The 136,817-nt window shown below is 57.5% G+C and overlaps 5 protein-coding genes across 14 annotated transcripts; all 5 read right to left on the bottom strand.

Moving 5' to 3' along the window:
- Positions 1-17,594: 17,594 nt before the first annotated feature.
- Positions 17,595-22,382, bottom strand: ELF3 (E74 like ETS transcription factor 3). The gene is made up of 9 exons (XM_027728853.2): positions 22,361-22,382; positions 21,470-21,638; positions 20,637-20,858; positions 20,325-20,408; positions 20,112-20,231; positions 19,900-19,989; positions 19,156-19,272; positions 18,789-18,984; positions 17,595-18,660 (listed from the first exon to the last, which is right to left on the bottom strand). The coding sequence occupies exons 2-9, from the start codon at positions 21,630-21,632 to the stop codon at positions 18,540-18,542; spliced, it is 1,113 nt and encodes a 370-aa protein (XP_027584654.1). The 5' UTR covers positions 21,633-21,638; positions 22,361-22,382; the 3' UTR covers positions 17,595-18,539.
- Positions 22,383-26,761: 4,379 nt separating this feature from the next.
- On the bottom strand, positions 26,762-72,276 carry KIF21B (kinesin family member 21B). 5 transcript variants are annotated; one of them, XR_003542126.2, is made up of 36 exons: positions 72,201-72,276; positions 59,206-59,428; positions 58,676-58,858; positions 55,252-55,401; positions 54,888-55,022; positions 54,377-54,544; positions 53,758-53,873; positions 52,971-53,166; positions 51,866-52,055; positions 51,691-51,754; positions 50,644-50,868; positions 50,291-50,372; positions 49,695-49,812; positions 49,230-49,421; positions 48,419-48,618; positions 48,155-48,262; positions 47,669-47,737; positions 47,048-47,277; positions 46,507-46,654; positions 46,214-46,408; positions 45,352-45,453; positions 45,065-45,230; positions 44,697-44,757; positions 44,346-44,403; positions 43,684-43,889; positions 43,141-43,215; positions 42,889-43,002; positions 42,226-42,264; positions 39,984-40,120; positions 39,551-39,731; positions 37,849-38,013; positions 37,181-37,298; positions 36,308-36,478; positions 35,670-35,869; positions 34,977-35,233; positions 26,762-34,422 (listed from the first exon to the last, which is right to left on the bottom strand). XR_003542126.2 is itself a non-coding variant. In XM_027728910.2 (35 exons), the coding sequence occupies exons 1-35, from the start codon at positions 72,269-72,271 to the stop codon at positions 34,368-34,370; spliced, it is 4,911 nt and encodes a 1,636-aa protein (XP_027584711.1). In that variant the 5' UTR covers positions 72,272-72,276; the 3' UTR covers positions 26,762-34,367. The 5 variants fall into 5 exon arrangements, 3 of the variants coding, with proteins under 3 accessions (XP_027584711.1, XP_027584712.1, XP_027584709.1); XR_005562944.1 differs by lacking the exon at positions 42,226-42,264; XM_027728910.2 differs by lacking the exon at positions 34,977-35,233.
- Positions 72,277-75,534: 3,258 nt separating this feature from the next.
- On the bottom strand, positions 75,535-120,180 carry CACNA1S (calcium voltage-gated channel subunit alpha1 S). 5 transcript variants are annotated; one of them, XM_039379681.1, is made up of 46 exons: positions 120,028-120,180; positions 117,940-118,079; positions 114,278-114,383; positions 107,776-107,915; positions 107,180-107,313; positions 106,450-106,602; positions 106,036-106,241; positions 105,367-105,470; positions 103,606-103,754; positions 102,549-102,630; positions 101,871-102,031; positions 101,100-101,325; positions 100,342-100,549; positions 99,894-100,014; positions 99,356-99,470; positions 99,136-99,229; positions 98,307-98,376; positions 97,945-98,077; positions 97,529-97,658; positions 96,732-96,791; positions 96,035-96,141; positions 95,545-95,632; positions 95,192-95,299; positions 94,328-94,380; positions 93,922-94,068; positions 93,455-93,656; positions 91,944-92,102; positions 91,543-91,653; positions 90,961-91,044; positions 87,535-87,591; positions 85,609-85,737; positions 84,958-85,023; positions 84,362-84,453; positions 83,721-83,880; positions 83,128-83,255; positions 82,600-82,696; positions 81,242-81,344; positions 80,258-80,359; positions 80,014-80,138; positions 79,083-79,211; positions 78,225-78,424; positions 77,476-77,540; positions 76,939-77,036; positions 76,552-76,668; positions 76,099-76,321; positions 75,535-75,801 (listed from the first exon to the last, which is right to left on the bottom strand). In XM_039379681.1, the coding sequence occupies exons 1-46, from the start codon at positions 120,073-120,075 to the stop codon at positions 75,746-75,748; spliced, it is 5,586 nt and encodes a 1,861-aa protein (XP_039235615.1). In that variant the 5' UTR covers positions 120,076-120,180; the 3' UTR covers positions 75,535-75,745. The 5 variants fall into 5 exon arrangements, with proteins under 5 accessions (XP_039235615.1, XP_039235617.1, XP_039235616.1 ...); XM_039379683.1 differs by lacking the exon at positions 87,535-87,591; XM_039379682.1 differs by lacking the exon at positions 120,028-120,180 and having other exon boundaries at positions 117,940-118,100.
- Positions 120,181-121,350: 1,170 nt separating this feature from the next.
- LYZ (lysozyme) lies at positions 121,351-123,676 on the bottom strand. The gene is made up of 4 exons (XM_027728852.2): positions 123,504-123,676; positions 123,002-123,160; positions 122,684-122,762; positions 121,351-122,340 (listed from the first exon to the last, which is right to left on the bottom strand). The coding sequence occupies exons 1-4, from the start codon at positions 123,658-123,660 to the stop codon at positions 122,280-122,282; spliced, it is 456 nt and encodes a 151-aa protein (XP_027584653.1). The 5' UTR covers positions 123,661-123,676; the 3' UTR covers positions 121,351-122,279.
- A 3,549-nt stretch (positions 123,677-127,225) lies between these two features.
- Positions 127,226-133,237, bottom strand: LOC113992013 (SUN domain-containing protein 5-like). Of its 2 annotated transcripts, none has more exons than XM_027728858.2 (12): positions 132,952-133,221; positions 132,488-132,555; positions 132,176-132,260; positions 131,678-131,742; positions 131,034-131,095; positions 130,795-130,835; positions 130,524-130,575; positions 130,161-130,230; positions 129,654-129,766; positions 128,535-128,702; positions 128,110-128,199; positions 127,226-127,445 (listed from the first exon to the last, which is right to left on the bottom strand). In XM_027728858.2, exons 1-12 carry the CDS (start codon positions 133,050-133,052, stop codon positions 127,299-127,301), a joined length of 1,062 nt encoding a protein of 353 aa, XP_027584659.1. In that variant the 5' UTR covers positions 133,053-133,221; the 3' UTR covers positions 127,226-127,298. The 2 variants fall into 2 exon arrangements, with proteins under 2 accessions (XP_027584659.1, XP_039235635.1); XM_039379701.1 differs by having other exon boundaries at positions 127,361-127,445; positions 128,535-128,686; positions 132,952-133,237.
- Positions 133,238-136,817: the final 3,580 nt, after the last annotated feature.

Here is a 136,817-nt window from a genome sequence, read left to right as displayed (position 1 = left end):
GTGTTGTTTTGACAAAGGCAAAAGCAAACCACAGCCTCCAGCAGCCCCAGAGGAGCTGGAACCGAAAGGAAAGGGGTACGGACTCGCAGGAGCCCGACGGGAGAGGGAAGGGGGAGGAAGGTGTCATTGCAGATTCCCAGCCTGGGAAAGGCTGTGGAGCTGGAAGAGATACAGACAAACCACATCGACCAGGAAGATGCTGGGTTTTTTCACATGCCCCTTTTACAGTTCATACAAAGTCCCAGAATGGGACAGGGGGGTGTTGAGGGTCTTCTCCTCCCCAGGTGCTCCTCTGTCCTTGCCTTGTCCTCTGGTGACCAGTTCCCAGGCTCTGTAGTAGGGCTGTCCCACCAGCAAAGTCCATGTTGCCCTGAGAAATACAGGTTTAGGGCTTTCTGCTGCTACCTGGCCACCAGTAGAGTACAGGGGCCTGAGCATGGGGCAGTGAGGGGGCCCAGGCCTGGGGGAGCTGCAGTTCTGGGGCAATGCCAGGAGCCCTCCAGAAAGCACGCAACAGAGGTGCCCACCCTGCAGTGCCCTGGCTCAGGGCCTGCTCAGGAACCCTGACATTTCCTGCTCCCTGCCAGGAGCTGTTGGGTGTGGAGGCACAGAAACCCCCCATGTGCAGACCCTGTGTGTGCCTGTGTGACCCATTCCAGAGGCTGGACTTCGGGTTTGCTGCTGGGGCTGGGGATGTGCAGGCCTTTTCTCTAGGGGAGCTGGCAGGTTTTGGGTACATCCTGAGGACAAAAGGCCGCCTCCCAGGGCTGTGCACTGGGGACAGAAGCCTCCCATTTCCCATGGGGAGTAAGGATGCTGAGCTGGGTGGGCTCTCCTCTTGCTGTCCCTCATCCACCCAGGGAAGGAGTTGAGGCTGACAGGACTTGTGCAGTGGCACATCCTCCTGCACACCAGCTCACAGGGACAGTCCAGCACACAGGGCAGCATAAAGAGCTCATTGTTCCCAGATGGAAATGATCATCCTGGTGACCTGGAAACACAGAGCAGCTCTGTCAGCAAAGTTATAGGGTTTCAAAGGCTGAGATCAAAGGGTCCCCCGGGTCAGACTCTGCCAGGTCCTCACAGACACCTGTAATAAAGGCACCTCCTTCCAATTATTCTCATTTTACCTGTGACAGTCACCAGGGCTGTGGGGCTCATCCCTCACTCACAGAGCAGTGGCAGGGACAGGGACAAAGGACTGTTGTGTGGGGAAGGGCAGGCACAGGGATCTTTGGCAGAGCAGCATTTGCTCCCCTCTGCCCGTTGTGAGCCCCAGCCCTGCCTCTTGCCCCCTCCCACCTCCCACCACCCTGCCCAGGCAGCCCCCGTTGCTCCAGCACATCCCAGTGGTGCCCCCCTGCCCCTCTGCAGAGCTGGGCAGAGTGGAGGCAGCCAGTGCCACAGTGCACCAGTGCCACTGGGGACCTGACCTCTCCCAGCACAACCTGGCAGCCCCTGTGCTGTGCACTGGGAACCTGCTCCGCTCCCTCTGCCAGACCCTGGAATCTCTGATACAGCAGCTCCACGGGCTGCTTTCCGCAGCCTCTTATCTCCTGGACTTCAGACCCCACCGTGGGACAGATAATGTATCTGCAGACACACCTCGTGCAAGCAGAGATCAGCCTGTGAACGCTGAATTTCTCTCTCTGCTTTGCATTGGCAGACGTGGCCCTGGAAATGCCTGTGCTCTTGTGCAACCCAGTCCCTCCGGAGCTGGGTAAGCGGCTCCTGGCACGGCCGGGATGCCACGGCCCCTCCCCCGGCACCCGCGGGGCAGATCGGGGGAGGGCGAGAAGCTATTTCGGGTGCCCTTTCAAGAAGTGCAAAAATGGCTGGCAAAGTGCAGGGGCAGGCACCCTCCTGCGTGGGCTCAGCAGAGAGCAAAGCCTGCTGCAGTACCTGTGATGAGCGAGGTCTGTTCTCAGCAGGTCAGGTTCAGCAGGCGTTCGGAGGAAAACTAGGGCTGTCCCTGACTTGAGTCATCACAGGAGAAAATGAGCACAGATCCTCAGCAAATGGGTGTGCTAATTAGAAGAGGAGGAGAAGGTGACTTGCATTGCTCAGAGGCTCCTATGTCCAGGTGTCAGTCAGGTCCTGGCCTGGCATGGGGTCACTTCTAATCTCGGACTGCAGGCTCCTGAGGAGCTGGATGTGCACGGTCCCTCTTTTTGGATCAGATTGGCACCTCATCTGCCTCAGGTGCTGCTGGTTTGAACTCAGCTTACCCTTCCCCGGCAGCACTGGGAAGATGCTTTGCCTCTTCCCTTCCCTCTCCTCCACTGGGACAGCCAAAGGAAGCTGAGAGTGGATGGGACAGGGCTGCAAAGGTGACACCAGCACAGGATATGCCTGAGGTCTGAGGGGAGGAGGGCCAGGTCCTGCTTGCAGCGCAGGGGGACACTGCCCGTGGGGCACAGGGTCACCGACCAGTCCAGGTTCTGCTGCTCAGCACACACAGCAAATTCAGTGTGATGGTATTAACCACCCTCCCACTGGGGACTGTCCCTGTGTCCTCAGGAGCCACCAGCCTCTCTGTCCAGGGGAGCCTGGTCTGCCTGGCTGACACGGCACAGTTTAAATACGCACTCTGTGGAGGTGGTCTGGGGACACTGCTGGGGCTGCAGCAGCCAGAGCCCCTGGGCAAGGTGTTCTACACTACGGGCAGAGGTAAGGGTCTGTCAGGGCCCTGGGGTGCCATTGGCTTTGGCTGTGCCCTGGGAACCCCTCAAACACCACTCACTGTGCCCAGAGGCCGTGGGACTGGGGCAGCCATTGTTTGACTCGTTTCTGCTCCTCCCGGCACGGCCGTGTTTGCCTGTTTGCCTTCACATGGCACCCAGAGCTGAGCAAACAGCACATGGGGAGAGCCAGCAGCTGGCAGGGAGGGACAGTGCTGGCCGTGTCCCCAGGGCTGCCTCCCCTGCTCCCCCCGCCACAGGCTTTGCAATAAAAACACAGATCCAGTTTGAGCTGGGAGGCTGCAGGGTGGGGATACTGGTGAGCCACGATTGTCAGAGCAGAAGGGCTGTTGCGGGGCACAGGAGGGATTCACCAGCCTGCTTTCAGGGGTGGACAGGACTGCGTTAGCCCACAGATGCTGCCACCCCACTGAGATGGTCGTGGGGATGGCACAAGGATTTCTATCCAGGAAAGGCAACTTGCCCCGAGTGGGCGAGTGCTGGGAGCAAGGATGCACCCTGGCTCTGCAGCAGTCTGGCCGTGACACCTGAACCTGTACCTTCCTCCAGCTGTTTGTGTGGAGAAGCCCGGAGACGGTCCAGGCTGGCCTTGCCACCCCATCACCAGCATCAGCAGTGCTCAGAGAAGCAGCTACAATAGATTGGGGGTCTCCTACAGCTCCCCCCCTCCCCAGCATTGCTGGACCCCATCCTAAAGCACTGCTGGTCATCAGCTTCTCCTAGTGATGAGCTGAAATCCCACCTGCTCCCACTAAACCTGCTCCAGCCTTGGTGGCACAAGGGCCATGAGGGTGTTCTGTTGGGAGGCCGCCAGCCAAGCTGCAGCAGGACCAAAGGCTCATGTCATCACACCATCATATCCTACTGCTCATCATCCCACAGTTCCCTCCAGCACACCTACCAGCTTCTCACCTGGCCTGCCCCCCAAAGCACACAGACAACTCCTGTCTGCAGGAAGGTTTCACAGGTGAGTGAGCTGCACCTTGAGAGTGGGTTTGGCCAGCCCAGCTCATGCCATGGAGAGCTCTGCTGCTGCCAGCAAAGTGGGAGTGAAGGCAGCCAAGACCTGTAGTTTGGGTAGACATGAAGCTCCTCTGCCCACAGGGCAGCCCAAAACCCTTTCTTTTCCTAACTGTGACCTCACTTAGTTTGGCCCCTGATCTTTCCTGCCCACTGCTCTCAGTCCCATGGGAGCATTATGCGTCATGCCAACCATTCTGCAGCAGCCCAATGGCACCTTCACTGTGACTGTGAGCCAAAGGCAGGGAGGAGCTGCCTGCTGTGGGTGCAGCACTACATGGGCTGGTCCCTGTGTGGGATGTCAGGGTTGGAGTGGATCCAGACAAGCCCTGAAGGGCTGGATGTGGTGTTTGCCTCAGGTCCTGGCCATGGGACAATGCTGCAGGGATCCTGGACTGGAGCTTTTCCTGTCCTTCCCTTCTTGCCAGTCTCCCCTTTTCCAAACTGCCGCAGCAGGGCTGGGGGGTGGGCTCTGAGCCGGGACCGAATGAGACCTGGGGGCTCTGAGCCCTTCCCACCCTCCAGGACACATGCCCAGCCCTGAGTGCCCGTGCTTGGCCGTGGGGAGGCACCACTGCCCGTAGGGCCCCGAGGTGCGTGTTTTCCTTTCAAACAAGCTGTTAGCATTCACCTCCATAAATAAATAAATCCCGGGAGCCCGGCACCCGCCTGCTCCCGGCCATGACAAAGAGGCCAGTGTTTGCATCCAGCTCCTCCTCCAGCGCTGTCAGGGCTTGCTCATCCCGGGGTTTTGCAAAGTCAGGACATGGGCTGTTCTCCAGGCACGAGGGAGCGCGGGCTGCCCTGGGGAGAGCCCTTGGGCTGCCTGGGTACTGAGGCGGAGCAGGTCCTGGGAATGGGAGGGAAGTGGGGAATTTCCACGGCCAGCAGCCGAGCCGAGCCCGCTCCTCGGGAAGCCCAATGACACACGGGGACACGCGGTGGCCAGCCCAAGGTCGGGCAGCGAGTCGGCAGCGCAGGCAGGAAGGTGCAGGGCTGAGGACAAGCCTACGGGCTCCGTGGGGTGTGTGCAGCATCGGGCAGTGCCTCTGGGGCTGCAGGGCTCCTGCCCGAGGGTGCCTTAGGAGCTGCCCTGTTTCCAGGCAGACAGGAGAAAGTCCAGAGGGTCCCACAGTCCTCCCCCTCCCTGTCGGCTCTTCCTTTCTCCGGGAAATGTGGGCAAGGTGCTGCCTTCATCTGGGTGGATATATCATCCAGTCCTACGTTAAAAGGAGCGAGAGCTCTGCCACACTTGCTAAGACCCCGCTCTGCTGTCCAGGGGATGGACAGCTTTATGCCAGAGCAGAGGGCAGTGAGAATGGGGCTTCAAAATGGGCCTTGGTTTGGGGTTGCCACTGGCAACTCCAGTGTTGCATTTTATTTCTGTGAGCAACAAATTTGAAGGCATATTAGTTTCAGGATCAGCACATGTCTGAAAAGTGACAGAGCTCCCCAGAGCCTGCAACCCCACAGGGTCCCATCCCCTGCAACTTAAATGCCCTCTGCAGCTGAGAGATCCACCTGAGCTGCAGGAGGAGCAGGGCTGTGGCAGGGCTGACACATCCCTCTCCTGGGAAACCACCAGTTCAGGCTGATGAGGTGGCCTGGGGTGTCCCTGTGCTGTGCTCTGATGTCCCTGCCCGCAGGATGTCTGGGCTGGGAGGGTGGAATAGCAGAGTGGGGTCTGCAGCCACTGGGGGACTGCAGTGATAGCAGGGAGGGAGCTGTGCTCGCAGGGCCAGGGCAGGCAGGGGCACCTCAGCCAGGACATCCAGCCCTGGCTTTGGCTGCTGAACCAAGGAACAGGTAAGTGGTGCTGGGGTTATTGCAGCTAAGCTGTGCTAAAAGCCTGACCACCCTCAGCAGCCCTGGGAGACCCAGCAGGATTGCAGGATCCTTAGCTGCCCTGGAGATCTGGGTGGGTGCCGGGAACCTCCCTGGCTTCCCACATCTCCACCGGGAGTCTGGCCAGCCAGTTGTGAACCCTGGAGCCACGTGCCCAGTGCAGGGGCAGGCGTGCAGGAATGCAGCCCCAGCTGTTACAGACCCACCAGGCACTCGGCCGGGGGAATCCTCAGGCCCTTGGTTTTGCATGAATTGGTGCTGTGCTTTCTTTTTCCGGGGCAAAGGGTTGCTCTGCGTCCTCCACCCACACGGCCCCACTGTGGCTCTGCTCTCCCAGGCTGACTTGGATGAGGAGGCAGGGTTCAGCACGGGCGCTGGCACAGCCTACACCTGCCCTTTATGTAGCTCGTGACCCCACCGTTTGCAAAATGAATGTGTGGGTGGTGCCACAGCCCGGCTGACACGGCACCCTCGCTCAGCTCCACGCTGGGGGGGCCCTGCCCACAGGCACAGGCTCGTGCACACACACACACCTCCCACAACACAAACAGCGCTGGGGTCACACCAGAACCAGCGGCAGGAGGGGGGGGGGTTACTGCAAGCAAGTCCCTCCACCCACCAGGTCAAGGAGGCACCCAGGGACCCGCTCTGGCACTGGCTCCATCAGGCATCGTGCAGCTCAGCCGTGCCTGGCTGTGTCCTGGGAGGGTGTGGGGTTTGCAGCTCTCCCAAACCCTCTCTTCCCAAACCTTTTGCACTTCTGATGTGCCCCGTGCACTGGGCTGGTGCCCAGCAGCCCTCTGTATGGGGTCCCCCCTTCCCATGGCATCCCCCCGCCCTCGTCCAGGGCAGGTGCTCTCACCTCTGCTCTTCCTCCCATCCCCAGATCTTGGGGTGCAGCTCTGCCTGGTGGCCTCCCACAGGCTCAGGGAGTGGTGGACACCTCTTCTGGCAATGGATAAAGGTCACAGAAGGAGAAGTGACTGGACAGTCCTTGACCATACTTCAGCATGAAAAGAGAAAATTTCCAGCCATCATCAGGGCAGGGAGGAGCTGCAACCCTTTCCCAGGCAGGTGTGTGGAGCAAGGACCAGACACACTCTTGGGGCAATGCTTGACCTATGTGGGGGAACATGGGGTGAGCACAGGGGCTGTGGCACCTGCCAGCAGGAAAAGCAGCTGTTGGAGAGGGAGAGGAGGAACAATATCCTGTGAAGCATCACCAGATCTCCAAGGTGCCCAGGGAGTCCAATGCCCTCGGATGGCAAAGCAGAAGGGCTGCTGTGCCTGGTCTCTGTGTCCTGCAGGGTCGTGCAGGACTCTTTCAAACAGAAAAAGTTTGTCCAGTTTGGTGATTTGGTGGCAAAGGAGAGCCTGGGAGGGCAGGAGGGGGCTCCAGGGGTGTGGAATTGTTCTGATCCATCTGGTTACACTGAACCTGCTCGTTCTCAGGCTGGGAAGGTGACAGTGGGGGACACACTGACTGCCAAGGAGGGAGGTCTTGTCCCAGGCAGCAGCAGGAGGCTGTCATGGTGCAAAACCCATCACAGGGGATTTCTGTTGATCCCATCCCGGTCAGGTTTCCTGACCTGACCCAAATATGACCCATCCTGACCCCAGCCTGCCTGTTCCGGCTTTGATGATAATTATGCCCCGCAGACTGTTCAGCCTCTCTGCCACACCCTGTAGGCGGGGGCAAAGTCTGCTGCTCCCCCGGTTCGTGCCCCGTGGCTGTACTGCAGTGCCTGGCACTGCTTCCCAACCCCCCCTTCCCGGAGCTCCTGTGGGAAGAGGAGGGGGCTGCACCCTGCCTGCCAGCCCTGCTCTCCCACCCGCAGCCCCTGCGCTCACCTGTTCGTGCCCTGGGCCCTGCAGACCTTGAATAACCTGTTCCCCCTCCTCCTGTTGCCTCATGACAAAGCACCTGGCATGCAGTCGGAGGTAACCACAGTGGAATGAGCTCACAGCCACTCTGGGGACTGTGTGGGACAGTCATAGGGTCATTGGAGCTGCAGCCTCTGGCCCCTTCCCCAGCCAGCTTTCCCTGTGGCACACCCTGTGTGCCTGTTTCCCAAGGATAAATGGGATTTGCTCACTGTTTGGGCATGGGGGGATCCAAGCTGGAGACTGTGGTAGGCTCTGCTTTGAGATTCCCAAGGTGCTGTTGTAGATCCAAGGGGAGGAACTGGTCTCTCCAGAACCCCAGTTCTTCACAGTGCCAAGTGACCTCTTGCTGTGCTGCTCTCTCAGCCCTCCTCACCTTCCAGCTGCAGGAGTTTGCTTTGAACCCTGGCCAGTGTTGTCTACCTCACGGAGCCCTGGTTGCTGCTTTCGTCCCAGTGAGCCCCATCACCCTACCCCTGTGCTGAGGGACTCGTGTCCTCCACACCCCACAGCCACAGGGACTTTCGGTGGCCTTTGCCTGGGCAACCAGTCAGTTGGGCTGGTGTGTGAGTGACCCACTGTGGTTGGCTTGCCAGGGCAGAGAGGTGCCCACCTACTTCTGCATCTGGGCAGCTGCATGGCACTCTCAGCCCAGCCTGGCAGGCACCTGGGAACCTGGAACAGGCTTGGCAGCACCCCCTGAGCAGGGGAGGTGCAGTGCTGGCATGCAGAGCAGGGCCCCGTGGGATCTCTGGGTTACATCTCACAGGCAGGAGCTGCAAGAGGACACAGACCCTCCTACTGCCGGGAGGAGGGAGGCACAGCCCAGACCCTGGCTTGGTTTGTGAGGGGGTTGAGATGTCTGCAGCCCCTTTGCAAGACCTTGAGCTGTTTGGTTTGTTTGGAAGTGGCTGGGCAAGACATTGTGGCTCGTCACTCAGGGCTGGAGTGGCCTGGCCAGATCTGGGAGCTGTTTGTGCCCCTCAGTGCTGTGAATGTTGGAGGTCTCTCCAGGCAAGCCTGTCCCTGCATTTCTGAGCTCCAGTCACCAATCCATGGGGATTGAAACTAGGAAAACAAACAGTGTGAGGTCACACAGCCCTTGGACACTGCCCAGCTGTGCCCCAAATGGGCCCTCACGGGACACGCTGGGTGGATGGGTGCCAGGGCAAGCAGGGTGCTGGCTAGCACTCCCACAGGTACAAGCCTGTCTTCACCATCTCTGATAAAATGGGCAAGAGTCCACCCATGGTCTGCTTGCACCTTCACCAGACAAGGTTGGGAATTAGCTTCTGGCTGCTGGAGGTTCTGCTGCCCCAAAACAGGGAGCACTCACCCTGTGTCATCAGGTGCCCTTCCCTGTTGCCTCTAGCTCTGGAACAGGGCATGACACACCACTGTGATTCCCTGGTCCCATCAGCACCCCATGGGGATTTCTGCCCATCCCAAAGCCCTTCTCATCCCAGGGGGCTGGGAGCAAGGAGACAGGCTGGGGTGTGGCTGGCTGGCCGTGGCATGGCTGGAGGCACCCGGGCACCTTCTGCAGGGGGTGGAGGTGGGACATGAGCGTGACTTGTGCCACCACCATGCTGGGTGCAACCTGCCTGAGGGAGTGTGTGTGTGCCCATGGCTGGGGAGTTGTGTGGGGACTTGTGTGAGTAACTGCATGTGAGTAACCCTGTGTATAACTGCTTACATGCCTCAGTGTGCATCTCTGTGGGTGTCTGTGTGTACACCTACAGCTCACACACTGTGTGCACCTGTATGTGTCCATGTGTGACTGAGTGTGCCTGTAAACCCTCACGTTGTGCCTGCAACTGTTGTGTGTCTGCCTTTGTGAGTGTTCCCAGTGTAACACCCTCTGTATGTGCCCAAAACTGTGTGTCTGCAAGTGTCTGACACTCTGTGACCCTCTGTGTGTGTGGTCCTGTGTGTGCAACTGGGTGTGCTTGTGGGTAACATCACACGGTGCAGGATCACAGAATCACAGAATCACAGGAGAGCTTGAGTTGGAAGGAAACTTAAAGCTCAGCTCGTTCCAACCCCTGCCATGGGCAGGGACATCTTCCACTAGCCCACATTGCTCCAAGCCCTGTCCAACCTGGCCTGGGACACTTCCAGGGATGGGGCAGCCACAGCTTCTCTGGGCAACCTGTGCCAGGGCCTCCCCACCCTCACAAGGAAGGATTTCTTTGTAACACTTAGCCTAAATCTCTCCTCTTTCAGTTTAAAACTGTTCCCCTTGTCCTGTCACTATCATCCCATGTAAAAAGTTGCTCTCCTTCTCTTTTGTAAACCCCCTTTAGGCACTGGAAGGGGATCTAAGGTCTCCCCAGAGCCTTCTCTTTTCCAGGCTGAACAAGTCCCCATCTCAGGATATGCCCACCCAGCAGTGCCTCCCCTCTCGGTTTCTCTCCGTGCCAGGGCAGAGCTGTGCTGTCCCTGCACGGTGGCACTGCTGGCTGGGGGCACCACTCCCCCTGCTCCTGCAGCAGGCCATGTCTGGCAGGACCCTGGCAGGTTGGGACAGGCAGCGGGTGCCAGTCGCTGCCCCCACCCTTGCTCTACCTGTCAGACAGGTGGGGCTGGACTCCTGCCACCGCCTGCCACCGTCACTGCTGGGAAGGGAGGATGCAAGAGGGATGGGTCTCTGCACAAAGGCTGAGGACCTGCCCACAGCTAGGGTGAACCTTGGGACCTGCCCCCCAGGATGGCTCGGGGGCCAGAGTCCCCAGGAAGCCTCAGGGCTTCCCTGAATGCGTCCAATGAGAGGGGACAGACACTCAGCCCCTCCATGTGCCCACCTCCTCTCCTGCTGTGCTCAAAGAACCCCTGAGGCACATCCCAGGACGCCCTCCCTCTTAGTCCCATTGCTGGAGAAGGGTTTCTTGCACATGGATCCCACCAGCCTGTTGGGGGGGAGGAGGAAAAGGGCTTCTCCTGCACATCCCGGGGAACTCGGTGCCCACTTGCCCCTCTGGATCCTGCCCAGAACATCCTGGTTGCTGCCAGAAGTTGACCTGGGGCCAAACACTTTCTGTCCATCCTGGTGGACCTGCTGCCTGCTCTGGCCTGGCTCCTGACAAGGCAGCACCTCAGAAGCCACCAGTTGGAGCCCAGAGACAGACAGAGACAGGTCTCGCTGTGCTCAGCTGGGTACACTGAGAATACACAAGGAAGAAAATTGGGACAGGCAGCAGCTCTGGCATCTCCACAGCCTGTGCAGATCTCCTGATGGCACCAGCCACACTGTGCCCACTGGGTCAGGTGCTGCTCGAGCTCACAAAGCACCAAGGCTCTTGTTGTCCTGGTGGGGTACGGTGCTGGGACAATGCAGATCCCATGGGGACAGGATAACTGTCTCAGCCCTGAGGACCTGGCCCCAAAATCCCTGTTTTTTCACCTCCCTGGACTTCTTCTCAGTTTACTCTGCTGCCTCCCCCCTCCCCAAACATGCCTTATGTAATGGCAGTGGTGTTTGTGGCTCCCACAAAGCACTCTCTGAAACTCGGCTCCTTTTAGAAAGGCCTGGAGCGATGAGATCCTCTCATCAGACCCACCCTTTGCCCGAGAGCAGGCTCAGGCCTGGACTTGCTCACCTGCAGTCCTGAAGGCAAAGGCTGGAGGAGTGCCAGCTCTCCAGGGAGCCTGAGGATCACACAGGAGCTGCCACCACCACAATGGCATCCCCTCAGCCAGCTGGACACGCCCCAGCCGAGGCCAGAGCTGTCCAGGGTCACCTTGCCCTGGTGTGTGTTGTGGCAGCAAAGACCTGGCCACCCCAGAGGTCAGTCCCCTGGATGAGGAAAGCCCAGGCTGGGGGATTTGCCCCCAGGCAGATCAACATGAAGGGACATCCTTCAAGGTTTTCTGTTGGGATGACCAGGACTGGATCCTGAGCTCACCTCAACCAGGTTCTTCATCTCCCTGGCTCACCCCCATCCTTTGGGGATGGAGGGAGCTCTGCCACCTGAACCCTGAGCAGACCTTTGCCCTGGGGCTTTGGCAGAGAGCTGGGCTGACGCAAGAAGCACGTCTCGTGCTCGGCGGGTGTGCCCGCAGACCGTGGGGCACAGCCATCCCTGTCCTGCTGAACGGGCACACCAGGCAGCTGGAAACCTCTGATGTTCGTGTCTGGTGACAGGACACATCCCCTGGGGTGGCAGGTGTGTCACCCTGCCCTGATGCACGGCCGTGGTCTCTGGGACTGTGCTCTTCTAGGGGCTGTGGGAGAGGTTGAGCTGGGAGATGTGCTATGAGGAAAGGCTGAGAGATTTTGGGGTTGTTCAGCCTGGAGAAGAGAAGGCTCTGGGGAGACCTTAAAGTCCCTTCCAGTGCCTAAAGGGCAAGAGAGGGATTTTGGACAAGGGCCCTGAGTGACAGGACAAGGGGGAATGGCTTCCCACTGCCAGAGAGCAGGGTTAGATGGGATATTGGGAAGAAATTTGGGTTGGAAAGGACCTTAAAGCTCATCTCATTCAACCTCCTGCCACGGGCAGGGACACCTTCCACTAGACCAGGTTGCTCCAAGCCCTTGAACACTTCCAGGGATGGGGCAGCCACAGCTTCTCTGGGCAACCTGTTCACTAAGTCTGTCCCTGAGGAGCAGGGACCAGCCACTGTGGTCAGCAGGAGCCTCCAGCAGAGTCCTGGTCCCAGAGAAGCGGGAAGCACAGCACAGGTGACATGGGGCTGGGACAATCCCTCCCCATGGGTGACAGGGCACCAGCCTACAGAGAAAATGCCTGGTGCCAAATCACCCAAGGGGGCAACCAAGAGCCAACCATTGGGGAGCCTGAACCCTCCAGTCCCATCCTGGATGTGCAAGCAAAGGACATGCTAGTACAGACCCTGGGAGCTCTGGCTGGAGGCAAGGGATAGGTGGGATGCAATGCTGGCCACAGGGAGAGGGGAAGATGGGCATGAACAGGCAGAGGCATGTGGTGTGTCCCAGGGTGGTACCCCCATGCTCTGGGGGTGCTCCCTGGTGTCACTGGCTGCCAGCTGTCTCTGGTTCCAGGCAGTCACTGAGCAGTTCCCCATTCCTCCAGTGGGAACAGCCATTCTCTTGTTAAACAACCAAACAGCCCAGGGTTACCAGAAGAGCTCCCATCAGCAGGCAGCTGCCCTGGCCAAGCAGGCAGCCCTGGCAGCTACCGATAGGAGTGACTATCAAAGGGCTGTGAGGGAGGGGAAGTGTGTCCTGGGAGCCCAGGTAACCGCAGTTACCCTGGGGAGGAGGGATGCAGCCCCAGGGGGCCTGCCCAGCCCTGGGCATGCCAGCCCAGCCCTGAAACCGGGCTGGGTTAGAGCCTGTCGTGGCAGCACCCTGCTGCAAACCCCTGGCAGCGCTGTCCTGTCCAGCTCCTGTGTGATGTGGGTCCCCTGGGCAACAACTCTGCCCCCCCCCCCCCACATCCCACCTGAGCGAGAGTTCTCCCCTCTGCAATTCCAATTCTGGAAGTGCAGGTGTGTAACACAGTGGCTTCCTTGCTCTGCCATCCCTGAGCACTGACCGAGGCTGCTCCCAGGTCAGCAGGGGGGGTGCTCTCCTGTCCCATCAGAAGGAGATTTTTCCCAGCATGTTTGTGCCAGCTGATTGTTAGTTTCCTGGAAAAGCAACCAAAAACAGTTGGGCAGCATAAATTTCCCGACACTTTTGTTTTCTAACAACTTCCATGTCAGAGTCTGGGTACTCTGGAGCCTGGATCTGTCCATGCCAAATCCTGCACACCTCCTCCAGGTACAGCCAGTCCTAAAACCTGGGAGATGTCAGGCTGGGTGGCATGAAGCAAGCCTGATGCTGATCAGGGCAGTGCCAGGTGAAATCCAGTGGGGAGAGGGTTTCTTGTCACAGCTGCACCACAGGCACCTCTCCCACAGGCTTCCAAGGTTTTTTTCTCTGGATGCTTTTAGGAGGACGAGACCCAACAATTCACACACCTTTCTTTCACTCTGCAAGCTTGCTCCCAGTGTTGGAAGGGCTAATTCCCACCTGAACCAGGTACCCCAGGAGGAACAAACTAAAGAAATATCCCACCAAAGGGATGTTTCCCCCAAGGAAAGGAGACATTGGACATTTTGAACCAACCTTCCTTTTGGGTCAGGGTGCTGCCCTGGCCCCAGACCTGCGCTCTCTCCTCCTGCCCCCTCTGTGGATCTGGGGTCAGTCTCCATCCTTGTGCTGCTGGGAGCTCCTTTCACGTGGCAATGGGACAGCAGCTGGGAGCCCTCACCCCCAGTCACTCCCAGTATGGGGGTCAGTCCTGCTCCCTGATCATGCTGAGCCAGAGGCAGGCGGATAAGGAAGGGTGACAGCCAGCAGGGACTGCAGGGAGCTTGAAGGAATGGCAGTGGGAGCAATGGGAACCAGGGAGATGGTCCCTGCCTCCCGCAGGCTGTCCCCGTCCCCACCACATTCCCATCTACCCTGATCTGCTCAAGGATGGCCACAGTCTGGCTTGGCTGGAAAATCAGGTCGTGCTGCTGTGCTCAGGGGCAGTTCATGGTCTGGCATGTGGGACACTGAACACCTTCTTGCTGGCTGGACGAAGCCTCTCCCCTCACCCCATCTCTCAGCTCCCACTCAGGACACTTCAGCCACAGCACCCTGCTCTGAGCCCCGGCTTCCAGGCAAGTGCTGGCCAGGGCAAACTGCCCTCCTCTTCCCTAACTGGGACCAGGGACCAGCAATGTGTGTCCCTTTGGGGAGTCTTGAGGGAGAGAAAACACACTAATGATCAGGCTTGAAGGGTGACCGAGACATTGCCATGGGAACTGCGCTGCAGAAACATGTTCAACCTGATGGGAAAAGTCTCCCAGCAGACCCAGGATAAATGTGAGAGGGGACGTTGTTTTGAAGGAAAATCCTCTTTTTCTCCAGTTCTTGTCATGGCTTGCCAGACATAAAATCCAGGCACCTCCAATGAGGATAAAAAACTAAATAAATCATCTATTTTTCATGCCAGTGTGCCAAGAGGCTCTGCTGCAGTGGCTCACTCTGGACTTGGGGGTCACTGTAGGAGTTGCCCTGAGTGTGTGCCCATATGTTGGTGTGTGTCAGTGTGTGTGCATGTCTCTGGCCTTGCTCTCTCTCCTCCAGTCCTCCCTGGCTTTGTCCCACAGACCAACACAGATTTCATGAGAGGCTGCAGAGTCTGATTTCCCTGCCTGTGCCCACACACCCCTGCCTCCTCCTCCTCTGTCACAGGGTGCCCCCACAGCTGGGGACCCCAAGGGACGAGGGGGATACCTTCATACTGACAGAGGGTGGGGTTAGATTATATTTTAGGAGACAATTCTTCCCTGTGAGGGTGGGGAGGCCCTGGCACAGGTTGCCCAGAGAAGCTGTGGCTGCCCCATCCCTGGAAGTGTCCAAGACCACGTTGGACGGGGCTTGGAGCAACCTGGGCTAGTGGAAGATGTCCCTGCACATGGCAGAGGGAGTGGAACAAGGTGGTCTAAGTTCCCTTCCAAACCACTCTGTGATCCACAGCCTCTGCCCAAGCCTCCTGACTGGTGTCCCTCCACTCAGCGACGGCAGTGGAGTGACGGGGCGGGCAGTGGGGACACGGGGGGCACAGGAGGCGAGGCAGACAGGTTCCCTGCTGCTGTGGGTGCTGGTTAAACATTGTCCCAGGCCAGTTAGGTAACACAAACTGCAGCGGGAAAGAAATGAAACTGCTTGAGCAAACAAGGCACGCTTGGCAGGGCACCAGGCTGCGTGACAAAGTGCTCCCCTCTCACTGCCAACCTGCTGGGGTTATCTATTGACGGAGAATAAACACCTCGCCCACAACCCCAAACTTCGGGGACAGCAGCCAGGAGCACAGCCGGCTCCTGTGAGACCTGGCCCAGGGCTGGGCTTGCCCCGCTCGCCGTGTCTCCTCCTGGACCTGCTGGTTGCCACCGAGCACCATCCAAGCCCCCTCCCAAGTGTGCCACTTGTGTGGGCAGCAAGCACCTCAGCACTGTCCCTCCTGCCACCACATCCAGCCTGCTGCCTGCAGGAGCTCCAGGAGGTCAGGGATGGGCCTGGAGCACCCTCCTCTCGCTGGAGCCAGCAGACACCAGCCGGGAAAACCTGTTCCCTGGGGAGGGTTGCGCAAGGAACCTGGCGGAGGTCTGGCTGCAGCCCAGACCACGGGCTGGCTCCAGGTTCACACCCAGGGACTGGGACCTCTTCTTGCACCACAGGGCAGCCCTGATGGCCTCATCCCAGTATGTGGATCTGGGAGTAGTACAGCTCCAGCCTGGCATATCGGAAGGCAAGGAGTGGAGGTCTTTCCATACAGGACAAGGTATCCCAGGTGGACCAGCAGGGCAACTCCCCGCATAAAGAGCACTTGAACCCACCCAAAAGAGGTTGGATCTCGCCCATGGGCACCTCCTGGCCCTGCAAAGCAGCTGGGTCACGCCCTTGATGTTACTGCAGCATCTCCAGGAGGATGCTCCAAGCCACCAACCTCGCGCTTAAGCTGAGGCCGGGCAGGCTGGGACCAGTTGCAGCTGCTGCAGCCAGCACAGCTCAGGGGGGACAGTCCAGATGGTCCATGTGAGACCTTGCTTTGAAGGGCTTGCTGCTCTCTTTTGCATTGGGTCACACTCTTGCAGGTGTGGGTTGGGGAATGTTTAACAGAATGATGTCTCTGGCAGTAATGAAGGGCAGTTGGGGAACATGGGCAGATAGTAATAGCACAAGGGGGAATGGTTTTAAACTCAAAGAGGAGAGATTTCAATTAGATATTAGAAAGAAATTCTTCTCTGTGAGGGTGGTGAGGCCCTGGCACAGGTTGCCCAGAGACTCTGTGACTGCTCCATCCCTGGAAGTGTCCAAGGCCAGGTTGGATGGGGCTTGGAGCAACCTGGGCTAATGGAAGGTGTCCCTGCCCATGGCAGGAGCTTGAGTGAGATGAGCTTTAAGGTCCCTTCCAACCCAAACCGTTCTAAGATTCTATGGTAATGGCTGGATCCTCCTGCCAAAAAGTCATCTCAGGCTTTGCAAGGCACCTTTACTGCTGAGATGCACCCCAAAACTTCCTCTCACCACCCTCCTGCTGGTGGTCCTCCTTAGTCCCTCCAGGCACTGGCTGAAACTGGAAGGATGTGGCACAGCTTTTGCCTGGGCATCCCAGACCTGGTCCAGGTCCAAGCTCCGAGGATGGTCACAGGGCTTTTCCCCTCGTGGGGAGCAGGAAATGAGAGTTCTGTCCTCTGCATGCCCACATTCATCAGGCCCTGAGCACCAGCAGGAGCTCAGGGTGGCACCAACATCCCCTGGTGCCCAACAGTGTTCAGAAAGACTTATCATGAAATGCAGGCAGTCTGTGCCAACCGGGAGCCATGTGTGGACCACTGTTTGCCAAGCTCGTGGTAGAAACATATCTGAGAGTCTGCCTGGCCTCCAAGCCCCTGAATTCCTTCTTGCCACCCTACAGACATATCCTGTAAACTGGAGAGATCCTCCCAGCACCTCTGGGACACCCTCCCTGCCTCCTCACAGCTGGGCTGGCTGAGGGAGGCTGGTGTTGGGCAAGAAGAGCTAGATAATGGGCTGCCCACACTGCCAGGCCATCGTGGTCCTTCCCACTGAGATGGACCTTGAAGGCACCCAGGTCCTAGGAGAGGCCAGCAAACAGCCAGGCTGGAAGATGAGCAAGCCTGAAACATTTTGCAGTACCTGTGCTGCTTCTTGCTGTCCCTTCATGTCTCACTGGCCAGAGAAGGGTTGAAGGTGCTCCCACAGCCTGTGACCCCCAGCCAGGCTGGGGAGAGTAATGGAAAGAGCTGAGAGATGCCCTCCCCAGACCACCCAGGACTTTGCTTCCTATCAGGCTGTGACTTGCAAAGGTCCAGGAAAGGTGAGTGCCAGGGCTACATTTCTGAAGGGTCAAGGTTTGGGGGCCTGTGTAAGATGCCCCTGCATGGCTTTGAGCCAAGGCTTCCAGATCTCACTCCCACCTGGGACAAACCCACCTCAGCCTGAGGAAGACCCTGTGACCCTGTGCCAGGATGACCAGGCCAGTCCAGGCCCCAGCAGGCAGGAGATGGTGGCAGACAGAGTTCTTGCCATGGGACAACCCAGATAACACAAGCCTGGTCCCTACCAGCTCTTTAAGAAAAACAAGAAAAATGACAGGTAGGTACAAATAAACCCAACAAACCAAAAATTTATTCATGTTATGTTCCCATTTGAAAAGGAGGAAACCACATGCACCTTGCAGGTTGGGCTGGCATCCCCCTCTGTGGCGGGCACAGCACCAGTCTGTGCCCCGTGACATCACTTCAGTCCAGCTGAGCATCACCACCTACCACCACACACCCGTGTGCCCCACACTGCACACTCTCACACAGGAACATCTCACTTATGAAAAAATATATCTTTACATTCACTCTGTGTTTCTTTGGCGTCTTACATAAATTAGATGCTACTTCTAGGGAAAAGGCCTGTTTCTAGACAGAGGTAGCCAGACTGGAGGTATGGCCCTGCTTGATCCTGTCCTCTCCCCACTGAGGGCTCTCTGGGGCCAGGTGAAGCTCCACAACGTTCCCATCTTCTCTCAGCAGGTGCCACACTGAGAAGCTGCTACAGAGGGGGCCTCACCCAACCCACGTGGAGCAAATAGGACAAGGGGCACCTTTGGCACGGCACAAGGAGAGGGAGGACCCCACAGCTGGGACAATGTCTGTCCAGTCACAGGTGACACAGAGGTGCTGCCCCTCTGCCCAAGCAGGAGATGGGTGACAGCAGGAGACCTGCTGGGCTCTCACGGTGGGACCAGCTGCTGCTTGAACTTCTCTTCCCCTTTGCATCTGTTCAGGCTTTGAAACAGGCACAGTCCCTGTGGCTCCAAATTGGAGGTACAAAACCAGCAAGGGAAGTCACGGTTCACAATAACCTACTGGAGCCAAAATATTGGCTCTAAACACCTCAGTGCTGGCAGTCACCAGCACACACGAGCGTGCCCATGCAAGGGTCAGAGTTCCACACACTGCACGGAGCAACAGCTTCCAGATACAGCTACAGGCAAAGTTTCCTGCCAAGGAGCCCCCCGAGGGGCTTATCAGACCCTGGCTCATCCAGGACTCCTACAGCTCCTTGTTCCTGTTGAGCACCTCCTCCTCCTTCCAGCCACTGGAATTCTTCCCAAATTTGTACACCAGCCGCCGCCCATCGACTCTCTCCAGGATCTCTCGTTTGTAGTAATATCTGCAGGAGGTGGAGGTGGAATCAAGGCTCTGGACGCAGCCCCACTTGCTGGGGGGATTAGGCTGAGCCCTGGTGGGGCTGACCCAGCCGTGTGGGGCAGGTCCCCCAGGACAGGGGAGGGAACTCACCGCATGGCTCTGCTCAGCTTCTCGTAGGTCATGCTGCTGTTTTTCTTCTTCTGGCCCCAGAGCTGAGCCACCGCTTCCGAGCGCAGGAACTTGAAGACCCCTTCCCGCCGGTCCTCCCACTTCATTAGCCCCTCATTCAGCTCAGGGTGGATCAGGATGTCCCGGATGAACTCCCACAGGTGGGTACCTCTTGGGGCTGAAAGAGGAGAGTGAGCTGTAGAGGAGGGAAGGTCCTGCACTTTGGATCTCCCTAAACGCCCCGTGGCCAAGGGCCATGGCCAGCAGACATGGACCTTCCTCCCATCACCCCAAATGGAGCCAAGCAGAGGGAGGCAGTCCAAGCTCCCAGGCCAGAGGGTTCACGTACAGTGCTTGCCCTTCCGGTTCTCCAGGCAGTCTCTGCTCTCCTTGCTGAGTTTTCGGGGCCGTCCCCGTTTCCGCTTGCCGTGTTTGCTGTCCCCTTTCTTGCTGCTTGTGAAGTTGTCTGTGCACACAGAGAGGGGCACACGTCAGGTTGGGCAGGGCATGCCAGGATGCAGCCCCCTCCTTTGGCACAGGGATGTGCTCCTCAGCAGCAGAAGCACAGGGGAGAGCTGGTTCAGGGTGGGGAGAGACAGGAGGGACTGCACCCTCTTTTCAGGCCCAGGTAGTAGGAAAGTAGTCTCTGAGAGCAAGGTCTCCTCATTCCCTCCAGCCTCATCCCACCCTCATTTGTGACACCATGCTTAGGGCAGCATGCTGTTCCTTCCCCAAGCCCTACTGCTGCTTTGCATTCCTGCTATTCCCAGTATCATCACCAGCTGGGATCAATACTGAACACTGATTTGCATGCCCAGGATCTCTGGCTGCAGCCTTCACTCATCTGCCACTATCCACCCCTTCCCACCGGAATCACTGCCCAGCTATCCCAGCCCTGCCCAGAGCCTGCACCATCACCCTGCTCGATGGAGAGAAACAGAAGCAGAGCACTCAGGGAAAGAGACCCTTCCCTCCTTCCCAGTGTGAGGATGGGTGTTCAGGTGTTGTCCCTGAATCATTGCCAGGTGGGATATGCAGAAAGGTCCCAGGAGCCAGCCCTCCCCTCCCAGCTCCTGTCAGGAAGCAAACTCACCATCAGGGAAGAGCTTTGCTTCCGCAGCGTCGAGGTCGAGGTCACTTCCACCGGAGTCCTGAGAGTTGGGGCTGTGGGACATCACAGGCCCTGAGAGGCAAAGGGACAGGGCTCAGACCGCCTGCTGCTGGCATCTGGAGGTGTTTCCCCTGCCACCTCCTCCACCATCAGACTTCTGGAAGACCCAAATCCACCTTTGGCAAAATACTGACCTGAGACATCAGAGCTGCCTGGGGACATGGCACCAGGCAAGCAGGTGAAGTCTGTGGATAGGAAAGGGTTTGTGGGCTTCATGTCCTCCAGGGAGTCCTTGGCACAGGGATTTCCTAGCTCTGGAAGGGGCAGAAAAGGGAATAAGGGGTTAGCCTTGCTGCTGTCAGCACATGGTCCCTGAGGAGAAGGCTTGGCCAGGGCCCCTCTCTTACCCGGAGGGATGGGGTCCAGAAAGGTCTGGGAAGTCGCATCCTCTTTTTCCAACAGGTCAATGATCCAGTTCAGCTCGTCAGAGGCTGTGGGGGTGGAGGACTGGGATTAGTGAGGCCTGTTCTGTATGGAGGGCAATGGCACATACTGGGAGCTGAGCACAGCCCTGCCTGGACTCTGATCTGTGCCCCCATATCCCCGCACACATCCTCTGCAGTGCCTGGGAAGCAGAGGATCCTGGGCTAGTGGGGGTCTCTCAGTCTCACGCTTTGAGCTGCCAGGCCTGGGCACGAAGGAGAGCTTGGGACACTCACTGATCTCGTGCAGGCGGTCATAGAGCTCATCCCCCAGGGGCCCAAAGATGAGGCGCATCTGGTCCCTGGTGCAGTGGCAGAGCGCGTGCCCGTCCATGTTGCAGCAGGAGAAGTCAATGGAGCTGGCATCGTACTTGTTCTTCTCCACGTGGTAGCTGATCCACTCTAGCACCTGCACCTTGGTCCAGAAGTATGGGAGCTCACTGAACCACTCGGGCTTGTCTGCAAGGAACGGAGAGTGGGACTTAGGGCAGGGTGGCTGTGCCAGTGCCATGTGCGGGCTGCCGGTGGCCACTGGGCACGGGGTCCGGTCTAGTGGCAATCTTGTGGGATGCAGCAGGCCTTGGACTTGAAGGGCTGTGGGACTAAAGGGTCCTTAGTGCCCTGCCCTGAAGACAGCGATGACTCCACACTCTCCCCTGCACTGGTTTCGGTGCCATTCATCCTGTTCACCCTGGCATCTACCCTGCTCTGCTGGTGTGCTCCCCATGCCTCCCCCAGCACCATCCCATAATGGTCCCCCATCACCAGGACTGTACTGCCAAACTGCTCCTGGTGAGCCCCAGCAGCCTGTCCCCTCTGCTGTGCTGGGGTAGGGGGACTGTGGTTCCCCCATCACCTGTATTAACCAGGTGTGCTCCCAGCAGCCATGCCTTGTGCCACCCAGGGGCTCCTGCCACAGCCCTTTGGCCTTTCCATGGGGAAACTGCAGCATGGTGGAAGCTGCCGATCTGTCCCAGTGGGACAAGGACCTTGCAGTGCTCTTCCCAGCCAGTGGCACTGCCTCGAGTGCCGGCTCCCTGGTGCTGCCACGGCCACTCCCCTGGTCCTACCTGTGCTCTGTGCTGGGGGCTGGCTGCTGGGGAGGCTAAGCCCCAGGCTGCTGTCCTCCCCAAGGTGTCCCAGCATGTCCAAGGTTGGCTGCACCTCCTCTGGTTGGTACATGGCGCTGATGTAGTTAGAGAAGATGTTGCTGATCTCACAAGATCCTGCCATCGAGCTCTGTGCCGAGAGATGACAGTGAGCCCCGGCCCCACGGAGGCGGGAGGACCCGGGCCCGCGGGCACCCCGGGACCGGGCTGGGTGAGGTCGGGCTGTTCCTCCCTCCACCCATCGTCACCTCTCAGGTCACTTCTGCCAGAAACATCCACCCAGCACCTGCCAGCTGGGGCTGGGGCCTGACTCACCACCTCCTCGGGGGCCGGGAGAGAGGGAGGCTGAGCCGGAGCAAACCGGGGACGTGGCGTCACCCTGCTCGCAAAGAGCCCTGTCCCCAGCAGCCCGGCCTCACCCCGCCGGCAGCCCCCTGAGCAGACAGCAAGTGGCTGTCAGAAAACAGTGTGGCACAGCCCCTCCGTGGGGACGGGCACTCGCCGCACGCTCCCGAGCCCCACGGCACAGCCGGCTGCCCCGCTGCTCCAGTGCCAGCGGCTCCAGTCCTCTCGACCAGTCGCAAGAAGCACATCCCAGTAACTCTGAAGCCAGAAGGGGACCAAGCCCCTGCCCGGCCCTCGTAAAAGAGCCAAGTCTTGCTGTTGGCTGGGGGCCGGAGGGCACCCGCTGTCCCCGCAAAGGGCTGGCAGCTGCGGTGGGAGAGCAGGCGTGGAGCAAGAAAAGACCAAGCGCTTCCCCCGGCGAGAGCGAAGATGCGCAGGGAGGGGAGCAAAGCGTCTGTCCTGGGCTGGGGGACGTCAACAGGCCTCGGCCAAAAATAGCTTTGGTACCTTCTGCGATGGCAAACCCCGGAGCGGCGGCTAATCCAGAGAGGAACAAGGGGAGTCGGAGCCCTGCCTGGCCGCTAGCCACTGCTCATGAACCCCGGGAGGCTGGTGCCGATGGGCAAGCCCTGCCCTCGTCTCTGCTTTTATAGCTTGGGCGGCGTAACAATCTGGCAGCCTGAGGGGAATTCCAGCCGCAAACGTTCATGCTCCCAGATCCAGGTGATTTGCATAATAGCACAGGGTCCCAGCCCTGTGCTGCCTTGCCGGGAAAGCTGGGTTGGCCAGTTTAATCATTGTCAGAGCCCGTGCCCCGCCGGTGCCCAGAGTTTCACCCACACTGGCTTCACGGGCTCTTTTCTCTGCTGCCGTTTGCCCGGCCCGTGTTTGTTTGCTCACAGCAGCAGGTTCACTCAGCTCCCGCAGCCAAAAACATCCCTGGAGCCAGAGTTGGCCCTGGGGGCTGCGGATCCCTGCCTGGGGCTCTGCCCGCGGCAAAGGGGCCGCAACGCTGCCCCAGGGTGTGGGTGCCCGGGTGGGCAGCCCAGCCCTCGCACTCAGCAGGTCTGTGGGGGGGTGCTTGGCCATGCCTGGAGCACAGGCTCGGGATGGCACTGGCACAGCTTCTCCCAGAGCAGGAAGAGAGACCCTGTGACCAAGTGGGACACATGCTGGGATGAGATTCAGGTGGGGATGGAGCAGAGACGGGGTGGGCACCTGAGAATTGCTGCTCTGTCTGTCAGAATGGGTCGATTTTGCCCGGGAAAGGTCTAGGACAGGCTGCAGAGCCCTGATGGCCCATTTCCTGCCAAGTCACAAGTGCCTGGCACAGGCAGACCCTTACACCAGGGACAAGTGACAAGGGGCAAGGCAGAGTTGTGGGATGCATTTTGAGAATTACCTTGGTGGCTCTTGCCCCTCTGGCCCTTGGGCCCTCTCAAGGTACATTCCTGCTGGTTTTAGTCCTGTGCTGGCAGGGGGGACCCAGGCCAGTCCCAGCCAACAGCTTGGCACCCCTTTGCCCGGTGCTGGTACTTTGCTGAGCTAGCCATGTCCATGCCACATGCAGGCTGAGGCAAACCCGGGCACTGTGGGCAGACCCTGGCATCTCACAGCCACCTCTGGCTCTTTGTCGCTTCAAACTGGCAGCTGGCAGCAAACCACCTCCTGTGTCACAGTGACAGGCTGTTGCAAACGTGGATGCTCTACCTTGGCACATGGACAAGCAAGGGCAGGGTGGCTCATGTCCCGTCCCCCTTGTCACATCCCCTGGCCCTGGGGCAGGCAGGGCCAGCGTGCCAGCCAGGAGGCACCAGGTCACGCCAGCTGATCACCTGCCCCAGCTTCATTCCTCTGCAGCACAGTCACGAGTGCTGGGTGCTGCCAGGCCCTTTTGTTTCCTTGGGCACAACATCCCACAGGGACATCCCCATGCCTGGGAGCAGCTCCTGTCATCACTGCTACAGGGCAAGCCAAGACCACCAGGGAAAGCAGACAGGGCCTGAACCTGCATCCAGCCAAGGGCTGAGCCTGAGGCTCCTCCATGCCCAGGCCTGGGCTGCCAGTGCCTGTGGTTGGAAACCTGCCACTGGGGAAGCTTTTTCCATTCACCATTGCAATGCAGGTGCCCTTGGAGCAGGGTGGGACATGCCAGCACTGTGCCCTGCCCTGGGCCACAGACTAAGGGCTGATGGGGAGGGCATGTGGCACTTGGGAGTCTCCTGCCCAAGCCATGTGCAGCCCATCCATGGCTCTCCCCATCCCAGGGGATCTGATAGATGCCTGACAGAGCTGTCTGGCATGGACCACACTGAGCATCCCCTTTCCCAGGTCTCCTTTCCCTGCAGACCCACAGCAGCACTCAGGGAAGCATCGTGGTCAGTCCATGTACCTGGGCTATGCCACTGACGGGAGAGGTGCCCTCAGTGGGTGACACCCTCAGCCCCTGCCGTGTGCCCAGCATGTTGGGAGCCCTCCGGGTCCTTCTGGTGCTCATGTCCCACCTTCCTTCCCTTGGGTTTGGGAATCAGGAGGTCAGTGGACCTGAGCAATCCTCCCCAACCCCCTGAAGATACTCTCCAGCTTTCCTGCCCAGAGAACTGCCCTTCTTTCCCCTCTGTCCACTGATGTGCCACACAACCTGGGCCCTGTAATGGGCCATGGGGAGATCACTGTGGGCAACACTCCCTGGAGATGCTGATGCACTGTGCTGGGGGCTTGAGAGGTCATAAGCCTCTCCTGAGGCGTCCTCATGCCTTCCCCAGAGCCACAGGGTGCCACAAGGAGCAGGATGGTGCCCATGGGACCCTCCTCTGCTGAGGAGCAGCCCCAGCACTGGTGGGCTCAGGGCAACTCCTCCTTGAGCCTGAGGATGGGTGGCAGAGGGCTGCCACCACCTTATGGCCAGAGCTGGTAGCTCCCAGGGGAGCTACCCTTGCTGTCCCCTTGCCACTAGTCCAAGCTCCCAGGGCACCTTTAGGCCTGTGGGGTGCATGTCAGAGGGTGCTGCCTGCCCAGGCTTGGCATCTTGCTGCAACAAGGGAGAGGTGGCTGTAGGTGTGAAGTGACAGTGACATGAGGACTGGCAGGACAAGGTGTCTGTGGTGCCGTGCATGGCTGAGGCACCAGGTGGGAAGGGGATGCTATGATGTCACCTGCCCTGCCAGGGGTAGTTGGGACCATGACACCCCCACGTTTCTTGACCAAGGATGCTGTTTGCCCTGGCAGAACCGTGGTGGCTGTGGGTATGGAGGCTCACGCCGAGGTGACAGCCATGGCACAGGCTGAGGGTGAAGCAGGGCATGGTGCTGGGGGCTGGGCTGGCTCTGGGCACTGCCAGCCCCCAGGGACACCTCAGGGCCGGCCCAGCATCACTCAGGACCAACACTGCGGTCCAGGGCTGGAGCACTAAGTTTTCAGGGTGGGAGGTGCCCCACGCGGGGAGCAGAGGGGTGTGTGGGAGGAACTGCACCCGGGGGGTCAGTGTGGGCACAGCCCCGGGGCTGGCAACTGCCGCTCGGCTGCTCTGTCTGACCAGTTCAACCAGGGATAGCCGGCTGGAAAAGAAGGTGGAGGCTGCAGGAGCTGAGCCCGGTCCTGCGGGGTTGGGGGTACAGCTTGCTGCCCTCACCTCCCCCCCCTGCAGCAGGTTGGCTGCCCGGTGTCCTGGGGGGCAAAAGCTGGTGCCACAGCACCGGTCACCTCCGGTGGCTCAGCAGGCACCACACAGTGGCACCGTGTCACACACACCACTGGCATCTCCCCCTCACTGCATCTCCCACTGGCCGGGTCAGCGGTGCCTCCACCCCCCAACATCTCCCTCAGCATACCCCTCCGGCAGGACCCTGCGTCTCCCCCAGCATCCCTCCCCACCCCTCACCCTGCATCCCCCCCCGAATCCCTCCCCAACCCCTGCATCGCCCCCGACGTCTCCCCGAACCCCCGGCCCTGCATCGCCCGCAGTGTCGCGGTTCCCCCGCGCCCCGGGCCGTGGTCCCGCAGCCAGCGCTGCCCTCTGCCGTCGGCCCCGTGCCACCGCTCCCCTCGGCAGCCTCTGTCCCCCGAGAGCCACCCTCTCACCTTGCCATTCCATCCACCACGAGCTCCGTCCCCCAGGAGCACCTTCCCGCAGTGCCAGGGTCCTGCCCGCTGGGGGACCTGGGTACCCCGCAGGGCGGGGGGTTGACGCGATGCTGCAGGGTCAGGGATGCTCTGACTGCAGAAGGGGTTGGCTGTCACGCTGGATTGGGGGCTGCCTGGTTGGAGCCCTCCTCCTGCTCCTCCTCGCCAGGAGAGGGGTAGAGCCAGCCGGGTTTGGTCCGGGCTTCCTCCACCTCAGCCCCTGAATTCTGCCCCAGCAAGATCAGTTGTGCCACATCTGCCTGAGGACCTGGTGCCTGGAAGGATCCATGTCACCTTCGAATCATGGAATCGTTCAGGTTGGAAAAGCCCTCTAAGATCATCAACCCCAGCACTAAACCATGTCCCCAAGTGCCACATCCACATGTCTTCTGAACACTTCCAGGGATGGTGACTCCACCACTGCCCTGGGCAGCCTGGGCCAGTGCCTGACCACCCTTTTGGTGAAGAAATTTTCCCTAATATCCAACCTGAACCTCTCCTGGTACAACTTGAGGCTGTTTCCTCTTGTCCAACCTTCTCTCAACACATGGGATTATAGAATCACAGAATGGTTTGAGTTGGAAGGGACCTTTAGGAGCCACCAAGTCCAATCCCCTGTCATGGGGCAGGGACACCTTCCACTCTGTCTGGCAGGGCCAGAAGGGCTGCAGTCACAGTCCCCTCCACTCTGCCCCACTCCTTGGGCCAGGCACATGGGGATAGGAGGAGATGGGGGCTCCCAGCTGTGTTCTTCTCTGCCTCAAAGCAACCTCTCTTCTCCATCCCTTCATCTCAGAACATTTTATTTGCAAAGACAAAAAGGCAAAGAACAAACACAGCCATTGAAAAACGTACAGCAGGAGACCGCAATAACTTACACTATTTACAGGAACACACCAAGGTATAAAACACACGCACACACCTCGTGCTCTGACAGACCCAGACCGGGGCTGGGCTGCACAACCCCCCAGAGACACCACCAGCCTTCACAGCAGCTGGCCTCTGGAAACAGCTCTGAGTGAGAAAAGGCATCTGCTATTGTGCTCCTTGTGCAGCAGGAAGGGGTGGCGGAGCAGGCGACACGGTGCTGCAGCTCCCCAGCCCCGTGTGGGGCTGGATGGGGGGGTCCCAGGCCAGGTGGAGCAGTTGGCAGGGACCAGGGCAGAGCTGTGATGGATGAGGGCACACGCCCCGGGGCAGGAGGAAGGCAGAGGGCTGTACTTTCCTGGGGGTTCGGGTCTGTGCTGGGCTCCCTCTCAGTTACAGGTGAGCACCATGCAGCACCTGGAGGGGCCGGGGGTTCCCTTCCCTCCCCAGGAGGGTGAAGGGGGGCTCAGGAGGGCGTGCAGCCTGCAGGACAGTGAAGTTCCAGTGAGCTGCTGAAAAGCAAGTTGGAACCCTGTGCTCCACAGGGATCGTACCTGGACCCTGTTCAGCGTGGGGCAGGGGAAGGACTGGGATGGGGCACTGGGAGAGCACCCTGGGAGGCAGGCACTGGTTTGGCAGCACCAAGGCAGGAGGCAGCATCTGAGACCCCAAAGCAGCTGTGCTCAGAGATGGTGGGGAGAAACAATGTACCTGGGGGAGACAGGATGGGACCCCAGAGCTCCTGTCACAGCTGGCCAGCCCATCCTGTGCCATGGGGGCTGTAGGAGCCAGAAAGGAGACAGTGCTCAGGCTCCCACGGGGACTCACAGTGTTTTGGGGATCCAGTGCTTTTGGGCTTCTGAGTCTTGTCCACCCCTGTTGTGCAAAGCTCAGCTCTGGGGCAGCCCTGCATCCCCCCCAGAGCCTGGAGCCGACCCCTGTGTGCTGGGGGTGAGGAGACCCCTGGTGCAAGAGTCAGGCCCTGGGGACAAAACCATAACCCAGAAATTTGAGGAAGGACTGCAGGTATGATCACACGCTTGGCACAAACCAAGGCACCCAAGGGTGAAGAGAACGAGGTGCATGGTGCGAAGGCAGCTCCAAAATGTCCCTGCCCTGAAGGGGCTGTCAGAGAGGCTCAGGGACCACCAGAGGGGACTTCAGTTGTGCAGCAGGGCAAGCCCTGAGCCCCAGAGAGCAGCCAGCAAAGGGATGGAACAGCTCACCCGTGGCCATTGGCAGGCAAAGAGCCCTCATTCCAGCCCACCTTCTCCTCAGCTGCCCCAGCCCATGGCCCAAATCTGAGCTCTGAAGGGCCAGAGTCCAAGGGGCCACCCCTCCTAACCACCTACATGTGGGGACCTTGTGCTTTAGTGTTTGGGCAGACCTGCCCCCCAAACTGACAGTGTGGCTCAGAGCTTCCCAAACCTCACTGTGCCAGGGGAACGGGGTCCAGCCCAGAGCAGGAGGCAAGCTGGGGGCTCCAGGGCTATCCTCGTTTATGTTCAGTGCCTGGAACTGGATCTAGACTCAACTACGTTTTGGGAGTGGAAAGTCAAACATCACACACCAGAATCAGCTTCTCACAGACCACTCCCAGCTTGAGCAAGGGTTTTAACAGCACCCAGTTCCTGCTGCCATACAGCTGCAGCAGGCTCTGGAAAATGGGGGCTAGGACCAGCCCATTCCAGCAATGTGCTTTGCACAGACATTTCCCAGACAAGGACTTCCCTGAATCCACAGAGAATATCCATGAGAGCAGAGGCAGGAATGTGGGCTGAGCCAAACCTTCCAGAGGTTCCTTTCCATCCTTCCAAGGGCAAGATGGACCACTCCTAGGCTGCCAATCAACCCAATAACAAACAGCAACACTGCCAGGCCTCAGTCCAAACATCCCACCAGCAATGGGAGCAAAATCTCAGTGTTGCAACTGGGCTGGGGAATCCCACTGCCAGAGGTAGGAGCTGGCAGAGCAGGGGAGCAGGAATCCCACTGCCAAGGTGGGAGCTTGGCAGTGCAGGGGAGCAGGAATCCCACTGCCAAAGGTGGGAGCTGGCAGAGCAGGGGAGCAGGAATCCCACTGCCAAGGTGGGAGCTGGCAGAGCAGGGGAGCAGGAATCCCACTGCCAAAGGTAGGAGCTTGGCAGTGCAGGGGAGCAGGAATCCCACTGCCAAGGTGGGAGCTTGGCAGAGCAGGGGAGCAGGAATCCCACTGCCAAAGGTGGGAGCTGGCAGTGCAGGGGAGCAGGACACTGGTCCTGCTGCCCTGCCCAGGAGGAGGCAGGTAGGGGGACACAGGGGGCGGCTCAGACATGCAGGAAGGTGGGAGTGAGGCCACGTGTCCCCAGGATGAATTCAAGTGTCAAAACCATAACAATAACAATAATTAAGAGGAAAAAAAACCTCCCCACCCCATCCCCAGTACGAAACCCAACGATGACAGCACCCAGCTTGCACCGTGAGGTAGCTAAACCAGATCAACCCCCCCGAAACGCTCTCCTGCATGGGAAACATCACCCCACACAGGCACTAAGACATACACACACACATAGACACACACAGAGATGGGATCACAGTCACCCCTGCCCCTGTTCTGGTCAGGACAGGGTGAATTTTCGCAGTAGCCAGGAGGGGGCATGGCCAGGACCCTGAGGTTATTTTATACCACCTAATGTCATCTCTTCCAGCTGTGGTAGCAGGCTAAGCTCTTAGGTGAGCATTTTGCATGTGAATCACTCTCTTTTGTACACTTCTGTTATTAATATTGTTGCTGTTACTGTTTGTTTTCTTCTCTCACTGCTGTTTGGAGTAAATTGTTCTTATTTCAACCTCTCATCTTTACCCTGGAGCGGTGCATGGTTTTAGTGGGAGTACTAAATTGGAGAATACCAGTCCTAAACCACGACAGCTTTATTTGGCACCCAAGGTGGGGCTCAAAGGGTTGAGATAACAACAGATCTGCTCAGAACAGGCTGGAAACAAATTGGATCTAAGCATTTGCTGTACCGGGGACAGAGCCATTGGTCACAATGCTGCTTGGTCTGTTCATGGGGGTGTGGTACCTAACCCTGCATATATTCCCCTATGTGCTCCTCAAGGTGCTCTTTTTCAGAGCAGGGAGAGGGATCAGAATTGCTTTGTTGATGTAGTGTGGGATATCAGTTTGTGACATGATAACATCAAGAGCAATGAAGGTCGTTTGGGATGTTTTCAATGTTACTCTCCTACTCTTACCTTTGGGAGTCCATTAATAACAGTACCCAGTCTGTGGGGAGGAACAGGGGAGGATGATTTTCCCCAGCCTTTCACCCCCTTTTACTCCTTCAGGCCTGTTACAACAGCTTTTGAGACTTTTGAATTCCCTTTGGATGTTAAGGAAAGCATGTTCTTGTTGCTAAGCCTGCCAGGTCTCCTCAGTGCAGCCTACACTGTGTTTAGAGCCAAGAGATTTCTACAAAGGTTGTTCAGAGATCTGCCCCAAGGAGGGGTAGTCACGAGTGCCATGGAAGTGGGAGAAAAATGGGACAGTTTTGGGGAAAATTCTCTGCTCAAATGGTTTGGAAGTTCACCCCTGAACAACTACAGGACCCTGATGAAGTGACAGAATATTTGCAAGGAGAATGCTGTGGCAACTCCAGAGAGGAGCAACTCATTGCTGTGTGCTGGGCCCTGGCTGCTATTTTGTCAGACACTGCTTGTCACCAGACAGCACCAGACAGAGGGGGAGGAGGAGGAAAACAGAGCAACAGGCACCGTGGCCACTCAAACTGCAGCTGAGCCAGAGGAACAATCCATGCTGGTAACAGTCACCCCTGCACAGAACAAGAAATCCAAGACCAAATCAGTTTGCACAGTGAGGGATGAAGAGAAGGAGGGCCCTCAGAACAGGAGGAGGAGGCAGGGCCAGAGATAATCACCCGATCCCCATCTCGGGGAGCTGCAAGATACCTGAAAAGATTTCAGCTGTCACCAGGAGAGCCCCTGGTGACCTGGCTGCTCCAGGGCTGGGGTATCACAGCCCACAACATGAAACTAGAGAGTAGTGAAGTCAAGCAGCTGGGATCCCTGTGCTGGGATGTGGGCACTGACCAGGGGATTGGGAAGAGGACAGAAACTCTCAGCCTCTGGAGGTGACTGTCAAGTGTGAGGGAAAGGTGTTCTCTCAAGGGTGATCCAACAGTGCACCGAGACAAGTGGAACACCACAAAGAAAGGTATCCAGTGGCTGAGAGAAGCAGCTGTGCTGGAGCTAATCTACAGGGATTCAAATAAAAAGCAGTCCCCTGTAGATCCAGAGGAGGTCCAGTGCACAAAATCCATGGGGCAAAAGTTTCAGAGTTTCTGCTACTGGGAGCAAGTGCCCCCCTGCTCCAGAGAGGGGGGACACACCATGAGATAACCTGTGGTTTTACCTACATGACCACAGAGAAGACATGAAATGGGATGGAAAACCCACCTCTGCCCCAGCAGCAGGGGTACATGAGTCGAGAGGAAGAACAACCATCACAGAAATCCTTCAAGGATAAATGCCACTCCACTTTCCAGTGGGCAAGTCCGCAGACAGAAGAGGAGGGTTGATGTTCCTTCTGATCCTCTCGAAGGGACCTCCAGTTCATATTTACAAGAAGTGAGCAATGAGTATTTGTGACCAAGACTAGAGGGGCCCTGCCTCCAGCCAGGTGGAGGAAAGGGGCAGTCGGATCTACTGGACTGTGTGGATGTGATGGCACATCAGACCCACAAGAGTATAAGGCTTTAGTGCCCAGTGCACAATGTACCCTGATACCACTGAGATATGTAGGGGCAGAATCCATTTCTTCTCTTCCAGGGAGAAGGGGTCTCTTCTGGTCAAGGTAACATGGCTGGGGGTCAGGTCAGGGGCTCCATGGTGAGCATTTTGCATGTGAATCACTCTCTTTGGTACACTTTTGTTATTAATATTTTTGCTGTTACTGTTTGTTTTCTTCCCTCATTGATGTTTTTCAGTAAATTGTTGTTAACTCAACCCATGATCTTTACCTTTTGTGCCTCCAGTTCTCCTCTCCAGTCCACAGCAGGGGACTGGGAGGGGGAGCGAGCCATGCATGGTTTTAGTGGGAGTACTAAATTGGAGAAAATCATCCCTAAACCACAACACCCCTCACTTCAAAGAACCCCCCCCTTGGGATGCCAGTGCTGCAGTATGAGCTCCCTCCCTCCACAGGCAGCAAGAGCCTTGAAGCCCCTCAACACACTGCTGGACAGTAGCTGCAAGGGATGCTCAGCACATCCAGGACTGGCCACTCAGCCCTGGAGTATTAAACAGGCACCTGTAGCCTGCACACGGGAAGAAACTGGTGGTGAAAAGCAAGGCAGGTCCGACCCCAGGCCCCCCAGAGCTCCCCTCCAGCAGGAGCAGCAGGAGATTTCAAGGCAGGCACTGGCAGATCTCAGTGCAGACATCGATGCACATGTGACAGCTGGCTACAGCCAAACACACCCCACCATACACACACACACCCCCTCTGGCCAAGCAAAGGTTAAACCAGCTGAGGAATGAGCAGGGAAACCCTCCCCAAGACAGGCTTGGGGGGGTGACACATCCTCCAGACCCCCATGTCTGTGCGTTCCTGGGTGGCTGAGGTGCCCTGGACATTTCTGGCTGTGCCCCCACTTCCACAGGTCCCACGGGATGGGTGGGCTCCTCACCTCAATACACTCATCAGTCCTGGCTATGCAGGGCTCAGCCACAATCACAGGGGACCAGTGACTGTCCTGGGCAGGGTCACACACACACATGCCATACGCCCTCCAACAAGGCAAGTCAGTAGGATGGAATTTTCCCCCCAAAAGGCAACCCCCCCACCCCATCAATTCAACAGAGATGCTCCTGTCTTTCACGATGCAGAGGAATCCCCATTCTCCAGCCAGAATATGTAAAACAAGGGCTGATAGCAAATGACCTGGGGTTGGTCCAGGTGTCACCATGGTTGGAGAGAGCAGAGGGGAAATGGTCTGTGCTTTATAGGGCAGGTCCTGGAACCCTTGGCCTCCAAGATCCCAGTTCAGTGCTGGTGGGATCACATGGAGAAATCCTTAAATTTGAGTTCAAGTGCTGCTGCTTCTGTGACAAAGGGGAAAGGAGAGCATGTGAGGCAGCACCCATCCTGGAGCCTCCTCAGCCACCCCATGAGAGCTCTGTGTGGCCCAGGGCAGGACAGAGCAGGGGATGGTCCAACAGGCCAAAGGAGAAATGGAGGGAAGCTCCAGTGTGAGACCAGGGCCTTGCCAGCCCCTGGAACAGGAGAGAGAGAGGAAGGAGGCTGGAGAAGGTGCATCCTTGGGGAAACACTCCTGGACGGAGATGGGATTGTGCATCTGCTGCAGGATTGTCCTTCGAGCGCAGGGAGAGTCAGGGGACTTGTGCGAGACCAGTGTGTGCAACCCCCTCCTTACTCTCCTCCTGGCACAGCAGACTCCAGCTGCTCCAGGCCTTGCTGGGCCCTCTCCATCCCCAGATCCATGGAGACCAGCAGGCCCAACCTAAGCTAGCTCCAACCCAGGCAGAGGGCCGAGGGCAGAGCCCAGGGGAAGGACAGATATGCCACGGCAGTGGGGCTGACAAATCCAGCCTTGGCTGTTTTGCCCTGTAACCTCCATTCTTGCTTCATTTCTCCACCTCGAGGGAGTTAATGCGCTGCAGGAACACACCACAAACCCGTGCTGGGGGTCACAGTGTCCAGAACAGGGCTAAGCAGCCCATCCCTCCCCGCTGCAGAGCAGGGTGGGCACGTGGGGAAGAGCCCAGAGCCATGGGGCAGTTGTGGTTACAGCTGGGGTTTGAAGAACTTCGAAGGGAACTGCAGCAGGTTTGTCTGGAAGTTGCCTGACAGAGATCTTTCCAGGCTTGCTGTGTCTCCCAAGATGGGACATGGCAAAGGAGCTCAGAGGTGCCCACCTCCAACTGCAGGGGACAGGTAGACAGAGGATGGGGAAGAATAGGAGTACCAGGAAATCCTTCTGCAGCCCCCACAGCAGAGAGGTGTCCCACGAGTAATGGCTCCAGAGAAGCACCCTCTGTACTTGTGTCCTGGCCAGCAGACACCAAATGTCCTCGTGGTTGTGGAGAAGGACTCCTGCAGGAACCAGCCCCAGAGCAGCACATCACAGCAGAGGCCACACAAGCCCACAGTGGCAGGAGGGAACTGGGTATCTCCAAGAAGGAGCCAAGGAGCTCTGACCCCCAGAAGTCCTTACAGCAGGATGGGTGAGAGGAGAGATGAAATATTTCCTGGTCACCGGAGAGCCATCGAGAAACCTCAGCAGGAGGGAAGGTGGAGCTGTCAGTGCCCCACAGAGCTGCCAGTGCCCCACAGGAGCTGGCAGTGCTCAAAGTATCACATGAGGCATCCTCCACCCCGTTGGGTCAGGCACAAAGAAATCCCTGTGCTGGGCTGAGTGCTCCTGTAGATGAGCGAGTCCTAATAGCAGGGGGAGGCACCCTGACCTTCACCCTGCTCCCAAGCCTTCCAGTCTTTCTGCAGTTCCTAGTTTGACCCCGCGGGCAACCTCCTCCCACTCCAGAGCTTCACTGTCAAGTCGCTGAGGAACAAAGGTGAGAGGGACAGCATGACCCAGGGGTTGGGGCAGGAGCCCCGCAGACGCTGCACGGAGGACCACGAGGGGCCATGCTCCCCTCCCCACCCACGGCAGCATGCAGCCCCCAGAACTTCCAGGCCCTTTTCCCTTGGCAGGAGGTTGCCCAATGCACTTTGGGGAGCGGGCAGGCCCAATGGGGCTCAGCCCACTGGCAGCAGGTGGGGACAAAGGGAAATGGTGACCTCCAGGGCTGACCCCACACCATGACTCCTGCCCCCCTTGGTCCCAGCACTGATGTCCAGGGAGCTGCTCTGCTCAGTCCCCCCGGGGCACGGGCTGATTTGGGGGTGGCTGCTGATTCCCAACCCACTATCCATGCAAAGGTGTGGGCAGGCCACGGCTTCCACAGAGTTGCCACAGTGGATGTGGGCACTTGGCAAGGAAAAAAAACCCAAAAAGCAAATGAAACCAAGGCAGGGGGCATGGCTGGGACAAGGGGACGAGTCCCTTCTAGCAAAGACTTATCAAGTGGGGAAAAACGCAGAATAGTTTCATACCGTGAAGAAGCAGCTCAGACCAGAGAGAAAGAGGGGAAAAAAGAGAGAGAAGAGCAAAACCGACAGTGAGAGGGACAGAGGGAGGGAGAGATGGAGAGAAAAGGGAAGGAGAGACAGAAGAAGAGCACATGAGCAAGAGAGTCAAAGAGCAGGAGGGTCAAGGCAGACTAGTAGCACGGCCCTTTATGGCAAGGACGCGTCGTGGAAGGCAAGGGGTGAGCCCAGGCACGTAATTCCATAACTTTACCCGGCAGTCGCTGTGGCACAGATGGGAGGTGGGGAGGAGGAGAGACAGAGAGAGACAGAGAAAAAGGAAGGGAAAAAAGGGACATGGTCGAAAAGAGGGTATCAGAGTCTTGCTGCCAAAGAGCTCCCCAAGAGCAGCAGAGGATGCCCAGCCCCGGGGGAGAGGGGTCCCTGCATGGGGGGTAACCCAGGGCGTCACCAGAGTGGGCAGGGGATGGCTGGGGACAGCTCTTGTCACCGTGCTGGGCAGGCCGTGCCATGGGCAGGCTAAAGTGGGCAAGAGGAGATGAAGGCGTGGAGGGACTAGAAAGCTGTGAGACTCTCCCCTTCCCTCCCTCCCCGCTCCCTGTTCACCCAGCACACACCCACCCAGGCCCAGGGGTGACAGCTCAACCCCGGGGTCTCCCCCTTCCCAGGGGCTGTGGGGGCAGAAGGCCTGAGGCTCACCTGGAGGCAGTGAAGATGTGCTTTGAGTTGGTGCAGATGGCGTTGATGGGGCTGTCGTGCCCCTTGATCTCCCCGACTGGGGTGAAGGTGTCCACGTTCCAGACTTTGATGACACCTCCTCGGCAGGCGCTCAGCACCATGGGGCGGCCGGGGATGAAGGCCAGGGCACAGACCCAGTCTTTGTGGGCATTGGGGATTTGCTGCAGGGATGGGCACAGAGCAGAGGTCATGACCAACCTCAGCTGCAGCACCACCAGCAGCCTCACACACCCAACCCGGTCAGCTGGGTCCTCAGTGACACCCTGGGATTGTGGGACTGGTGATGCCCAGTTAGGAGCCAAGGGGATGGACTCAAAAGTCAGGGCTTGGTTTCTCCCCTGGGCCGGAGACAACCATCCTGAACTCAGAGGGGAACACAACCCCCCACACTACAGCTGATGCTGAGCCTGTCTGTGGGGGAGCTGGCAATCCCGAGTGCCCTCACCCACACCCGGCCCAGCATCAGGAATGTCCTCCTTGGTGAGCTCCACGCAGGACACTGGCACTACATCCCTGGACAAGGGTCCCCCCCAGACCCCAGCAGCAACATCCCTCTGCCCCACATCACTGCAGAACTGGTGCTGTGCTCCCCTCCAGACCTGGGTAAGTTCCTGCTGCTCCAGATCCCACTTCTTAATGCCGTTGTCCCTGGAGCCGCTGAAGAGGACATCTCCCTGGATGGCCAGGCACTCGATGCCATCGTAGTGAGGGGGCTCAAAGTTGTGAGTTGGGCCAATGTTGCCCACCATGCCCTCTGTGATCTCAAACACCTGGGGAAGAGCAGTGGGTAACAGACCACAGATGGCACTGGGCACAGAGCTGGCCCTCTCCTGAGGATCTCTGTGTTCTAGGCTCAGGGCACCCAGAATGGTGCTGGAAAGGGGAGTGGGCATTGCCAGCTTGAGGCTTTTTGGGGCTGAGGGTCCTGCCACCACCAGAGGAGATCTGTCACCAGGGACAGCCCCACTCTGTTGCATTTTACTCCTGGTGAGCCTTTACACTCCCCATAAGCCAAGCTGACAGCTGAGTGGGATCCTGTCTCACTCACCATCTCACCATCCCTGCTCACTTGCCTGGTGCCAGCTCTAATTCAACTTGCTAAAACCTGAAATGAAGGGACAGGCTCCTGCTGTGCTGGAGCTGTGACCGAGCAGGCACAAAGCATCTATATCAGGCAGGGGGGGGGGGAATTGAGCAGAACGGGGTGAGCTGCTCATCTGGGTCAGCCATCACAGGCCAGTCCCAGCCACCGAGTCCGAGGGACAAGAGAAATGCAAATCCTTCTCAGAAGGTGCACTGTGGACCAAGCAAAAGGCAAGATTTGGGAAGAGGATACAAGTGAAAACCTCATATGCAGAGGCGAAAACAGAATCTGGGCTCAGCTTTCAGAAGGAGAGAAGAGACCTCAGGGGTTGCCAACATCTGGGCTTCCCTACAGGACAGGGGGTGCTGATCCCCAAGGAAGAGAGTACCTTGACGTAGTGATCTTTGGAACCCGTGACCACCAGGTCGTGGTTGCTCGCTGTCTGGTTCACTGTGAGACACATCACGGGCCCGATGTGGCCGCTCAGCTTTCCCACAGGCTGCAACCTGGGTTCAAGGGCACAGGTCAGCCCCCTCCTGGGTGCTGCAGCTCCTCCAAAGGGCCCTCCCAGGCAGAGACCACCCACCCCTCACCCAGCACTGGAGCCCCACAGGAGGGGTTATTCCCTTCGGGGGACAGTGGGCAGGGAGATGTCATTCCCAGTGACGCTGGGGAAGGAAGGCAGTCTGAGGGTGTGCCAACATCTGGCTACACGGCCTGAAAGTGTGCCAACATCTGGCTGCAGAGCCCAGGCTGTAGCACAGGGTGTGCAGCTCAGTGCCCAATAGGCAGGTAGGAGGGCAAGGGCAAAACCAGGGGGTAGTGCTGCTCATCCCACTTGTCTTCCCCCTTTCTCCTGAGCTCTGCCCAGTGCACAGACAAAGCCCCCACCCCAAGCAGCTCCAATGCTGCTCATCACTCCTCAGGTCTCATAGGAACGGGCCCTGAAATTCCTTATTCCAGTCAACTTCCATTACTAAAAAGGCTTTCGCTTTTCCCAGGGGGATAATTTCAGGCACCCACAAGGTGTCCTGCCCAGCTCAGCACCCCCCTCACCTGCTCAGCTCCCAGATGCGGACGGCGTTCCCGGCGGCGGCGTAGAGCGTGGTGCCCGTGGGGTTGAGGGCGATCTGGTTGATCTGGTGCTCCCCCTGCACGCTGGTGACCGTGCGGGTGGTGGTCCCAGCACAGGCGTCCCCAGAGATCACCTGTCCAGAAGATCTAAAGAGGAGAGAGAGAGGTCAAGGGGGGGAGGATGAGTGGAGATCAGAGCCACTGAGGAACTGTCCCTCTGGCCACAATGAGACCAACAGGAGCTCTGTCCCCCAGACCAGTGCCCACCCTGCAGAGGCAGCCAAGGATGTCGGGTCTGTGCATGACACAGAGCATGGGGCCCTGGTTTCCATCTGAGGGCCACTCTGCTCTCCTCCCATTCCTTTCTGCTTCACACAGGAAGAGCTGGTGAGTGCTGGCATCCAGCATAGGGAAGCAGAGGTCTTGACCTCTGCACCAAGGGGAAAGCACCTTCAGGCCAAGGCAGATGAGCTGAGGCTGGACAGAGAAAGGAGCTCTGGGCCAGAGTGAGTGGGTAACTCTGGTCCACCATACTCTCCCCTAATGTTTGAGCCCTACTTCAAGCTGGCAGCCACAGCTACAGCCTGCTCCATGCTCCTTTCTGGTCCTCAAACTCCTCACAGAGATCTGAGTTCCCCACTGGAGAGCTTGAGATTTACCCAGCCACGATGCTGTTGGGGCTGTGTCTCCCCTCTGGAGCTGCTGGCTCTCCTGGCCACTCTCAGAGTAGCTGCAAAACCTCTTCAAAGCTCTTGACCCTTAACAAGGGAAAATACTGGATTCTGCACCTGGGATGAGGCAACCCTGGCTGTGTGTATAGACTGGGGAACAGCAGGACTGGAGAACATCTGTGGGAAGGGACCTGGGGGTCCTGGTCAATGGAAAGTTGAATGTGATTCAGGAGGGCCAACTATGTCCTGGGTGGCATCAGGCAAAGCATCACTGGGTGAGGGAGGGGATTGTCCTGCTCTGCTCTGCACTGGGGTGGCCTCACTTCAAGTTCTGGGAGCAGTTCTGGGCACCACAATACAAAAACCTAAGCCATTAGAGAGTGTCCAGAGGAGGATGGGGGTCTGGAAGGGAAGCCAAGGAATGGCTGAGGTCACTTGGTTTGTTCAGCTGGAGAAGAGACTAAGAGGAGACCTCATTGTGGTCTTCAATATCCTCACGAGGGGCAGGTACCCATCTCTTCACTCTCATGCCCAACGACAGGACTTGAGGAAACAGCTGGAGCGGAGTCAGGGGAGCTTTAGGCTGGATATCAGGAAGAGGTTTTTCACCCAGAGGGTGGTTGGGCACTGGAACAGGCTCCCCAGGGGAGTGGTCACAGCACCAAGCCTGAGTTCAAGAAGCAATTGGACAATGCTCTCAGGCACAGGGTGGGATTGTTGGGGTGTCCTGTGCAGGGCCAGGGACTGGACTCAATGACCCTGATGGGTCCCTTCCAACTCAACATGTTCTGTGATTCCGTGATCCTGAGTCTTCTCTGCAGAAGGTCCCCATGGCTCTCCTCACCCCAAATTCTCCCACAACCTCCCTGTTCCCTAAGGAAGCAGCACTGCAAACTGGCACTAAAGGAGCTGTTACTTGGCCCTGCCCCCAACCCCTGTAGGTCCTGGGACCGGCTCCTGCAAAGCCAGAGATGCCCAGAGTGCCCCGGGTCTCCCAGAGCCGAGGGACGTACGTGAGGGTGCGGATGCAGCGGGCGGAGTCGCGGATGTCCCACACTTTGATGTACGACGTGGACACGGTGAACACCAGCCCCGTGTGGCTGCAGTACTTGATGGAAACCACATTGTTTGGGTGACCCTTGAGGGAGGCGATTTCCTGGCCCGTCACCAGGTTCCACATTTTGCAGCTCCGGTCTGTGGGAGGAAGAACATTCCCGAGAGTGTCAGGGCGGGTCTCCTCCGAGGAGACAACGTCTGTTCTGAGCATCTCCCCCCTCCCACAGGGCCAGAGGGAAAGGAGCCAGCCAGCCCCCGCACTGGGGCAGGGCAGGGCTCAACGCTGAAGACAGGGACTGTCCCTGCAGTGCCCAGCACTTCCCACATTCCCAATGCCAACCTGCTCCCACAGCATCCGCACCTCCCCTGCCCCCTTTGCCCACCACGCACCTTTGGACCCCGTGAAGAGCAGCTCGTCGGTGGCATCCAGGCAGAGCACAGGCTTGGTGTGTCCCTCTGCCACCGAGACACACTGCAGTGGGGCTGTCCGGGCATTCTTGGTGCCACCCACTGGGTTAATGATGCCCCTTCGTGGGAGAGAGAGAACAGGTACAGTGCAGGGCTGGAGAGGCACTGTGCCCACAGTCCCAGGGCATGGGAGAGCTGTCTCACACCAAGCACCTTCCACTGCCCAGCTGAACCTGGCATGTCTGAGCCAAGGTCTTTGTAGGAAACCCCAGGAGTCTCCCCAGGGGCAGCCCCTTCCCACCTCTGCCCCGGCAATAGACTGGGAAAGGGGGAGGCTGCCCAGTGGCCTCTGCTCTCCCCCTAAACCTCTCGTGCCTGGGCAGCAGAGACTCAGGACAGGTCAGGAGACCCAGCTCACTGGCCCTAAGGTCTATTTTGGGACAAACTGCCCCCTCTCCAGCTGGAAGCTCTGCTGGGATAAACGTTTCAGGGCACCAATATCAGCACCCCAGTCCCTTGGGGGCCGTCAGCCTGTAGCTGGTGACATTTGGAGACAGGGCCCTGCTCCTTTACACAGACCACAAGGGTGACAAAGGGCAGCACCAGCTTTTGCACCCCACATCCCTGTCACAGTGGCTGCTCCTGCAACCACTACTAGCTTTGGGCAGGAGAACCTCCCCCTGCCAAACCTGCCTCCAAGGGACACTGCTGCCTGTCCCAGGGGACACAGCACCTGCCAATCCCCTCTACTTCAGACATGCTGAGGGTGCTGAGGACCACCAGCCCAACCCTTCCATGTGTGACCCTTGGGACCCTGGTGTGCCTGGTCAGCAAGCACAGCCACCCACAGCCAAGGGACCCCAGGCTGGGCTGGTTTCTTCTTACAGGCAGGGAAACTGCAGTGTGGGGCTGGGGAAGGGCAAGGTCTGCGTTAGTCATGAGGATAAGCACAGGCTCATTAATTTGGGTTTGGGAATCACATGCATGTGATGGTTCTTCCTCAGCTCTGCACTTAGCAATGCCAACCCAACAGCCCTCCCCTGACTCCTGGTGCTTCCACCAGTCTCAAAGTGTCACTGAGTCCAAGGGGAAATCCTGACTGCGTGGGGTGAGATGTTTTGCACTGACTGTGTGTGTCTGCCTGACTAAAAACTGCTCAAAGTGACACAGCCCAGACTGGTCTGCTGACACTCCCCCAGCGACTGGGGGCCTGCAGGAGCTCAGGTCACAGGCAGAGTGAGGGGACACCCAGGTGCTGGAGAGCTGCTCACAGAATCATGGAATGGTTTGGGCTGGAAGGGACCCTAGACACCATCTCATTCCACCCCCCTGCCACGGGCAGGGACACCTTCCACTAGACCAGGTTACTCCAAGCCCCATCCAACCTGGCCTTGAACACAGCTCCTCTGGGCAACCTGTGCCAGGGCCTCACCATCCTCACAGGAAAAATTTCTTCCTGACATATGTTTTAAATCCCTCCTTTTTCAGTTTAAAACTGTTCCCCCTTGTCCTGTCACTATCTGCCCCTGTAAAAAGTCACTCTCCCTATTTTTTATAAGCCCCTTTAGGCACTGGAAGGCCACAATGAGGCTGATGTTCCCTAAGGATGGGGGAAAGTTGGTCCTTGTGTTGGGAAACCTCCACAGGCAGGTGGGTGCAGTGGGAGAAGCCCAGGAGCACCTTAACCCCAAGGCTGAGCTCTGCACCACAATCTGACTGGATTCCTTTAGGAAAGAGATCAACCTTCCCCAACTCAGCACCAGGGAAGCACAACCAGGCACGGAGAGAACCTGAGATATTTGCCTGGAAGAAGCTTACACGAAGGACACACTGGAAGCACCCAGGGTCACTTGTCCCCTTCCCCACCACCCCACCATCCTGCTGGAGAGCTGGGGAAGGTGTGGGACACGGTGGCCTCAGGCTGGCAAGAACCCATCAGAGATGGAGGAGAACATGCTGCCAACCCCAAACCAGCCAGTGCCCGCAGGTGAGCCCAGCGCCGTGTTTCCAAGGGCTGATCCAAGCAGGAATGGCTCTTAACTTGCAACCGAGGGGACAACATCAGGCACTAGAGGTGGCATGCCAGGAGGGGACAGACACACGAGCTGGGAGGGGGGGAGAGCAGCAAGGTGCAGGCAGAGCATGTGGGGACAGGGAGAGCAGGCACCTGAGACAGAGAAAGGAGGAGCGGAGGAAGGGATAATAAATAGAAAGTTGTCTATACCTCAGCACCTCCGAGACAGAGGAATCGCTGTCATCAGACCTAGGGGCAGAAAATTAGCAGGATTATGGGAGAGAAAACCCAGACTAGAGGAGGCAGCAGTGGAGTCAGAGGTGGAGGATTGTTATTGCATCCAAGCCAGTGTAGGGATAGAGAGGAGGAGGGGAGAGAGGGAGAAAGAGAAGCACACATGGAGAACCAGGGGAGAGCAGAGGAGCAGAGGGCATGTGATGATCAGACAGCAGGTCTCCATCAGGGAACGCCGGCGCTGCTAACAGTGTCCGAGCTGAGGGCAGCACCCAACCTGGGGCAGGCTGGAGCAGCATTTGTGGGTGAATGCCAGTCCATCAGCTTCCTGTGAGCCCTCACCCCCTCACCCCATCCTGTTCCATCGCCCTTCCAGGGCCCCAGGTCTGGCACTGTCCTGTCTCCAGGCAGAAGCCAGGAGTGTGAACTCAGAGGGGGCACAGTGGGCAGGAGCACAGCACTGGCACAGCAGCTGCTCCCTCACAGGGAGAAGCAGGGGAAGTAAAGTGGTGACAGGACAACTGGCTGGAGCCAACCCAAGTCCTGGTGCTCCTTTTTGCCCCCACGGGGCTTGGTACGTGTGTGCTGTCACGGTCTGGGTCCCCCTCACTCACACACTCCCACCCCACCAGGACTTACTTATCCAAGGCAGAGCCCTGGCTCTGGGTGCTCGTCAGGCGGGAGAAGACGTTGCGGTCGTTGCGCGGGCGGGTGGGAGGGGAGGAGGGAGGTGTGAAGCCAATGTCTGCAGGCCTGAGCCGGGAAGGATCAGAGGGATGTACGACTCGGGAGCTGCTCACTTGGCACCAGCAGGGCCCAGCAGAGCTGCCCAGACAGCATCCTTCCCCACCCAGCCTCCCCCAGCCACACCACCGTCTCTCCCAGGCTCACCTGGCAGGTTGCCCACGGTCGTAGGATTTCCGCCTTGTCAGGGGAGAAGTGTCTGAGCCTCGAGACTGCCTGGGACTGAAGCGAGGGAACAGAGCAGGGTGGGTGCCTGCCCTGCACTGGGATCCCTCCACAATGAACACCCGTGTCCTCCCCCACAAGAGTAAATAGAAGTTGGGCCGCCCTGGAGTCACCATCACACAGTCAGAGGACGCCTCGAGGCAGCCCTGAGCGCGGAGGCTTTTGGCAGCCCAAGGTGGCTGATAACCAAGAGCAGGGAGTTGGGGACCTTCACACACCCCCTTCTTTCCCTCCTCCTGAAGCACCCTCCTCTCCATCTGCAAAGGATACCAACATACTCCTCAACACTCTCCAAGTCCCGATGGAGAAATCCACCACTGCTTGCTGCAGCCAAGCCTGGATAGATGCTGGACTGGGCTCACCTTCACCCCTCTCCACCTCCACAGGCCAGACACAGCTTCCCATGGGCTGGCCCACGCCTCCACGAGCCTCCCAGTGCCCAGAGACCCATCACCCCATGCTCACAAGGTGCTTCCTCGCGTGGGCAGGCTGACGGTGCGCGACACCTTCTCCTTGTAATAGGGGTCTCGGATGGAGAAGCCGATCCCATCCTCTTTGATCTCCATGAGGGATGCCAAGGACTTGGTGATGTTCTTGGTAGAGACGTCCAGTGTGGGTCCCAGACACTCAGCTGACACCGCCTTCATCTGCCCCGAGAGCTTGGGCTCTCCCTAGAGCAGGGCAGAGGGCTCAGGGCTGGGCAGCGGGAGCAGCCAGTGCTGTGGGGTGGGGAGCTCGTGCTCTCTGGCCACAGGAGGCTGAGCTCCCCCAGGTCACACTGGGATGCCCATCACAGCCAGCTCTCCATGCTCAGAACAAACATACTGACAGCCTATACAGAACTGTATAGGCTGCTTCCCTCCACCTCTGCCCTGCACAGGGTCCTCCTTGATGCCACTCAGATCCGCAGGGCTGGTGTGGTGGGTGTTTCCCAAGTTTCTGGTATCTCAGGACCACAGTACCAGGAGATCTTGGTTCCTTCCATCCAGGGATCAGCCATACTGCCTATGCTAAGCCTGGTTCCCCAAGGTTCAGACCACAGAGCAGAGGCCTGGAGCACTGCTGAACATCCTTCCATCCCTCCTCCCAGTCCCTGTGACAAGGGCCACACAAAAAGGCCAACTAACCTTGAACTTGAAGTCATCCTGGCTTGCTGAGCCCTTCATGGTGAAAGACTGGGAGATGCTGCAAGGAGAAGAGAGCAAAGACAGATCTTCATTGCCAAACTCTCTTCAGAAAGCTGGTGCCACTGGTCACTAGACTCCTTGGTTTACCCCCTGCTCCCAGCACCCTTTCTCCAAGGAATGACCACATCACTCCCCACTGGTGTCCAAGAGACATCTCTGCTCCCCCCACCAAGGGCTGGGCACCACAGAAAAGCTCCGGCGGGGCTTTGTTCATCCACAGGGTCCCCTGAATGGCACCAGGCATCTTGCCCCAGGCACCACCAGCTCAGACAGCACCAGGCTGGTGCTTACCTCCCATCTGAAGCCAGGCTGAACTCTGAGACCTCCTCATCCGTGCTGGTGTAGCCGTTCTCTGTGTGAGAGGGAGGCAGCGCATCAGCAGCGCAGAGGGGACCCCACTGTCCCCAGCCCCATCTGAGCCACACAGTGGAGGGGACACCCCAGGCAGCTGTGAGGGGTGACCCCATTCCTTGTCCCTGTTGTTCTGGTGGCCAGGGCACACGGCCCTACCCAGCATCACCCTCGAGGCAGGGTCCCAGCCATGGCACCTCCAGGTGCTTCCTGGAGGGCCGGCACAGGGTGGACACCCCACCCCACCCCACAGGCCAGCGGATGAGCACACCTGGCCTGAGGATACACACGCCCAGCCCAGGTCCCACCTTGCTGGACGTTGTGGATCAGCGCCTGCAGCTCGGGGTGGGACTCGGCCTTCTCCCGCAGGGCGTCCAGGATGGCGTGGTTCTGTGAGGAGCTGGCCACGTCTGTCTGCCGCAGTCGCCCCTCCAGCAGCCGGATCTGGGCCTCCTTCTGGGCTACCTGCAGCCCCTGGGGAAGGACAGCCACGCTGGGGCTCAGGCAAGTGTCACAGGTCCCCACCACCAGGTGCCCACCCTGGCACCCTGTGAGAAACCCTGTCACGCTTCCACACCCCAGCCTGGCCCTGCACCTTGTCGATGGAGGCCTTCAGGAAGTTGTCCAGCAGCAGCCGGGCTTCGGCCAGGGAGCAGGAGCTGATCACCACCGAGGTGTCCGTGGAGTCCAGCTCCTCCTGAAACACGGAGAGACAAGTGCTGGTTGCAGCAGCGGAGCTTTGCTGCTGGACAAGGGATGGGCAGAAGGGGCTCCATGGCCAACACAGCACCTCCATCATCCTGCAAGCACTGCCCAGTCCAACACTCGTCCTCCCCAGTCTGCCCAGTGGCTACTGGGGAGATCTGGCCACGGGGCTGTCCAACACAACCTGCAGGGCTTCTGCACTGCTACAGAAATTCTGGGGCCAATGCTTAATTAGACACCAAACAGACACCAGGCTCACCTGAATACACAATCCAAAGCCTAGTGTGAATTAACAGCAGCTCTCCTTCCCTGCCAATCCCCCAGGGGACAAGCCAGGGACAGCACACAGTCTCCATTTTGGGCTTCAGACACTGAGGGGGATCAGGAGCTGCACAATGGCACGCCCAGTGTCACAAACGGACACAAAACCTGGATAGCTTCTGCTGGGAAAAAATCCAGTCCTCTTGGGACATTTCCAGCACATGAAGCTCCCATGGGGACGAGTGACCATAAGCACCATGGGCAGGATGGGGGGCCACAGCTTCCCTACAATTCCAGGGCAGTGGGATGACAGCAGCTTGTCCAGGGACATGCAAGGACCTGCCAGCACTCCTCTCCACAATTAACCACCTAATGAGAAGTGTCTGTGTGGGTGCAGCCCCAGCGAGTGTGACACAGCTCAGAGGATACTCCTGCCACAGAGAGATGCTCTCGCTCTCCCCCTGACAACTGGGCCCAGTCCCACTGCCCACCTTGGTCTCCTCAATCTGCATGATGGTGGCCTGGCAGTCTGAAATGCTGTCGTTGATGTAGTCAATGTTGGCCCCCAGCACCTCAATCTCCTCATTCAGCTCTTGCAGCCCTTTCTGCTCCATGGGGCTCTCTGCCTGCAGCTTCGCCCGCTTGCCCAGCAACGCCTCCTGCAGCAGTGACAGCTCCTCGCGTTTCTGGGGGAAAAGGGAAGGGGGATTGGCACTGTCTGCACAGCCATCCCCCTGTCCTGCACCCACCACCCGGCCCTCTCCATCCCCAGCACCACGGCCACCTTGATGAGCCTCTCCATGTCCGCCTCGAGGTTGACGATGGTCATCCTCTGCATGACGATGTCGAAGATGCGCCGCTCCAGCGACTGCCACTTGAGGCGGGCGGCTTTGCTGAAGGTCTGGCTTGAGCCCTTCTTGGGGAACTTCTTCCTGCAGCCAGAAGGGAGAACAGGCACATAGGCAGCCAGCCACACTGTGCTGGAGAGCTAGGCTTGCCCCAGGAGGATGCCAGGGCTTTGACTGGCCAGAAGCAGAGGAGCCATCTGCCCAACTTTTCCATTGCCCCTTAGCAAAGAGGGAAAAGAGATGAGCCCGGCAGGGTTTGTGCCATGGCATTTAATCCTTGTGGAAGGCCAGCTCTGGGCTCAAGCCCAGGTGACAGTCAGTCACAGTCTGCCAGCACAGCCCGTCACAGGGTCATTAGTTTAATACAGGTCAAGTGCACACTAAGAAGCCAGCCTTCAACCTCTGCCACCAGCCAAAAGCCAGGCACGGGGATCTCTGGGATGCCTTACTGTCCACCCACCCAGCCCCTGCCCTGACCTGGCAGGCCGAGCCCCGTTCACAGAGGACGAGGTGTCTCCCAGGAAGTTGTTGATTTTCCTGTTCCACTGGCGCACGATGCTGGAGACGGAGCGAGCGCCGGACTCGGGCTCGGAGGAGGTGGTGCTGGCCGAGACCTCTGCGCCCGAGTCCAGCATAGCCGGCTTCTGGCTCGTCCTGCCCGCCACCCGGTCTGACATGGGCTTGGCCAGACGGCGCAGTGCTGACACCTGCCCACGAGGAAGGGCAGAGGAGAGGGTGTCAGCTGGGCACCCCCACCCAGCCCAAACCTGCTGATGTCACTCCGTGGTCCCCATGGGACCAAGAGCGGCAGCTCTGTAGACCCAAAGCCCAGGGACATTTGGGCCTCATGGGTTTCCCTCTCCTCCCTCATCCCCACCCCTGCCACCAGGCTCTGCTGTCCAGGATGAGGAATTCTGCTGCTGCCTGCAACCATCTCCCACATGGTTCCTGAGCCACCAAACCCCTCCCACCCTTTTGGGAACCCCACTCCCAGAGCTGGTCCTGTCTAAAGGACAGGGTTTCTCTGAGCCAGGCACTGGGGGCCCAGCCCTGTATGGGGGGGCTGGGACCTGTGTGGAGACAACCCACTCCCCTCACCTCCTGGGTTTTCCTCCGCAGCACTATTTCCTGTTGCCGCTTCTGAGACTCCAGAGCCCTGATCTGGAACTGCATGAGGGAGAAAGAAAAAAGACACCCCTGGGGTCCTGTCCATTCACCCCAGTGATAGCTTCAGTCCCAGGGCTCCCTTTAGCACAATCTCACTCCTGATCCTAACAGTGAGCAGGTTCCCAGCCTCCAGCTGGCCCTGACTGCACGTTGACTCCCGCACACGGCAGGGGAGGGAGCCCACAGCATCCCCCACAACCACAGCAGAAGCTGAGGGAAGGCTTCAGGAACCAGCCAGCCAGGTGTGCTGTGCTGGGGCTGCACAGACCCCAGCGAGGCCATGGGCACAGCAGGGCCCCAAGCTTCACCGACTTGAAGTATTTATTGAGCACCTGGAGCGCCAGAGCAGGACAAACACCACCCCCCCAGCCAGGCCAGCCCCCCTGTACGGGCACACATGGCGAGCTGGGTTCTCACCTCCTGCCGGCGCTGCTCCTTCTTGAGCTGTGCAATCTCCCGGTTCCTCTTGGTCTCCACCAGCCGCCGCCGCTGCTGCTCCTCCCGCATCTGCTTCATCAGCGCGACCTGCAACGGAGGGTTCCGTGTGCCCCGACCGCCCCGGGCACCCGCCCACCCAGCAGACAGATGCTCTGCACTTGCCACCAGAGTGGAAAACATTGCTCCGAGCGGGAAGCCAGGCTTGTTCGGGGGATCCCTCCCTGCCCTGGCACATCCAGGTACCTTTGCCTTCTTCATCTCGGCCACCTCTGCCTGCAGCTTCCGCAGCTCCCGCTCGTAGCGGGACTGGTTCTTGAGCAGGCGAGCGTGCTCCTTCTGGGCTGCCTGGAGCTTCTGCAGGTCCCGGTTCATCTCCTTCAGCCGCTTCTCATAGTCTGCTTTGATCTTGTTGGCTTTCTCCTCTGTGTAACACTCCATGGTGCCTGGTGGGTGAGGAGAGGGTTTGCAACAGCCATGCACCCTGGGATCCTCCTGCACCCACATACCCTGCCTGGACACACCAGGCACTGCTTCCTCCCTGTCCCACCATAGCCCCCCCTCACCCCGCTGTGGGCTGGGGTCTGTCTGGGGATCCTGCTGGAAGGGTCCAGCACGGGGTGGAGACTCTGCTGGGCTGAGCTGTGTCTCCTGGCAGAGCTGCAGACTGAGACCCACAGCCACAGCATGGGTGACCCTGCCCTGTTTAGCCTGGACATCAGCCACAGCACAGGGTCTTTTGCCCCTGGTGTCCTCACTGAAGTGGTGGGGGCTCATGAAGTGGTGCTCAGTGCTACAAGAGGCTTTGCCTTGCCATCCTTCTCCAGCACCAGCAGGGTCCAGAGCTCTGTGCTGACTGGTCCTGCTCCCATAGCAAGACAAGCAGGGTCTTGGGGGGTCCCAGGGACTTGAGCAGAGGCAGAGGATGACAGAGCTCTACCAGAGCCAGTGTTGCATGCCAGGGGTGGATGCTCTGACTCTGAGTCAGCTGGGCAGGAGCAGGAACTGGGGGCCTGATGCTGCAGGGGTGGGATCCCACAGGTGAGGTGGTTCTCACTGAGGTTTTGCAGGACCCGGTCCCGCTCCAGCTGCGTGTCCCGAATCTTGTTCTGCAGTAGGATCAGCTTCTCCTCATACTGATGCTTGAGGGTCTGCAAGCGCCGCTGGCTGTTCTCCAGCTCATCAATCAGCTTCTGCTTGATCTCAATCTCACAGGTCAGATCTGCCAGATCAGCCTGGAAATTCACAGCTGGAGGCAGAGGGGGACAATCAGGCTGGGAGGGGTGGGGGAGCATCGCTCCCATGGCCCCAATGAGCCACAGCACGAGGAGAGGGCAGAGGAGCTGATGGGAACCCACATTGCTAGGGAGCAGCAGCACCCCAAAGAGCGCTGCAGCAACCCTGGGGCTCTTCCAAGTCCCCCAGAGTCCTGGGGTTCTGCCTTCCCAGGAGCAGAGCTCGTTGCCAGAGGCACCAGCAATGCCCCCACATGCCCAGGGCTGCACACAGATCTCCACTTTACCCTTCTCCTCTGCATCCGAGTCTGAGTCCACCAGGCTCTCTTCACTGCCCGAGTCCTCATCTTCATCCTCGCGCCCATCCTCTTCCTCACAGCCACTCTCATCCTGCTCCTCCTCCTCCTAAGAGAGAAGTGCCTAACATCAGCCTGCAGCACGGCCTGCTCTTCTCTCTGCAGCTCCTCCCTCCTCCAAACTTGAGCTCACCCTACAGCAACGCACCACGGCCCCCACAGTGGGGCTCAGCCTCGCACACCGGGTGCCCAGGGGCTGCAGCACCATTTCTGGACCCCTAGTGCACACTGCTGAGAGGAGCAGCTCTGTGCCCCATCCATCCTTGCATCCATCCCCTCCCAGCTGAGCAGCCCTGCATTGCCCAACCCCCCTTCACCTGTGCCAATTGAAACCAAGCCTCCAAAATTGTGGACCCCTTGCTCCACAGCAGGGCTGGCCGGGGAGCATCCAACTGCCCCCTGCAGCAGCAAAACGACCCTTCCAAATTCCTTCAGGGCCAGCCTGGGCTTGGTCCCTGTCCCATGTGGGGCAATCACAGCACTACACACCCAGACAACCCCTCGGTATGAGCACAATGCCCGCTCACCTCTTCCACCTCGTTCTCATCCGTCTCCTCCCCGTTGTCCTGCTGCAGTTTCTGCTGCTTCCTTAACGCCTCCTTCTCTGGGCTAAGGGGGGAGCAGAGCAGGGTTGTTAAGTCCCAGTGTGAGGGAACCTGGAAACAGGTCCCGCTGGGACCACCCTCAGCCGCCTGCTTTTGGACCCGCTGGGGAAAACAGCCTCTGGAATTGTGTGGTGGGCAAAAAGAAGGCACCAGCAAGGCAGGGCTGGGAGGGGAACCCAGACATCCAGGTGGATAAGTGAAGCAGGATACCCAATACCACAAGGAGCAGCCAAACCCACAGGCAGCCTCTCCACTCCCCAAACCTCTGCCTTCACCTCTTCCTCTGCTGCCTCCGCTCCTTCTTTTTCAGGCGCTCCAGGTCCTGCTTGGCCCGTCGGAGGACATCAGAGGCCTCTGAATCCACTGGCACGGCGGGGCTGCACAGACCTGCCAGGCCAGCAGCTGGGGAGGAGCCCATGGAGTAGGGGGGCCGGGCAGAGGCTCGGGACAGGCTGCGGCGCAGGGACTCGTTCATGGACTCGCTCTCCAGAAGCTTCGTTCTAGGGAGTGGAAACAGGATGTAGTCAAAGAGGGGCCATCCCACTGCCCCCAGTTTGGGTTGGGAGGGACCTTAAAGCTCATCTCATTCCAACCCCCTGCCATGGGCAGGGACACCTTCCACTAGCCCAGGTTGCTCCAAGCCCCATCCACTTGCAGGGATGGGACTGGCACAGCAGCTTTGGGCAACCTGTGCCAGTGTCTCACCACCCTCACAGGGAAGAATTTCTTCCTAACTTCTAACCCAAATCTCTCCACTTTTAGTTTAAAGCTGTTCCCCCTTGTCCCACTGCTATGTGCCCATGCTTAAAAAAAAAAAAAAAAAAAGAAAAAGAAAGAAAAAAATCATTCTCCCTCTTTTTCAGAAGCACCATTTAGTCACTGGAAGGGGCTCTAAGGTCTCCCTTCTACAGACTGAACACGATGTGTTCGGATGGTGTAAGCCAGGGATGGATCCGCTACTAAGCCATTCCAGGTACTGATGGGTCAGAAAGTCACAACGCTGCCAGACAGGGTCCCAGGATCATGCAAGAGACTGGGGTGGACCCAACTTTGGGGGGCCAGCAGTCCCTCAGAGACCCCAGGCACTCCCAACAGGATCACCCCCTCCATCAATGCCTACACCAAGGACAACAATGGCCGAAGCACTGCCCAGCACCAAGGCTGGGCCTCCTACAACCCCCTGCAGCAGCAGTGCCATCAGCTGCTGTTCCACGGGGCTCACAGCTCACCCCAGCGACACTGGAGGCAGCGAGCTGTGAGACACCCAGGCTCGGACCCAGACACCAGGACCCCAGTGACACACCAGCCCTGCACCCACTCACCTCAGCTCTTCAATCTCCCGGATGTAGTTCTGGATGAGGGTGCCGATGGCTTCGTTACCATCCCCTGCAGGGGCAGAGGCACAGGCGGGTCGAGGCAGGCCCAGGCTGTACCACAGACCCCATCCCAGCCGTGCTGCCTGGTGACCCACCGTGCCACGCGCTAGCCAAGCCTCACCTGCCTTGGCCAGCATCAGGTTGGCCTCCTGGCTCATGAGGTAGGTGACCCTGCTGTTGATGGCATCGATGGCCTCCTGCATGGCCTTCACCCTCATGCGCAGGGCGCTGTTCTCCTTCTGCAGCATGGTGTTCTCGCGGAACAGGTCGCTGTACCCCTCTGCGCCGTCCTCCCCGATGACTCGCTTGCCCTGTGGGACAGGAGGGAAGCCCCTGAGTGCAGGGTGAGCTGGGACATGGGGACCCACCACTGCATCCCTAAGGGCAACCCCAGACACCACAGCAGGGACAAACCTAAGGACCAGAAAAGTCTGAGCTGAACAGGCAGAGGGTGAGAGATGTTTCAGGGCTTCTCCCTGCCTTAGCACTCCCAAAACCTAACCAAGGTCCTGCTTGTCACAGGCAAGACACTGTCTCTTAAGCCTCCTGACTCCTCTAGACATTACCCCTATCCATAGGGGCAGGGGATGGGAAGCAGGAGGGTCTGTCCCACTAAACCTGCCCCAATTCAAACATGAGGAGTGGGGCTTTCTGCACTTGCCTCCATCTGCTCCATCAGCTGGGTTTGCCCGGGGTGGATTAAATTCTCCTCACAGCACCTTGTGAGACTGTGTTTGGGATCTGTGCTGAAAACAGCACTGATTCCACAGGGATGATTTAGCTCTTGCTGAGCAGGGCTTGCACAGCACTAAGCCCTTCACCCTGCCCCACCAGCATTAGGCCGAGGGCGTAGAAGAAGCTGTGGGAACACAGCTGGGACAGCTGCCCCCCACTGACCACAGGGATATCCCAGACCATACAATGTCATGCTCAGCATACAAAGCTGGGCGAAGGAGGAAGAATGGGGGGCATGTCTGGAGTGTCATCCCAAGTCACCATTACACCTGACAGAGCCCTGCTGTGCTGGGGATGGCTGAGCATCTCCCTGTGATGGGACATGGGGAATGAGTTCCGTGGTTTGCTTTACTTATCAAACTGCCTGTATCTCAACCCATGAGTTTTCTGTTACTCTCCCCGTTCTCTCCCCCATCCCACTGGTGGGGCAGTGAGTGAGCAGCCCCATGGCTGGCCAGGGCAGGGTTAGGGTAGGGTACAGGACCACTCACTGCCTTGTACTCCATCAGTTCCATCTGCAGGCGGGCGATCTCAGCCCGCAGGGCACTGATCTGCTGGCTTGTCTTGTCCTGGTTCACCACCACTTTGTTCTTGATGTTGCGAGCCCGGTTGGCGTATTTGAGCGTGTTCAGGGTCTCCATGAAGTCCCGGTCAGAGGGGCTCACACAGGCAATCATGATGGTTTGGCTTGGGGATGCAAGGGCAGGGTGAAAGCCAGTCCCCCCCCACGATGTAGCAGCTCAGCAGCTGGAAAGCCAGGACCCAGCACAGGCCACGTGCCCCCAGACACCCATCTTGGATGGGGAGCCATCTATATTTTATAACCAAGGTATAAAGTGGGTTCATCCCTCCCAGAGCCAGAGCACCCACAAGACCATCGAAGCACCACATCACACAGCACTGAGCAAAGGCAGCTCCCTCTGGTCAGCCCACCCATTCTGGGATTGCCAGGGAAGACCTGGCTCTTTGGAGAAGAGGCAGGGAATTCAATCCCCCCCATGCAGGGCACCAGCACCTGCCAAGTCCCAGATCTGCGAGGGCTCAGGAGGGTTTTGCATCAGCTGATTCTGTCAAAGCTGCCAATTGCACCTTGGGCTGATGAGGAGCCAAGGCCTTTACATCTGCAAAGTCATGCCATGCCTGGAAGAAGGTATCCCCTCCCCACTGGGCACCCACGGGAGTGCTGAAATAGCTCCTGCATGGCTCCAGAGCCCCTCAGCTCTATCTGCAGAGGGACAGTCCCTGCAGCCCTAGCCCCAAGCTCAGCCCCCCCCTTACCTGTTGCCCCCAAGGGAATCCTGCAGCAGGCGGGTGAGCTTGGAGTCGCGGTAGGGCACGTGCACGACTTTCTTGCTCTGGTCTCCGAGGGCACTGATGACGTTCCCCAAGGCCAGCTACCAACACAAAGGGAAGGCCCCCAAATTCAGCCCTAGCTGAGCATACAGCTGCCACACAGCCAGCATGTCAGGCCTGGGGCATGTGCTGTGGCACAGGTTTGGGTTGCACAAGGGGGAGGCGGGGGGCTTCCCTTGCCAGTCTCACCTTCCCCCCTCTTCCCTGGCCTGTGCCTTTCTCCCATGTTGCACTGAGAAGCAACATCGAGCCCTAGAGTGGTCTTTTTAGCTCAGATTAACAGACCTCACACTTTTGGGACTTGCACCCCTGTGCTCAGCTGCACCCCCCCCAGCCCTGCCCTCGGCAACAGAGCCGTGCTCTCACCACTGGCACTGTGAATATTCCTGCCCTCAGGGCCGGGCAGCGCAAACCCCAGCTGAGACAGCAGCACCCCAACAGTGCAGAGCAGCTCTGGGCAGGACCCAGAAGTGTCACAGGCTCCCCCAGGCAGGCTCTGCCTCCCTGCTCCCCCTGCCCGCCGGTGCCAGGCTCGGGGCCGTACCAGCCCGCAGTTGATGGAGATCCCTTCCTTCGCCCTCTCGCCGGTTGCTCCCGTCCGCTTCAGCCTCTCCGAGCCAGCCAGGTCCACAAAGTGAAACTTGGCTGTCAAGGTCTCGTACTCGGTGGCGGGTTGGGATCCATCCAGGAGGCCGGTCACCTCCCCGTTCACCTGCAGCCAGGGACACAGGAAGGGTCACCACCGCAGACCTGGAGCAGGCTGAAGGTGCTTTGGCTGCACTCAGATGTCAGCAAGAGCCTGAGCATTCTCCCTCCACATCCAGCCCCTTGGGGATGGAGACGGGACTCCAACAACAGCTTGCTCTGAGCCATCTCTGGGCCAGATCATCACTGCCTTGGATCAGCTCACTCTCAGCTCCCATCAAATCCTAACACTGGCTACGACTGGAAAGAAGACAGATTTCAAACTCTCTCCCCTTCCCAAGGGACCTCCACGCATTGCCCGGGTATGGGGCCCAGGAACAGCCTGGCCATGAGGCAGCAGCACGTCTCACCAGCTCTGGGCGGGCACACACTCTCGTCTGGCACAGGTGAATGGTGAAGATGGCGTGGGACCGGGAGCTCTGCACGTTCATCTGGGTGCTGGCGGTGGTACGGGAAAGAGCTCCCTGTTTTAGGCACTGGATCAGCTACAATGACACCAGGCAGGGAAGAAAACCTTGAAGTACCTTTGTAGGGAGTCAGGACAGACCCTGTGCAGCCCAGTGGACACACCAACCTCTCCCAGAACCCCCTTGGGACTGCACCATGCCACCCTGGGAGAGATCTCCCCTTGCCGAGATGTCCCCACACAGCACACCCCTGGCCAGTGGTACCCAGCTGCCACCCCTGCTCCACGCCTGCCCACCCCACACCCACCTCGTCCTGCGAGCTGATGAGGCGCGACGTGACCCCCGTGGTGTAGATGCTCCCACTGGCATCCTCGTGGATTTTGATGTTGGATTTGCGGTGCCGCGCGTCAGGGTCGCGGGCGCTGTCGAACAGGTCCAGGATCTCCTCATTGTAGAGCTGAGTGGGGCAGCAGCAGGCGTGGGGTGAGCAGGGGGAAGCAGGAGGCTCCTCGAGCCCTCTGGCACCCCCCTGCCACCCCCCAGAGCTGGGGCTGCACGTCTGCTCACGCGTGTGTGCAAGGCTGAGCAGGGCAGCTGGTGTGTGTGCGAGCGCAGGAGAGGAGGCACAAGCCTGTGCATGCAGAGAGGAGATGATGCACAGAATCCTGGAATCCTTCAGGTTGGAAAAGCCCTCTAAGACCATCGAGTCCAACCGTTCCCCCAGCACTGCCGTGGCCACCACTAAACCATGTCCCCAAGTGTCACACCCACACATCTTTTGAACCCTTCCAGGGATGGTGACTCCACCACTGCCCTGGGTAGCCTGTGACAGCACCTGACCGCCCTTTCAGGGAAGAATTTTTCCCTAATATCCAATCTAAACCTCCCCTGGTGCAACTTGAGGACATTTCCTCTTGTCCTGTCATTTCTTACTTGGGAGAAGAACCCAACACCCACCTGGCTCCACCTTCCTGTCAGGGAGTTGCAAAGAGTGAGGAGGTCCCCCTGAGCCTCCTTTTCTCCAGGCTGAGCCCCCCCCAACTCCTCCAGCCACTCCTCATCACACTGGTGCTCCAGACCCTTCCCCAGCTCCGTTCCCTTCCCTGGACACACTCCAGCCCCTCAATGTCTTTCTTGTCATGAGGGGCCCAAAACTGCACCCAGGATTTGAGGTGGGGCCTCACCAGCGTCCAGCCCAGGGGGATGGGCACTGCCCTGGTCCTGCTGGTCACACTATGGCTGGTACAAGCCAGCATGCCATTGGCCTTCTTGCCCACCTGGGCACACTGCTGGCTCATGTTCAAGCACCCCCAGGTCCCTTCCTTGCCCACCAGGAGCTTTCCAGTTGCTCTGCCCCCAGTCTGGAGCACTGCACGGGGTTACATGATGCACAGGCGAGCTCTGAGCTGCCTGTGCAGGTACCAGCTGGGATGGGATGCCTGGAGGAATGGGGTGTGGGGGCACACCTGTGTGCAGGTGTGCATCCACATGCCTGTCTGCCCCACAAAGCTCTGAGCTGCACTCTGGGTTGGTTCCTGCTGCCCAATCCTGTCCTGTCCCTGGCCCACACACAAGCAGCTCTGCAGGAACAGGACATTTTCAGAGCCCTGCCTCCAGGGCCTGAGCAGACACCCGTGAGCTACACATCCCCCTGACTTTCCTGGCTCACCTGAGGAGCCCCAGCCACATGAGCCAGCAGAGCCCCACTCCCATCACAACTCCCTGAGGTCATCTCTGCCAGATGGAAAGGAGATGAGGGGGACCAGGGAGTGCTGGACAAGCAGGGAAAACCTGCAGCCCCGGAGCTGACAGAGGATGTCCCCCATACATATCTTGACCCTGCAGCATCCTCTCTCACCCTGGGGTGGGGGGACACCCCTGCCCATCTGTCCCCTCACCACCACCACTCAGTATCACTCTCTTGCACTCACATCCCAGTGCAGAGAGCAGGGTCACCCAAGGACTGCAGGTTCCTGGCCAGCAGGACGGATCAGGCTAATCCCTCCCTGGCTGCCCCAGGTGCAACTGGGCTCCTTGAGCGTTTAAACCTTCTCCCAGGAGCAGAGTCACAGGACAGGGATCAGCTGGGCAAGTCCTGTGCCCCTGCTGGGACAGTGGGTTGGTGACCAGTGCCTGATGTGGCCACACGCCCAGGCTGGCACAGCAGAGCCATTATCACCACAAAACCCTCCCTGTGTCACCTGGATGAGGGTGGCTGCAGAACAGGGCTTGGCACAGTGGCTCAAGAGCTCCTGGTTGAATGTCCATGCTGCCAGGGTGGACCAACAACCTTGGTCACTGGGTCACCAGGCAGCAGGTTTTATTCTCCCCACTTGTAACAGAGCCCTTGGGGAGACTTCAAGCCCCCTCAGCTGGAAGATCCCCCCCACCCCGGGGCTGCCAATTTCCCTGGTGAGCAGCTTTGAAACAAAGCAGAGGAATCCTTGTTCCCACCCTCCCCCGCAGCCACTGGACAAACATCTGAGTCTGAGAGCCAAACCAACCAGGGTCAGAGGTGATGGAGAGAGGGAAAGACTACAGGAAATGCCCACGGCAGTTGTGTGACCCCACGCAGGGCTACTGCTCTGTCATCCTCGAGTCCACCTCTTGGTCTGCAAAGATGTTTCCTAGGATGGCCTGGTCCAGAGGCAGCACTGGAGGCACCCATCCTTCCAGTGTCTCAATCCCAGCAAACAGGTCACCCAGGACAGGCAGGAAACTGTCCCCGTTTCCACCCCAGCCCACAGGATCCCCAGAGAGGAGCCTCACGAGCTGAACACAATTGGGAAGGCAGCCAGGAGCTTGGATAGGCCAAGTGATGGGAAGGGAAGGACACAACAGCAACAACGTGGGACCTAACAAGGGCTCTGCAGATGAAGACCTAAGTGGGAAGGATTTCTCCAGCAAGGAGGTGACTTTGGGCACTGCTTCCCCTCTCCAGGCCATCAGCATCTGGAGTCACCCAGATGTGATGGTCAACAAAGCCACCTGGAGGCAAGATCACAGCACGGGGCCCCTCCCTGCCCATCTCCCATGGGTGCACCCCAGGTCAGGACCCCAACCAGATGAAGCTTGCTCAGGAGCTCAGCTTTGTTCAACAGCACCCTGTGCTTTCTCACTGGGGCATTAAACCAGTTCCCACTCACACCTCTTTGCTCCTTCACCACAGGAGCAGCCCCCAGGGACACTGCTGCCAACACACAAGGTCCATGGGCTTCCCAGGACAAACTTCTCCAGGGAATGAAGCAGTTAATAGAAGAGGCTTTTGAATTGGAGAAGCCAGAAGAGAGGCGGGAGAGGATGCATTGAAACACTCTCAAGGTCAAAGGCCATGGGAAATAGCACAGCCCTTCCTCAAATCCTCCCAAGAGTGGCCACTTTCTTCTCTCCCTGTTTCACTGGCAACACTGGTCCAGACACAGGCCAGCAGGTATCCCGCTATCCTGGACCTCAGACAGGGGTAAGACAGTCCAGAGCCCCTGAATCCCCAGAGGACCAAGCCATAGGCCCCTTTCCCATGGGGGGACTCCCTCTACCCAGTTTGTAGCCATCCTGAAGCCAACAACATCCAGGTGCTTTGAGTCCCCACTGCACCCGCACGCACACCCGGTCCCACCACGCCTGCCCGGGGTGCAGCTCTGTCCGGGAGCAGTCCGGACATGGACTCAAGACACGGGAGCAGAGAAGGACAGGGCAGGGCCACGGTGTCCCCCAGAGCTCCTGTCACCCACCTCCAGGAACTGGGCGCTGACTTTGAACTCGGGTGCTGCCACGCCCTGGCTCTGAGCCGCGCGCTTGCGCTCCTCGATGCCGCTGAAGAGGTGGCCGATGGCCCGCGGGATGATGCCCTGCTCCTCCTCGGAGATGCTCATGTCGAAGCCAGTGCCCATGGTGTACGTCTTCCCCGCGCCAGTCTGTGCAGAGACAGTGAGGGGAGAGCTGGCCGTGCCCCCCCCCCGGCTCAGCTCTGCCTAATGCACCCCCACTGCCCCCCTGCCGCTCCAGGCTCCCCAGACGCCCTTGCTGAGCCACTCTGATCCCCACCACCACACTGATTCCCACCCCAGCCCTGCCGCCCCCTCCTCCCACCCATGGCCACCCCCCACTGCCCCAGCTCTCACCAGCCAGGGATAACTCCGTCCTCTCCACACCCAGAAACTCACACACACCCCACTTTCCCGAAGCTCTGCGAGTGCCCTCTCAGTACCCCCGGTGCTGCTGGAGGGCAGAGCGTTGAGGCCAGAGGGGGCAGGGCCCATACCTGCCCGTATGCCAGCACTGTGGCATTGTAGCCCTCAAAGCAGCCCTCGATGAGCTTCCCCATGCAGGTGGTGTAGATCCGCTCCTGCCACGTGTCCAGGTCAAAGACAAAGTCGTAGGTGAAGGCCTTGTCCTTCCCCAGCAGCACCTGGGGCTCGCCAGGTGTCACCGAGGTGCAGATGTGACATCCCTCTATCTTCTCTTTGGGCAGCTGGGGACGGATCCTGTGGGAAGAGAAGTAGGCTGAGGGCAGCCTCATGGCTCACCCCATTCTTGGGGACACCAGTCTGGTCCCCAGGACGTGAGCACAGCCCGTGCCAGGCACCAACGTGTCCTGGGGTGTGTCCAGTCCAGCACAGCCGGCTGGTCAAGGGCACAGAGCTGTCCCCTGTTGCCCTGCACTGGTGTAGCCTCACCATGAGCACTGTGTGCAGTTTTGGGCACCACAATATAAAAAGAATGTAAAGGTACATTCTTAGTGTCCAAAGGAGGGACATGAGGATGGGAAAGGGCCTAGAGGGGCCATATGAGAAGTGGTTGAGGTCACTTGGCTTGTTCAGCTGGAGAGGAAGAGCCTGAGGTCAGACCTCCTCGGGGTCTGCAACTTCCTCAGGAGGGGCAGCACCAATCTCTGCTCTCTGTGACCAGTGACAGGACCTGAGGGAAAGGCATGAAACTGTGTCACGGGAGGTTTAAGATGGATATTAGGAACAGTTTCTTCCCTCAGAGGGTGGTTGGGCACTGAACAGGCTCCTCAGAGCAGTGGTCACAGGCCCAAGGCTGCCAGAGCTCAAGGAGAGTTTGGACAGTGCTCTCAAGCACACAGTGAGATTGCTGGAGTGTCTTGTGCAGGACCAGGAGTTGGGCTGGATGATCCTCGTGGGTCCCTTCCAGCTCAGGACATTCTACAATCCATGCTGGAACCATGGCTGCTGCCGGCAGGGGATGGGCAGCACCTCTGCCTGTGGCATGGAGCAAACAGGGCAGGGGATGCTTCAGCTCCTGCATCCTGCCAGGGCAAGGGGTGGGCAGCCGGGCTGCAGCACAGCCCCACTCGCTCCCAACACAGACAGATCAAACTGCAACTACAAAGGCTTGAAATGCAAAATGCAAAAACACGACGAGACAGTCCCAGCGCCAAACCCACCGTCTGCGCCAAACCCCCGCCCAGCCCACGGGCTGTCCCCAGCCCTGGACCCGCCGACGGGACAGGGACAGGGACAGGCTGGGCTGGGCTGGCTCGGGCAGAGAGCAGGACCCACCCGCCTCATCCCACCCACCGCGTCCAACCACTGCCCGAGAAACGCGGGAGCAGAGCGGCAGGACCCGCACAGACCCCGCTCCGCCTCAGGGCTGCACAGCTCTGGCTGCCGGTGGATCCACCAGCTGCAGGAAGCTGGGGACTCCCAGAGGGCTCGTAGAGAAAGAGGGGGTTTGGAACCAAGTGCCATGCAAATAGCTCTCCCCAGCGCTAATGACTGCACGGCTCCCCTCCCCGGGTGCTCCATAAACACAGCTATTAATTCCTCCAAACCGCATCCCTGGCAAGCCACATCACGACCTGAGCAGCCGCTGTGGGGACCGAGACTCAGAATCATAGAATCTCCCGAGCTGGAAGGGACCCACAAGGACCATCGAGTCCAACTCCTGGCCCTGCACGGGACACCTCCAACAATCCCACCCTGTCCCTGAGAGCATTGTTCAAACGCTCCTTGAGCTCCTTGGCAGCCTTGGGTCCGTGACCACTGCCCTGGGGAGCCTGTTCAGTGCCCGACCACCCTCTGGGGGAAGAACCTTTTCCTGATAAGCAGCTTAAACCTCCCCTGGCACAGTTTCATGCAGGAGCCACTGATCCATGCCCAGAGGCAAGCAAAGCCCGGAGGGGGGCAAACCCCTGGGCCGTGTTTGGGGGCACAGGGTGTCCCTGTCGGGGACAGGCAGCAACGGGAGCACCTCTTCACCCCCTCACCCTGCACAGCAGACGCGTGGGAACAGCTCTGCGCCTCCCTGGATATATTTAGCTCAGCAGCCACAACAAAAAAGCAGTTTCTGATGTGCTCAGTCCCAGACTCACTCCTGTCGCCTTCCCAGGTCCCACCCTCCTCCAGGAAAATTATTCCCGACTTTTAATTACTTTTGGACCAAGATGATGTGGTTCCGCCACCCCCACCCCAGACACGCACAGCAACTGCAGCCCCAAGGAATGGGCAGAGGAACAAACTGGAACCACAGTATGCTTGGGAATTCTTTTTCCTCTCGGGAAAAATGAGAGCAGGTTTTCAGCAAAATTTTTCTTTCCCTCTCTGCCCCCCCCTTCACTCCTCCCAGGGGATTAAATACCTCCAAGGGGAGTTGGCAAGAGGATGAGCAGCAGCACTGGAGGGGTGTGTGCATGTTAACTTTCACAGGGCGTTTAGGAACCCACCTCCAGCCTGGCCATGCTGGGCTGTTCCAGTGTCCACACACCAACACCAACATCTGCCCCAGTCCCCACAGCATCATGGGGGTCTTATGTGGCCACCAGGAGACATCACAGAGGGTTTCTCTAGGCCAGTGCAGCTGCTCCCCTGTGTTCAACTGCCCCAGCACTCCCACACCACGGTGTCCCATCCCTGCCCTCCCAGGAAGCACATCACCACACTGGGCAGCAGGCAACGTGAGACCCTGGTTGGGCCAGGGAGGTGCTCATGTGTTGTTCAGGTCATGCCCAGGCACCACAATACCTCCACCAGACAGAGAATCATGGAATTATTCAGGTTGAAAAAACCCTCTAAGATCACCAAGTCCAACCATTCCCCCAGCACTGCCATATTCACCACTAAACCATGTCCACGAGAACCGGGTGTGATGCTGTCAGGGCCCAGCCTGTGGACGATGGAACTGCTCCCTCACCTGCCCCTGGACACAGCCAGCCAACCTGCTCTGCACCTGGTCATGGGCCACCAGCCAGGAGGACAGCTTGTGCCAACCACCAGGACCCACTGCAGAGCCGAGCACACCAGGGTGCTGTGGCCAGAAGGGCTGGGACACCACCGAGAGCCCTTCTGCCCCCCCGGGAGTCCACACACAGCACAGGCTCCTGTGGTTATGTGGCAATTAGGGACATCCCTGCTAAGCAGCAGCCAAAATTAAGCAGCAGTTCACCAGCAGGGCGCTGCCTTGACACCTTCCAGCTCGGCAGGAGTGACCTGAGCCCCAGCTCTCCCTTGTGCCCAGCCGGCCCCACGCTGGCACTGGTGATGGTTCTTACCCAAAGCCAGCGTGGGGAGGACACAGGTTGTCCTGGGACCAGCAGGGTGCTCAGCACCACCCCCATCTCCCTCCCACCCCTATGGATAAACCGACCTCAGCACAGGCAACACCCTGGGCAGGAGAGAGCCAGCAGGAGCACAGTGGCACCGACCACCACCGCGCTCCACCCCACCCTCAGCTCCCTGCGAAGGGACGGAGCACCAGGACAGAGCTGCACGGTCCAGCCAAGTGCTCCTGCCAAGAAAACCTTCCCAGGCACCCGGCACACCGGGCGGGAGGCAGATGGATGAACAGACAGACAGAGGAGCCTGCAGGGGTGGAAAACATCCCTCCCCAACCGGCAGCTATCGCTGGGGCGATGACGGGCGGCGCAGCAGGAGCCTCATCCAGCATCAGCATCCAAACGCGGCAGCACAAGCGACATCCGTGCCAGGAGAGCTGCAGCCGGCACAGGGACACAAAGGGGACCTCGGCTGGAGCCTCTCCATCGCTCCCCTTCCCGTCCCCGCCGGGCTGGCAGGCTCTGAAAGCGCCGTCTCCACGGCTGGGCCGCCGGGGACACCGAGCATCTGGGAGGAAGGGGGGAGCGGGTCCTGCACCCCCAGGGGCAGGAGCTCCGGCAGGCACAAAGGGCGAGTTGTTCTGCACCACTGCCCTATGCCAGGCTTGGCTGGCGGGAGCGGAGAGGGGCCGGGAGCCAAGTGGGCACTGTGAGGCAGCTCCACAGGCAGGGTCAGCTCAGGAGTCCCTGACCCCAACAAGAGCAGCCTCCCGGGGAGGCACCTGCCCATCACAGCATCTCGAGCCCTGCAAGAGGCCCGGGGATGGGCCATATGGGGCACAGCCAGTGTCCCCACTTCAGGGCTGCACACACCACAGACACCACCAGGCTCCTGTACTCTCAGGGGATGCTGTCTCCTTGCACAAGGCGGCACAGTTTGGCTGACATGTCCTCCTCACCCACATGTCTGAGCTTCCACCCTCCCAGCCCACTACTATGGCAGCCCCAAGGGGCTCAGAGCATCCTTTGGCCCCCACCAAACTGCCTGGACCCATGGCTAGGCATATGCCAGGCCACAGCATCCTGCTGAGACATGGCTGCCCTGGGGCACGGCAGCCCTCCCATCTCACTTGGCCATCCCACTCAGCATGGCCCACAGGAGAGGGTGGGCACAGGGACCCAGCCTCCCCCAGACCCATCACCCACATCACACAGGGGCTGTTCCAGCTCCCAGGGAGCCTGAGGACACACACCCTTCCCAACATTTCACAGTGCTGGTTGGGGACTGCACAGACTAGGGAGTCACCGGGAGCTCCTGTCCCTTTGAGACCTCTCTGTGAGGCAGGGAGGCTGCCTGCAGACCCTACAAGGAGCCTCTCCCCTCCCAAGGAGGCTGCCCAGCCAGGCAGGGCTGGTTTCCCAGGGAGCAGAGCCAGGGAGCGGCGGGTGGATGAGTTCCACGGGATTTTCCCTCTCTGTGCCAGGCCCCGGAGGCTTGGAGCCACTACCTCTTGTCCACCTTTTCTGCAGAGGGGCAAGGCTGCCCACTGCAATGGTGGTGAGGGGCTGGGCACTGTGCCTCGCCCAGCCATGGCCATCAGCTACCACGGGCTGGCAGAGGCTGGAGCTGGCAGATCCCACCAGGGCACAGCCCAGCTCTCTGGATGAGCCTGCCAGGACAGGTGGGCTGGGCAAGCCCAGACAGCGCCTGGCTCCTCTCCCCACATTGCCTGCATTCATTCTGCTCCCATCCCCATTCCTTGCATCACCTGTGTTCACCCCGCTCCTGTCCCACAACACCCCACTCCCCACATCACCTGCACTCACCCCCCTTCCCCTCCCCTTGCATTCAGCTCACTCCCATCCCCACATCACCTGTGCTTGCCCTGCTCCCATCCCCACTCCCCCCATGGCCCCATACCTGCTCCCCCTGTCACCAGCTCCCTCCAGCCCCCCCAGAACTGCAGGGGCACCTTCCCAAACGCCCAGCCTCGCACACAGCCCCTCTGCCAGCCTTGCTGTCACCTCTGCTCCCTGCCCACTTCACTCTCCTCTGCCCCAAACCTGTCTTCCATGCTTTGCTGCTGCCCTGTAATGCCACCAAGCAGCACAGGGCAGCCAGAAGGGGCAGCTCTCACATCTTCCTGTGCTCCCCCAGCTCACCTCAGGGGTCAAGGACACCCCAGGCATCACAGAGCCAACAGACAAGGCGATGTGTGGCACATGGGGCACGGCGTGGCAGTGTGTGGGGCACTCAGCTTGGCCAAGCAGCTCCCCAGGACGGGATCAGAACAAAGTGTTCCAGGTTTTCCCACGTCTCCAGGCCAACACTGCAAGCTGCCCACACCCCCAGGAGCCAGCAGCTGCCCCAGGCCCAAATCCCAGGGGGGGGATCTGCCCCCTTGCCCGCAAAGGGATCTCCCAGCTTCATCCCCCCTGAGCACAGGGTCCCAGGAGAGGGCTGCCTGCCAAGGGCTGGCTCTTTGCACACAGGTTACATTGGACCCAAACCAAGACAAAGTTCAGCATTTAATTATTGTGGCAGGGAAGTGGCTCAGCAATCAGAGAAAATTGAATCAGGCTCCCTGGGGACTGCCAGGTCTGGTCGGCAAACGTTCCAATTAAGAGATATAGCCAGGCCCCTCCCAGCAGGAGTGAGCACAGCACAGAGCCACCTGTGCCACTGTGCCCCAGTCAAACCCTGCCAAGGCAGAGGGTGCCACAGCCAGCGCATCTGGACCAGCACTGGGGCAAGACAGAGCTCCTGGGCAGCCTGGGGACACCCCACAGAGCTGGGGTGCACCCAGAGCCTCACTGGGTACAGCTCTCGGGGTGGGACATGCCTTCACCCCACATCCATCCCCCAAGGAAGCTGCCCCAATACCACCCAGCCTGCTCCCCTGCAGGGCAAACCCCACCACCTTGGACCCAAGAGCCCCACGGGCTCCTCCTAATCCTCCCACTCCAGATTTTCCCAGGCTTAGAGAAACCTTTAAATCAGGCCCTGGCAGGCACCATGTGCTGCTCATTAGCTCTGGCAGGAGCACGTGGCGCTGAGTTGCACCATCTGCTCTGAGCTGAGACCCGTCTAGGGCAGGGATGAGGGATGTGCTGCCTGCACAGGGCCAGCACTGGGGACACCCTGCCCATGGCAGCGGGCACAGACCAGCAGGGCCCAGGGGGATGCACAAGGTCGTGCTCTGCCCAGCCTAGAGGGGAGCAGGAACACACTGAGTTTGGGATCTCCCCAGATCCCCCATAAGCAACTGGCTCCATATGGGACCTGACCAAGGGGAACACCACGAGGATGTTTGCAAACAACAGACCCAGGACAGTCACTTGTAAAGGGCTGCAGTGTCCCAAAACCCCAGGCAGTGCCCCGCCCGGGCAGGGGGGGAAGCACACGTGTGGCAGCACACACAGTGTGACACGTGCCCCAGCAGGGCCCCCACTCCCTCCAGCAGAACAGCCCATGGGGTTAGCAGCAGCTTCAGCAATTAAGAGAGAGGGAAAGGAAATCATCATTCACCAGGAGACCCCGGGCCTGATGGGCCATCAGCCTGACCCTTGGGGCACGGGAATGTCACGGGTCCCATGGAGACAGCCAGACAGACTCCCTCACCCAGCTCTGCACCCCAGTGTTGAGGCTCCCACTTCCTCCCAAGCCAGTGAAGTACATCCAAAGGCTCCCTCCCTTTCCCAGGAGTTCCTGTGAGGTCCCCATGCCCCAGTTCCACCCCAGTACTGGTGCACCCATACTGGAGATAAGGCTTCCCTAGAGCTGGCATGCTGGCAGCCTCCCGGCACGCTCCAATTGCCACTGGGAAAACAACAACCCCATCTTGGCAGAAGATACTGCAGACCCAGAGCCCACAGGGAACATCAGAGCAACTTGCCCACAAGACAGGGGAGCAGGTGGCACAAAAGAGGTTCTTCTCCAGCCCCTCCCTAAAAAATAAATAAATGCCAAGCCCTTGGCCAGCAGGATGGGGGATGCTGCAAAGCACCCAGGAGCAAACCTGGTCCTCTGGCTGGGCAGGGAACAGGGAATGTTTTGCCCTAATGTCTCCCTCAGGCAGGTTCAGCCTGAAATAATGGATGAGCAGAGACCACAGCACCATGGACTAAGAAACCACCCCACAACAGGAGGGGCCAGGCTGCACTTCCCAGCCCTGCAGTGTTGGGCCAGGGAACTCAGTGCCTGGAGGGCCAGGGAACACGAGGAGGAGGAGCTCAGCTCCAGCCTTTCCCCTCCCAGACCAGAGCAGGCATGGAGACATCCCACTCTGCCAAACAAAGCCAGGCATGGGCAGTGGGCAGAGATGGCCCCAGCCCCACATGGTTCCATGGCATGGAGGGACAGGGGAGCTTGGGGCCAGGCTCCACTACAGCACGCTGTGACAAGAAATCTTCCCTGCCATGTCAGGCTCCAGGGAGCTGCAGAGCAGGGGAAGGGATTCCACTGGGATCCCCGAGACATCGGGCTCAGCCCTGAACCCTCACTTGGAAATGGGGGTGATGACTCTGTGGCATCCACATGGAAAGAGCAGAGGGGCAGATCCCAAGCAAGATGAGGCAGCCCCCAGACACACAGCAATGCAGAGCTAGTGGGGATATGGGGACATGCCAGGGCAGCACTGGACCAGCTCCTGCTCTGCCCAGAGGGGGAAGGGGTGGCAGGCAGGCCAGTCCCCTTCCCTCCCACCAAGCCAAAGTAAAACCCATCAGCAACTGACCTGGGTGCACAGTCACTCCCAGCACGATGATCTCCTGCAGCAGATTCCAGCAGCAGCTGCCCTCACAATCCACCACATCCCAAATCTGCTGGCTGTTTAACCAGCAGCATGGAGTGTTTTGACAGCCTCCAGCAGAAAACAACCCCATGGGACCACCAGGGCCAACCCCCCGCCAGCAGGAAGAGCAGGACAGCCACAGGCCAGGGCTGGTTCACACCAGGCCCACGGGGGTATCGCCTTCCCTCTCCCGGGGCCAGGAGCCATGTTCCTGACAGCTTTGTTTGGGGCTTCATCTCCTGCAATTTTCTCCTGCCTCCAGTTTCACTGCTGAGGTTGCAGCTGGCTAATCCAGCCCCGGCCTCCCAAGATCTGAGGCTCCATGGCATTCAGTTAAATCCCCTGCCAATGGGTGATGTGTGCAGGCACCAAAACCCTCCTCAAGCTGCTTTGCTGCGAGCGATGGCACATCTGGTGGGACCACGGGGTGCAGCCCTGCTCCCCCCTCGCAAGGTTCTGTCCCCTGTCTAACATTTCCGCTGTAAAAGCCATCGAGTGCCTGACTGGAGCCAGGCACAGAACCCCCTGTGCCCACACACCTGGGCTCAGCACTGCCCTCCGAGAGCCTGCCACGGCCCCCAACACCACCCTACAGACTGGACGGTCCTGTCGCTCCCCAGAACATGCACCACCTCCCCCCAGAGCCGCAGAAGGCTGAGAATGCCCAAAGTGAAAGCAAAGAGCAGCAGTGAGAGCAAAGGCTCAGCCCTGCAGCAAAACAGGCACAGGATGGCAGGGGGGGAAGGGAAGGGGGGGGAAGGGGAGGGGGGAGGGCCGCTGCGAGGGCTGAGCTGCCCTCATTAGGGGCAAAGGATGAAGAAAGGGGCTGGGGATGCTCTGCCTGTCCAGCACCCTCAGGATAAAGCAGCCTCCTGAGATCTTTCCTTCCTGGGATCAGGGCTGCTCCCAGCCCCTGCAGATGGGAGCACCCTAGGGCTGTGCCCCACACCAGGATGGGCTGTTAGCCTCATCCCACAGGAGCCTGGCACATCACATGCCTTGGGGTGGGATTGCCTTATCTCTCCCTGCATGGCCCTGTGACATCTGAGCAAAGCCAACCCAACACCAGCCAGACTTGGCAAGAGACAGTGTCCCATGCACTGCTCCACAGTGTCCCCCTGGGACCACACCGAAGGGGCTCTGAGCTGCCAGAGCAGCAGGTGGGCAGGAGGTACCAAGCTGTACCCACACCTCTCCCACTGGAGCCCTTGGACAGCACGGACACTGGCCTGGCACAAGTTGGGTTGAGACCACCTCTCCAGCTGGACCCAAATCTGTCACAGAAGAGATGGTTTGAAAGGGCTACAACACATCCACCTCCTCGGGGACTGACCCCAGCTGGTGCTGGAGACTTCGGATTCACAGAAAGCATCCCGGCAGGCAGAGATGCCAGGACTCTAGCAGGGCTAGAGCCCAGCTGATCCCACCAGCTGGCCTTTCCCAGCTCAGTCCCTCAGCCAAGGCCCCCACAGGGTGCACAGTGATGGGCACACGAGTCTGTCCAGCCCTCCTTCCCAAGGAGGAGTTGGGGGTCACTCCCTGGGGCAGAAGCCAGCACGGGACTGCCCTCGTGGAGCACAAAGCATCGCAGCAGGAGTGTCTCCGAGAGCAGCAGAGCACTGGAGGTTGCAGAGTTTAAATAAACTTGAAATCCGACTCAACTTCCTTCCCCAATTTCACAAGCTCCGTTTCCTGCGTCTCCGCAGCCGGCCACGCGTGCTCAGTGCCACGGGCAGCTCTGGCACAGGGGATGCCACTCTCTCTCCGATGAGCTGGCCAGTTTGGAGGTGCCCTCAGGGAGCAGCTCTGCAGCCAGACAGGCTGCTCAGGCCTCCAGCCAAGGAGTTTAATGGCCTCTGGGGTCAATACGTGCCATCAGCCCTTCCTGACACTGCGAAACTGCTCGTGCGCCCAACAGGGCTGAGCTCCGCTTCCTGCAGCCGGCACGGGGAGTCCCGTCCCCAGCCCACTGCGGCTGCCAGAGCTGCCACCACCTGACTGCAAGCCTGGAGGGGGCTGCGGGGAGGGGGGCTGCTGAGCCTGAAGGCACAGGCCTTAAATCCCTGGCACAAGCCTCAAATCAAGGCTGTGCTCCCGGACAGAGGGCAAGGAGCGGGGAGCTGCCGCGCTGGCTGCACCGCAGCCACCCTTTTGAAGGTCACACACAGAAGGAAGCGGCAGTTGCTGCCTAAGGAGTGTGGGTCCCCAGGCCCCCCCACTCAGCACCATCGCGGCAGGCGGCAGCTTCCTGCTGACACCGTTACCCCGGCGCAGGGCAGGCGGGCACCAGCCCCAGCCCCAGCCCCAGCCCCAGCCCCAGCCCCAGCCCCAGCCCCAGCACCAGCACCAGCCCCAGCCCCAGCCCCAGCACCAGCCCCAGCCCCAGCCCCAGCGCCGCCGGCAGCTCGGCCCCGGCGGTTCCTCCCCACGGCGTCCATCGGAGCCAGCAAGCTCAGCCGCGCCCATGGGGCCACGAGTCAGACTCCAGGTTAAGGGGCAAGCGAAGGCAGACCCTGCTGGCGGGGAAGGCGGCGGCCGGGGCAGGACCCAGCCCTGCCCTTGCAGACAGTGCAGGTCTGAGCTGCAGGTACAAGGTACACGGACAAATCAGCCCCTGGGCCAGGAGCAGCTGCTGGGCCTGCATTTCCCTCTGCTGACAGCAGTGCTGCTGCAGGTACTGGCCATTTCCCTCCTGGCACGCAGAAAGCCTAAATAATGCCCCTGCACTCCAATACCGGGCTCAGAAACCGGATTCTTTGGACTCCCAGTGCAAAAGGGGCAGATGGGGGTCTCAGGGGTAAGATGGGAACCTGTGAGGTCAACAGTGAAACACCACAGCGTCGCTCCTGCCTCCTCCTGCCAGGCCAAGAGAATCAGCAAGAACTGGGGTGCACAGCTCCAGCACTCCTGTTCCTCTGTCCCCATTCCTCCCACCCTGAGGGCTCTCCACCCTGGGACCACAGAGATGGGTCCTGGTGGCCTGTGGCACCTCTTGACATCAGCTGGACCAGCCCCAGTCTTTTGACCCTATCAGCCCACAGTACCTTCCTCCAACACCCTCATCACCTCCCAGTGTCCCTGGCCCTTCCCCAGGTCCCACCTCACTCCCACCAGCAGCACAGACACACAGACCCCGAAGAAATGGCTCAGCTGGCCCATTCATGTTATTATGAAGGGACAAAAGGGGAGCTTTGATCCGTGTCCTGCCACACCCCAGAGGCATTCAATCCCCTCCACGCTCGGATGGGCAAGGGAGGCAGATCTAGGGCAGGTTTGCTCCAAGGGTGGGGGGTCTTGGAGACTCCCCCAGCCCGGCTGCTCCACCGGCAGGGTGTCACCTGCTCTCACAAAGGAAAATCTCACTCTGCTCCCAGCCCAACACAGGACAGGACCCAACCCCAGTCCCCCAGGGCTGGTGTGGCAGAAAAGGTGAGTGGTCCACAGGGAGAGCATCTCGGCCCTTGCACACTCAGCCCTTGCACACTCAGCCCAGCCTCGGAGCCACCTTCCTGCACGGCGCTGCGACCTGCCGGCTTTGTCTGGCAGCCTCCTTGCTCTCGGCTCTGCTCCTTTGTCCTCCCAGCTCACCTCCACCACCTCATCGCCCCAGCTGCCTGGCTCCCACCGGCTCACTGAGTGGGATGCTGGCTCACTCCCTCAAGGAAGGGACAGGAGAGGGTTGGACCTCTCTCCTCTCCCTGGTTCCTCACCATGGACACTCCAGCCCCACTGCAATGCTGCATATCCCAACCACCTCCCGGCTGCAATCCTTTCCCCGAGCACCAGCCAGCCTAGGACCCCACTGCTGGCAGACCCCTGAGGGATTAGGAGAGCCCAGCAGAAACGACCCCGCAGCCGCCATCCCGAGCGGCACCCACCCCACCTCCCGCATGATGTTAAAAGGCATCATCCCGAGACAAATGCAGCGCGAAGAGGGGAACAGTCTGGCCAGGAGGAAATCTCCACCCCCAGCGCCGGTATCACTCGGTTCCCGGGTCAATGTCCTGGCACGGACACTCGGTCTTGGCACAGCCCACCCTGCCCCTGTGCAGGCACCCCAGCAGCACACGCAGCAGGGGCTGCCGTCACTCCTCCTGCAGCTCCCCCATCCTTCACAGCCACAGCCTGGCCTCAACCCCCGGCTTCTCAGAGGAGCACGGCAGAAAATCCCCTCCGGCTGCTCCCTGGGCGGGCAGGCTGGAGGGGCAGGGGGAGCTGGGAGGTGTCCCGGTGCACACACACACGCGTGTACACCCGCACACAGCCTGCACACCCGCACGCACAACACACACCCAGCCCCACACCCACCCGCTCTCCCTCCATCACTGCCGCTGCACCAGCAGCATCTTTTGTGCTCCCGCTCTGCCCAGGCAGGGCCAAGGCGATGCCCCCCGAGCCCCGGCGGGTTCGGAGGCCGCCGGCAGCTCCCTCTGCGAGGTGCGGGTCTGGAGGCGCATTGTTCCCAGCACAAAGGCACCGAAATGCCGCATCGTTCCCCCACCACCCAGGGACCCCCACCCCACCCCCCGGCATCCCGGTGACACCTCGGGGGGGGATCCAAACCCACCCGCGCCGCAGCCGGGAGCTGCCCATGCTGGGTGCCAGGCGGCTCTGCCGGCGGAGGGGCCGGGGGATGGCGGGGGGGGGGTGGAGGGCAGCGCGGGGCTGCGCGACGCGGGAGCCGGTGGGGAGGTGGGGGGAGACACCCCGAAACGGTGCGGAGAGAGAGCGGCGGGGGGAGCGCGGGATGCGGCAGAACCCGGCTCGGGGGAGAGGAGAGGGGGGTCTCACTGCCCCGGGAGGGGCACCCGCCAACCGCCGCCTCGCACCCGCGGCTGTAGCGCCCGCCCCGCCGGTCGGGCATCGGTCCCGGGGCGCAGCGAGCTCCCCGCGCCCACCCCCGGGATGCACAGCCCTCCCCGCGCCGGCAGCGCCGAGCCCCGCGCTCACCTCACGGCCACCTTGACGCAGCTGTCCGGGGTCGCCATGGCCCCGCCACCGCCGCCGCTACCCGGGAGCATCCGCGGGGCGGGGGGGCGGGGCCGGACCAGGTGCGGGGCGGGGCCTCGCCGGGGCCGCGCCCCCGAGAACCCGAGGCGCGAGCGCGCGGGCGGGCGGTGAGCGCGCACGGACACACGGACACACGGGCACACGGACACACGGGCACACGGGCACACGGACCGAGCCGCGGCCGCACTCGCTCTCGCACGGTCTGTTACACTCGCACTCGCACCCGTCAGTCATCGCTGCCGCCTGCAGGGGCTGCTTCGGCTGTACCGGGGCTGTACCGGGGCTGTACCGGGGCTGTACAGGGTTTTTCCGGGTGTACTAGAGCTGTACCGGGGCTGTTCGGCTGTACCGGGGCTGTACCGGGGCTGTACAGGGTTTTTCCGGGTGTACCAGAGCTGTACCGGGGCTCTACCGGGGCTGTTCGGCTGTACCGGGGCTGTACCAGGGCTGTTCGGCTGTACCGGGGCTGTACAGGGTTTTTCCGGGTGTACCAGAGCTGTACTGGGGCTGTACCGGGGCTGTACCGGGGCTGTACCGGGGCTGCTCCAGGCTGTAGGGGAGCAGTACTGGGGCTGCTCTGGGCTGTTCCAGAATTTATCGGGGCTGTACCGGGGCTGTACGGGGGCTGTTCCGCGGGTACCGGAGCTGTACCGGGGCAGTACTGGGGCTGCTCTGGGCTGTTCCGGGGTTTGTCGGGGCTGTGCCAGGGCTGTTCCGGGCTGCACCGGATGGCATGTTCAGACATGGTTGGCATCACTCAGACACTTCCATGGCTCCACTGGATCCCATCCCAGAGCTCTGTGGTGTTGAGGGGCGACACCGTGGAGCAGCAGGAGCCAGAGCAGGTCAGGGATGAGCTGGATGCTCTTGCCAGACCCGCTGGGACTGGGGGCTGGTGACCCTGGGGGCTGCCCAAGGCTGTGGCGAGAGCCCATCCCAAGAGGACAGGGGATGAGGCTGATGGCATGACAGCACAGTGCCACAGTGCCCAGGTGCCAATACAGCTCTCCAGCATGCACAGTCTGTACTGCAAGGCTGTGGGGCTCACACTGCAAGCTGGACACCCACGCAGCAGAGGACAGTGCCCACAGGGCCACTGGGTCCATCCTGTGAGCTGGTCTCCGGAGGCTGGTGAGGGAGACACGTACAGTGGCCATCAGGGAGCAGGACTGGGCACAGGCAAGCACTGGGGAGCTCAAGGAGCCCCTGTTACGGCATCCCTGAGTTGCGTTAACTTTGCTGGGGCTGACTGCAGTTGGACACGCTGCCTGGGGACATGGCCAGGCCCTGGCTCAGCAAGAGAAAGCATCTCCCAGCAGGTGAGAGACCTACAGGGGACCCTCAGCTCTGCAGGTTGGTGTCAATGTCAGGGCAAATAGCAATGGAACCCGAGGGCAAACTGAGGCATATGGAGGTTTCCTTTGAGGAATCCAGACTGTGTCCTGGGAGAGGGACAGCCAGGACACGCCAATCCTGGTGGCTGACAGAGCCCAGCACCTGCCCTATGCTCTGAGGTCTGGGTACCTTCACCTCAACAGCACTGTCCCTTCACCCTGTCCACTTGTGCTCCTTCCAAGGCTCCCAAGGTGACATCTCTGCACCCTGTGGAAGCTTCTCAACACCTGCTGGGATGGGTGAGTTCCAGGGCACATTATGCTGGTACAACAGCATGGGGATGAGCAGGACATGGCCTGTCTGTTCTCCTGCAAGGATGTGAGGAGCTGGTATTCCTCTTCTTTTGTCCCATGTTTGCAAGGACACCTGGTCCAGGGTGCACTTCCCTCCCTGAACTGCTGATTTTTCAGAGGCTGGACTCTTCCCCACTGAAGCTCCAGGCAGAGAGGGGCAGTGACTGTGCCGTGATGTTGCTGTGCCTCTCTTCCTACTCCCACCCACGTCCCAGCTGTGCCACAAATCACATCTGTGCTGTCACATCTGTTCAGCTAGAATCAACTCAAAAAGGACACACCAAAAACACACACCTCCTGTGCAGCCCCAGACCCTAGGAGAGGGTGCAGAGGCCTCCCCACCACCGTGTGTCCCCACCACAGTGTCACCCTTCATGTTTAGAGTCCCCGGTGAGCACCCACCTGTCTTGGGAAGTGGAACATGCAGTCCCACACCTCCCTAAACCCACTAGACCATGACCACTCATCTTGTCACCCATAACATCCCCTGGTAGAGCAGCTGCCAGAGCCACACTGCCCTTCCTCAGCAAGGTGTGCATGTGGGGAGGAAGGGAGGTGAGTGTGAGGGCATGTAGGTCCTGCCCCAGGGCAAAGAAGCAAGAGGAAGGGATGCAGCAGCTGCCCTCACCATCCATCCCTGCTGGCTGCACGGCACAGGGGGAAGCTGCTCTGCCATGGCCCAGCACCAGTCTGGCTCTGGTGCTCAGCTGCAGCTGGAGCTCAGAGACAGCCGGTTCTCTTGATTGAGTTAACAAATAAAAGCCGTGCTGGAGAGCAGGCCGGCTCATTGATCGGCTCCTCCCTCGGGACTCATCCCCTCACTGCATTTTAATATATATTAGGTGAGGAAGAACCCTCCCAGTTCCCAGTTCTGCTTGGCTGGGAGCCCTCAGGAGCCAGATCCCAGCAAAGAGCTGGGCTGGGAGATGGGGCTGCCCCAGTGCTCAGCACCCAGACCCCATGGGGGCACTGCAGTCTGTAACACAAACCCCTGCACAGCCCCAGAGAGGAACCACCTCAGCTGCTGCTCAGCAGGCAGCACTGGGAGCACTGGCAGGAACAGGCACCGTGCCCCCACTCTCTCCTGGCCAGTGCCCTGCTGAGCCGTGGGGATGTCACGGGATGAATGAGATGTTCCCACACACCAGGATGAGTGATGGATGCCCGACCCCAAGAGTGGTGCCTGGAGACAGCAGGAGAGGCAGAAACGGCATTGCAGTGTCCAGCTCTCCTCTTGGCCAGCCCCAGGGCTGGTGCCCCAGCTTGGACATGCACTCATGCTTCTGCCCCATCCTGTTTCGCACCCAGCTGGGATAGGGAGCCAAGAAGCCCCCAGGCCCCATTTTGCTGCCCAGCCTGTGACAGATCCCCTACTCACAGGCCAGGCTTGGCTGCAGGCAGGAGGCTGCAGGGTCCAGCTGCTGGGATACCAGGAGACCCCCAGAGCTTGGGCTGGAGGCTGCCACATGAATGGTTCAACATGGTCTCACGTTTGCAGCCCCGTCCCCTGGCTGGGCAGCCAGCAGCTCTGGGCACAGGCTGTGTGGGCAGGGGGGCAGAGGAAGGAGGGGACTGGATCCACAGGGTCACACAGCAGGAACACTTTAATGACCTGTCCAGCTCTTGCAAGAGCCTGCTGGCACAACATTGTCCTGTCCTGCACCAGCATCCTAGAGATGTCCCAAAAATACTCCTGCAGCTGGCCAGAGCCCCCCAGGACTGCAGGCAGAGCAGGGGAGCAGTGCAGCTCTGCCCCAGCCCCCCCTGTGGGCCCCTGACAGGACTGTGCCTGCTGGGCTACTTTGGCAGGTGGCTCACGGGCACGTGGGCACTGAAGGTCTTTTGGGACCGGCCTGCACTGAGCCCTGGGGAGCTGGCTGATGACATGGCTGAGGTGTCCGGGGGGGCAGAGCAAGTTTTTGTGCCCTGCAGTGTTTGTCTTCCCTTCAGCAGCTCCACGGCTGCTCTCTCCACTTCATCCATCCCCAGCTGGCTGCTGGCTGCCATCTCGTCCCTGGTCACTGCTACAAACGACGAGTCACGGGCCAGACCCGGGAGGCCCCCAGAGATCAGAGCCTGTGCAGAGGACAAGGTCACAGCCCGTGGGTGCTTGGCCTGGGCATGGGCACTGAAGGTCTTTTGGGACCGGCCTGCACTGAGCCCTGGGGAGCTGGCTGATGACATGGCTGAGGTGTCCGGGGGGGCAGAGCAAGTTTTTGTGCCCTGCAGTGTTTGTCTTCCCTTCAGCAGCTCCACGGCTGCTCTCTCCACTTCATCCATCCCCAGCTGGCTGCTGGCTGCCATCTCGTCCCTGGTCACTGCTACAAACGACGAGTCACGGGCCAGACCCGGGAGGCCCCCAGAGATCAGAGCCTGTGCAGAGGACAAGGTCACAGCCCGTGGGTGCTTGGCCTGGGCAGGTGCCCCACTGCAAGCACCTGCCCTCCCCTCCTCCCTGCTGCCCCTTGTGCTGGCACATACCTGCTGCTCACCCTTGGAGCTAAGCTTTGCCCCCCAAACCTCCCATCAGGGCCTGAACGTGGTATCCCTGGAATTCCTGCCATCCCTGCCCTTCCCTCTGCCAGACTGTGCCCTTGCCTTACCTCCTGAATGAGGAAGGTGATGGCTGGGGTGGAGGATGTGCTTGGCTCACCACTTTCTGCCTGCTGGAACCCTGAGCTGGATGCTGTTCCTGTCACAGTGCCATCCTCTCCGGGCAGCTGGGTGAGAGGAGAACAGAGCTGCAGGCTGGGGGGAGCCAGAGGGATGCTGCTTCAAGCTGTGCCAGCTTGGAGGAGCCCCAAGTGACTGCTGCAGCAGTGAGGTTGCGGCCCACCTCCATCCCCAGGCTGATCCAAAAGAAAAGCTCTAGCAAGGCTGGATTCACATGAGGAGCCCTTCCCAGCATGGCTGTGACAGCCTCTCCCAGGATGGGAGGTTCACCCACGTGCCCCACATCACTGCCTCTGGACATACATTGCCCCTTTTACCTGCTGGGGCAGAAGGAGTGGCCCCAGCGATGAGGGACCCCCAGAGGTGGCCCTTTGCCTCCTGCTCAGCCTCTCCATGGGTATGGGGTGGTTGTGCTCTGCAGGAGGGAAAGGTAGGGATGTCAGATGGGTACAAGAGCAAGGACACCACTACCATGCAGAGCTGGGAACGGGCTCACTAGAGTTCAGCACCACCCAAAGTCCCAGTGCCTGCCCCCTGCCTGTGCTGGCTCCTCACCCACAGCTGGGAAGGAGAATTCCCTGTTTGAGGAAATGAACATAGTCTTGTGGCCCTGTTGCCCGGGGGTGGCCAGTGCTCCCCCAACCCGAGGCACTGTCTCCATGCTCCATCACCCCAAAGGGTGGAAGGAAGGAGACGGGTCTCCAGACAGGTCCTTCTTTGCTCAGGGCCATCAGCAAACCTCCAACTTGGGGTCGGCATCTCCTCCTCCCACCTGCCAAACATCAGACCCTTCCCCTGCTCTGGCCCCTGGGCTGGTCCCGATCCCCCAGAAGAGAAACGAAGCCAAGACTCACCCCGTGCCCGACGCCGGGGTGCTGCTGGTACCGTCTTCCTCAGCACCTCGTCCTCATACTCCACCCTGGCAAGGACAGGCAGGTGGGTCAGCCTGAGTGGGGACCAACCACCGAGTCCAGCTCCACCCAGGGGTGCAGCCCTCCCCACATCCTCCACCCTGGGGGGACAGACCTGGAGGGATGCCTAGGACACATGAACAGAGTGGAGACCCCAAGAAATAGGGCTAAGTACATCCTCTTACACTGGTGATCTTTGCCCCTTCTACCCATGCCCAGGCAGTGCTGCTGGCCCCAACCTGGCCTTGGCACTCAGAGACTGGCAGAGAAAAGGGAAGGGATGGTTCCTGCAATCCCTGGAGCCCTGCTGTCCACCTCCATCCTCATGGCACTGAGACGAAGGAGTGATGGGAAGGACAAGAAGGGCATGTAGGGAGCGCTGCAGCCTCCCTGCATGTTCAGAGGACACCTCTGGGAGTGCCAGGCTGGTGACCGGGGAGCAGCATGGGGTGTCTGCTCTCCCTGTCCCCTTGTCTTGTCCCCGTCTCACACCCCAAGGGCTGCCCAAAGTTCCTGTGTCCCCTTCCACAGCCAATGCTCAACTCCTCTCCCACTTCTCCAGCCCTTACCTGTCCATGAGGAGCCCCTGGGCAGGACAGGGTACAGCCAGCTGGCAGGACAGCCCCAGGGGAGCCACTGGCATGCCAGCTCTGGCCCTCCTTGCCTGCCCACCACAGCTGACCAGCCCTTACCCCTCCCGCCAGTCGCTGCTGTTGGCGTTGTTGATGTTGGTGTTGCCTTCCTGGGGGAAGTCATCAAGGAACACGGGGGAGTCGAGGTCCTCACTGCCCACCTCGGTGAACTGCAGGGGCCTCTGGCTGGCCACCTGGGGCTGCAGGGGGCTGCTGGGCTCCATGAAGCTGTCAACCTGGCCAAACAAGCCACCTGTCCTCTGCAACCAACAGGGAGGGCATCAGGGGAGGCCTGGAGCTCCAGGCTGCTCTGGGGCCGTTCCCATGGGAGCAGACACGTGGAGGTGCCCGTTGGAACAGCAGTCGCTCTGCTCAGGCCTCAGAGACCACACAGTTCCAAAAGTTATAACCCAGATGGAAAAATTGAGGCACTGAGAGTTGATGGCCATACAGCAGCACTGGCACGAGCCAGCCCCAAGCACGACAAATCCTGTCACCTCTGTGGGACAGCCTGAGCTGTGTCTTTGGATACAGCAAGAGGGTGCAACCCTGCAACCCCACAGCTGCCCAGGCTGTCTCCAAGACGCTTCCCAGGGTGTGGGAAGTGAATGTGCTCCTGTGACACCTCAGTGTCCTGCCTTAGCCTGGCAGACTATATGAGTGGGAACTTCCAAACCAGCTGGTGACAAATGCAGCACACCCCTGCCAGGCACACGAGCAGGGTCCTTTCACAGAGGTGAACCAGGCAGAGAGCAGCTTGCCCAGGATCACACAGCCAGGATGTCCTGATGCTCACAGAAAGGGAAGAAGTGCTGATCCATCCTTGTGGTCCACACTCTGTGGACTGTCCCCCGGTGTTAGTAGCCATGCTGACCCACCACCACCACTTCAGAGCTGGGTGGCCCTGAGGGCACTCACCCTGTATATCCCTTCCTCCATGGCAGCCTCCACCATGGCTCTTTCCAGCTCCTCCTCGGCAGTCAGGTCCCCAGAAATGGCCCGATGGATTTCAGGAGCAGCTTCTTCTTCAATACTCCTCAGCCCAGCCTGGAGGGGACAGGAAGGCTTGGTGAAACAGCTTCTGGCCTCATGCTGTCCCACAGCTGCCCCACAGCTTCTGGGCTCACACAGTGCCACAAAAGGGAATGCCAAGGGCAGCCTGACAGAGGGTAGGGCTGGTGATGCCCAAGGAGTGGCTGTGCCTCTGTCCCTGATCTGGGACCTGACTCTTTTCCTTGCCTTGCACCTTTGGGGCCTGGTCTTTTATCTCTACAGGTGATTTCCTCCCTATAATATCAGGAGAGGCTGAGGACATCCCAGCTGCTCTGGCCAGGCACATAAATCCTCCCCCAGCACCCCTCAGGGCTGCTGTGCAGAGAGACACAGAGAACAGCAGGCACTGCTAGGGGGAGAGCAGGGAGAAGGCCCTGGGACTGGAACAGAGCAGGTGGATAAGGGCCTGGATGAGCAGCATTTGGCATGGACATTGCTCTGTGGTGGGAATTTCCAGGTCTTAAAACTACTTGGTGAGGCACCAGACCCTGCCAAGCCCTCTCAGCAACAGGAATCAGTGAGGCAGAGAGTCAAACCCCTCCTTTGCTTCTGCAGTCACCTACACCCTGGACACTAAAGTCACCCTCAGCAGTGGGGTCTCATGGCCAGTAAAGTGCTGGTTTACTTGGGGCCACCTCACTTCCAGAGCCTGAGGCACAGGGGTCCCTGTGTGTCACTGCAGCTCTCTGAGTCACTCTGGACTTCCCTGGCCTGGGGGAAGCCTCTTCCCTGACCTGCTGAACTTTCTGCCCACCTCCAGGAAGGGTCACCCCTCTGGCACCACCAGCACACCAACCTGGATCTCCACAGGGTTCTTCTTGGGCCGGTATCCATAATACTCCTCCTGGCGCTTCATGAACTTCCTGAAGTGCTCTTGGATCAGGAAAGTAGCGTAGAATTTGCCCACTGTCACCTCATCATCTGGAGGGAGGAAACCAACACGATGATACCACCTGTCACAAGGTCTGAAGTGGTCAGAACAGTGAGACCCTGACCAGGAGCTGCTCTGTCCCTCTGGGAAGTGCCACCTGGTGACATACCTCCAATGGGTGGGATGACCTGGTCCAAAAGTTTCATACTCGTTCGCTTCCAGATTTTTTTGATAATAGCTCGGAGCTCCTCATTGGCCTGTTCAAAGTTACCTGTGAGAAAAGCCAGTAGGACAGAGCAGTTAATTCCCAGGAACTGTGAACACCTGACCAGTCTCCTCCAGGGTGTGACAGTTCATCTGTGTCCCCAGCCAAAAAAAAATGAGCTTTTTAAGAGCAAGGCTTTGATTTTACTCAAAATACTTTAACTATAGAGTGAGTCAGACCCAGCCAACGGGTGAAGCATTAGTGCCACCGTCTCTGTTCTCATGTTCAACAGCAGATTTTGACCTTTGGTGCTCCCACAGGCTTCACCATTCCTGCAATCCCAGTCTGCTCCCATGTGTGCTCCAAGATCTCCCGTGCTCCTCCCAGACTGCCGTGTTCCCACCCCAGCCAAAGGGATGCATTGCACTGTGGAAGGCACTGCCAGCGCTGCCTGGTCTCACCTGCTGCCTCAGCCAGCCCAGCCCAGAGCCACTCGTGGGACAGGCACAACCCACAGGCAGGGAAACAAGCTGGAGGGACACCTTCCCACAGCAGGGCTCAGAAAACCACGCTGCTGGCAAGGAAGGGTGAAAGCAACTCCTCCCCAGCACAGCTAAATTCAAAGGATGGGAGCTGGGCCAGCCCCACTCCCGAGCTGTTCGGGGTGGCACTGGTGGCACTGGTTGACTCCTCATGGCTGCAACACCTGTGCTTGCAGCTAATAATGTCCTCCAGGTCAGCCTGAGCAGTGCTGTGGTCTGAGCCTGGACCATGGGCTCTGGTCCAAAGAGAGAATAGCATGGAGCCGAGGGTTTGTCCAGAGGGTCTGATCCCACAGGCAAGTGCCCTGAGGTCCCCAGACAGAGGGGGAATGGTGTGTAACCTGCACCCAGAAGCACAAGGAGGGTCCCCTGGCAGGCTATAGAGGCAGACAGGATCACCACCTACCTTCTGTCTTGATCTTGAGGGCTGTCCTCACCAGCGCAAAGAGGGTGGCGTTGAAGGTGACGGTGCCGTCGCTGTTCAGGGGCATGTTCATGCACACCAGGCGCTGCACAGCAAACCCACAGCTGTGACCCCGGCGGGCAGAGCAGGCTGGCAGCCCCCCAGACACGCTGCCTGTCCTGGCCAGAGGCTCTGCTCAGGGCATGGGGCCCTCCCAGCCCTGCCTGCTCTGCCCAGGCCAAGGGGCTCTGCACCACCCCGGCAGCACAGGGGCCAGAGGCAGTGGCACCCCTTGTCCAAGCCAGCTGAACCAGAGCAAGTGTCAGGGAGAGCCACAGGGGAAACAACCCAACCCATGGGGCATGGCTGCCATGGGAGAAAATCATGGAATCATAGAACTGTTTAGGCTGGAAAAGACCTTTAAGACCAAGTCCAACCGTTCCTCCAGCACTGCCCAGACCACCACTAAATCATGTCCCCAAATGCCACATCCAATTCAAGTGTCTTTTAAATCCCTCCAGAGAGGTGACTCATCATTCCCCTGGGCAGCCTGTGCCAGGGCCTGACCATCTTTAGGTGAAAAAATTTTCCCTAAACCTCTCATGGTGCAACTTGAGGGTGTTTCCTCTTGTCTTGTTACTTGAGAGAAGAGACCAACTCCCACCTGGCTTCAACCTTCTGTCAGGGGGTTGTAGGGAGCAAGAAGGTCTACTCTGAGCCCCCTCTTCTCCAGGCTGAGCCCCCCCCAGCTGCTCTCAGGGAGAGAGGAGTCATTCTGCACTGTGCTCCCCCCTTCCAAACGTGCTCCAGGCTGCTGTGAGGGATCTGGGGATCAAATCTCCTGATGCCTTTGCCCAAAACCCAGGAAGAATTACACCAGTGCCTGAGGCCCTGCCCATGCAAGTCACACACGTGAGGCCCTGGATTCCAGGATGAGCTAAGCCAGGAAAAGTGTATTCCTGCCAACAGAGTCGGAGTTTCCAGCTCCCTCAGTGCTATCAGCCCTTGGGAACAGGCTCCCACAGCCCAGCTGACATGGCCACCTGCTCAGGCACCCCTGCACCAGCTGAGGAGTGGGGTCCTGCAGTGTGGCTTGGGAGTCCCCCTTGGGTGGGGGGTGAGCACGGGGAAGCCCTTATCTTCAGCAACCTGAACCATATCAGCTCTGTGCAGGTCAGTAACACCAATCCTTGCCCCTCAAACAACTCCCTCCATTAAACAGGAGAGGCCAGAGCAGGGTACAAGCCATGGCACTGGGACACTGCCTGGACTGTCATTCTCAGCCTCCTGGGGAGGACACAGGGACAGCTTGGGGAAGGTGTCCCTGTGCCCACACACCCTGTCACTCCCTTGGCTCTTACCTTACAAGCTACACGGTGTGGGCAGAACTTCCCAAAGCCCAGGGGAGGTTGGATCCGCCTCAGCAGAGTCACCACATCCAAGTGTTTGATTCTACCCCTGCAGAGGAAACCCACCACATCAGCAGGGAGGTGGCAGACCCATGGTGGCTTGGGGAGGGGCTACGGGGGCTCATCCCTGGGGTCTGCCCTGTGCTCCTGCAGTGGGCAAATCCCTACACTTCCATAGGTTCCTCTTGAGGAAAGCAGCTGCTCCCCATGGCACCTGGCAGCAGGTAAAGGTGTGCAGTGGCATGGGAAGAGTTGGCAGCATCACCAGAGCTGGATGAGGAGGGAACTGCAAGTGTCCTATTCCCGAATATCCTCATGCCTTGTATCAGCCCTGGAATATTCTGGCAAGTCCACATCCACCTCTGAGATGCTGGAATCTAACTCCTAGGCAGTGCCACAGCTTACCCTGCCACACATGTCTCAGGTCAGCCCTCTCCATGGAACACCCACCCTCTGTACCACTCACCCCCCAGCACTCACTTGGCCTCGGGGTCGTACTCAGCCCAGATCCGTTTGAACTCGTCCAGGTGATGGGGCCCAAGGATGGACCAGTCCCGGGTCAGGTAGTCAAAGTTGTCCATGATGACAGCCACGAAGAGGTTAATGATCTGAGGGCAGAGGAGTGGGTGGGAAGGACCCAGTTAGAGCAGAGACCTGCCGGCAGGTACCATGAAAACATGGGCAGATGTGTTCAGGAGCAGAAGGGGCTTGGGATCCTCTGGGATCAGGGGATGCGGAGCGAGGGTCTCCCATGCTGGGAGGGACCTCCTGCTCAAGCAGGTCATGTGAAAGGGCAGGCACAGGGCATCTCATCCCTCTCCACCCTTGCAAAGGTCAACACAGACACATCTGGATGGCAGCACATGGAGGCTGTGGGAAGGAACTAGAGGGGGATCCTGGGTCCCCCAGGAGTGCAGTGCCAGTTTATAGCATGGCTGGGTGGGTGGGCTGGGGGATAATGCCCCCAGGAGGAGGGTGCTGTGGGCCCACCCCATGAGATGCACAGCTGACAACACCGGGGCTGCCCAGGCAGGACAGGGGTGCCAGAGGGAGCCCCGTGGGAGCTGGCATACCAGGAAGGCACAGAGCATGTAGAAGCTGATGAAGTAGAAGTAGGCAAAGCTGGTGCCACAGGTGTACTCCTCGCCCTCGGCGTACTCCGACTCGGGGTCGCAGCGCCGGCCGTAGCTGCAGTCCAGCAGGATCTCCTGCCACGCCTCGCCGGTGGCACACCTGGGGACAGGGGATACCTGCTGTCCCTGCCTGTCCTGGGCACGAGCTGGGCATGTGGGGAGGGCAGGGGCCAGCCCAGAGTGCAGGTGAACGGGAGCTGCTGGGAAAGCAGCAATCAGGATTCTGGGCTTGCTGCTGTGGGGCCGCTGAGAGCTTCAAAGTGAAGTGTCTGGAGTCAAGGAAAGCCCTGGGCTGAGCTCCTGCTTCCCTGTGAATTTCCCCACAATACACGAATTAAAACCCGGCCTAGGAAGGGAATATTCAGAACAGCAACCCCAAAAATGCCACTCTCTTCTGCAGCCCAGCCACACCAGGCAAACCCACAGCTTCTCCTGAAACGCTCCCACTGCGGCAGGAGATCGTTCTGTGGGACATAAAAGAAATCAGCTGCAGAAACACTGGTCTCCCTCACTCCAAAATGGGGGTTCCCACTGGCTCAGAGCCCAGCTCGCTTCTGGAGCTGCTCACAGACAAGACTGACCTGAAGAGCAGCAGCACAGCTTGTGGAAAGGTCTGGAAGTTGTTGTTTCGGTTGATCTGTGTCCCGTCCACCATGGCAATCTTCCCAAACATCTGTAAATCACAATTGTGAGGTCTTCAGCACCCTTTCTCAGGCACTGACCATCCTCCAGAGCACCTCTGGTCCCTGAGCTCCTTTTCCTTTTCTTTACATGGCTTTGGGCATCCACAACAGAGACTGAGACCAGGGTGTGGGCGCTCTGTGGCTCAGGAGCTACTTGGACATTCCTGCCTGTGCTGAAAACAACACTGACTACAACTGCACTTTAGCTGGGCCAAGGAAAGGAGGCCTCATGAACCAGCACAAGCACTGGTGCCTGTGTGTCCAGGTTGTGCCATTGACTCCCAAAGTGCTCTTTGCTGCCATGGCTACACCCGGGGATAGGAGGCTGCTGGGGTGGCAAGCATCCTTGCAGACCAGGGTAAACCATCATGTGCAGGTCCTATCATGTGCAAAGTCCCAAAGAGGGCCTGGCAGAGGACCCAGTCCCTCCCTGTCCCACCTCCCCAAGTACTATCAGGCTCAAGGCACCTCCTCAAGACCAATTCCCCTCTCACCTGCATCCCGATCACAGCATAGATGAAGAAAAGCATCACGATCAGCAGGGCCACGTATGGCAGAGCCTGTGTCAAAGGGACATGGCTTGTGTGAGACACCAGCCCAGCACCAAGGCAAGCCAGACACAGGGGGTTGGCTCTGGAGCTGCTGCACAAGGCCAGCATCCATGTCCTCATGTGGGGAAGGGACAGCTCACCTGCTGCTCCAAGCACCCTCCTGTGGTTCTCACACATGGGAGGCTAATGCCAGCTCCCAAAGGAGCACCTGAGCACACCCCAGGGCTGAGGGAGCTGCCCAAGTCAGGGCTGTGAGCTGATGCTGCAGCACACCCTGAGGTACCCACCTGGTGCAGAGCCCAGCCTTGCTGGGCCCAGGGCAGATGGGCCTGGGCAGGTGCTGCCAGCGCCCAGCCCAGCTCTGACACACAGTGCTGTCAGCCAGGGAGTCCCCACACCCCACCCACACGGGCAGTGATCTCCTACAAACTACAAACCCCCAGCCCAGACTGGAACCAGCAGCCTGCCAGCACTGCAGCCTTCCTCCTGTGCCTGGTGAGGATGGGCTGCTCACCCCGCCAGCCTGAGGATCAGCCATTGCTGCCAGCCCCGGGCACACGCGTGTCTGAGAGGGGAGCACTGCTCCTCACACACCTGGAAGGACTTGATGAAGGTCCACAGGAGGGTCCTGACACCTTCCCCACGGCTCAGCAGCTTCACCAGCCGCATCACCCGGAACAGGCGGAAGAAGGTGATGGAGACACGGGAGTTGTCATCAGAGTCCTGCAGGCAGAGCACAACAGCTGGAGGGCAGCGAGTGCTGAAGCCTCCAGGCTTTCAAGGGGATGTTCAGGTCCTGGGGAGAGGAAGGGTAACGAGATCCCACCCCCAGGCACCAGTCATGGTCCCCACAGCCTTTGCCTGCACAGAGGATCAGGCTGCAAAGGGGATATGCAGGCACTTTTCCCCCCAGCCTTCCCAAGGATCCCATCTCCCCGGCCCCCCTGACTCACACCTCTGACACTGGGACACTGCAGGAATGAAGGCATGCTGCCACATGGGCTGGGAGAGCTGTGAGGGTCACGGGGCCACCAGGGACAGGCTCAGTCCCACCAGGCTCTCACCCAGCATGTCCTGTATTTGTAGGATGAGGTGCAGGGTGGGCACCAGGCACAGGAGGGGTTAATGACAGCTGTTTAAACACAGAAGGGCTGTTTTGAGAATGGCCCAGCAGGACTTTCACATACCAAAGGAGGGACTGAAGGCAGGTGGCTCTGGGGGTGCTGCCCAGTGTCACCCTGGCGTGCAGTGATGCCTACTCTCTGTGGGCCCGCCCTTGGAGGGGTGAACAGCCATGTCCCAGGGGTTCAGGGCAGACTGGTCAGGCAGGAAGAGAGCCAGCAGGCATAGCTCCTGGCCTGACAGGACCAGGTTTTGTCTGGGAGCACCTAGGATAGTGGCAGTCGGAGATGCTGAGGGCTTGGTCACTTGTGGCCTTGATTGCTCCAGCATGGCACAGCCTCAGCCCCAGTCTCTGCCACCAGCAGCCACGATCAGACCCTCCTGGTACTGTCTATCTGGACTCAGTGACTGCCTGTGATACTTTTCCCACTGCCCCCTCAGCCTCCCAGAGCTTTACTGCTGCCACTGGATGCCCCTCACTCCCATCACCCAGCCCACCCACTCCCAGCTACTTCAGGGCAACAAAATCCAGCTGCAAACACCCCTCCCTGCAGCTCCACCTTCCCCAGTATGGCACGTGTGAATTCCCAGGCTGCACTGGATAACTCCCATCTCCTCTCCTACCTCTTGCTTTTGCCTTTCTCTTTCCAGGTGCCTCAAGCCCATCCAGTGAGTGCAGTGGTCAGGAACATCCCATTATCCCAAGTGCACCACATTCCCACCACCAGGATCTGGGCAGTGCCCAAGGGAGACCAGCCTGCACTTCCAGCACCGGGGCCCTGTGACCCCTGGGAGGAAGGTCCAGCACATGGGAGCCCTCAGTCAGCCCCCTCCACATTTTCAGAGCTCCTACAGGAGCTCCTGTGGGCCAACCCAGGACACCCCCACACCACTGCACCCTCATGGTGATCTCAGCTTGGCCCACTCAGCCCCCAGGACATCAGGATGCAGCCACGGGGCACAGCCAGCTCCGGGGGAAGGCACAGTGCAGAGGCTGCCCCTCTAGCCATGGCTAACAGTGCCAGAGGCTGCATCCCTTCAGGCTTATGGAGGCAGGGTGATGAGCAGAAGGACCCAAGGCCGGCTTTCCTGCCCTACAGGGACACCTCTGATGGGTGCTCTGAGATGGCAGTGCCAGGGGGTGGATGGCAAAGCGCAGGGCTGGGCCACCAGATGGACCCAGGAGGACTGAGGAACAGCCCAGAACCTCTTAGGGTGGGAAGAGGTGTCTGTGTAGCTGGTGTGTCACCCCAATTCCCTCTCAGCAAAGGCAGAGCTATGCCCCAGAGGGAACAGCTGGGTGTGGTGTGCCTCAGTGACATGCAGGACACATGCAAACACTGGCCAGGGGCAGCAGGGCAGCAGGATGCACAGCAGGCACGTGCAGCTCATATTTACAGTGCCATCACAGCCTCCGCCCAGGCAGTACAATCCACCACTGGGGGCAAGAATAGTCTGTCAAGAGAACAAGAGAGTCAGCAGAAGTGAGGCAGGATGGTAAGGGAGAGAGGGAGGGAGGGAGAGAGAGAGGGAGGGAGGGAAGGATGGGTAGTTGCACAAGAAGACAGACAGAAGAAAGGGTAAGATGGAAACTGGGGAGAAGAGGGAGGGCACAGGGGAAGGGCAGGCAGAGCTCCACCATCCCTTGGGGTCACGGACAAGGTGATGTGACTGTTGACAAGCAGAGGCAGCCTGTGGGTGGTCAGGGGAACACACTGACCATGAGGGACTCACCCACCTCTGTGCCCCGCTGCATCTCACTTGCTGTGACACACACATTTAGGGCAGGGCTGTGCAGGCCAGGAAGGCTGGTCCAAACCTCAGTAATTCTGCTGCCTCCCATGGACACCTCTAGTCAGGCCCATGGATCTGGAGGCAAGCTGACCCACTCAGCCAACACACAGCTCCTCCACAGCAAGCTGGGCTGCCCCAGCAGGGCAGCTCAGACACTGAGGCAAAACTGGCGCAGGTTTGCCAGGAGTGAGCACCAAGACCAGCAGTCCCATAAATGGGCAGTAGGAAAACCCTCTGAGGCTCCTCAAAGCCAGCCAGAGACATGCTGCTCTCTGCAGAGAGCCGAGGACACTCTGAGGGACTGGGACTCGACACCAACCCCTGCCCCTCGACGGGGTGGTCCAGCCCCAGGACAGCCCAGGCTCATTCCCGGGGTCCCAGCAACTGAAGGGGGGTCGGGTAGATGGAGGGGGTTGGCCCTTGTCAAGGGGCTGAGCTTCCAGGGCAGGCAGTGGCAGGAGTGACATAGCAGCAGGAGCACTCCAGTCCCCTACACTTCAGAGTCTGGGGTAGCCCTTTCAAAGGGGTCCCCATCCCTACTTCCCTCTTGCCTCAGACCCCTCAATATCCCCCAGGATCTGGGGGGACTGAGATTAGCTCAGCTGGTTGGAGCATGGTGCTAATAACACCAAGGTTGTGGGTTTGATCCCTGTATGGGTCATTCACTTGAGAGCTGGCCTTGGTGATCCTTGTGGATCCCTTCCAACTCAGAACATTCTGTGAAATTCCTGTGAACTCAGCGACTGAAGAGCCGTGAGGATCTGGCTGGGGTGGGTAGCAGAGGGCTCCCAACAGCACAGCTCTCCCCTGCTTCACCCTGACAGTGGAAGATGTGAGGGAGAGGCAGAACGGAGAGAGAGAGGAGGGGAGGGGAGGGGAGAGGAGAGGAGAGGAGAGACTTCACAAACCGGTGTCGGGTGCCTGGGTGCCACCAGGAGGGGCCCGGCTGCTGTGGGGTGTCACCCACCACCCCCACACTGCATTGCTGCCTTGTGCTGTGAGAGCACTGCAGCCCCCCAGGCGAGCTCTGGTGGGTGCTCTGACAGCTGCAAACAGCTTCTGGGGACCAGAGGTGACAGACCCACCTTGTACTGACCTCTGAGCAAGGAGAAGACTCACCGGAAGGGGAGGTGAGGTTGTCCCCACCCCAACCCCTCTCCGTGCCTCCTAATCCTAATCTCAATCCCCCTGCACACCACCAGATGGTTGGGAAACACTTGGTGATGCTGGGAGAGTTGTGGGCTGGATGGAGGAAGGAGCACATGGAAAAAAGGTGGGACAGCCCTGGGGGACATAAATGATCACTGCCAGAGCAGAGTCCTTGTGACAGAGATCCCTGGAGACCTTGGGGGGCTGGGGAAGGAGACCAGTGCTCTTAGTGCCCCTGTGTACAGCCCTGGGGAAAAAGACCCAGGAAGCTCAGCCCACACAGGACCATTCTTGACATTCTGCCTGGCTCTCTGCACAGCCCTACTGTCAGTGGTGCTGTGGCACACAGAGCACAGTCCCTGGGCCAGTCCCTGCCAGCCCAGTGAGGGCATCAGACTCCTCCAGGCACCTGTGACCTGTGTCCTGGGCATCCCCATAGACCCATGGCCAAGCACAGCACGATTCTGGCATCTGTGCCAAGTAGTCTCTTGCTCCCCAGGGACTGAAAATCTCTGCCCAGTGCAGGGCCTTGAGCACCCACTTTGAACTTCAGTTCTGAGTGACAGCAGGCTGGGGAAGGGTGTAGTGATGCCCAAAAGGCAACAGGAAACCAAGTCACAGGTACAGAGAGCTGGGGGCAAGGAGGGGGCCTGGGGGCGATGGTGACAGATAAAAGCTGCTGGCACTGGCATAAAAACTGGGAGCTCATCAAGGCTGAGAAGCCCAGAGGCTAGAGGATGGCTGTACTAACATGCAGGTCTGTGCAGAGAGGAGCACAGGGCTGTCACAGGAGAGGAAGACGGATGGTTTTTGCTTATCCCAGCTCTGTGAGGCCTGGACCACCCTCCAGAGAAGAAGGTGACTGCCCCCAAAGGCCCCTGAACACCCTCCCCTCCCTGCACAGAGAAGGTCTGAAGGCGACCCTGTGCAGGGGTGGCAGGGGCAGCAGCTCTGCCAGACCCAGCCCTGCAGCACACTGGAGCTAGTAAGGAGCTCCTGCAAGGAGACACATGCCAAGTCACTGGAGAGGGTGAATCCATCACCTGCCCCATCTGACAGCTATTTCTGGAGCTACCATCAGCTCTGCTGGATGCAGCACACACCTCCCAGGGCAGGGGGGCATTTTCAGAGCCAGACACGGGTGTGGATGTCCCAGTGCTATGGAAGGCAGGGGCATGCTGGCTTCCTAGCACTGTTCTGAAAATGCTCCCAGCAGAGCCCTTACCGTACAGGCACTGCCTGAGGCACCAGCCCCACAGGTTAAATGGTGCAGAGCTCCTGCAGTGGTGCCTGGAGTACACACAGGCTCACATACACCACCAGCTGTGTATGTGGACGGGCCACTGTGTAAAGGCACAAAGAGGACACCAAGCAAATGCCTTGAAATCTGAAGCATCTGATCCTCCCCATGGGTCATCAGTGTTCTGTGGGGACAGGGAGCTGTGGGAACCCTTTTCCTCCCACTGCGCTGATCTGAGGCTGGATGTGTGGTTGCCTGGCCAGGGTGAGTGGGGCAGGGGCTGGCATGCAGCCTGCTGCTCATGGTTGAGTCCTGAATGACTGTTTTCCATAGGATCCCAGCGCCTACAGATCCAGGAGACCAGAGGAGAGGGGGCAATGTGACATGTTGGCCAGTTGGGGATGTTCAAACAGTGCTTTTAGGCTCAAAGGGCCACAGCTGTGGCCCTCTCCACTCACTCATGCCTTGGGCTGATCCTGGCTTGTCCCTCCTGAGAACCAAGCAGGGCAGGCAGAGAGGAGAGGGCACCAGCACCCTGCAGAACTGGACACGACCCCAGCACCCCTGGCTTGTCCCAGGGCAGGTGCTGCAGTGCAGTCCTGGGTGGGGACACCCTCGTGCCCGAGCCCCCTGACACTCACATCAACCTCACTGACGATGACATCGATGATGCTGCCAATCACTATGAGGAAGTCAAAGACATTCCAGGGGTCTCCAAAATAGCCCTGTCAGGAAAGAGCCAGAGAAGAGGAGTTAACATCCAAGGGTTTAAGCCAAGGAGGAGACAGATGCTGGAGTCCAAAGGAAGGGGTACCAGAAGGATCCTTGCTGACTCTGCCCCTCACAAGAAGGGATGGTGGTCAGACCTTGCATCCTCTGCTCAGTTGTTTGGTCCTGTCTTGCAATGGAGTGAAATGAGGAAGGTGGACCAGAGTGGCTAGAGCTATAACCCCACCAGTGACATGATCCTGAGGATGGGAACAAGGGCCAGCGGGACTGGGTCAGGTTTGGCTAGCAAGGGTAGCCCTGACAAGCAGTACTCCTTCTAGAAACTTCCAGGTCCTGCACATGGGGATGCCCGAGGGTCTCACGAGGAGAAGTTCTCTGGAGCTGCAGGGCTAGGAGTGCTTGTACTCCAGAAATGCCAAATGCAGGATAAGTGAACCCCCTGGCCTGGCCTGAGACCCCTCCTGCCCTCCATGCTGACCATGCCCTCCTCTCACCTTGGCTTTAAAGGCCATGAGCTTGAGGACCATCTCCAGGGTGAAGAGGATGGTGAAGGCCACATTGAGGATGTCTGAGACGTGGTTCATTTCTGGAGACTGGTTGTAATGCTGAGGATAAGGCAGAAGGAGCCATGTTAGCTGACGGCAGGTCCAGCCTCCGCTGTGAGCTCAGAGGTGTGTGCTGCATGCAGACCCCCCTCCCACAGACAGGCCTACGCCTCAGCAAAAAGGAAATTTCCCCCCTGCAGTCCCTTCTCTGGGATCCCCACATGCCACCAGTCCCACCATGAGCAAACTCCCCCTAACCAGAAGCTCTCCTGGGGGCTGCAGGGCCGAGCCAGCCCACCCGCTGCCACAGACACCCCTCCACCCCCCACGGTGGGCACTGTGCCCCTTACCTGCATGCCCAGGCAGATGGTGTTCAGCAGGATCAGGAAGAACATGAGGTACTCAAAGTAGGAGGAGGTGACCACGTACCAGATCTGGTACTGGTAGGGGTTCTTGGGGATGTAGCGGTGCAGCGGGCGAGCCTTCAGCGCGTACTGCACACACTGGCGCTGGGGAGGGCAGGGAGGCAGGAGCTGTGAGCCCACCACAGGGCACACACTCAGCACCACCAACACCACTGCACATCCCCACAGGCCCAAGCTGGATCCCCCTTCTCCTCCAGCCCAGCCTCATGGGCCAGGTACAGCAGCGGGTCATTGTATCTGCTGTGCCTCCTGCAAATACGCCCCAGACATGGGACAAGTTTCCAATGTCACCTCTTGCCTCCAAAAATGGCCATGTTGCCCTTGGCCTGACCCCTCCAGCCCAGAGCCTGCCTCCTTATCCTGGCTCTTCCCCATGGTCTCTCAGGGCTGGTCAAGAGCATCCTGAAGACATCACACAAGCAAGGGCTGAAGGGGGCACTGAGATGGCTGTGAGCAGGCCTGTCCCACCCCAGCAGCCCAGGGCCATCTCTGCTGGGTTCCTGTGTGACTCACATCACCCCAGCACCCTGAGCTCAAACTGCCTCAGCACAGGAGCACGACAGCACCCCTGGGCCGGCAGCCACTCCTGCCCAGTGTCCTCCCCAGCATGTCCCACGTCCTCTGCCAATGCCTCTGCTGCTTTCAGCCTTGCTGTCCCCAGCCAGAGTGACAGCACAACAGCATCACAGCAGGGCTGGTGGCAGAAGGTGCCTCTGGAGATGGTCTAGTCACAGTTCCCTGCCCAAAGCAGGGCCAGCTGGAGCGTGCTGCCCAAGACAGTTGGCTTTTGAATACCTTCAAAAATGGAGACTTCACAGCCTCTCTCTGGGCAGCCTTGTTCCAGTGCTTGACCACCTTTACCACAAAAAAGGGCCTTTTTTAATGTTTAAATGGAATTTCTTGTATTCTTCAGTTTGTGCCTTTTGTCCTGTCACTGGACACAACTGAAAAGAGCCTGGCTCCATCTCCTCTACACCTTCCCATTAGGTATTTATAGCCATAGGGAAGATCCCCATGAGCCTTCTCTTCTCAACACCAGACTCAGCTCCCAGCCTCTCCTCATGTGACAGTTGCTCCAGACCCTCAGTCATCTCAGTGGCCCTTTGCTGGACTCACTCCAGTACATCCATGTTGCTTTTGTACTGGGGAGCCCAGAACTGGGCACAACCCTCTGCTCTAGCTCACTCTGGGCACCCTACCTGTCCAGGGAGGCCCACTCCCTGTTCTGGTCCCCTCTGCCCTTCCCTCAGAAAGTTTGTTCTGTGCCAGCCGTGGGTCCAACTGGCCCTGCCCCAGCAGCAAACAGACCCGGGGGCAGGTTCAACTCATCTGAGTCAGCAGTGCCACCACAAAGAAGGGCTGATCCAAATCAGCCAGCCCCAGCAGTGCCAGCTCCGGGGCTGGTCCTCCTTGTTCTGCCCCAGCAGTCCCATTACCTGGTTCTTGTCCAGCTCACAGTTCTTGTACTCATTCTCCCCCTGCTCCTGGAAGGTGACAATGACAAAGCCCACAAAGATGTTCATCATAAAGAAGGCAATGAGGATGATGTAGATGATGAAGAACATTGCAATCTCCATCCTGTAGTTGTAGATAGGGCCTGCATCCTCAGCATTGGTATCGATGGCCATGTACAGCAGCCTACAGCAGGGAAAGGGAGGCAACAGAGATCCTAATTAGGTGGGAAAGACCATGTCTCCTCTTGAAGGTTATGGAGAGCTCTGGAGACATGCCAAACCCAACAGTGGTGGGACAGGGCTGCTGGGATAACCTTGGCAGCTCCACAGCCACTGCCAGGATGGCTGGCCCTGCTCCTCATCCTGGGCAGCTCTTCTTGCTTTACCCTGCCCAAGGCCTGTGGCAGTGCCCTGCTCCCAGCACAGACCTTCCCTTGGCACAGACTCACTCGGGCCAGCCCTCGAAGGTGGAGACCGTGAAAAGTGACATCATGGCTGAGAAGACGTTGTTGAAGTGGAAGTTGCTCTGCACCCACATACGCTCCTGGACCTCAATCTGTGTGGGGTCTGCGTCCACATAGTTGATGAACTGGCCCCTGCAGCAGAAGGGACACGGTGCTCACTGGCAGGGCCCCCCTCAGTCCACACTGCAGTGCTGGCCCAGGCCTCCTCAGTCCCTGGGAGGGGAGGACAGCCCTGTGCTTGTTCCTGATTCACCCCAGGGTGAGGGAGAACAGCATGAGACCTCTTTTTGGATGCAACATCCCCATGCAGGAACACAAGCGGCCCCCGCTACATCCCACCCAGCTCCCATCCCTGGCCACTGCCCCGCTGGGAGCTGCAGAGAGCTCTTACCTGCACTCCTTCTCTGTCAGCTTGGATGGGTCTGTGCACCTGTAGAACTTGCCCTGCATTTAACAGAGACCAGAAGTGGCTGTGGTGTTGCTGTGACTTCAGAAGCCCTGGGGAGTTTTGACTTTTACCCAGCCCACAGTCAGTCCCTCCTCTGCCACCTCCCTGCAGACTCTGGCCCTGGCCTTCCACCACCACTGGCCTCTCCACTCTGCCCTCCAACACAACCCAGCTCAGGAGCCAGCCATGGCAGACCTGGGCTGAGATCAAGAAATGATGCCTAGTGATGGGAAAAAACCTTCCATGGCCCTAAGTTGAGGCCTACCTAGCTCATCCTATCTGGGAGTAACTTTGGAAAATAGAGAAGACAGCAGTAACCTGAGATTAACTAAAAGCTAAGGTATGCTGACAGGTCTGCTTAGTCTGCAGAGTGGCCTGAAAGCTCTCCCCACATCAGCTGAGAATTTCAGCTCAGTTATTAGAACAAAGCTGAGCTCAGCCAGGGCCAGCTCTGCCTTGGAGCCGCTGAGGCCCAGACAGCAGGAGTGGTGCTGTGAAAAAGGAAACTGTTTGCATCCAAGGCACAGAGGAAATCAGCGAGAAGCACTTGCTGCCTCAGAAAGAGGAAACCAATGCACTAAATGAGGTGAGGCAGCTGGGCCCTTCACAGGTGCTGTCTGGACCCTGAGTGCTTTCTGCCCTCTCCTCACTGCAGGCTCTTCTGCCAGGGGGGCTGGTGCAGCTGGGTCCCCTTACTGGGGGGACCCCACTACTGGCAGACACCACCCCCAAGGTGATGCCTAGGAGAACCTATCCAAGATGTGCTCGAGCAGAACGTCCCTCCCGCCCGCCTGAGACACCACTCACCTTGAAGAGCTGGACCCCGATGCAGGCAAACATGAACTGCAGCAATGTCGTGACAACCACGATGTTACCGATGGTCTTGATGGCCACAAACACGCACTGGACCACGTGCTGCAGAGGAGGAGGACAGTGCACACGTGAGCGTGTTTGGGGCGAGCCCCAGCTCTGTGTCCCACACCCTCCCACTGCGGGGACGGGCCCCAGGAAGAGTGGGAGCCTGTCAAGGGCAGAGGGATTGGGCAGACCCCTTCCACAGGTGGGGAGTGGGAATTGGGAACAGGGTCCAATGCCTGCCACAAAACCTCCCAGGAGGACTGGCACAGGCTGAGGGCCCCCAGTCCCAGCCTCCTGCTCACCTTCAGCCCCTTGGCCCTGTTAATGGCTCGCAGAGGCCTCAGCACCCTCAGCACCCGCAGGATCTTCACCACGGAGATGGTACTGGACCTGGGGAGGAAGGCAGAGCTGAGCTGGGGCAATTTCTCTGCCCAGGCCAGGCTGACACAGCCCCACCAAGGAGCCACAGAGGCCAGGCTGGAGCCAGGGCTGAGGGGAAAGGGACAGCAGAGTAAAGCAGATGTCACTAGGCCATCACCCCACATAAGGCCAAGGGACGCTTGCAGCTGGAGAAAGCAGCTACAAAATTTAATTTCTACCCAAACCTTCTTTACCTTTGAGACTCAAGGAGTTTTTCTGTCTCCCAGTTGTCCATGCCCTGGCCCCCAAGCACAACATTATGAACACATGGGCAGCCCTTGGGCCAACTGCTCCTTCCCCACCCACCACCCCCAGCTGCCCTGCCACTCCGAACAGACCAGTGCCTCTTCCATGGTACGGGGAGGTGCTTACTCGAATCCCATGGAGATAAGGGAGACAGCGACCACCAGTAAGTCAAGGATATTGAAGGAATTCCTGCAGAAGGAGCCTTTGTGCAGGAAAGCACCATAGGTTGTCATCTGGGGAGCAGAAGGAGTTAGGAGAGAGGCTGGGCAGGGCTCAGGGGCATGGTCCCTCCACAGCCCTGGGGTGCACAAGGGGGTCCTCACAGCTCCATGGCTTGGGGACCCTGTCCTTGGGGACCTCTGCAGCCTGGCAGGAAGTTGGCTTCAGCTGGAAATCCTCTGTGTTGCACTGGCTGGAGACAAAACTCTCCCAGTCAGTCAGCAAATTAAAGAGGAGAATAGTAAAGACATTTGGAGTGGGAGCAACATGCAGCAGTGGCTTGGACTGCTGTTTTTCTCCACAGATTCCCACTGCTTTCTCTTTCTCAAAGTTTTTCTTAACGGCATGTCAGGATGAAAGTCTGATCTGTCCCCATGTCACAGCACAGCTGACTTGGCTGCCCGACCTCACTGGAGGGCTCTGGGACAGGTCACGCACCACCCACACTGCATGAATGAACTCTGGAGATGTGAGGGTCAGCCACAGTTTCTCCTCACTGGGACCCTCAGCTTGTGCCCAAAGTGCATGACTGTCCATGGCCAGAGCAGTCTAGACCCACGTGCTGGGCCATGCCCATGGCAGGACCATGGGGCGAAGGACTCACCTTCAAGACGATTTCGACTGTAAAGACGGAGGTGAAACCAATGTCAAAGTATCCGAGAATCTGGGGACAGAAGCACCAGAACTGGATGAGATTTGGGTGACACGGGAGATGCTTCAGTGTGTTCAAACGTCCTGGAATTGTGGTTTTGCTTCCACACTGTGGACTGGGGAGCCCATCTAGCTCAACTGAGTCTGCAAACCCAGTGTCAAGAAGATTCCTGAACTTCCCCCAGCTTTGCTGGTTTTCTCCAGTGCAAAAATCCAACCTGCAGCTGGGACAAAGCTCTCCCTTTCAAGGTGAGTTAGGCTTGACCTGATTCACCTGAAAGCATCTGATCCCCAAAAGCACTGAGTGCCCTGGGAAGGGGTTGTATGTGAGATCTCCCAGTCCCTGCCAGATGCATTTGTGCCTCACAGGGCTGCAGCCACGGCTCCCACAAGCAGCATTCAAGGCGCTGAACCAGAGGCCCAGTTTGCCACCTCACAGGACATCCCTATACCAAATAAGTCACCACAGGCTCAAAACAAGGTAATCTTGCACAGCACTCCCAGGTGGATCTCTTCACCCAGAAATAAACTGAGACACAGAGCAGTAAAAACTTGTCCCAGAGGCACCTTGAATGGAAAACACATCCAGCCTCCTCTGCCAGAGTGCACTGCCCTCCCAGAGGCAGGGTTGGAATCACAGCCACCTGCCCAAGGATGGCACCCGGCAAGTAAGTCCCTGCTTACTGGGGAGCTGGGGGACTCCACGAGGTCTTCCCCACCCATCCCAACCCTCCACATCTCCACGGGCACCTTGTTGCGGAAGGACTCGGCCCGGATGGGATCCTCAGCTGCCAGCGAGATGCTGCTGAGCAGGATGAAGAGCAGGATGAAGTTGGTGAACCAGGTGGCATTGATAGTTCTGTGGCACAGGACCCGAAACCTGCCAGGGATGGAAATGCCATGAGATGCTGCAAGGAGCCAGAGGGAGATCAGTCAGGGCCATGGCAGCCTTGAAAAGGGTTATGGCTAAACCCTGAGGACAGGAAGGCCCTAGGCATGGGGGGACGTCTGTGTCAGTCCACCCACACAGAAGGCTTTTCCCCTTGAGCTGGTTCCCTTCAGAGCTGGCACAAACACACAAACAGGACCCCACTGGGAAGGGTCAGTGCCAGAGGCACCTGGATCAGGCCTGGTTTCACAAGGCAGGGAGAAGGGGCAGTGCCTACTTGTTGGTTGGGCTGAAGATGAAGAAGGAGCTGGCTTCAGGCATGGGCACAGCCTTCTCTTTCAGCTGTAGCTCTGCAAGGGGACGCGGCCGAGGACTCAGGGGGATTTCAGGCTCATCTTCCTCATCATCACCTGCAGGGTGGCCAGGAAGAGGGAAAAGGAAAGAATTATCCAGAGAGGGAGGGGGAATATGACCTTATGGCCAATCTTCCGATCCCGTGATCCTGATTTGGCATCTGTGCCAGAAGGACCTCAGTACCCCAAGGCTGGCAGAGGGTCACCACATTCTCTGCTCGTCACACACCATCCCTCTGCAATGCCTCCTCGTCCTTCCTGCTGCCCTGCCAGGGACAAGTCTTACCTGGGAAGTCTGCAGAAGGGTAGGGGTCTTTGATCTCGTTGACGTTGGATTCAAATTCGTCCACTTTCAACTGAAACAAGGGAGAGACAGAGAAGAGGACATTCAGCTGCATGTGCCAGTTGGCCAAACCCTCTCATCTTGGAAGCCACATGGGACAAGCAGCATCTCTGCATTTGGCCCATAAAAAGCACATGAAGTGCTGGCCCAGGTTGGAGCCAGGTGAGGGAAAACACTCGGGGATGCTGCAATTGAAACAAAGAGCAGCACCAAGAGGATGGGAAATGGGAATGTCTGCTGGGCAAGAGCCTGGGGCTCTTATATACCAGATATACCAGGGGTGGAATAAGATATGGAGCAACTCCTGGGTGAGCTTCCATGGGGCATCTCTGGAAAGTGGATAGGGAAGTAGTTGCTGGTGAGATGCTTCTCAGAGGCAGCTCAGCACACAGTCAGCACAGATGAAGAGGTGTTTGCATATTGGGGGTGCTGGTGTGGACATAAGGGAGATCTGGAATGCTTCTGACTTGCTCAGTTCCCCCCCACACTGGTGTGCACCAGCCCACCTCAGCCACTGAGAACTGGCTGTGGCCAAGGAAATGAATTGGAGGAAAAGGATCCTCAGCAATGGAGCTGTTTCACCAGGCAACGTGTCCTGCCTGGGCCCAGTCACCAAGAGCCCCCATCAGCAGTGGATGCTAAGGTGAGGAGACACTCTGGCCAAGAGTCCAGACCCAGGCTGGCTCCAAGCCTTTGTCCATCCTGGTTGGTGGGAGGAGGAGCCTGGTCCCTCCTCAGGAGCTCTACATGGCCCAGCCCCACCAGCACTGACCTTGGCTGTTGTGGGAATCCCTTCTCCCTTTGCTTTCTGCTCCAGCTTCTTTGCCAGCATCTGCTTCTCCTCTTCAGACTTCTCCGGGTAACCTCTGAGCGCAGAGGAGGGAAGAGCAGGAAGTGAGCCCTGGGCAGGGGCCGTAGGCAATGCCATTCTGTCCCCTCACACCAAAGCACGAGGTCTGGGAGCTCCCACGGGCAGGGACAGCAGTGCTCACCTGGACATCTTCCGCCGTTTGCGTTCCTCTGCTTTGGCCTTCTGGGCTAAAGTCAGGCTCTCGGCCTCAGCCAGGTTATCGACCGCGATGGCCAGGAAGACATTGAGGAGGATATCTGCAGGAACAGTGCTAAGGACATGGACTTGGTTCCTGGCTGGAGAATGTGGCCAGAGCTGTCCATGGTGTCCAGGGTGCCCTGAGAATTCTTCCTGGAGCTGAGCCCTTGAGATAACCCTGGTTGGTAATGTTTAACCAGCACCCTGTGAGCACTGAGCTCTGGGATGGCTGCCCCCACTGTGACTGAATGTCTGCCTGCTGGGCATCCAGACCTCCTCCAGGTGTGCTTTCCTCCACATCCCAGCCCTCAGCCACCACTAGTGCAAGCTCTGAAGCCCATGGTTTGTTCCACCGCTGTTCAGAACTGAAAAGCCTTAGGCAAGCCCTGAGATGCTGACAGAAGGTTCTCCCCTTCCCAGTCCTGTGCAGCTCTGGGACTGGGTGCAGGGAGCCTGGGCCTGGCCTTGCAGGCAGAGGATACAGTTCCCACAAACGAAGAGGATGATGAAGTAGATGCAGACCAGCATGCCAGGAAAGGACGGGCCCCCGTAGGCCATGATCCCATCGTACATGATTGAATTCCAGTCCTCTCCAGTCAGGATCTGGGAGTAGGGAAGTAATACAGACTCAAGAGCCTCTGCAGCACAGCACAGCAGTAGCCCACAGGCCAATCCTGCCCTTCTGGCTCCAGTCCCAAACCCTCACAGCCCTTCCATTCCCACGATCAAACCCTCTTCCCTGCTCAGCCCTGAACCTGAACTACTGCTTTTGACTCCAGTTGCATTTCCCTGCTCGTGTCTCAAAGCCACATCACCCCCACAAACCCACATCCCCCTGAGACCCAGCTCCTGCCTGGAGACCCACAGCCCAGGTGAGACTCCCAGCCCCCTGCCCTCCAGCCCCCCACCACCCCTCCTGGAGCCCCAAACCTGGAAGACACTGATGAGGGCCTGGGGGAAATTGTCGAACGTGCTGCGCCGCACTTCCATGTCCTCGAAATCAAACTTGCCCCCAAAGAGCTGCATGCCCAGCAGGGCAGCAACGGTGATGAAGAGGAAGAGGAGCAGGAGCAGAGAGGCAATGGAGCGGACTGAGTTGAGCAGGGAGGCCACCAGGTTGCTCAGCGATGTCCAGTACCTGGGGAGAGGAGAGACAGGAGCGTGTGGGAGGTGAAAGAGTGGGGAAGGCTGTGGGCAGGAACAGGCAGGCAGAGGGAACAGACCAACTGGCCCAAGGGGATGTGCCAGCAGCCCAGCAAGAGGGACTCTGGACCCAGGCTGGGCACTGGGACTGCTCCAGCCAGGCCCCAGGAGGAAGCAGTGAAGCTGCAGGCGTGGTGTGACAGGCAAGATTCACTGTTGCCTGCACAGGGTACAAGCAGGCAGGGTGGGGAAGAGGGGTGAACACACAGTGGGTTGGGGTCAGAAAGAGAAGCCAGGAGCCCTGGCCCACAGCACTCCCATTTACAACAGCCCAGAACCCAGAGATTGAGTGGGACCTCAGCTCTGTTCTCGCCATTCCCAGAGACAAACCACGTCCTGGGGACAGAAACCCCCAGCTTGGCCTTGTTGCTCCACCCAGGAGCTACCAGCTCTGCTCTGAGCTGCAGCCCTCCCTGGGGACAAGGCCAGTGATGTCCAGGGACCGTGAGTGATGCTGCCAGTGCCCACAGAGCTCCCTCCCCAACCTGGTGATCTTGAAGATGCGGAGGAGCCGGATGCAGCGCAGCACGGAGATGCCGAGGGGGGACAGGGTGCCCAGCTCCACCAGGATGATCTCCAGGATGCCCGAACACACCACGAAGCAGTCGAAGCGGTTGAAGAGCGACATGAAGTACTGGCGCAGCCCCAGCGCGTACATCTTCAGCAGCATCTCGGCCACGAAGAGGGCAAGCAGCAGCCGGTTGGAGTTGTCTGGGGAGGGAGGTACAACCTCAGTCCCAGCGTGGGCAGGGCAGGCAGGGAAGGAGGGTGGTGCTGCTCTGCCCACCAAGCTGTTTTTCGGGGAGCACACAGGAGAGGAGGATGAGGAGAGGGGTGATGTCTGTGCACGGGGCGTGTGAGTCCCAGCACAGCGGGCACGTGGACTGGGTGTGTGCACGTGTGTGCACCCCTGTGTTCCATGTCCCTCTGTGTGTATGTGTGGGTGGAGGTGCAGGCAGTGTGGCTGCACTGCATGAGTGTGTGCCACGTGTGTTTATGGTACAATCTACGCTCTCTGTGTGTTCCCCATGCAAACTCACATCCCTAAGAGCACACACGCTGTGTATGTTCTGTGTGAGTTGTGTGACAGTGAAGTGAGGATGGTGCACACACACTGTGTTCAGGCTCTGTGTGTGTGTGTGTGTAACAGCCTCTGTGCCATACCAGTGTGGCTTTGCATGCACAGTAAAGAGTTCACACGTCTCCAGGCAGCAGGGTATCCTGGGCCCTCCCTCTCTCTCAGGCTCTTTGCTTACCTTGCACGACTGTCAACCAGTCTGGCTGCATGTGGTGCTCAGAGGCGATGGAGAGGGTGTTCAGTGCCACCATCAGGATGACAAGCCAGTAGAAGAACTTGGACTTCACCACATCCCTGCACCTCCTACGAAACATTCGGTTCCAACGCCTCCACCGACGGCTGGAGAGATGGCAAAGGATCAGCAAGGCCAGCCAGCAGGCCAGCCCCACGTCCTTGGGCTGTGCCTGCAGGGCAAATCCACCCCTGCTCCCTCTCCCAGGGGTCGTCCCTGAAAAGGGATGAGGACCATAACCTGCCCCTGGAGCTCAGTGCATTCACTCAGGCACTGCAGTTCATTCACACAAACACCTCCTGGCTTCATTTTGGGTTTCAGCACCTCTGGCTGGGGGCTACAGGCACAGCTCCCAAACTACCTGCTGTGCTGCATGGGCCATGAGGGGATGCCTGGAGCCTGGTCCCACAGCAGCTGTTCACCTTGAAGCACTTTTTGCCAGCACCACAGCAAAATTCCCTGTTTGCTGCCCTGTTGTTTGCATCTTCACCTGAGCACCAGCCCCTGGCTCCCTCCCAGAAACCGGTGGCTGAGCAGGAAAGTCTGGCCCAGTTGGGCCACCAAGTGAGGGACAGCACAAGCCCCTGTGCAGAGCAGCAGGTGGTTCAGCCAGAGCATACTTACAAGAAGAGAATCCACTTGTTCATGCCCTCGATTTCATACAAGCTCTCTGTCTCTGACCCTCCTTCATCCAATGGCATCATACCTAGGAGGGAATGACATTCCAGGCTTTTCTTGGAACCCTTGGGAAGAACACGTGGGAGGGAACCTCTTCCAGGAGCACACCAGGAAGAGCTTCCCTACCAGAAATGAACACAAGCAGTGCCATCCCAGGGAGCCAGCATTTAAAGTTCGTGCAGAAGTCTTTGAGGGTCATGGAGCAAACCAAGCAGGAGGCACCAGGAGCACCTGCCCTGCAGCAAGAGCAGCTGCAGCCCAGACAGGGACAGCAGCAGGGACTCCAGTACAGAGAAAACTGGGGCCAGTTGTGATCTGAGCACAGGCTGAACAACAGGGGTTTGTAAGAACACAGGCCACACCTGTGGAAGAGGTGTTTTGTCTGTCCCACTGTTTCCCAAGGCTCTTTGCACACATGGATCACTCAGCTTGAGGCACCAAAGGTGCTTTCAGGCAGGGTGGCGTGGCAGACACTGCAGCTCTGTGGTAGAGCCCCCCAGGCCTTGCTGAGCCTTCATCTAGATGCCTGTATATCCACCTCCTTTCCTGAGCCACTTCTAATCCCTTGAAATTTTCAAGTGATGGCAAGAAATTCATATCTGTTGGTGTGTGAGCTCATGACCCTGCACTGTGTCCCTGCACACCAAGGGCACACACTCCTCATGCTCCTCATGGCCATTTCAAGTCCCTCTTTGCCAAAGGAGACCCAGGCCTTGCTCGTAGTCTGCAAATATTAAATACGGCAGTTGAAGGGTAGATTTAGCATCAGGACCAAGATATAGCTAGTTTGGGTCAGATTCAACAAAATGATTGGGGAAATAAAAAAAAAAAAAAGAAAAAGAGGGAGGAAACCTTTCTGCAGAAGTCAAAGCTTTTTGTTTCATGGGTTTTCAAGCAAAACAAGTCTTTGTGACTCCTCCAAAGGTTTCCACATTGCCTCTCTAGGATGGTGTTAGGAACCCAACCCTCCCACTGAGGGTCTGTGACCAAGCAGAGCTGGTACCTTCTCCCCGGGCCCGATTGCTGTCCATGACCTCTGCGTGGGTGATCCAGTCCATGTAGCCCTTCAGATCCTCCTCCAGCTGCTGCTTCTCCCGCAGCTTCTGGAACGTTCCCCGGGACTTGGCCTTCTCCCGCTCCTTGGTGAACTCCCTGGGACAAGGGAAGCAGCAGAGTGAGGGGAGGGGACATCGTGGAGCTCAGGTACCACAGCTCTGGCCAGGCCAGGCCTTCTGGAAAGCTGAAATCCTGAAATCCCCTGCCTAGGCTGCTCCAGTGACTTTCCCCTTTCTCGGCCCTGCTCCACAATGCAAGACCATCACCTGATGCCTGATGACAGGCAAGGTTTCTTCCCCACCACTGCTGCTCCTTGGGACCTACGGTTGGAAAAGCCAACTGACACCAGATGTTGGAGGCTGGGGCAGCTCCCCAGCCCTGCCAAGGATCAGAGTGGGGTCTCACCCATCTGGGGGGCAGAAACCTGCCCCAAGCTCTCCATGTGGGGAAGGTGAGCTCATCACATGAGGTGAACAGGACACTCTTTTCATGGTAACATGGGAAGGGCAGGTCTGCCAATGTCCTTGCCCACTCTTCTCCTTCTGCTTCAATTAAATTCTTTTCTCTCCTGGTATCTGGCAGGACTGTAGGGCTGCTGCCCAGCCATGCTGGTGTTGCCATGTGTTAATAGGTCTCAGACACTATAACAATAATTTTCCTGATCTCAAGCATAATTTTGCTATATTTGCAAAAATATTTCAGAACCTTTGCTGTGCCTACAGCTTACTCCAGGATGAGATGACTACAGTCCAGCTTGTCCTGCTGTTACAGCTAACTCCACACAAGAGTCAAGTTCCTGCGGTCTACCTTTTAAACTTGTTTTATTTATATTAATATCCAATTTGTTTTAACCTTGCAGTTGTATGGTGCTTGCCATAGAAGAGGCCTAACCAATCCAAGTATTTAGGGTATAATTGACCCTGTGAACTAATAGAGAAGATGAGTGTGATCCACTTGCACATGCAGGACTGAAAATTATAAAACAGACCCTAACCCTACACAGACCTGAGGAGAAAAGCCCCCCTTACTCCCAAGGGCAACACACACTTCCCAGAAACAAAATCTGGATGGTGGCAGCCACACAGCAATGCATGAGTATCACATCTCAGGTATTTAACTGTACTACTGGGGGAATTAGCACTTATTGAGTTTGGCCTAGAAGTGCTACAATCATCATAACAGACTGATGACAGCTCGTTGCTGTATTTGGAAGACTGCTGAAGCATTAATTAGACTAACAATCATTCTCTTGGATCCCTGACACTCATGTTAAAGATGTCCTCCTTAGGCTGGCCATAAGCACACAAATCATGTGTGCTCACAGCAGGATGGCAGCTGGGGGTACCAGTGAGGAGTGTCCAGCCCCACAGCCATGGGGTGATGACTGCTCCCCACTCAGCTTTGTTTGCTGTGTGTGCTGGCAGAACACAACACGATCCCCAAATCATGTGCTCCAAGGCTGGGCTTCCTGACAGCTGCTTGTGCCACAGGGAAAAGATTTCTGTGCTGGGAGTTGAGCTGAAACCTCAGGCACTCATGGACACTAACAAAAAAGTAACTCATGGATCAGCTTCTCTAAGCGTGCAAAAATAGAAAAGGGAGAGGAATGAGGGAAGGAAAGGATCAGAATTTTCCCAGGCTTTTCCTTGTATAGTTCAAACCAGCTAAAACTCCTTTGCTGGAAGAGAAAGGATAGGGTGACACTTACCCACTGAGCACCCCCAGCACCAGGTTCAGCACGAAGAAGGAGCCAAGCAAGATAAGGCTGACAAAGTAAATCCAGGGCCATTCATTCCCCATGGCATCATTTACCTGGCAAGGAAAGATGCAGGTGAAGCATTCTGAGGGCACTTCCTGCTGTGTCCCCTTAGGGCCACTCAATAGCCTCTGTAATCTTGCTCCCCCGAAGGGAGTGCTTGGGATGGGTGGCACACAAACCTGGCTCTGAGCCCTGGCTGCTTAGAACTCTGTATCTGGTTTTAGCAGAGGTAAAGCCAGACCCAAGCATTTGGGGAGCAGATTTAAACATCAGCCCCAAGCCCAAGTCTCAGCACGACAGTCTCCCAAGGACTGCTGGAGGGGCACCCACCAGTCTTTGCTGTGCCTGACCCACACCCCTTCACAAAGGTGGGACCTGGGCACTCTCCTGTCCACCTGAACAGCAAGGACAGCTTAGGCAGTGCCTGCAGGGATGCAGAGACATGTCTGGTGTGTTCTGGGATGTGCATCACAGCAAGATGGTTGGTGGGGCAGGTTGTCTTTCACTGGCAGGGAGTCTGAGCCCTGCCATGGGGTCCAGGAGGGCACTCCCTGCCCTGAGGCAAGAACAGCATCAGCTCTGCCAAGCTGAGCACCGAGCCCAAGCGCTGGAGCCTACCCAGTAGAGGACTTCAGTCCACCCCTCCATGGTGATGCACTGGTAGACAGTGAGCATGGCAAAGCCGAAGTTGTCGAAGTGTGTGATGCCGTTGTTGGGCCCTGGCCAGCCGCCGCGGCACTCGGTGCCGTTGATGGAGCAGTGCCGCCCGTGGCCAGAGCTGGTGCACGGGGCTGGCTTCTCTGATCCCACCGTGGCAATCACATCTGAGGGGCAAAGCCACGGTGTGAGCAGCAGGTCAGGCCAAACAGAGCAGCCTCCACCCACCCCACACCCCGCCTCCAGCAGAAGCCTTCCAAAAGGGGCCCATTGCAGCAGCCCCTCACAGCCAGCTGGGTGCTGTATCAAACACCCCACAGTCCCACCAGCCACACAGAGACATCTCTGCCACATTTCCCCCTGACACAGCTCCACCTGTCCCGAGGTAGTAGCAGGTCTTGTGCATCCTGCCCTTGAAGAGCTCCTGCCCGACGATGGCATAGATGATGATCATGAAGAGGACCAGCAAGGCGATGTGGAGCAGGGGCACCATGGCCTTGATGATGGAGTTCAGGACGACCTGAAGGCCTGCAGCAGCAGAAGGGAGAGGTCAACCACTTCCTAAACAGCTTTGTGTGCACCTTGCATCCCTGCCAGCCCCACTGACAAGCAGCCTTTGAAATGCCCCGTGCCAAGGGAAGAGCAGCACTGGTGGGGTGGGACTGACATCTCTGAAGGAAGAAATCCTTTCTCTACCCACCATACCAGCACGTGGAAGAGCTCAGCAGAGCCAGGTAGTGCTGGAGGCTGTTTCACGCCCCTCCATTTGTTCTGCTGCACTCATCCAGGCTGTACTCACATGAGTTACAGAAGGAGATCCCTGCCCTGAGAAACTAGAGCAATGTCCTGGCCCCTTTCACACCATCCCTCCAAAGGTGCTGACGCTGAGCCATGGAGGCAGCTAAATGTGTGCCAACCTGCAGATCCCCAGGGTTGACAACTGCCAGCCATAGGGACGAGCAAGAACCTGTGGCTCCTCTGCACCTGCTTCGTGGGTGGGCTTGATCCAGCAACAACAAGAAGCCCATCCCTTGGCTCCCCCACCCTGGCCAGAGGTTCCATCCACCCTCCAGCCCTTCCTGAGGGCAGGGCACCCGGCACCCACTGGGCACTCCAGACACCAGGCGCAGGGGTCTCAGCACACGGAACGCTCGCAGGGCCTTCACGTCAAAGCCGCCTTTGCCCCCCGAAGTCCCTCCCTCCTTCGCATTGACCTTCTCCAGGGTCATGGTGACGAGCCTGAAAGAGCCGGGGCACAGGGAAGGAAGGAGGAGAAGCAGAAGAAAGGACAAGGAAAAAGAGAAGGGCATGAGAATAGACACCAAGAAATCTGAGCTAGAGGATTTAGAGTCCCAGATGCGCTCAGCCTCAGCCAGGGAGCAAGTCCAAGTCCAGCTCCCAGGCACAGCTCCACTGCTGAGAGCTGGGGCCCTCCCACCCCCTGTGTGCAAACCCTGGAGGATCCCATGCCACCTCCATTCTCCAGAGCAAGGAGATCTAAGAGGCATGAAGGAGTCAGACAGGAAGAAACAGGAGTTAGAGAGGATTTCAGTGGATGTCAGGGCAGGAAAAGGGGAGAAGGCCATGAACTGAGTCGAGGAGTTGCCCCCTGCAGCCATTAGAAAAAATGATGTCCCTGATGGGCTGTGAAACAGGCCTGACACAAGCTGAACAAGCAGCAGCCTCCCATCTTTCCCTTACCCTAGAGTTATGATGGAAAAGTCAAGCACATTCCAGCCGTTTCGGAGATAGGCATCCGTGTGGAACAGAAAGCCATAGGCGATTATCTTGAGCATCGCCTCGATGGTAAAGAAGATCAGGAAGGCGTATTCGATCTTCTCCTGGGGATTGCAAAGGCAGGCAGGAGAGGGTGCTCCATTAGAGCAGACTGTCACCTCCCCTGGTGTCCCCACCGTGCACGGCCTGACTCCGGATCAGTCCCTGCTGCCAACCCGTCTGTGATCCCCCATGAACACCAGGCAGCACCCTGGCTGCCCTGGGCAGGAGGGGTGGCATGCTGTGTCACCACATGCCACTTCCTGGCCTGCAGCACCATCCCCTCACCCCTTCAGTGGCCCCCTGCCAGGACCCTGCCCTGCAGCTGTGGGTACCTGTTCTTACAAACTGCTCCAGCACAGCCACTGCTTCCCAACCCCGCACCCAAAGGTGCCTGGCCCAGGGCACTGCTCCTCTCTGGCTCTCCTCCCTGCTGCTCACCCTCCCACTCCACCACAGCCTTCCTCCTGCAGGCAGCACTGACACCTTCTCCTCATCCTCTCCAGCTGAGGGCTTGCTGCCTCTGTCCTGGAGACCCCACACGGTCCCCATGGGACACGCCAGGCTTCCCTTGTGCCTGGGGTCTTAGGGAAGCTCCCAGGGAATTGAGGCCAGACATCTGCCTGGCAAAGTGAGCTGCTAGAAATGGGCCTGGGGTCTCACTGGGCAGAGGTGCTGCACCCCCTTCCAGGCAGGACCTGGCACCCCCACTGCAGGGGCTCGGCATGGCCCTGCAGACGCAGAGCCAGGACAGCTCATGTGTCCTTGGAGTGCAGCCAAGAGCTGCCTGTGCCCATCTGGCTCTGCCTGTCACTGCCATCACTGCCCTTGCTGCCAGTGGCCCTTCCACGCTGGGATTAAAAGCCCTCAGAAGCAGCCAGTTGCATAAAGCTATTTATATTTCTGATGTTCCATGGTCTCTCTCAGCCTACACCCTCTGGAGGGCAAGGAGCATCCCTGCTTGGGCTCTCCAGGGAATTGCCTCCAGAAAGGCAGAAACATGTCTCTGAGACCAAACGAGGACTGGGTCTCCCCTGGGGAATGCTGCAGGGCTGCAAACACACCTTCCCAGGGTCCCCACGCCCTGCCAAATGGAAAAACTTCTCCTTTTAAGAAGCTGGAGTCAGGGCTCAGACAGAAGCATTACTTGCTCAATTAACATACTCAAAAGCAGTGGCTGTGCCAAGTGTCCCCATATGACTGTCACCCACACAAGCACCAGTTCCTCTTGCATCTGAGGGCAGCCATGGGAAGAGCAAAGACCTTGGCACTGCCTCTGTCTTTAAGGTTTTCACTAGGGCAACTCAACACTGCTCACCTCCCACCCTTATCAATGACAGATGCCACCTAGGCTGTTCCCCAAAGCCTGCCCTTGCAATCCCATGCAAATACAACTGTCATGAGGATCATTTCAGGTACAGAGAGGCTGCAGAGCCATTCCAGCAGCCACTGCTGTGGTGAGGTGCCTCCTCAGCTGCAAACACAGGAGGAGAAACAGGGAAGCTCACTGCAAGCTCACTGCTCACTGCAAGCTACAGCTGCTGGGGCTGCTGAGTGCCAGGATCCAGCACTGCAAAAGCCAATCCCATGCCCTGATTTTCCAACAGGACAGACTCAGGCTCCCAGGGTCTCTGACTATCAGGATCTTCCTCTGAAAACCCCTTGCCCGGAATCAAAAGGTGACTTGCTATTCCTTGGAGGGTCTCTTTGAGAGAACAGTGCTTTGGCCAGCTCCAAGGGTGTTTGCCCACCAGCAATGTTCAAACCTGGGCCAAGGAAGAGCCAGCAGGCAGCTCCCTGCCCCTGGCCATGCTCCCCCAGCCTGAGAGGAGGCATAATGGTTTATTCTCTCATGGCACCAGCTCAGTGCTGTGCTCTGCAGACACAGCCACATCCATGCAGCTGGATTATCCTGATCTGTCCTGCTGGGGTAGCCCCTCTAGTACAAGGAAAACTCTTGACATGGCCAGTAGGAAGGTTCTATACAGCAATGGAGGGATCCCCATCACTTGTTCTGCAGTTGTGGGCCCAGTTCCCCCAGCTTATCTGGCTGTAAAGTGGGCATTGGTGTCACCAGAGCAAGAGGAGCCAGGCCCCTGGCCAGGAAGACACTCCACTGGCATCTTCGTCAGTGGGCTGAGGTGGGACAGGTCATGGCAAACACTCTCTGGATTCTCCAAGTGTTATGTGTAGCTGCAGACCTCAGAGAATCACAGAATCACAGACTAGTTTGGATTGGAAGGGACCTTTACAGGTCACTTAGTCCACCCCCCTGCCACAGGCAGGGACACCTTCCACTAGTCCAGGTTGCTCAGGGCCCTGTCCAACGTGGCCTTGAACACTTCCAGGGATGGAGCAGCCACAGCTTCTCTGGGCAACCTGTGCCAGGGCCTCACTATCCTCAGTGTATAAAATTTTTTTCTTATAGATAATCTAAATCTACCCTCCTTCAGTTTAAAACCATCACCCCCTGTCCTATTGCAACAGACTCTGCTAAAAAGTTTGTCCCCATCTTTCTTATAAGCCCCCTCCAAGCACTGGAAGGCTGCAATATGTCTTCTCCTCAGAGCCTTCTCCTCTCCAGGCTGAACATCCACAGCTCTCCCAGCCTGTCTCCACAGCAGAGGGGCTCCAGCCCTTGGAGCATCCTCGTGGCCTTCTCTGGACCCACTCCAACAGGTCAGTGTCCTTCCCATGCTGGGAACTCCAGAGCTGGAGGCAGCACTGCAAGGTGGGGTCCCACCTGAGCGGGGCATTCAGGAGGAGTGAGTGGTGAGCTCTGCTGGCCCCCCTGAAGGGTGAGATGAGAGGAGCCTGGCTCATCTGCCTACCCAAAATGCCAGGGTGACCACAGAAGTGGCAAAGCCACAAGCTGGGCAGGGTGCCAGCCCTTGCCAGTGGCCCCATCCCAGAATGAGGAGGAGGACAGAGGCAGGGGCAGCTCATACAGATGCATCTGCACCCCTCCAGGTGCCAGGTACCCGAGCAGCAGCAGTTCCTGTGGTCCCACACATCGAGTCAGTGCATGCAGAGGTACAGGCAGTGGCCTGTTCTCACAGCTGTTAGAGGACTCCAGGAGTTCAGGGGTGACCCCAGGCTCTAGGAAAGCCACCTGCAATCAGGACTCTCCTGCAGCAAGTGTCCTGTGCCAGCGTCCGGGCACAGACCCCAACAGCTCTTCAAAGCCAGCACTGGACCAGCAATCTCTGCTCAAGGACTGTGGGGCTGCCCAAACATTGCTGTTTTCAGTGCTCATGAGACAGTCCTGGAGTGACACACATTCCACAGGGCTCACAGGCAGTCACAGCCCTCCAGAGGGGGGTGGGACTCCTGACCCTGCATCAGATGCCCATATTCCCATGGGCCTGATTCTCTGAACTGTGCCTGAGACTGTGTTCAGGTTTTAAAACACAGAAATTCCTTGATCCCAGGGCTGAGAACAACCCAAAATGGTGGGATTTTCAGAAGCATACTCCTTGACATCAAACATCCATTCTCCCTAAACATACAGCCATTATCTGTGATACCAGCAGAGTGCCTAGGCAGAGGCCATTACCTGTGTTATTTAAATTGTCTTCTTGACAGCCTGAGCTCCAGCTCTGTCCCCCACTCACTGGGCCCCACATCCTACCTGATACTCTTATAAAGCCCGTGGGACTCAGCAGAGCTGCTTTGGGTGCTCTGAAAGGGTGGCCTCCCCCTGAGCAGTCACCCTTGGGTCATGCTAGTGGGGAAAAACTTCAAACTGAAAAGAGAGTTGGCTTTAAACTGACAGAGAGTAGGTTTACATTAAATATTAGGAAGAAATTCCTCCCTGTGAGGGTGGGGAGGCCCTGGCACAGGGTGCCCAGAGAAGCTGTGGCTGCCCCATCCCTGGAAGTGTCCAAGGCCAGGTTGGATGGGGCTTGGAGCAACCTGGGCTAGTGGAAGGTGTCCCTGCCCATGGCAGGGGTGGAATGAGATGAGCTTTAAGGTCCCTTCCAACCAAAACCATCCTATAATTTTTTGATTCTATGAAAACCAGGTATTTCAGTGTGTCAAACACCACCCAGGGGGGACCAACTGCCCCGGGAGACAAACTCTGCTCTAAATTTGCCTTTATTTCTCCACTGTCCATAAACAGAGGACGGGCAACCAGCTCACATGTAGACATCTGTATTTTCTTGGGTGAATCCCCCTGAATAACCTTGCTAAACACACTGTGAACCTGCTTGCTCCTGGAGCAAGTCTTCCAGTGAAAAACAGAGATTTGAAACTCACTGATAATTCTGGAAACTCAAGTAAAAGTGCAAATAAATGGTGCGAATTATTGAACAAGTCAAAAAGTCAAAATAATTTCATCGAGGTCGAAGAATACATTTTGATTCCATTAGAAAGAGACAAAATTAGGTGAAAAGAGCATTACCAAAAAAAAAAAATTCTTCTGGATCAGGAGAAATCTAACCTAAAAAGAATAATAACTAAATATGTTGAAATTAAACAACTGTATTTCTTCCAGGATAAAGCAAAATGGATTCTTAGAAGATTTATGGATTATTAAATATCATTTTTTCACCCCCCAAAGCGAATTCTGATTAACCAAGCTTTCATGAGACTAATTCCAAACCTAGTGTAAACTCTGTTTGCAAATCTTCCCTTGCTGGCTGTGGAAAGACAGAGCTCTCCACATTTTCCAGCCTTGCAGGAAGGAAGTGGCAGCAGAGGTCTCCCAGGAATCCCCTCTTCCTGAGACTCTGCTTGCTGGAGCCCCTCAGCTTTAGAGCCCCAGTCCTGCCCTACACAAACATCATGTCCTCACTGCCCTGACTCAGTTTTCCCTCACACATTTTGCCTCCTCAATAATTTCAGGGTCTTTATATAAACTCGACCCTCTCCAGAGAGGACTGGGCAACGGAGACAATTAAAAAAGGGTCAGGGAGAGATTAAATGCATCCCAGCACCTCTCTGCTGCAGGAAAAATGCCTCAACAAGCCTTTGTTCACTGCCTGCAGGCCCGTGCCAAGCACAGCCCCAGGTGATGGGGCTCAGCTCTCAGCTGGGTTTGCTCATACAAAGCCACCAGAACTGGGTGACAAAGGGGCACACACAAGCAGGGATGAAAGAAGAGCAGCCTGGGGCTGCCAGGCTCCTGATACCAAGGGCTGTTGGCATGGCAACTGGCTGAAAAATCCCCCAATAGGGTATAGCATGAGTAATCTAATACACAGTAAGTAAAAACAGAAGGAATTTCATTTACACACGGCAGTGCTCGGTCCTTTCCCATCTGTCTCACGCCCATGGAAAAGGCTGTTGGTCCTTGGGCAGCATCAGCCCCTGCCTGGGAGCCCTGTGAGGCCAATGCCACTCCATCCCCCTGTCATGCCACAGTGCCACCCACTGCTGGGCTTCCCCCAGCTCTGCCCTCACACGTGCCTGGTCTGAGCCACATTCCAAACTCTCTCCCCATCCCCACTGCCCTCATCTCCTGCTTCCCGTGGTCAACCTGCCCCAGCTTTGCTTTGCCTCTTTAACCTCTCACCTGAGGTAACTGCACCTTCCAAACCATGTTATGCCCCCTTGGCCAGGGAAGAAACCAAAACCAGTGTCCCTCAGTCCACAGGGATTAGGGAAGATGGTCAGACAGGCCAGGAGGATGAAAGAACACCCCAGGAATTAACCCTCCACGGGGATTTACCCTGAGGAGTCCCAAAAGCAGCAGGAGAGAATATTTCATTAAAAAGGTGCATTTAGATGTTTTGATTCAGTCACCAAACTCAGTCTCTCAATGGAAATCAATGGGGATTGAATCACAGTGGGGATCTGAAGAGTGGAAAGGGCTGGCAAATCAAAAATAGAGCAAACTATTGATTTGTACCACATCAAAACAACATATTCCAGGCAAACTGGAGTGACTGAGGAAAAAAACGGAATAATGATTGCAAAGGAGTGACCTTTCTGCTTAACAGAAATGGGTTTTTTCCCTCATAAAGTAACAAAACTAAAATACAGTTTTGAAAGGAAAGGTCAGAAAAATTTATTCCATTAATGCTGAAACAAACCACCTGAGCCTTTCTGGAACAGGGTGTTTCCCTTTCAAAGTGTCACGATGAAAAACAGAGGGAATTTTTTTTTTTCTTTCACTGGCATCAATTCTTCCTTCCTGTGCACTTCACTCACCGACCTGCTGCCTTTGATCTCAACCCAGAGGTGGTTTCAGCCCCTCTGAAAACCCATTTTGCAGTCACTTCTCCCCCCCCCACTGCCTCCCTCTGACTCTGCAGCAGCTCTGGCTGGACCAGCACTGTCTGACTGCAGCCCCAGGTGCCCTCACCACAGGTATTGCCCACCTTGCACCCACGTCACAGCAAGAGACCAGCCCTGCAGAGCCTGCAAAGCCCTCAAAAGGAGCCCTCAGCTGCCCAGGACAGGGGAAGGGGCTGTCCCTTACCAGGCTGGAGTTGGCGATGTTGGTGTCATCTTCAGGCATGGGCAGGTAAATGGCCAGGGCAACACAGTTGGCAAAGATGGTGAGGAGGATGATGATCTCGAAGGGTCTGAGAGGAAGTGTTAAGGAGTGGAGACAGGAAAGAAACAGCAGGTGCACCCCTGCCCTGCCTGGGTGTGTGTGGGGAACCGACCTCCCCCTGGGGCAGAGCACAGGGAGAGCACTCAGAGCTCACCCTCACCCTTGGGTGCTGCAGGGCTGGGACAGCACAGAGGGGCAGCTTTGGCACGGGACACACGGGGAGGGAGCACAAGCCAAAAGGCTGCACTGGAGGAATAACAAAGGGATGGGAGAGCTGGCAGCTTGCCCCTCCTCATCCTTCAGTAAATCATCCTGAAGGGTCAGGACCCTTTTGTATAATGTAGGCCCTGAACCAAAGCATCCCCCTCTGGAGCGTGCTGGCCCTGGCTCCCCCTGCACTCAGCATCCATGAGGGAGACACTGCACCTGCTGCTCAGGTCTCAGGTGGGCTGTGTGTCCCTGACTGGAAGGTATCTAGGGGCAGGGTCTCCTCCAGCAGAACATCCCCAGGTGTCCCTACAGCCTCACTGCACCAGTGCAGGCAGTGCTCCTGTGGCTGTCCCCAGGAGTGCCAGGGGCTGGGAGTGAACAGTGCTCAGCCTGAAGACTGTGCCACTCCCTTCAAGGTGGAACTGTGCTGTTTGGGCCCCATGACATCTCAGAACAAGTGGGGTGACTTGCTATTTCCCTGTGAAGACCCTGGGACTTGGTCACTCCCAGGCTCCTGCTGCTGTCACTGCTCTGCTTGGGCCACTGAAACCTCATGGTCAAGCTCCAGCTACCACCTTCCTGAAGCCCCCAAGGAGCTCAGACTCTGGCTTCAGGACCCTATTTGCAGCCAGACTCTCACTCCAGGGACTCCCACTCTCTGTTCCCCCCAGGATCCTTCCCTGAGGCCTGCCTTGGGCTGTGGTGGTCACACCAGTGTCCAATCCAGTATCACAGGGCAGGGGGCACCTGGGGGAGCATTCTATCCATACCAGCCTGCTGAGCTGGCTGAGTGCTGTCAGGCTTTTTTCCTTTTCTGAACCTTTCTATCCATCAACCTGATGACACTTTAAAACCTGAAGTCAGATGGAAAAGCTGTTCCCCTTTGTGTTCCAGGCACTGGGGCAGAGCCCAGGGGTTGGAAGGTTCCCTGCCTGCTCAGACAGGGTGAGATGAGCTCTCCTTGAAGGGTGACCTCGATTGTAACTGGAGCTGGAATCCACTTGCTGCTTATGACTGTGAGTCTGGCACTGTTATTAGGTAGAAATGCAGTGGGACAGATTTAACCAAAAAAGGAGGCATGTAGTGTCACCAGGCACAGTGTCTCTGCCTCCTGCCACTGAGCCAGAGCCTCAGCATCCTCCTCATCTACTTGTCCTGCAATCTCATTTCTTCCTCTCCAACAGTCTCCTACCACAAAGCATTCAAGGGTCCCAATATCTCCCTTGCAGAGGGAATTAGGCCTTAGTGTCTTGCAGCTCTGTGGTCCCCCAGGGTCCCCAGACTCCTCACCCATCTGCCTTGAAGTCCTCCTGGTTGCAAAATGACCTGGAATTCCAGGGTGACATCACATGTCCCAGTAACTGTCGAGTTGCTGGACGAGCTGTTGTGCACACAGTACCCATAAAGTTGCAGAACACACAGATTTTCTTGTTCTAACAAACATGTTTTTTGAGATGTGAGCAAATTTCAGCATAAAACCCACTCTGCTTCAAGCCAGTCTGGCTTTCACCTGCCCTGGGCTGAGTGGAGCGACACTCCCCGCCCTCCAACTGCCTGAAAAAGACCCTGTCCCACTGCTGTGGCTCAGCTTTGTGCTCTGACAGCAGCAGCTATTCAGCAGCAATGGCTGAACCCAGGGGCCAGGTATCCCCAGAGAAGATGGTCACAGCTAATCTCCCCCTGGCAGCCTGCCTGGCCCCGCAGACCATAACAACCCCCAGGAACTGGAACGACCCTGTCGTGCCTCGCACACCCTGATCCCTGAGCGAGGGCAGCCAGGTGATCAGGGTATAAATACAGCCAAGGCCCTGGAGAAACCTGATTCCCTGGACCATTTGTCCTGCACAGGTCAGAACCACCTGCACAAGCCACCTTTCTGGTGGGGCACCCACCTCTCCCCTCTCCTCTTCCAGAGCACTGATGTGGGAAAGACCCCCACTGTGCTATGCACTGGCTCTGGCATGTGCTGGCCCAGGGGGAGGAATGTGTTGGACCGTGCTGGAAGATGTAAGTCCTATTTCCAGCTCTTCCCCTGCCACTTGGGAGGATGGAGAAGTTTCTTCCCTACTCAGTGCCTATTTAAGACACAGGCACAGTTCCCTTCCATGGGCTCGTAGAACAGCCCAGTTCTTTTTCTAGAGAAACAGAAAATGAGAATTCCCCAATTTTGGCTCTGCTCCCACTCCTTTGAAGGACAGAGAGTCCCTCTGCAGTAAAGGAACAAGGGCTCAAACTCCAGTACCAGCAGAGCTGTGAGCATGCCCTCATACCTGCCAGCCACTCCCTGGGCATGGTTTTGGTGTCCCCATGGCACTGTGTGCACAGCAAGACAGTCAGCCTAAGATGACCAAGCCACCTCCAAGAGGAGTAAAGCCTGGCCAGGGCTGGGATCATCCCACCGAGGCCAGGAACACACAGATAAGTTTCAGCAACTGAAATGAGGAAATCATGGTGGAAGAACTTCATTCCATTTCCCAGAGTCCATCATTTTACTTGAGCCCAAGTGTTTTGCTGAAATCAGAGTTAAGTGTTTCATTTTCCATTCTCTTCCCTTATATAAAATACAGGTGAACAAAGAAATAGTTCCTGGATGCATGGCAGAAATATGGCATTTTGGTGTTTCTGAGCTACAATGCCCCAGTGAAAAGATCAAAGAGCAACACCCAAACCCCATCCCTCCATTAAGTCAAAGACACACAGAGGGACCCTCCCTCTGAGCAGTATCACCCACAAAAGCCTTCACCCTGTGACAGGAGTGCCAGGGAGGGATGGGAAGGGGAGCTGAGAGGACAATGGTGTCAGCAAGGATATGGGGGATACTGGCAAAGCCCCCCTCGGTGCAGAGCACAGCTGTGGGATCAGGCAAGAGGTGACACACACAAAGAGCCATCCCAAGCAACCTGCCAGGGTCTCGTTACCCACCCTAAACCTCTCTCCCCAGGTGACCCGTTGTCTCCAGCTCCACCCTCAGCTCCCCCAGCCTGACCCCATCCCCACCCCAGGATGGGCACTGTGCCCCCTCCTCACGCACCAAACGCCCTCCCCTCTCAGCGAGCTGTCCCGTTTTTCCCCAGCACACAGCATGTTCTCTCCCTTCTCCCCAGGCTGGCCCTGCCTGTCCCTGCACCACCCCACCAAAGGTCCCCACGGCCTGACCCGCTCCTCAGCCCCAGCTCTCCCCACCAGCCTACTCACGCCCCAGTTTGCACAGCCAACACCTCCTACCAGGGCTCCCTGAGTGCCTCACTGCCTTTTACAGACCTGGTGAGACACCCAGCACGGGCTTGAAGCAGGTTGACAGCTCTCCTGACCCCCAGCACCCTGCTCACAGGCACACACACATGTGCTCCCAGGTGCCTGCAGCCAGAGGATACTTCCACTCCACGATGCTGATGCAGGCCTTCCGCAGCGGGTTCTCCAGGGTCAGGCAGAACAGAGCCCTGGGTGGCCGAGGGGCTACCGGTGGCACCGGCTTCTTGGACTTCTCCTTCTGTTGCCTCTTCTTCCTGTCATCCTGGGGAGAAGCAGGCTCCATGGTGTTGCTCCCCCCGCCGTCTCTCCCCCTCCTGCCCCACGGCCCAGCCCCTCTTCCTCAGGTCCCAGCCAGCTGGAGCCCCGCTGGGTCCCCGTCTCCTGCGTGCGGCGGGGCAGGCGGTGGGGGACTGGGGGCTGGAGCCTGCACTCGCATGTCCAAACACACAAAGCACGAGGTTAAATTTAGATCCCGGCCTGGCTCTGGGTGCTGTCCCAGCTCCTGAGGCAGCAGAAGGGCCCCTGCAGCTGTTGCCTCTTTACCCAACACATGGGGAGCTGGGCGAGTGCTTCGCGTGCCGCTGCCTGGGCTGGGGGTGGGACGGGCTGCCCGGCGCTGGGCACACGGCCTCCGAGAGAGAAGCGCCTGTGTCCCAGGTCAGCTCTCTCCCCAGTTCCCCTGGCTTTCCTGGCCTGCACTGGGAAGCAATGTGCATTTACTGAATCACACTATTGGGGGTGAGATGGAGAACCCAGCTCTGGCCAGTTCCCAAAGATAGTTTGCCCCCCCCCAGTCCGATCAGCCCCCTCTGGATTTCACCTTCATTTGGTGCACGCTGCTCACCCAAGCCTAGGCCATGTGATCACTGGCCTTTGGGGCTGGGTCCATTTCACTGACTGAAGACCCCAGTCTCAGAGCTCTACGAAATCGTGGTAAGTCCAAAAAGTGCTCTGGCTTGTTTTTCTGGAGGCACAGAGGAAACCCTTGGCTGACACTGGTCACTCAAACAACCTCTTGCTCAGCCTTACAGAGGTAAGCCCTGCATACAGGATATGGAGGATGCCAGGGCATGCAGGAACCCCACAAGTCTAGGTTGGATTGTGTCCTGGCAAGTCAAGCTGGGTTTGGAAAAGACCAACTGGATGAATGGTATGAATAGGTATGGTAACTCCTGAGCTAGGGCAAGGAGAGAGGCAAGTTATCAGCACCTTTCACAGCAGGGGACTGAGGCAGGAGGAAGCGTTGTTCCTGGGGGTTTTCCTGGTGTTTCCTAGACTGTCAGCAAAATAACTGCAGCAATCTAATTACTTACCTTAATGTCCCACAGTAAATGGTCCTACAGATGTTACAGCGGGTGGGACTGACCGGCTGTGCCCCACTCGACCCCGTGCATCCCAGGGTGCTGCTCCACCCATGGCACTGCACTGCCTCACTCACAGCTTCCTCTCCTTTGCTTTGTTCCCCATTTCCTTTGCTCCCCATTCCATCGGGGAGGGAAACGACTTCCCAGGTGTGCAGCCTGCTGTGCCGAGGGCCGGGAGGGAGTGACCAGGGAAGGAGCTGATGATCCCTGCCCACGGCAGGGAGGTTGCACGGGGCAGCAACTCCTGCAGCTGCTCCAGCCTGTTTTGATGCACTTTGGAGGAGGGTGCCCTCGGCTTCAAGGTGTTCATAGAATCACGGAATGGTTTGGGTTGGAAGGAACCTTTAAGATCATCTTGTCCCAACCCCCCTGCCATGGGCAGGGGCACCTTCCACTAGGGTTAAATTAGCAATATGCCCCCTCCTACACCACTCTTGCATTTTGTGCGAAGTAAAGTCAAATCATTTCTGCTGCGGGGTCCAGCCCCGTGTCCTTGTGAGGCAGGTCCACGTGTGTTCGCACTTCTCCCTTGGCCCTCGTTCCCCCTCTAAACCCCAAGCGAAAGCCAGGAGCCGCATTCCCGCTGCTGCCCGTGCAGAAGAGCCTTTCCCGCAAGGCCTCGGGGCCCATCTAGCGGGGATCTCCAGGAGGAACACCTGCCCTGGGAAGCCGAGGAGGAGGGAGGGCGAGCGGGGCGCGGGCAGGGCTGGGGGGGGACCCCCGAAGTCCCTCCGATCCCCCCGTGTGCAGCCTCCCCCCTGTGCTAGCACAGGGCTGTGCTGGCACCCACCGACCCGGCTCGGCCCCGGCACACCCGCTGCAGCGCTCCGAGCCCTTCCTACCCACCTCCTGCCTCGGGAAACCTCTCCAGAGCCATCCTCCTCTTCCTCGCATCCTTCCCCCGCCCGCTCCATCACCGCACAGGCACGGCCTTGGAAAGAGTCCCAAAGGCAGGGGCTGACTCCCCTCGGGGTTATCATCTCCTGCCGCCGAGCAGAGCCGAGCAGAGCCCAGCCAAAAACTGCATTCGCCGCTCCCCGTCCCGCTCCGCCCCTCTCCCGCTCCGCCCCTCTCCCCGCCCTGCTCCTGCCCCTCTCCCTACACCGCTCCTGCCCCTCTCCCCGCCTTGCTCCTGCCCCTCTCCCCGCCCTGCTCCTGCCCCTCTCTCCACGCCCGCTTCTGCCCCTCTCCCCGCCCCTCTCTTGCCCCTCTCCCCGCCCTGCTCCTGCCCCTCTCTCCCCGCCCTGCTCCTGCCCCTCTCCCCGCCTTGCTCCTGCCCCTCTCCCCGCCCTGCTCCTGCCCCTCTCCCTGCACCGCTCCTGCCCCTCTCCCCGCCCTGCTCCTGCCCCTCTCTCCACGCCCGCTTCTGCCCCTCTCCCCGCCCCACTCCTGCCCCCTCTCCCCGCCTCGCTCCCCCCTCTCCCTACACCGCTCCTGCCCCTCTCCCCGCCCCGCTCCTGCCCCTCTCCCTGCACCGCTCCTGCCCCTCTCTCTACACCGCTCCTGCCCCTCTCCCCGCCCTGCTCCTGCCCCTCTCCCTGCCCCGCTGGGGTAACTGTACAGTCAAGGCTTATGAGGAGCCCCTGAGATGAAGAGGGCACAGGGGAGGGGAGGATGCACCACCCCAGCTGGGCACCCCTGCTCGGCCTCGCTCCTGCTTGGACCGGGAATTCCAGGGCTGCAGGAGGATCCATCAGTCCGCGGCAGGGACACGTTTTCATTTGCCGAGAGTTTACTTCCACAACCCCTGATCTTCTCTTGTTGAGTATGGCCCGTGGAGATGCACACGTGGTCTTCATATTTAGGTAGACAGAAAGCACCCCTTTACCAGGGCTGAACCCACCAACCAAAACCCCTTATAAGAAGGTTTGCTCAAATCCTGCAATAGATGGAAATACCTGCACTGAAGACAGTGACAAGGTAAGGCTGTAACTCAAAGGGGTTTTTTGAGTTTTCTCAAAAATGTCATGGACAGTATGTAAAATAGCTCTGCCCTGAATTATTTGATGAGGGAATGAAGTCTTTGGGTCATGGAAGGGGAAAGAGCCACTGCCTGCCCTGTACTTGGGAAGAGGGTCTTCTGGCAAGGCTACTTTGAGCATTTTTTTTTAAGATTCAGCCATCTAAACAAGCATGGCTTTCATAGTCGGTTTATACATTCACACAGACAAGAGTTTAAGCAACCCTTTATTGCATAAACATCAAAGCAGTCACTGCCTCCCAAAGCAGAAAGCACAAGAACAAATATGGTTTCAGTGACATCACCTTCCATTTGTGCACTGTTCCTGGACCCAGCCTTCTTCTGGGAAAAGGACTCATGAACTAAATGGCAAAACATTTCCCTTTCCCAATAGGCTTTCGAACCCATAGTTTCCTCACAGGGATGCTGCCTGCATTCTAGGCTGTGCTTGGTCAACTTCCTCAAAGGATGACAAGAAAAGCCACATTCAGCTGGGCCAGATGTCCACACGTTTCAGTGCCCTGTCCCTCACACCAGCCAGGAGCAGATGCTCAGGCAAATTTAAGGAACAAGGTTTGTGTTTCATCATAGTTTCTGTTCTCTCTCTGTCAGTGAATTGTACTCCCCACCATAGTCAGTGACTGTCATAATCATAAGGCAACACAATTCTGCAGGTCTGATACAGCATTCATCAATTTTTGTATTTTCTCACTTCAGACACTCCAATAAGGATGGGCAAAAAATTGAAGGAAGGAAGGGAGGACTGGAGGAAGGGAGGGATGAAGGAGAATAAAGAGAATAGAGAAAGACACAAAAAGAAAGAGAAACACTAAATGTTGCAAAGCCCTGTTAGTTAAGATAACAGAATCTTGAGATGGGATTATGCAAGTAAATGGCTGAAATTCCACCTGTAGTGCCCTGCTGCTAAGCCTTGTTTGTATTAAGCCATCAGCTCTAAATTCTCTATTTGCATTTCGGCAGTACAAAGGCCTCCCAGGGTCAGTCAGCACAGCCAGCACCCTCTCTACCTTAATAAAATGCTTTTAAGTCCCCACACCCATCCATTTCTGTAGCCTCTGTTCCAAACACTCTTCACCTCTGGTGATGCTGAGAAAACAATCGATGCCTGTGGAGTGATTTAGCAACCCTTGACAAAGGAACTCAGGTTTTTGCCCTGGCAGTGGTTTTTCCAGCCGTACCTGGAGAACAAACACATTATGCAGTTTGAGGATTGAGTAAAAACAGACTTGGTTAGTCTTTGAGAGTCTTGGGTGAAGAAAGGTGGGCATGAAAGACTCTAAGGGAGCTGGGGGAAGAGAACAAAAAGGGAGATCTCTGGGAGAGGAGGGAAATTTAGGGAGCTAGAGCAGGTGCTGAAAGTGAGGACTCCTCACTACTTTCAGCTCTAGGAGAAGGACTGTGCTAACCTTTACCAAATACAGCTTCTCACCCATTGCTCCCTCTCCCCCACCCCCCAATTAGCAGGATTTTTTTTATCTCCTTTGCCCACTCTTCCCCAGTGTCCACTGCAAATCTCCTTACCAGGGAGTGAGGCCACGAGCCTCTTGAGCAATCTTCTTGGCACACCGAATGTCATCCTCAATATTGTCATCTTGCAATTCTGTAGGGAAAGGAGAAAAAGCCAGTGTGGAGGAAAGAGGGCCAGAGGAAGAGCAGGGACAGATTGGCAGAAGGAAAGGTGTTCATCAGGCAGGGAAGGTGGGACACTGAGAAGATGGATGAATAGAAGGACACATGGATAGAAATGCCCGGAGCGGCTGCCAGGCAGGAATCACGGACAGAGCAGGTGCTTTCAAGGAGCGGACAAAGAAAGGCTCTTTGTTCTGTCCCACCACTTACTTGAGCAACTGATCTGGCAGGCATTCTTGGCCCCAGCTGTCCTGCCATCGTTGCACCAGTACTTGCTGTTGATCTGGAAGATGCCGTAGTCCCTGCTCGGCCCGTTGTTGTTGTACGCCTTGGTGTTGTAGCTGCTCTCGTATTTTATCAGGCACATCCCTGCAGGAGGAGGAGACATCCCACAGGAGAACATCAAGGTATGCCCAGGGTAAATAAAAGGAAAGAGGTGGAAGGATTAAGGATGAGTGAGGTGCTGAAGAAGTAATTAAACTGGTGATATTGTAAGCTTGAGAATTGGATGGGGAAATGCTTGGAGGGATGAAGCTCTGGCTGGGTATTTGTCGTGTAAACTATACAAGGGAGCAAGGAAGGGATGAGGAAGAGAGATGATGAAGTCAAAGGAATGGAGGGACAGAATAGTGCTGCTGGAACATCACAGAGAAGTTGAGAGGGAGAAGGGTGGTAGAGGCAGAGAGGTCCAATGGCAGCTCATTATACTCACAATCAGCAACAGTTTTGCCCACAAAGCCCTCAAATCCATTCTTACGTAGGATCTTCACCATCTCACATCGGGAGATGGTTTTCCCCTGGGTGCCTGGCAGAGCCAGAGCAAGGAAGGCAAGAAGGAAGCCGAGGAACAGCATTGACTTTCTCATCATGCAGTCCACAGCAAGATGTGCCAAAGCAGCTTGAGCTGTCTGTCTGCCAAGGGCTGCCTTTTATTCCTTCCTCCAGGAGGAGGATCAGCTGGCTAAGCAAGCACGACTGGGAAGTCTGGGCGGTCTTTACAGTAAAAAACCAATAAGGAAGTGGGCCAAACTCCAAAAAAAATCCTGGAAGGTGCCAGTAACTCTTTCACTGGTTCTGCAAGGCTGAGGCATTCCACAGACAATCCAGCAGTCCTCAGTTTGATATTATTCCAAGTATCATGGATCAGAGGTTGTGGTTGCCTTGTGTGGGTGTCATGGCTTAACCCCAGTACTCTGCTGAGTTACTCAGTCTCTCCCACCTGGTAGGATGGGGGAGAGAATCAGAAGTTTAAAAGTGAGAAAACTGGTGGGTTGAGGCACAGACAGATTAATGGGGAAAACAAAAGCCATGCAATGCAAACAAAGCAAAATAAATATTTAACACACTTCTTCCCATCAGCAGGAAGATGTTCAGCCACCTCCAGGAAAGCAGGGCTCCACCATGTACTAACAGTGGCTTGGGAAGACAAACACCACCTCTCCACATGTCCCACTCCTTCCTCCTCCTTCCCTCAGCTTTATACATTGAGCATGATGCCATATGGGCTGGGCCAGTGGGGGTCAGCTGTCCTGGCTGTGTCCCCCCTTGTCATGGTTTAGCAATGGTATTCCCCAGTTTAGTACTCCCACTAAAAAGACCATGAGCTGCTCCCCTCTCTGCCTCCATGGGGGGCACAAAAGGCAAAGATCACGGGTTGAGATAAGAACAATTTACTGGAAACAGCAATGAGATAAGAAGATGAACAGTAACAGCAACAATATTAATAACAAAAGTGTGCAAAAGAGAGAGCGATTCACATGCAGAAATGCCCAGTGTGGACCATGAACAGTGAACAAAGGTGGACAAACTGCAACACTTTTCTGATGAATATGTATATCCTGTCTAATAAATACATTTATGTGTTGAGCCAGGGGTGCTCATTAGGCAGGAGCTATCTCTCCTGCATCAGGCACCATAATAAAGTAATGCCTGCCTAAGGCTACACTGATCTTATGGAGTTTCCCAAATTTTGGTGACACAGGGAGCTTTAGGAAACCAGCAAAAGGGTGAAGCAAGTGCAGATGCAGGTGGGGGGGGGGGGGCTGTGTGCAGTGATGAAGCACCAACAACCAGAAATCTGAGGGCAGTGGCAGTCAAGAGAGACATCAGAGCCTTGGAGCAACTGATTGAGGGAGTTTCTTATCCAAGATATTTTGTTGGAATTGCTGCTTTCCCTCCAGCCACAGAACTAGATGTGTCATCTTAGTGGACAATCAGGTTGCTCAGCCACAATCTGGCTGTGGTCAATCCATGGTGACTGTTTCAGGTCCCCTTCTCGCCCTTCATGTACTTCTGGGAGGATGGAACCCATGATCCTCCCATGGCCTGAGGAGAAGGGAAACTACCCAGGCAGATGAGGTTCAACAGTGGCAGCACAGTGAGCAACAAAAAGAAAAGATTCAGTGGGAGTACAGGACAAACTAGCCTAAGAAAAATAACCATGCAGGCCACCAGATTGCCTGTGGAAAAGTGGGAATTGAGACCATATCCTCCCACAGACCCTTCCAACTGCTGGGTTTCAGCCATCCCACTCATTGTAGGAATTATACAGCCCCCACCCAGACTATGGTAGGAGTTACACAGAGGCCACTGCAACAGGGCTCATCCCTAAATTGTGCTTCATAAAAAGAATCAGAGAGGGTTCCTTCTTCTGCTGTGTTTATTATGCAATGGTAGTCACAACTTGAGCTTGGTGCCTCCAAAGAGAGGCCCTGCTTGTCGACTGCTAAAGGATTTTATAGTCTCTATAGGTCACTTGGTTTCCTGATGGTACTTCTGCTCATCCAACCCTGTTTGCCATGCCAGGGCTTTTCTCTTCTGATTCCTTCCAGCAGCCTCATGGCCCCCTTTTTGTCTGTTTCTGGAGACATTTTGTTGCCTTTGGTTACATGATATCCCGTAGTTAAAGTTTTACTTGTGCTTCCTTATCTACTGCTTACAGTTCTACAGATCAAATAAAGGCTAAAATACAATTCCTGGGGCCTAAGGCTTTATTTATTTTAGTCAGTAGTGCTAAGCTATGACACAAATTAGTCTCTCCCTACACATTTGTGGTGAAGGAGTAGAAGTTTCCATGCATTGTGCCATCGTCTTAAACCCTGGACTTGTGGCTTCCACTCTCCCTTTTCTGGGACAGGACACATATATCACTGTGTCAGGTGTTTAGAAGGGATGGGTTGGAAACAACCAGTCGTAGAATCATGGAATCTCCTGCCTTGGAAGGGACTCACGAGGATCATTGAGTCCAACTCCTGCGACCCCTGGCCCTGCACGGGACCACCACAACGAGCACACCCTGTGTCCCACAGCTGGCTTGGTGCTGTGAGCCTGTTTCAGTGCCTGACCACCCTTCTGGGCTCTGGTTCTTCACCCAGAAGGTTCTTCACCCAGAAAACTCTTCACCTGGTTCTTCTGGACAGGTACAGGCTCTTCAGGAGGGGTAGGCAGGGCAGTGGGTGTGGCACTTGGCATTGTATGTGATAGAAGGGTTAGGATGTCTGGAGCTCCCAGTTGGCAATGGCACAGTTGGGAACCTCTGGGTAAGAATCAAGGGGCAAACAAATAATGCAGATGTCATCATGGGAGTCTGCTACAGACCTTCCAGCCAGGATGGTGACGCCGAGGTCACTTCCAAGTCAACTGCACTGGCTTCCAAATCAACATCCCAGGCTCTATCTTAGGCCTTGTGCTCTTCAACATCTTCATTAATGACTTGGATGAAGGACCTGAAGGGATGATCCTCGTGGATCCCTTTCAACAGAGGAGATTCAATGTTTCTGTGATTCCTAATATATTACCTAAAACTCCCCTGACACAGTCCCATGTGCATCCTCTAAAATAAGCATTGGGCTGCCACACCATTTCCCCCCATTTCCTTTCTTGTCCCTTGTAAAGTTCCAGGCTCTTCACACGAGCACATTGAAGGGTTTTTACATCAAAAAGACAAAAAGCTTCCAAATCCAATGGATTCATTAAAAGGGGCCTTCAATTCTTTTATGCTTCAAGGTCACACATGGGACAAACACTACAATGCTTCTCAGAGGGCCAAAATAGCATACTGGCAAACTTTGGAAAATAAGGGAGCTTGGCAAAAGCTTAAAATAAGCATTCAGTTAACATAAAGCATTTCACAAATCATTGAATTAGAAAATTCCAACCCACCTCAGCTTTAAGTTACCCAAATATTCAAGAAAAGGAAATTAGGAGAAGAGGAAGAAGTAAAGAAAAAGAGAGAGAGAGAGAATTATTGCTACCACCTTAGATCCAGCATAGATCCAGCTGCCAGAGATCCAGGAAGGGCCATGAACCATGCAGTGGCTGCATGGTGTTGGTTTAGTTTGCTCTGGACTCCAGTGTAATGGGGCAGTGCAGTGTCTCCCCTTGGCAGAATTTGCCCTTTCCCCCACCCCAACCCCACCCAGGATAATTCCAAGCTATTGATAACTTTTTAATAACTCTTTTTCAGTCCCTCACACCCCCTGCCCTTTCTTCTTTTGCATTTTCTTCCTTATTCATCTTGGATCTTGGCTGAGGCTTTCTGGGTTTCCATCCTTCCATGAACCTGCACTCGGTAAATGCAGGTGTACCACGGGTTTCCCCAGTTGCTCTTCACAAGAAGTTTGACATATGAAAAGGCTCTGGGAGGCAGCACATCCTGTGAAGAGCAAAAATGGGAGCATTAAAAGCCACAGTGAAATCACCATGGAATCAGCAGCCTGGCAGCCCTCTTCCTGCTCAGGAACAAGCTCCCGAAAGCAGGTGGGAGAAACAGGGGACATCTGAGGCTTGCTGCTGGTGCCAGGGCTTCCTGGGGAGGCTGGGGACAAGGGAAGGCACTTGGCATCATCCTCTGCATGCCAGCCTGGCTGGGGCTGCATCTCCCTTCCCTCTGCCCCTTGCTCTGTGCTGTCAGAGGGGCTGGGGAGGTGCTCCAGTGCAGCTGGTGTGTGACCCCACTGAGCTCCTGCCGTCCCCTCTGCCTGCCTTCCTCCTGGCAGGCTGAGAGCAGCGGCAGAGAAGGGGCATGCTGTGCTGGGAGGACACTGTCCAGCTTGTCAGCAGGTCACAGGGTGGAGCAACAGTGATGCCTGACAGCTTGTGCCACCACTTGTCCCCATTTCTCCACAGCACGAGGTCATTGCTTGGGTGGAGTGGTTGCATGTGCATCTGGCAACTCAGCCCTCCAAGCCCCTCCAGGTCTCTGTCAGGTGGTCCATGACCCTCTGCCCAGGGAGGGAACCTTCCCACCCTTCCTGCCATGCACTTGCAGGCAAACCCTATTTGCTCCCTGGCATCTGTCCCCCGTGCATGGAGTGTACCTTCAGAGGGAAAGTCTGCATGGGCTCTTTTTCCACGTTGTAGGTGAATGTCCCCAGGAGAGATTCCTCTTCTCCGGCTGCATCCACTCCCTCGGGGGCAAAGCATGAGGAGAGCAGCTCAGACCCATCCCAACAAAGAGGAAACCTGCCTACCCAGCCTTTCCTGGAGCTCTACAGTAGTCTAGGACTGGTTAGGGTAGAGCTCAGGCTCTGCCTTGAATTTGGGTCAAGAACCCTTAGGTGCTTAGCCAGAACAAGTCTTAAGAAGGATGAACCTCTCGAGCCCATGAAGTGTTGCACTTGGGCACTGCAGTGCTCAGGAGAGAGCCGGACACAAAGCTCAGAGGACACACAAAAGCAAGCAAGACCCTGTCCTGGCTTCCCCCCAGGCCCAGAACTCCCCCAGGAGTGCCCAGCAGACTTACAAAGGCAGCGATGTCCTTGGGGGCACTGATGACGGTCCCACTTGGAGAGACGTCTTTGGTGATGTGCTGCACTGTGATGGCAGTAGGGTGGACTCGTGCTGGCAGCTTGATGACCACCTGGCCCTGATGGCCACTGAAAGCCCAGCAGCTTCCTGGGGAAACATTTGGCTGCAACCAGAATGCGAGAGCAGTGAAGTGTGAGAGGCTGGGGCCACAACTGCCCGTGTGGTTTGAAGTGTTGGGGCTGGCGTGTCTGTGGGCTCTATTTCAGCCTCAAAGTAAGGCACGTGTGAGGAAAGGGACAGAAGTAGAAGGCCTTTCCTGCCAGCCAAAAGGAGATTAGCATGACAGAACAGAGAATACTGATTATGAAACCAGCCTAATCAGGGCCAAGCAGAAACACCTCTGCCCAGGGTCTCTGTGGGGCATCCCCCCTGTTCTCACCACCCATCTGTGAAAAGTGGCTCTTAGGGATGAGTGTGAAAACAGGGTGTTTTGGTTTATTGACAATGTGTCCCGGGAGGTAGGACCTCTGATGGAATGAAAACCCCTCCCCACAAATTATGAATTTTTTTTAAATTATGAGGCATTCGAGTGGAGCATGAAAATGAGTAAGAATTTTACTAAAGACAGAGAACAAAACAACAACCAAACAATAACAGAAAAGCTGGGAGTGCAGTCCCAGGAACTAAAGAAAGCAAGTTCCCATCCTGCCAGCAGCTTTATTCTCCTAAGTTCTCGCAGTATTTTTCCTGGTGGGGCCCCTCCTCCCTCCCTGCTCCCCACCTTGTGGTGGGGGGAAGGTGGTGCTGCCCTGCACTTCTCCAAAGCCACACGATGGTATGAAGAAATTTAGCTAAACCATAACACAGGGGCACCAGGTAGAAAGAAAGCCTTTCACCCAGCTGTGGCTGAGGACTGTGGGCAGCATGCAGGTACAGCTCAGTTCAGCTCCACTCCCCTCTGAAGGGGAACTGCTGCTTCCCAGCAAGCCCAGCCCTGCCTTCCAGCTTTGCTTTGAGGAACCTGATCTACACTGTGGCTTGAGCAGCCCCTGAGAACAGTCCCCAGCTTCACAGGAAGGAAGGAAACCGGCACTGATGATTTCTGCTGAGATACCTGCAGAATAGTATCAGGAGGGTTGGCAGTCCAGAAGAAGTATAAAATCCTGCAGACCCAACTCTCTCTGCAGTCGTAGGTCTGGGAAGTTCTCTGAGTGTCAATGGTGGCTCCTGTAAGGAAGGGAGAGCAGATGGCTGCAAGAGGCTAAAGACTGAGAGGGCCTGGTGCTCAGACACCATTTCTGATGCCACTGTCCAGCTCCATGTCCTCATCTCCCCACCAGTGGGGGTGCCCAGCTGAACGGGGCAATGACAGCAGCCACGTGCCTGGTGACTGCTTCTCCCACAGGCCTTAGAGGGCTGGGAGGTAGCAAAGAACAACCCAGTCATTCCCTTTCCAAGCGCAGCAGAGAGGAGGAGAGCCCCTACCCAGCACAGGAACATCTGTCATCTGTGTACCATCAGCACAGGAATGTGGGGGGCCAACCCCAGTCACCCTTATGGAGGACAAGGACAGGACACAGACAAGCACAGGGCAAGGAGACCAGGTTGCTTGTGTCCCTACCAGAGCTCTTCAGGGCCCAGTCAGTCTTGACATAGGATTCCAAAGTCATCTTGGTCAATTCTTGGGAAAGCTGTGAGCAAACACAGAAAAGGACCATGTCAGTGGACAGTTCAGCACGGCCACCAGTGCCCATGGAAGCAGAGCTGGGTGTCAGACATGCAGGGCAAGCTGTGCCCCAGAGCTGTGAGACTGTGCTGACATGAGCCACGAGGACTGAGCAACAGCACCCGTGGCCACAGCAGCCTGACCCCACCAACAACCCCAAGGAGTGCTGCCTTGGCAGTTCTGCCCAGCCAAGCCCCTTTCCCCAAAATGCAGGGTCACTTTCTTCCCACTACTGATCTCCACCCCCAGCTGACCGACCTCCTCCAGCAGGAGCTGCAACTTTTGGGTTTCAGTCAACGTGTCTGAATTCCTGCAGGAACAGAAAAGCAGCTCTTGTCAGAGCAGCCCATCCGCTTGGTGAAACACCTGAGGTCAGTGAGGAGACACTCGTGTGCTTTCCCTCCATCCCACAGTTGAGCAAAAGGCAAAGGCAGGAGGGAAGTACGGGAGCCTTTGTTGTTTGGAAAATGAGCAAGGTCAGCTAACACGTCTACACAGACCCAGTTCCAGTTCAGGAAACATCTCTTACCAGAAGGTCTTCAAGCCTGCTGGAAATACACTTGTCAGCTCCTGCAAGGGAAAACTGTCCATTAGAACATCCACTGCCAGAGCCACCAGGCTTCCCAGGAAGACTTCCCTAGGAAGACACAGCACAATCTGCTACTTCTTTGGGTCACACTGTGTGGAAGCAGAAGAGCCCGAGGTTTATCCAGCCACCATCAGCAACACTCTCTTGCAGGAGGTGCCTGTCCCACAAGAGTCACCAACCTGCATCAGTCCCTTTGTCAGCAGTGTCCACGCTGGCAGGGAGGTCCCACAGAAAACTCCAGCTGCAATTCACACCACGAAGGAACTGTTACTGGACAGGGTTGGCAGCGAACCCTGAGGGACCATTGTCTCCTCTCTGCTGCTCTGGGAGTCAGGCAGCAGATTAGCTGAGGGGTGTGGAAGGGGGGGTGCAGAGAGAGGACGTGCTTGTGACTGGGGCTATCAGTCCAGGCTTCAGCAGACATCACAGCTCAGTCTTCAGGTGTGCTCAGTGCCCCAGAGCTGCTCCCTGCTTCCCCTCACTGCAGCGAGCACCAGGCTGCATGGGCTAGGAGAGGTGCCCCCTCATCCATCCCCCTGCACAGCCCCTTCCCTCTGGGCATCCCCAGTTCAGCCTTGGAAATACCTCCACCCTTCTCTTGCAGCCTTGCACACCGTTCAGTCCAGTGGCTGCAGCAATAGCGTGGCCATGAGACTACCTGGGAAGTCTTACTGGTGATCTGAATGTCAGTCCCAGCCAAGGACACACTCAGGAAGCACTTGGGCCACAGGAGTTTCCACACACTGGCCAATGGCCCCAAAGGAGAGCTGGCATCCAGCACAGCCAGGCCTTTGCTCTCAGCTCTTTGCTCATGAAAACTCACCAAGATACACTGAGAGCAACAAGGCATAGACTTTAAAGCTCTTCTTCTGCCGGACCATCTTTTGCCTGAAAGAGAGGGAGTCCTGGGGCTGTCAATGAGCCAAGTCTTGGGCAACCCCCTTCACAGCAGGGAAGCATAGGAGTCTTGCTTGGCTTTGCTCCCAGAGCTTTCCCAGACCTGCACAATGTCTTGCCAGAGCTGGGGAAAGTCCCCTGCAGACACCTGGCTCTGCCCCAAATGCCTGGTTGCGTGGCAGTTTGTCCTACCACAGCCAAAGCTGGGGGCTCTGGCTCCGGTGTGCCAGTGACACTGCCAAGGGGCTTTGCTCTTGGTGCTTCCTGAGAGTGGCTGCAGCACAACAGCACCCAAGATTCAGCGCCCAGGTGAGAGCCCCGGGCTGCTGGCTGAGGAGCACCATCGGTTCTCCCCTCTGCTTGCACTGGCCCTCAGACATCCCCCTCCTGCCCCCTGGCCACAGCAGGAACATGCAGTACGTACGCCTTGAGGATGTATGGGCTCAGACGATTTCTCCCCAGGAAGACAAGGTCATCTGCCAGTTGACAAATCTGCCTCAAGAACATCCCTGGGCCAAAGAAACCATAGAAAAGTTGTGCCTGTCTCTTGAGGTCTTGTCTGTAGGATGCTGAGCCAGCCATGGACATTGGGCCCTACACATCCCTCCATGGGGTGAAAAGTGCAGCATCCTGCACCTCTCCTGCCACTAGTGACACTGGGCTGGAGCTCTGGCACAGCACAGCTCTCCCAGTTCACCCCAGAGGATGTCACGGCAAGAGTCAGTGAGGAGCTTACTTGCAATTTCTTTGACCCTTTCCAGATGAAGGTTCACCAGAGCTGCAGTGAGTGGGGCATCTGCACAGCTTCCAGGAGAAGAGAAACAAACTGGTATCAGCAGTCCCCTCCAGCAGCACAGCCCAATTCTCACCCTGTGTCTTCCTTCTCACTGGCCCCTGACCCAAACCTTCCCCTTGGCAGGCACCTCTCAGTGGCTGTTAGAGAGGGAGCACAGGCTGCTCTCCCCACCATGGCACCCCCCCCTCTTCCCTGGGTGCTGGTGGTCTCCAAACCCTTCCCTTCCCCACGCAGAGTGAGCCAGGCTTTTGGCCTAGACCTATCCCCACAGAAGGAAGACTTTGCATGCCACAGGGCTGATCTGTCAGCTTCCCTGTGCTGCTCCAACCCCACTGACCTCGTTGTGCCACATCCATCCTACTGCCCCAGTGTGACACCCCGGGCAGGAGCAGCCGACCTCGTACCTGCTTCTCAGCTCCACAGTCACCTCTGCCACCTCATCCTCACAGCCCAAGCAGCGCCTGGCAGACCCACGACGTCTCCTGGGGGGAGCCTTCCTCGCCATCTCTGGGCTCTGTGCTCAGCTCTGTGTCCTCAGCCCCTTCAGTGGGGTCTGCCCAGTGCAGCAGCCCCGGGGCAGCCGTGGGGTCTGTCCCTGTGCCACAGGGCACACAGCTCTGACCTCACAGCAGTGGTGGCTCTGCTGCCACCACGGGGGTGCCCAGGGCGACAGCCACAGGGGGACTGTGGGTTCAGTCCCCCAGATGCAGTGCTGGTGGGTGGGACTGCCTTAATGTTGGGCTGAGCCCACCATCCAATAAGCAAGTTATGCACAAAAACGCAAATGATGCTCGCAGAGGGCCGGGAATCATAGAATGATCATGGAATCATGGAATGGTTTGGATTGGAAGGGCCACACGTGTCAGAACTCTGGGGATTATTATGTCTCAGCCTCAGCACCACCAGCACTGCCAGGCCCACAAGTGGGCACAGGGAGGGAGGATGAGCCTTCCTGCTGCCCCTGAGGCCCTGTGCTGGGGCCTGGTCACCTTATGGTAAAGGAACCACAAGCCCTGGAAGGTGTGAAGCCCAGTTTCTTACAGCTTTGTGGGTAAAAGACAAATTTTTGGTGCCCAGTGAGTTAACTAGAGGTGATTCTGTGGTTGGAACAACCATATCTTTTCTATCAATTTCTGTTACCTGTAAAAGGTTAATACCGTTGCCTTTGCTGGACAGAAGCATTAATTTGAGCTTGTTTCCTCTGCCCAGTTGGTCCTATTGCACTCCCAAGTTTTGGGAAATTTATTATCTCCAGGACTTCCAACTCCTGCCAGAGTGGGTGTGATCATGGCCTTAAAATAATTACCAGAGAGAGAGGATACCCAGATAGTGCCATTGCATGTGTCTCATTGTCCCATTTCCTGCCCTAATAAAACATCCTCAACATCTCATTTCTTCTCCTTTTCCTCATCCTGGCTTACTCTCAGCTGCACTGAGAGGCTTTTCACTTCTGATTTACAGCCTGGGCAATACCACCCCACGCAGACCTGGCATCACATGCAAGATCCTGTTTGTTCTCCAAGAGAAGGAAACCACAAGGACACGGCCTCTGTGGCACCCCTTTCCCTTGCAGGTCACCACAACCTGCTCTAAAAGGGACTGTGCTGACAGAGGGTGAAGGACAGCCCCTGGTACCCTCCACACTGACTCACACTGGCTCTGGTCCCACACTGATGTACAGAGCAGCAGCAAGGGGAAAACTGGCAGAGAAGCCAGGTTTTGGACAAGACAACAAATCCTGGGATTTCTGAGCAGAAACCTACAGATAGACCACGTGGTGCTGCTGTAAGGGAAGCAAAAGGCCTGATTGGCAAGCAAGGCAGATGTGCAGGAAGGTGAGGTGGCAAGCAAGGAGTGCTCCTCACCCAGCTTCAGGCCTTCTAATAAACCCATGGTGAGCAAGTGCAAGCACAGTAGCTGGAACAGACCCACCTGGCATTTCTGCCTGCATATCCAACAAAATATGCTCATATAGGCACCAGAGTCTTGCATAACTGAAGACAGGATGCAAAAACTTGGGTGGAAACCCAAGTCCTTTGCCCAGTGCTGATAAGGGCTGTCACTTCTCCTCCCACCTGTCTGCTCCCTAAATCCAGCCACTGCTTGGAAACCAGTCATGTGCCAATGTTGAATTTTGTTATCAGAAGAAAACTCTCTTGCTTATTGAAAAAAAAAAAATTTGCAAAGATAGGAACACAACCAGTGACACACAGAGATGGCAACTGGGGCCCCAAGGCAGTTCTGCAAATATCACTCTTGTGCCTCTTATGGATACACTTGATCCTCAGCCCCACTGTGGATCAGACTGGCTGAGGAGCAGCAGGCCCTGTGCCCTGGGGTGGACTTGCAAGCTGGAAAGCTCCTGGCTCAGGTACAAGGAAACGAAAGTGCCTCGGAAAAATATTTTGAAAGGTGGTTTCAAAGCCCCAAACTATGCAAGATAACCAAAGCACAGAAGAAAACAAAGCTAAAGCAAACACATTTGTCTTCTCTGCCCTACTGACTAGCAGCCAACTACTTCACTCTATCAATATTACCATCAGGATAAGCCTAGTTTGGGTTATCCCTGAAGTGCAGGTGGACTGCATAGCAGTGACTCTCCCCTGGAAATGGGGCACCACCACTGTCAAAGTCTGAGGCTAAGGTTAGACCTAGCTGAACCTAAGCTCTGTAAGGAGTTTAGAAACCCTCATTGTGAGGATCTTTCTTGCCCTCCCTTATCCTGCTTATGCAGCAGCTCTTTTGTGCTTCCCTTTCCTTTTCCCCTTCCTCAGCTCTGGGCAGCTGAAGAACATAGACTAAAACCCCAGAATGGTTTGGGTTGGAAGGGACCTTAAAGCCCATTTCATTTCATGGCAGGGACACCTTCCACTAGCCCAGGTTTCTCCAAACCCTGTCCAACTGGCCTTGGACACATCCAGGGATGGGGCAGCCACAGCTTCTCTGGGCAACCTGTGCCAGGGCCTCCCCACCCTCACAGGGAAGAATTTCTTCCTAATATCCAATCAAAATCTACCCTCTTTCAGTTAAAATCTATTCCCCCTTGTCCAGTCACTCCAGGCCCTTGTCCAAAGTCCCTCTCCAGCTCTCTTGTAGGCCTCCTTCTTCTAAATATTTTCTTGGTCATCTCAACTTTCTGCCTTTCAAACAAGTAGCTTATCTCAACAGGACAGGGATAGATAGCGCTGTTTTAACCTCAAGTAAGCAAATATTTAAACTGTTTATTTAAAGATAAGAATTAAGAGGACTGGAAAAAATGACAGCGACATGGAAAGTGAAAATTTAATTTAGTGCTTAAACAACTTGAATCCTGATGCTGCAGCTGTAGCAGAGGGCTGACATGGATCATGATAAAACCAAAAATCCTTCCACTAAGCTTTCAAATGACAACAGAACTCCATCTGAGGGAAGACAACATCTGTATAGGGAAACATATGTCTATAGTGCACAACCTTTCTCTTAACAGCACAAAGAACTTGCTGGTACAAAAAATCACAAATTTTAAGTGCTATTTTTAAGTAATTTACAGTTCTATCAACATGAGTGAGAAAATAGTCAAGAATTTGACTTGCAGAATGGGAGATGATTCATGACTTTCTCAACAGCCTTTACTATGGATGAAGCTTACACCTCTCTGTTTGGGAATGGCACACCCTGTTAGGATTGGGCTGGCTGGCTTGGTCAGCCTTGCAGTTTTTCAGTCAGAGAAGAGAAAAAAACTGAGGAAGAACCAAGCAGACGAAGGCCAGCAGGTATCAGTCCCAGCTAACTTTCACCTGAGTGCAGAATGAAGCTTCTTTCTAAAAAAAAAAAAAAAAAGAAAAATAAATTGCATCTCTATCAGATATTGGCTTTTCTAGCAAATGTCTTTTTTTTCACCCTTTGCTTCACTAAAAAGCTCTTTTGCCCAGACCATTTTCTTCTCATGCAGAAGCAGGAAAGCACTGGGAATGTTGCACAGTTGCATAGGGAAGCTGTTGCCCACTCAGCTCTACAGCCAGGTTCAGTTGTCCTTGCCTTACACCCTAACAGGTCATGGGGGAGCCATGGCAGGAGAGAGCTGGGTCTGTTAAACGTGGAGAAGAGGAGAACTCATTGTGGCCTTCCAGTGCCTAAAGGGGGCTTATAAAAAGGCTGGAGAGGGACTTTAAATGCAGGCAGATTGTGGCAGGACAAGGGGAAATGGTTTTAAACTGACATCGAGGGCAGGGTTAGATTAGATATTAAGAAAAAAATGCTTCCCTGGGAGGGTGGGGAGGCCCCGGCACAG

This window comes from Pipra filicauda, unplaced genomic scaffold, assembly GCF_003945595.2.
Source record: "Pipra filicauda isolate LSUMZ 115617 unplaced genomic scaffold, ASM394559v2 scaffold172_size1731463_pilon, whole genome shotgun sequence".
NCBI lineage: Eukaryota > Metazoa > Chordata > Aves > Passeriformes > Pipridae > Pipra > Pipra filicauda.
Note: the sequence above shows the minus strand (reverse complement) of the source record. Positions and strands in the feature narration are given on the sequence as shown.

Bases quoted from the DNA above. Each gene is read 5' to 3' on its own strand.
- LYZ (XM_027728852.2), bottom strand. From the start codon at position 123,660: ATGATGAGAAAGTCAATGCTGTTCCTCGGCTTCCTTCTTGCCTTCCTT. The intron at 122,763-123,001 runs GTAAGTGGTGGG...CTTTCCCTACAG, and splicing joins CTGCCAGATCAGTTGCTCAA to AATTGCAAGATGACAATATT. The intron at 122,341-122,683 runs GTAAGGAGATTT...TTTGTTCTCCAG, and splicing joins GCTCGTGGCCTCACTCCCTG to GTACGGCTGGAAAAACCACT.
- CACNA1S (XM_039379681.1), bottom strand. From the start codon at position 120,075: ATGCGAGGAAGAGGAGGATGGCTCTGGAGAGGTTTCCCGAGGCAGGAG. The intron at 106,603-107,179 runs GTGGGTGCCGGG...CTGCTGCTGCAG, and splicing joins CCTGGTGTCTGGAGTGCCCA to GCCTTCAGGTCGTCCTGAAC. The intron at 78,425-79,082 runs GTGAGTGCCCTC...TGTTGGTTGCAG, and splicing joins TGGAGGAAGGGATATACAGG to AGGACAGGTGGCTTGTTTGG.
- KIF21B (XM_027728908.2), bottom strand. From the start codon at position 72,271: ATGCTCCCGGGTAGCGGCGGCGGTGGCGGGGCCATGGCGACCCCGGAC. The intron at 43,890-44,345 runs GTTAGTTGGCCT...GCCCTGCTCTAG, and splicing joins AGGATGACTTCAAGTTCAAG to GGAGAGCCCAAGCTCTCGGG. The intron at 43,003-43,140 runs GTGAGCCTGGGA...TTCCCGGCTCAG, and splicing joins GACCGTGGGCAACCTGCCAG to GCCTGCAGACATTGGCTTCA.
- ELF3 (XM_027728853.2), bottom strand. From the start codon at position 21,632: ATGGCAGGATCTTGTGAGATCAGCAACATCTTCTCTAACTACATCAGC. The intron at 20,409-20,636 runs GTGAGTGTCCCA...CCACCCCCACAG, and splicing joins TGACCGCCTGCACGAGATCA to CCTCTGACGAGCTGAACTGG. The intron at 20,232-20,324 runs GTAAGAGAGGGG...TGCCCCTTCCAG, and splicing joins TCTGGACCCCATCCCTCCGG to AGCTAGGAAATCCCTGTGCC.
- LOC113992013 (XM_027728858.2), bottom strand. From the start codon at position 133,052: ATGGCGAGGAAGGCTCCCCCCAGGAGACGTCGTGGGTCTGCCAGGCGC. The intron at 132,556-132,951 runs GTACGAGGTCGG...TTCTCCTGGAAG, and splicing joins ACTGTGGAGCTGAGAAGCAG to CTGTGCAGATGCCCCACTCA. The intron at 128,200-128,534 runs GTAAGTCTGCTG...TTTGCCCCCGAG, and splicing joins CCAAGGACATCGCTGCCTTT to GGAGTGGATGCAGCCGGAGA.